General features: G+C 44.8%; 8 protein-coding genes and 1 non-coding gene across 14 annotated transcripts in view; 4 read left to right on the top strand and 5 right to left on the bottom strand.

Moving 5' to 3' along the window:
- The first annotated feature begins 5,048 nt into the window (after positions 1–5,048).
- Positions 5,049–13,841, top strand: PARP2 (poly(ADP-ribose) polymerase 2). Of its 2 annotated transcripts, none has more exons than XM_049613208.1 (16): positions 5,049–5,177; positions 6,161–6,322; positions 6,614–6,684; positions 7,280–7,330; positions 7,539–7,635; positions 8,045–8,120; positions 8,752–8,854; positions 9,832–9,991; positions 10,251–10,389; positions 11,697–11,760; positions 11,839–11,973; positions 12,244–12,371; positions 12,526–12,625; positions 12,990–13,088; positions 13,329–13,453; positions 13,572–13,841. In XM_049613208.1, exons 1-16 carry the CDS (start codon positions 5,147–5,149, stop codon positions 13,729–13,731), a joined length of 1,701 nt encoding a protein of 566 aa, XP_049469165.1. In that variant the 5' UTR covers positions 5,049–5,146; the 3' UTR covers positions 13,732–13,841. The 2 variants fall into 2 exon arrangements, with proteins under 2 accessions (XP_049469165.1, XP_049469164.1); XM_049613207.1 differs by having other exon boundaries at positions 5,049–5,189.
- Positions 13,842–18,096: 4,255 nt separating this feature from the next.
- TEP1 (telomerase associated protein 1) lies at positions 18,097–58,249 on the bottom strand. 2 transcript variants are annotated; one of them, XM_049613204.1, is made up of 55 exons: positions 57,522–58,249; positions 54,593–55,180; positions 53,084–53,266; positions 52,639–52,773; positions 51,725–51,886; positions 51,170–51,331; positions 50,337–50,411; positions 48,840–48,961; positions 48,473–48,630; positions 45,223–45,332; positions 44,455–44,545; positions 44,037–44,223; positions 40,050–40,218; positions 39,301–39,459; positions 39,044–39,121; positions 38,134–38,264; positions 37,761–37,820; positions 36,699–36,857; positions 35,850–36,026; positions 35,500–35,620; positions 34,791–34,915; positions 34,415–34,528; positions 34,203–34,320; positions 33,849–34,043; positions 33,554–33,729; positions 33,311–33,467; positions 33,019–33,198; positions 32,478–32,570; positions 32,051–32,183; positions 31,744–31,894; positions 31,363–31,496; positions 31,065–31,153; positions 30,691–30,805; positions 29,811–30,054; positions 29,495–29,618; positions 28,560–28,684; positions 28,336–28,435; positions 27,968–28,123; positions 27,609–27,821; positions 27,250–27,403; positions 26,931–27,143; positions 26,145–26,305; positions 25,790–25,903; positions 24,471–24,578; positions 23,973–24,105; positions 23,816–23,892; positions 23,313–23,445; positions 23,038–23,174; positions 22,763–22,887; positions 21,328–21,471; positions 21,080–21,176; positions 20,061–20,166; positions 19,750–19,955; positions 19,542–19,646; positions 18,097–19,088 (listed from the first exon to the last, which is right to left on the bottom strand). In XM_049613204.1, the coding sequence occupies exons 1-55, from the start codon at positions 57,594–57,596 to the stop codon at positions 18,966–18,968; spliced, it is 7,980 nt and encodes a 2,659-aa protein (XP_049469161.1). In that variant the 5' UTR covers positions 57,597–58,249; the 3' UTR covers positions 18,097–18,965. The 2 variants fall into 2 exon arrangements, with proteins under 2 accessions (XP_049469161.1, XP_049469162.1); XM_049613205.1 differs by having other exon boundaries at positions 58,112–58,249.
- Positions 58,250–72,552: 14,303 nt separating this feature from the next.
- KLHL33 (kelch like family member 33) lies at positions 72,553–80,058 on the bottom strand. Its single transcript, XM_049611947.1, has 4 exons — positions 79,058–80,058; positions 73,492–74,416; positions 73,213–73,380; positions 72,553–73,105 (listed from the first exon to the last, which is right to left on the bottom strand). Exons 1-4 carry the CDS (start codon positions 79,809–79,811, stop codon positions 72,553–72,555), a joined length of 2,400 nt encoding a protein of 799 aa, XP_049467904.1. The 5' UTR covers positions 79,812–80,058.
- Positions 80,059–96,879: 16,821 nt separating this feature from the next.
- OSGEP (O-sialoglycoprotein endopeptidase) lies at positions 96,880–103,232 on the bottom strand. Its single transcript, XM_049613198.1, has 12 exons — positions 102,908–103,232; positions 102,683–102,805; positions 101,011–101,130; positions 100,660–100,835; positions 98,985–99,080; positions 98,812–98,861; positions 98,586–98,664; positions 97,953–98,018; positions 97,749–97,839; positions 97,447–97,522; positions 97,252–97,350; positions 96,880–97,107 (listed from the first exon to the last, which is right to left on the bottom strand). The coding sequence occupies exons 1-12, from the start codon at positions 103,056–103,058 to the stop codon at positions 97,068–97,070; spliced, it is 1,167 nt and encodes a 388-aa protein (XP_049469155.1). The 5' UTR covers positions 103,059–103,232; the 3' UTR covers positions 96,880–97,067.
- A 94-nt stretch (positions 103,233–103,326) lies between these two features.
- On the top strand, positions 103,327–106,024 carry APEX1 (apurinic/apyrimidinic endodeoxyribonuclease 1). Of its 3 annotated transcripts, none has more exons than XM_049613199.1 (5): positions 103,327–103,415; positions 103,754–103,879; positions 104,088–104,275; positions 104,893–105,085; positions 105,227–106,024. In XM_049613199.1, the coding sequence occupies exons 2-5, from the start codon at positions 103,822–103,824 to the stop codon at positions 105,742–105,744; spliced, it is 957 nt and encodes a 318-aa protein (XP_049469156.1). In that variant the 5' UTR covers positions 103,327–103,415; positions 103,754–103,821; the 3' UTR covers positions 105,745–106,024. The 3 variants fall into 3 exon arrangements, with proteins under 3 accessions (XP_049469156.1, XP_049469157.1, XP_049469158.1); XM_049613200.1 differs by having other exon boundaries at positions 103,353–103,446; XM_049613201.1 differs by lacking the exon at positions 103,327–103,415 and adding an exon at positions 103,456–103,565.
- Positions 106,025–106,105: 81 nt separating this feature from the next.
- On the bottom strand, positions 106,106–110,270 carry PIP4P1 (phosphatidylinositol-4,5-bisphosphate 4-phosphatase 1). 2 transcript variants are annotated; one of them, XM_049613203.1, is made up of 7 exons: positions 109,703–110,270; positions 109,164–109,354; positions 108,669–108,775; positions 107,898–108,003; positions 107,639–107,691; positions 107,448–107,538; positions 106,106–106,956 (listed from the first exon to the last, which is right to left on the bottom strand). In XM_049613203.1, the coding sequence occupies exons 1-7, from the start codon at positions 109,842–109,844 to the stop codon at positions 106,813–106,815; spliced, it is 834 nt and encodes a 277-aa protein (XP_049469160.1). In that variant the 5' UTR covers positions 109,845–110,270; the 3' UTR covers positions 106,106–106,812. The 2 variants fall into 2 exon arrangements, with proteins under 2 accessions (XP_049469160.1, XP_049469159.1); XM_049613202.1 differs by having other exon boundaries at positions 109,682–110,267.
- Positions 110,271–123,329: 13,059 nt separating this feature from the next.
- Positions 123,330–133,211, bottom strand: part of RNASE9 (ribonuclease A family member 9 (inactive)) — a 93,093-nt gene continuing 83,211 nt past the window's right edge. The window contains exon 7 of the transcript XR_007453766.1: positions 123,330–123,629. The gene's annotated coding sequence lies outside the window, so the exon portion shown is untranslated. The remainder of the gene's footprint in view (positions 123,630–133,211) is intronic.
- PNP (purine nucleoside phosphorylase) overlaps positions 123,784–133,211 on the top strand; it is a 10,834-nt gene continuing 1,406 nt past the window's right edge. The window contains exons 1-6 of the mRNA XM_049613188.1: positions 123,784–123,902; positions 127,252–127,421; positions 130,814–130,917; positions 131,111–131,286; positions 131,397–131,587; positions 132,153–133,211. The exon at positions 132,153–133,211 is cut by the window's right edge and continues 1,406 nt beyond it. Of these exons, the coding sequence (XP_049469145.1) occupies positions 123,892–123,902; positions 127,252–127,421; positions 130,814–130,917; positions 131,111–131,286; positions 131,397–131,587; positions 132,153–132,370 (870 nt within the window). The 5' untranslated portion in view covers positions 123,784–123,891 and the 3' untranslated portion in view covers positions 132,371–133,211. The remainder of the gene's footprint in view (positions 123,903–127,251; positions 127,422–130,813; positions 130,918–131,110; positions 131,287–131,396; positions 131,588–132,152) is intronic.
- On the top strand, positions 128,240–128,390 carry LOC125910660 (U12 minor spliceosomal RNA). Its single transcript, XR_007454141.1, has one exon. It is a non-coding gene; the product is annotated as a U12 minor spliceosomal RNA (small nuclear RNA).

Below are 133,211 nucleotides of genomic sequence, written 5' to 3'. Positions count from 1 at the left end.
TTTTCAGCTGGTTCCTTCCTTCTTCTCTGGACCTATAATTCCTTCCCCTTCCCACTTTATCCCATCAGTAGCCCTGCTGATACGTCTTCTCTTTCTTCCCCATTGGTCAGGCTCTGCGGGTCTTCTGAAACCTTGCTACTATTTCATTTCCCAAAACTTGAACAAATTTATGATGCCACAGCAATATGAATATTGCTGGCATGTCCATGGAAAGCATACAAAAAATATCTTAACGATTACAAGTCCGAGCAGTAAACTCACACTTACATTGTGCAAATACGACTGTTAAAATTTTTTATCCTTCTTTTTCCACTTTCTTTTCCTCCTTCTCTCTCTTCCTCTTCACTTTTCTTCTGCTCCTGCTATTTCTCCCTATATATTTTATAGATTCTGGGATTTCAGAAATTTTTTTAGATACTACTTCTATACCTTCTCAGAACCCAAATAAAGAAAATAAAATCATACTTATTTCTAGATTGTTTCAGCCACTTGAGGTTTGCATGATCTTATGTACGAACTAAAAGATTCTTATCTGGACATGGGAACTAGTTACCCAGTCCAGTGGGATACAAACCTAAACTTGTCATTAGGAAGAGTCCTTTTCTATTTTAAAGAAGTATCTGTTTAATCTTGGGTATCATAAATCCATTTTTCACACACTTTACTTTTTGAAATATGTAGACTTCCCCCGAAATTATGTACCTTTTATGTCTAGCTTGATTAATCAAAGTTTTCCTGTCATTATGACATGATAAAAAATGTAAATAGATCTTAGGAATATCACATTATAATCAGTAATACTACCTAAAATATTCACTTACCAGGATATGAAGTCTTGATTTGCAGTTGGCCCTTCTCTTTAATTACAGTTGTCTTGACTAATTCATCCTTTTTTTCCATCATTTTTTCCTTAATGTATCTTCAATGTAATATGACAATTTTAAGTGCACAGAAAACTAGAGAAAAGAATATGATGGACATCTCTACATAGATTACGTACATTTAACAATTGTGTGTATTGTACAATATTTGCTTCATTTGATTATTTTGGTTGAAGTATTTCAAAGCAAATTCCAGATATCATGACATTTCAACCCTAATTCATTTTTTAAAGGAACTTTTTAAAAATCATAGCTACAATACCATTACCACATCTATATAAATAATCCCCTAAAATCATCTAATATTCAGTTCATATCTGCATACCCTCTTGCTCCCAAAAGGATTTTTATTGTTGGCTTGTTTGAACCAGCATCCAATACCAAACACTGCCTTTGGTTGTTATGCCTGAAAAGTCTCTTTTAATTTAGAACAGTGCCAATCTTATTCTTTTTTTCTTATAACAATAACTTGAAGAGAACAGGACGATTGTCCTGTAGAATACTAATACCAATACTTTGCATTTTTATGCCCTATGAGCCTGAAAAATTTTTCCATGTCCTTGCTTTTCACATTTGCAGTTTATTCATATCTTTTGTTCAGTTATCCACAGAAAATTTTGTTTCTCTTATGACTATTAGATAGCTCTTTATGTGTTAAGTACATTGAATTCAAATTTTAAACACTGTAGCTTTCCATTAGGCATTTTCTAAAATTCTTTCATTTTCTTTTTTAAGAATCAATAGGCAAATGTATTATTTTCCTCTGTTTTCTTGTTTTGTTTAAGACCTAAGAAAATTTTCATTCACCACACATTTGTTAAATAGTTTCTTCTAGTTATCAATGATATGTTTTAATACTGTTTTGGTTATGTTTACTTTGTGTCTGACTATAAAAAGTTATATCTTCAGGGCATCTGGGTGGCTCGTTCAGTTGGGCTTCCGACTTCGGCTCAGGGCGTGATCTCATGGTTCATGGGTTCAAGCCCCGCATTGGGCTCTGTGCTGACAGCTTGGAGTCTGGAGCCTGCTTGGGATTCTGTGTCTCTTTCTCTCTCTGTCCTTCCCCTATTTGTGCTCTGTTTCTCTCTGTCTCTTAAAAATAAATAAACATTAAAAAATTTTTTTAAAAAGTTATATCTTCAAAATATATCTCAGTAATTCTCACTCTGACTACCATAAAAAATAACAACTAAGGGAAGAAAAACTAAAAATAAAAATAAATTTTTAAAAATGTGGGGGGTATGGTAATTACTACCAAGAAACTTGACCAATACAATAGTCTAGTAGATAAAAACAAATTTTGGAGTTACGTAGTAGATCTGACCTGCCTCTTATGAACTGGGTGTTACGAGCTAAATTGTGATCCTGCCTCCCAAATGCATATGTTTTAAACCCTCCCACGAGCTCAGAATGTGACTGTATTTGGAGATAGGACCTTTAAAGAAGTAATTAAGGTAAAACAGGTCATATGAGTGGGCCTTCATCCAGCATCACCAGTGTCCTTTTAAGAAGATGAGATTAGCACATAGACACAGAGGGAGGATAGTGATTGAGAAGACAGGGAAGAAGACAGCCATCTACAATCCAAGGAGAAAAGCCTTAGAAGAAACCTACACTGTAGACACCTTTATCTTGGATTTCTAGCTTCCAGAATTCAGAAAATAAACGTCTGTTGTTTGAGCCACCCAGTGTGTGAGCTAGCTATGGCAGCCCTAGCAAACAAATAGACTGTGTGAGCTTGAATAAATTACTTAAAATGTTCTAAAGCTCAAATTCTTTAGCCATAAAATGAGGACAAAAACAATACCTACCCTGTAGGGTTGTTGTGAGAATTAATGTATGTAAAGCTCATAGCATAGTAAGCACCAAATAAATTCTAGCTTTTATTATTTTGAAGATTAAATGAGATTATGCACGTTAAAGCACTTTACTCAGTGTCTAGTACACAAAGAAAGCTCTGCTGAGTATTAGCTAGTTTTAATAAATTTTCCATTTTTAGTACATTTTCCTATCTCCAAACTAATGCCTTTTAGACCAGTCTAGCTTATTTGTGCTATAATTAAGTTAGATGCAACAGATTTTGACCTACCAACGAAAGAAATTAACCAAACCAATCCCATCCAACAAGCATTTGTTGAGCATCTACATTTTGTTAGATTTATTCCCAAATACTTAATACTTTGATGTTATATTAAATACTATCATTTCTTAAAAATTCTATTTCTATTTGTTTGAAGTTCTGTTATAAAAATGCAATTTATTCTTACAGGTTATTTTCTATCAGCCTTGTTAAACTTTCCTATTGAGTTAAAAATTTTATCCTGTAGTTTCTTCTGGATTGTTTATATTCACAATCAAACCACATGCAAACAATGAGAATTTTGTTTTCTTTTTTCTAAATTTTATGTGTTTTGATGAACAAAATTCTTTAATTTTAATATAATTAAATGCATTAATATTTTCTCTTATACTCAGTGACTTTTGTCTTAAGAAACCCCTTCCTTACCTCAAGATCTAAAAGATATTTGTGTGTATTTTCTGCCTAAGATTTTTCAAGTTTTATTTTTGAATATTAGTCCTTAACCCATCTGTCGTTCATACACAGACACGCAGTAGGACAAAATATAATTTCTAGCCTAGCTTGCTGTGGAAACTAGCTGCCTCTCCGGCTGATCTCATACCACGCTTCCTTTTGCACTCATTGTTTCAGCCATTTTTCTCCCCTGTTCACTTTGTGATTCTCCAATACAGCTCAACTCCTGTCATGGCCTCAGTGATGAATTCCGCAGTTTACTCTCCCATTAGAACTTCCTTCCATTGTAGCTGTACTTTTGCTTCTGCTTGTGTGATTACTTGATTAATATCTGCCCGCAGCTACACTGTGAACTCCATGAAGACACAAGTTCTATCTTGGCCAAACTATTCTCTTTTTTTTTTTTTTTTCCCAACGTTTTTTATTTATTTTGGGGACAGAGAGAGACAGAGCATGAACGGGGGAGGGGCAGAGAGAGAGGGAGACACAGAATCGGAAACAGGCTCCAGGCTCCGAGCCATCAGCCCAGAGCCCGACGCGGGGCTCGAACTCACAGACCGCGAGATCGTGACCTGGCTGAAGTCGGACGCTTAACCGACTGCGCCACCCAGGCGCCCCAAAACTATTCTCTATCTTGACCAAACTATTGTAACCCCCAAACCCAGTAAGGTCCCCAATAAATATTTGTTGAAGTAATGAATATATAAATATCTCTGTATCTATACATATAATGAAAATCACCAACACCAGGGTTGCCAGGTGTTATCGGTAAGAATAAAGACCCTCACATTCAGAGCGTCTGGGATGGGGGGCAGGGATCTGAAGTCTGTTATGCTTGTTAGGTGCACTGCCCTCACCCTCTGTGGGGCGGTGGCACCCAAATATCTGAGAACTCCTAATGTCATCACCAAGTACCTTTGTAAAAGCCAAATGACCAGGTTTCTCCGGTCTTCAAAGTCTCCCTAGATCATTAGCATTCCCATAGCTCCCCTGACCCTTGTATCCCCCTTTCTTCCCCTAGCCAAAGTCAACTTTCTGAAGCTTTCACTACTCAAACTTCCACTATTAGAGCTTTCTATTCTAGCATTTCCACTATTAGAGCTTTCTATTCTAGGATTTGTAATTGTAACTTTCTCCTTGTCCCGCTTTATTTTTTTCAAAAGGAGGACGGGGGAGAGTAGTCTGAATTGGGTTATGAGGCCCCCCCCGTTGGGGGGTACCTCACCTCAGCCATTGAACTCACTTCGCTGGCCGTGAGTCTTTTCCAAGCTCCGGCTAAGGAGGCATCCGCCAGGCCCCTCCTCGAGGGCGGGGTCCGTGGCATCTCCTGCCCAGTCTGCCCTCGCGCGGAGCCCCGTTCTCTGGGAACTCACCTCCCCGAAACTCAGGGAGGACCCTGTTAGGGCCGCTTTTGGCCCTAGTCTCAGACCTTCCCAGGGGACATGGGGTAGAGTGACTTAAGGCACTCAGCGCGTAGCCCCACCGATGAGCTTCCCTCCGCCCTATGGGAAAGGGTGGCCCCGCCGAGCATTTATAAGACTCCCATACCTAAAGACATTTCTCAGTTATGGTGACTTCCCACAACACACAGCAACATGCAAATATCGAGGGGTGTACCGCCCCTGTCCTTTGTAGACGTCTTCTCTCCAGGACGCACGCGCGCTGTATTCCCGCCTTGTGACTAGGCGGGCGATTCCTGGGAGAGGGTTGATGACGTCCAAGTTCTGGCTTCATGGCGGCCCGGCGGCGGGGGACTCGCAGCGGTAGGGCACGAGGTTCGGAGCACATTGCAGGGGGCTAATGCTGGAGGGGCCGGGAGTCTGAAGGGAACGGTGCCCTCTGCCCTAGCCCCTCCCCTTCCGTCGCCCTTTGACCCGCCCTTAGCTATCAAGCTAGTTTAGGTGTAAAACTTTTAAAATTTCGGTTCTCAGACCTTTTTGGATTACAGAATTATGAGAAGGGCTTGCTTGTAGACATCTAATAACTAACAGTGCCAGCACTATTTTAAACACCTAATGTCCAATTAAAAAAAATTGTGAGGTGCATCATTATGTATCACTAAGAAAGGAAAAATGCTTCCAACTAAAACGTGATTCATTGCTTATATGTCATCCACTGTAGGATGCATACCAGTTTCAGAGATAGTAAAATTCAGGTTTTAGAACTGATGAGCCATCATACTCTCTGTGTATTATGTTTTTAAGTGCGTAAGTCCATCCTACAAATTATATACTATTTTTGTTATCCTCTGGATTTTACAGTGGGGGCAACTAAAGTACAAAGAGATGAAATAACTTCTACAGGGTTTCACAGCCAGAAGAGACAGGGCTAGGCTCTAAGCTAGAGACAAACTCCAGAGCACTCTACTAACCATAATCTCATACCACCTTAGTTTGAGGATAGGTGTTGAGAAAGTTTGGGGGCACGAATAAATAGAGATAAGCAGGCTATGAGACTCTTGCCTTAGGCTATGAGCTCACAAGAGCCCGTGGGGCTCCATTTTAATTTAATTTAATTTAATTTAATTTAAGTTTAGTTTAGTTTATTATTTGGCTAGAATAGCAGTTTAGGAAGTGATTTCTACACTATTATCAAGAATAGTGGTTTGCAGGTATTATTTCTTTGTAAATTTACAAAACCATCTTGAGCCATTTCTTTAAAAAGATGATGTTTTTTCAAACTAGGGTCGTGTTCATTGGGTACTCATTCTTTCTTTTGGTTCTTTGCCCATTCTTTGTGCCCATAGCTTCTGTAGCATTAAACAAAGCTGGAAGAGTTAATAATAGCAACGTAGCTACAGAAGACTGGCCTCCTGCAAAGAAAACTCGAAGATGCGAAAGGCAGGGGGTAAAGAAGGAGCCTGTGACTGAAGGAAAGACCAATAATGACAGGACAGAAGATAAGCAAGGTCAGCTTCAAGTGGTAGGCCAGGGAGGCTAGCAAGAGTGTCTATGGGAGGCTGCGGGTGAGGGATGTCTTGTTCTTTCAACTCTTCTTCCTTTCTCAAAGATATAATTAATATTCTATCCTTTGGGTGTAGTACTCATCTACTTTCTCGGAATCTTCAGTTTCATGTAGTTTAAACAGCTTGAGAACTGGGCAGATCAGGGTTGCTTGGGAAGGGCAAAGTTAATTATGACATGATAGCTATTTTCGATCCTCATATAAGTAGCTGTAGTGTGTATCTGTCTTTCCTCAGAGTCTGTGAAGACTTTGCTGTTAAAGGGAAAAGCTCCTGTGGACCCGGAGTGCACAGCCAAAGTGGGGAAGGTGAGAGACTCCTCTGCGCATTGGTTTCTCAGAAAGCAGTTTTTCATTTGTTACTTGGATTCTTGTCCAGAACACTGCTAGGATTCATTTTAGGAGTCCTTTCCCAAATACTGCTTGTGATTAATTTTCTCTAAGGCTAAGAGATGGAAGTGGTGGAGTTTGGGGATAATAATCAGGGTATTTCTAAATTCTGGGGTTGTCATCAGCTTCCCACACCTCATTCTCTTTCTCAGTTAGAAAATTATACCATTATCAAGGAAGAACCATCTCTGTTCTAGTGAGAAACTGCCCTGGTATGGCATGAGTTACTGAAAAATGTGAAAAGGATGTGAAGAATATAGAAAAAAGGCTTCCTCTGGAGGTTTTAACTGTCAGAATCATTTGTTTTTCTGTAATTACAAAAAAAGCAGCGTGTTTTCATTATAGGAATAACAGGTTATGGGGAGAAGAACATACTTTGGCATTTCTTTCCTTGGAAGATGGCTGTTGGCAGTGCTGGAGAATGACACCTTGAGGCAGAAGAAAATTTAGTGTCACTTAGGATCTCATTAGGGCTGAGACTATACTGATGTCAATTTTTTCCTTCTCTCTCTAGGCCCATGTGTACTGTGAAGGGAAGGATGTCTATGATGTCATGCTAAATCAGGTAAAGGGAGGAACCATTCTATTTATGGCAATTCTTCTTGATAATTACTGATGACAGTGTCCCAATGCCCAGATCTTTCATTCTGAAGTCCATTATATTAGCCTTTTCCTTATAGCAATAACTGGTACCTGTGACCAAGGAAGAGTCATCGGTTTATTGGCTTCCATTTGTAAACCTCTCTCTTATGTTCATATTTCTCTCATCATAGACTAATCTTCAGTTCAACAACAACAAGTACTATTTGATTCAGCTCTTAGAAGATGATGCCCAGAGGCACTTCAGTGTTTGGATGAGATGGGGCCGGGGTAATGACTTTTATTATGGATCTTCTGATTGGTCATTCAGAAACCCTGAAGCGGCTTAGTGAGTAACCAAACGATCCCCTGGGTTTCAATTGGTAGAATGGAGGCTCTGTAACCTGGGAGGGGCTTGCAAATGGAATAGCAAGCATCCTCATTGGAAAAACCTAGGGCAGCCTATTGAGGCTGGGAGTGTCCTGCAGTTGGTCTGCTAATGCTGCTCAGGGACTGTGGCAGTTAGCAGGTAACTAGTATCAACAGAATCAGCTTCCTGGATCCATTCACCTTTCCTTCTCCCCTTCCTGCCCATTTGTCACATGATAAGCAGGGAGACCTTAGAGAGCTGGCTTGTTTCGAGAGACAACTCTTCTTGGATTGGCAGGAAACCATCTTATGTGTGGCACTTACTTTGCAGTGGGGAAAATGGGGCAGCACAGCTTGGTGGCTTGTTCAGGGGACCTCAACAAAGCCAAGGAAATCTTTCAGAAGAAGTGAGTACCAAAAAAATACTATTCTTCTTGGATGTGTCTTCTTTAAGAATTTTATAGGAAGTGTGATTTGGCCTCACTGTTAATGTATTTCCACTGTGACATTCTGTGACTGAAACACCAAACTGCCTCTTTAGTTAGTGATTATATCACCTAATGTTGAAATTGACTAAAAATAGAAGAATCTAATATAATTAGCACATGACCAACAATTAAGGAAACTTGGGAAACCCAAGTGGGTAGGATGAGAATATTGCAGCTAGAGTTTTAAAAATTCTTTCACTATGATGTGGATGCAGAGCTTTCTGGAGTCTCTGAGAATCTTTCAGAGACAGGGAGCAGATAGGGATCTTTTGTCTAAAATCTCAATGGCTTATGTGGTATTTTGGGGCCTTTAAGAAGCTCAAGGACCCTTTTTTCCCATTTTTTTGTTCCCTTTGTCTCCAGAGCTTTTCTTTCTATTCAGGATCCTAATTTAGAGTCCAGATTTGTGGGAACTTGGGTATAAAAGAGTTCTAAGAAGTTTGGGGGTTGGGGGGAGACATAGTTTGGAGATGTTCTAAGGAAACAATTATAAGCCCATTCCTAGTAGACCCTTATTTGTAAGATATTCTCACCATCATGGATTCTACAGATTCCTTGACAAAACAAAAAACAATTGGGAGGATCGTAAGAAGTTTAAGAAGGTGCCTGGAAAATATGATATGCTAGAAATGGACTATGCCACCAATGCACAGGTAAACCGACTACACATTTGGGGAGAAAACTGCTTCCTTTTAACCAAGGTGAAGTCTAACAGAATGGCTTAGATCAGGTCCTAGACTAGAACAGACCAGGGTGTCTTGAGTCTTGCTGTTCACCACCTAACTGAAGATAACAGTTACCTCAGGGATAACTTTCACAGATCTTTGTAATCGTAAAGGGACTATAGAATGAAGATAGAAAATGCTGTCTAGTCTCTACTGTCTAGTATGGTTCTTATAAAATCTTAGGTCCTGAAGTTTAATGTATGGATCCAGAGAGGAGTAATATATAGTCACAGTGATGAAACTGCATTTAAAGTTGTCTTCACTTTTGGGGCGCCTGGGTGGCTCAGTCGGTTAAGCGGCCGACTTCGGCTCAGGTCATGATCTCGCGGTCCGTGAGTTCGAGCCCCGCGTCAGGCTCTGTGCTGACAGCTCGGAGCCTGGAGCCTGTTTCAGATTCTGTGTCTCCCTCTCTCTGACCCTCCCCCACTCATGCTCTGTCTCTCTCTGTCTCAAAAATAAATAAACATTAAAAAAAAAATTTTTTTTTAAAATAAAGTTGTCTTCACTTTTGGTTATATACTACCAGTATATACCATACCAATAAAGAAAATAATAATTTTGACAAATTGAGTTGCAACCAGGATGCTGAAAACCGTTACATACAGTATCTGAAAAATGTAAAAGTCTTAGTCATTTTAAGATGAGAAGATCTGAGACATAGTAGCTGTCTTTACATACTTACCAGCATATTAGGAGAGCCTTTTAGACTTATTCTGAGTGTTTAACTATGGGAGGCAGATGTAGGAGTCACACTGAGTACTCTAACTACATTAATAATGGAATGAACCTGTGGTCTAGCAAAGGCTGATTGATGTTCACCTGCCAGGAATATTGTAGAGCCATCCCTTGTAGGGACCTCAAAATAGATACTTTCATATTTTTCTTTTCTTTTTTTTTGGCTGTAGAATGAAGAGAAAACAAAAAAGGAATCTCTTAAATCCCCCTTGAAACCAGAATCGCAGCTAGATCTCCGTGTACAGGAGCTGATAGAGTTGATCTGTAATGTCCAGGCCATGGAAGAGATGATGGTAGAAATGAAATATGATACCAAGAAAGCCCCTCTCGGTAGGACTTCAGATTCTATCCTACATTCCCTCTCTATATTTCCTAGTTCCTTTCATGGAATATTTAGTCACCTTCATGATTTAAAGCTTGCTGATAGTATGAATGAAGAACAGGAGATCTGGGGTAAGAGGTAGTATGAGGGGAGAGAAGCTGTTTTGAAAGTTGAGCGATGAGAGTCTTTGTTGGGTAGGCATGTGAATACAGTTTACAGGGTAAGACTCCACGTGTGGGATCTGATGCTCTTTGGCTGGGCCTACAGGGAAGCTGACAGCGGCACAAATCAAGGCAGGCTACCAGTCTCTTAAGAAGATTGAGGATTGTATTCGGGCTGGCCAGCATGGACGAGCTCTCCTGGAAGCATGCAATGAATTCTACACAAGGATCCCACATGACTTTGGGTAAAGCCTGTGCTGTTACTTCTCTTTGGTCTTCTACCTAACCATATACCCTATATCACTCAGCAGCAACTATAATTTTTTTAATCTTTCATTTCTAATGAAATGATCATCTTGGATAAACACAGAGCCAAAATAATTTAGAGATAGCCTATTTAGTCGGCTTACAAGTTTGGAATGCAAACTCCTGACCTGATTACAACCATATTTTCTGACCAAATGGAAGTTACCCAAGAGAATATGGGTCTAGCTATCTAACCAACAAGTAAAATACCTTCAGACATATAACTCCCTAATTCAAATGATTGTAGGTATAATACATTTTATCTTTGTTGTTGCCATATTCTGGTGTTGATTCTGTTTTTATTCCTTTTATTGCTTTATAGAGCTCTGTGACCTAAAAATAACCCTAAGTGGTCAACAGGTCTACTTCTGCTTCTAGACAGGACTATATCCAAATTATTCTTTATGGATATTGATATAAAGATTCATCTATTATTTAAAAAAATACGGGAAATAACAAGTGTTGGAAAAGATGTGGAGAAAAGGGAACTCTCATACACTGTTGGTAGAATTGTAAATTAGCACAGCCACTATGGAAAACAGTATGGAGATTCCTCAAAATACTAAAAATAGAACTACTATATGGACCAGCTATTCCACCTCTGGATATTTATCTGAAGAGTATGAAAACATCAATTTGAAAAGATATGTGCATCCCTGTGTTCATTGCAGCATTATTTACAATAGCCAAGATATGGAAACAACCTAAGTATCTATTGACAGATGAATGGATAACAATGTGGTATATTTATACAATGGAATACTACTCAGCCATAAAAAACAATGAAATCTTGCCATTTGCCACAACATGAATGGATGGATCTTGAGACTGTTATGCTAAGCAAAATAAGTCTACAGAGAAAGACAAATACCATATGATTTCACTTATGTGGAATCTAAAAAAAACAAAACAAAAACTAATTCACAGATACAGAGAACCAGACAGAGGAAGGTGGTTGGGGGTGGGCGAAATGGGTGAAGGAGGTCAACAGTATGGTGAGGGATGGTAACTGGACTTGGGATCACTTTGTAGTGTATACAGATATCAAGGTTATGTACATAACCTCTCTTCATATATTTATATATTTGGAACCTCTCTTTATATATATACAGATTCTCCCTCGCGTGGAAAACCCCAGTTTTTTATACTTATTTTCTAAAGGACCTATCTTTAGTCTGTTACTTTCAGTCACGTGCCTTCGGTCACACATCAGAGAACTGATTATGAATTATCTCTCTGTTCTTAGACTCCGTACCCCTCCATTAATCCGGACAGAAAAAGAGCTGTCAGACAAAGTACAACTACTAGAGGTGAGACATGTGTAGATTGGGAAGCATTAACTCTGTTCCCAAGTTCCTACACATTGATCCTGCGTCTCATCTTGCCAGGCTTTGGGAGACATTGAAATTGCCATTAAGCTTGTGAAGATGGAGCTGCAAAGCCCAGAACACCCATTGGACCAGCACTATAGGAAACTACATTGTGCCTTGCACCCTCTAGACCATGAAAGTTATGAGTTCAAAGTAAGAAAGATGATCATGTATTTTCCTGCCTTTAAGACCCATCCCCCTAACCCCACTGTTCTCTGAGTGCTTCTGGTTAAGAGCAAACTTTTACATAGAGCAGAGTTTTTGTGTACCAGGAACTGGGGAAAGTACAGCTCTCTCACTGCCTTGTGAGACCATTAGGGAGCAGGAAGTCTGCCAGTTTTTGCCAGAAGCCCCAAGGTTCTTCAGCTCAGTCTGGTCTCTTGTACAGTCCGTATCAGCCATTTCTTTCATTTTTTTTCACAGGTGATTTCCCAGTACCTACAGTCTACTCATGCTCCCACACACAGGGACTATACCATGACCTTGCTGGATGTTTTTGAAGTAGAGAAGGAGGGTGAAAAAGAAGCCTTCAGAGAGGACCTTCATAACAGGTCTGAGTTTAGCTTTGGGTTTGGGAAAACATTCCCTTGCCTGAAGTGTGGTTATGGGACTTCTGGAAAATGGCAGAAAATGGCTTTTTTGTGCTTATGGCCTATCCCTGCTGGAGAGCAATAGAGGGCAATAATAATAATGGCTTTTCCCTAGGATGCTGTTGTGGCATGGTTCCAGACTTACTAACTGGGTGGGAATCCTGAGCCATGGGCTTCGAATTGCCCCACCTGAGGCTCCCATCACAGGTTACATGGTGAGTAGAAATTGAATCCTGGAAGGAAGCTCAGGGTAAAGGATAACAATAATTTTCGCAGTCCTTTTTTTTCTCTTGTATTTCTAGATTAGGATTCTTCCCAAGAATTAAAACAGCTCACTAAAAACCCTAACATTTCTTACCTTTTCCCTCTTCCTTTAAATTCCTAAAGATATCCCATCTACCCCCTCAGAAAGAGAGACTCACCAATACATCTGCCTTCTCTGGAACAGAACTGCAAGGAGAAACGGAGAAGGGTCTATATAGTGTTTAAGATAATGGCAACATAGGGTCACTGGTATAGGCCTCCTTTCTAACACAGTGGGTTAAGCAGCTGACCTTCATGGCTGTTGATATATTTCAGTTTGGGAAAGGAATCTACTTTGCCGACATGTCTTCTAAGAGTGCCAATTACTGCTTTGCTTCTCGTGTGAAGGATACTGGACTGCTGCTTTTATCAGAGGTGAGATGAACATATTTATGATCTCTAGTTTGTTATGAGTTCCTATTTTTCCAAAGAGAACAGTTTGACTCTGGAACCAGGAGGTATACCTGGGAGAACCTGAGAGGGGACCAAGGGCAATTTTCATTCTGTTCCTCTGCAGGAGTAGGGGAAGAAAGTACTGATGGGATTTTCTGTTTGGCCTTAGAGCCATCCACTTCTCAGTAGGATGTGGGTGTTAAAAGATCTTTTGCTTTGCAGGTAGCTCTAGGTCAGTGTAATGAGCTACTAGAGGCCAATCCTGAGGCAGAAAGATTACTTCAGGGCAAACATAGCACCAAGGGACTGGGCAAGATGGCTCCCAGTCCTGCCTCCTTCATCACTCTGTAAGTATTCAGTCTAGAGGGCCAGAAGACTCCTTTTGGTCAGATAAGACTCTCTACTTTCTGTGTTCCAACTTTTGACACTGACGCCGATGTTGACACACTTTCTTCCACTTGGCAGGAATGGGAGTACAGTACCCTTAGGACCAGCAAGTGACACAGGAATTCTGAATCCAGAGGGTTATACCCTCAATTACAATGAATTCATTGTCTATAGCCCCAACCAGGTCCGCATGCGATACCTTCTAAAGGTACGGTTTAATTTCCTGCAGCTGTGGTGAATGTCAATAGTAAATAACCCGGATAAGATGTGATCTTCAAACAAGAAAATGTGTAGTGTTGTACTTTTGACTTTTCTGATATTTTATGTAATAAAAATAGCACAAATCTACCATTGGCTTCTTTGGGCTCAACTTCTCCAAATACCTATTTCTTCTCACATTCGTACTTCTTCATTTTCAGGACAGAAAGTACCCATTGCTCTATGTATCCCACAGCTAGCTACAAATTACTCAGGATCCTGTTTCTTCACAGAAGAATAGCTTCTGTGCATTGACGATGCTAATGGATAGTGATGTTTTTCCCCCACTTAATTCAATTTTTATGCAAACTGAAGTTTGTTGGGTATTCTTACAAGAAGGGTAGAGACAACAGAGGCCGAATTGTTCCCTTGTTCCCATCCAAATCTTCTAACTTGACTTTTTCCCCCATTTACCAACAGCAGACCAGGTCTCCCACCACTTATCTTAGGATTCAGCAGATGTCCAAAAATCTGGAAGCACTTAGAGGACTTGTCACTAAGCCTAAATACATCTCAGGGAGGAAAGGAGAGAATAGAATGAATTTTGACATACCCTGTTCCATTTAAGAAGTACCAAAGTCCAGGTCAGATCCAAAGACTTCCTGATTATTTGTAAACACATGCAACACAGACACACACACACACACACACAAACACAGACAAAACCATACTTCACTAGATAAAAGTGAAGGTTATTTAAATGAAAACAGTAGCCTGTAACTTTTTAGAGATCAGATTACCAGTCAAAACTTAAAATGTACATACCCTTTGACCTAAAAACCACAGATCTGCATGTTTGTATAGATGATGTCAGTGTAGCGTTGTTATATGTCAAAAAAGATCCCTAGTTAAATATATTCACTCATTGAAATACTGTGCTGCTATTAAAACTAGACTACACACTTCCCCAAAAAGTAAAAGAGAGTATTTCCCAACTCATTCTATGAGGTAACATGAAACCAAAACCAGATAAAGTTATCACCAGGAAAGAAAACTATAGATCAACTTCCCTTAAGAGTATAGATGTGCAATAAAATGCTACCGAGCCTAAACCAGTAACAAAAAGGATGATACACCATGATGAAGTGAGATTTATCAAAGAAATGCAAAGTTGGTTCAACATATGCAAATCTATCAGGGTAGGACAAAAGTCACATGACAATCTCATGAGATACAGAAAAGGCATTTGGCAAAATCCAACACCCTTTCATGATAAACATTCAGCAAAGACTGGAAAGGAATTTAAAAAAAAATTTTTTTTTAATGTTTATTTTTGAGAGAGAGGTTGAGACAGACCATGAGTGGGGGAGGGGCAGAGAGAGAGGGAGACACAGAATCTGAAGCAGGCTCCAGGCTGATCTGACAGCACAGAGCCCAACGTGTGGCTCGAATTCATGAACTGCAAGATCATGACCTGAGCCAGTTGGACACTTAACCAACTAAGCCACCCAGGCGCCCCCTCAAAAAAAAATTTTTTTAAGTGATCAAAATTAACATCACCAGTAAGAAGTCATGTTGATAACATGTGCTTCAGATATGATATAACAAGAAGGACATATCATATCTTTTATTCTTCCCTTAAATCCACAATCTTAGTTCACTCATGAAAAAACATGAGACAAAACCAAACTGAAAGACATTCTACAAAACACTGAACCAGTATTCTTCAAAAGTGTCAAGGTTATAGAAAGACTGAAAAACTCACAATTGGCGGAGACTAAGGAGACAGGATGAGTAAATGCAATGTATTCTGGACTATAGAAAATGGGAAATCTAAATGTGGCTATGGAAGTTGTTAGTGTTAGAAGAAGCTTGGTGAAAAGTATATAGGAATACTCTTCTGGAAATCTTAAATGATTTTAAAAAAAAAGGATTAAGAGCCATTTTACTGGAAAAACACCAATGCCAATAGGTTCTTTAGGGGTATAACTGTGTATCTGGTTCCTGGTTCTCCCCAGTACGAGATAGGATGATACCTCTCTCCCTTTTGACAGTGGGTAGGGCTATGTGACTTGCTTTGCTCACATTTACAAAATATGAGTGGAAGTGATGTGTTTTATTTCTAGACTGAAGACTTAGAGCCCACAGATTTTGTTTGGTTGGTTTTTGCCACATTTCATTTTTCCTGCCTTTGCAGTCACTGAAAATGTTAAGCGTGAGCAAAGTAGAGCAGAATCGCTCATGAATCCTTGCTGTGGCATGAGAAGAAATAAATCTTTGTTATTTTAAGCTGTTGAGATTCTGGAGTTGTTACCATAGCATAACCTCACTATCCTAACTGACAGAAAACACATCCATTTTCCTGGACGGAAAGATAAGGTATTTGAAAGAATATCAGCTCCACATATATAAGTTTTTTGAAAACTGAAGAATTTAGCCCAGATTTCATCTGACCAATTAAATAAATACCAGTAATGAAGACATTTTTGAGGAAGAGTAACAAGGTAATACTTGCACTATTGGGTCAGTAAAGAACAGTCAAGCTAGACTTACTGAACACTTAGCACATCAAATGTTTCACCCACCACGACTCATCTAATTCTTACAATATCCCCAAGAAGTAGGTCCCATTATTGTTCCTGTTTAATAGACAGGGAAAGGGAGGCATGGAGATTTGAACTCAGGCAGGCTTTTTCCAAGTTCATGCTTTTAGCCACTTGGGTACTGGGTTTCTCTTAAATAGTGTTTCTCAAACTTTCTGTGATGAAGGACCAATTGTTTGTTTCTTTGTTTTAATTTCTGGTCTGTCATGGAACAATACTTTCATAAAATTTAATAAAAATGAGGAACTAGGAAAATGAAGTGAAAAGCATACAAAGTACAAGCTTCAGTTTTTATTATTAAATTTGTCAGATATATAAGATTACTGTTCAAATTTCTATAACAATTTCTAAATGCTTACTCTCAATTTCTGTACTTACTGTGAACCACTAATAATTTGTAGACTGGCAGGGCACCTGGGTGGCTTAGTCAGTTAAGTGCCAGACTTCAGCTCAGGTCATGATCTGACGGTTTGTGAGTTTGAGCCCTGCGTTGGGCTGAGCCTGGAGCCTGCTTCGGATTCTGTCTCTGCCCCTCCCCCACTCATTCTCTGTCTGTCTCTCTCAAATATAAAAAATAAAACAAAAAATAATAATAATAATGATTTGTGGACCGGCACTAGTTTACAAACTAAACTTTAAGTAGCTCTGCTCTCGATTTGAAAACAGATTGTGAATAGATAGGTAGAAACATGTATAAAAATTTGGTATATGAAAAATATATTTTTGTGGATGGGTAGGAGAAGACTGCTCTGATGTCCTATGATCCCACAATCCAGTAGCTATAATTGTGGAACTCATCCAGATACTAGGAGACACTGAATTTCTTCTTAATGATAAGAACTCAGAAGATGTTTAAACTAAAACCTCAACTCCCTTGGGCACATACTTACTTTTACCTAGAGTCTCTTCTTATTGTCACTCATAGCAAGTATACTCTGACCTTGCCAGATACAAGGTCTACAAGATAAAAAAGATAGAAAAACCCCTTCAAGGAGGCCTGGCCAACAAGGCTGAGTCTATTGAGCAAAGGTCAAGTTAGCCTTTTAATTTTCTTTATCTCCATTCCTCTAGCCTTCGGTGGGGTGCTTTTGTAGAATTTTTAAGCATGGAAGACAGACATCTAGGGCTTCCTCCTGTCCTTGGCCCATGCTTTCAGAGGAGGAAAAGGCCAAAGATTGAAATCAGCAACTTTTAGGATGATGCCATGCCATGGATCTCTAGCGTTTCTAGGTAGTATTATAAATCATAAATTTCAAAAAACCTTCATTTGGACTTCTAGTCACAAGGTGTATGGAGGAGGTGGTCTTGAAAGTATTTTTAGAGTCCTTGCATGAGGCACATGAGAAAAGACAGAAGCATGACCTATGATTAAGACATCAGCTGATGGCATTTCTTATGTCTTTATCCTCTGGCTGAGGGAGACCATGAGGCATTGGTAGAGGTAAGGAAAAAGTCCCTCAGGTGATTTCTCCATGTAAAACCTAGAATCAAGGTGCAATGAGAACAAAACTCAGTACCCCTCAACTCCCCAAATCCACAAAACTCATTTCTAGGTCAGAGTGCAGTGGTATTTCTTTAAGAGAACCTTACCAACCAGGACAAAATCTCGGCTTCTCATATACAAGTCCTGGAATTCTTGGGACATAGATCTTTAACCTTTCCCTAACCCTTAGAAAGGGCCTCAGGGAACTTCCTCTCCCATAAGATAGAATTACAGGAAAATAAGGTTCTAGAGCTTAGAAGGATCACAGTCCCTGGTGAGTCCATTGATATAATTATTCTACCTTTTCATTTGTTTTAATCTGTGTGAACTTCAATTTGAGAGATACACTTTTGTGATTTCTTCCAAGAATGCAAATTACTATATTGACAAATGTATATAAGTCAAATGGCTGCTGCTGCTCTGTCAGAGGGTGTGAAAACCAGAAGTCTCGTTGTAGTTTCAGTGGCCTGGCTTTTCATCTCTTAGCTGGGTAGGTAGTTCTGCATAGAAGACACCGTTTCTATGAGTGGAGCCTAATGTTCTCTCTAAATGCCCTAACTGGGCACTTTCAACTCACTCTTCCTTCTTTTATGCTTTCTTCTTTTAGTTTTTTTTAATGTTTTATTTATTTATTTATTTATTTATTTATTTATTTATTTAGGGAGAGAGAGAGAGAGAGAATCCCAAGTACACCCCGCATTATCAGTGTAGAGCCTGACACAGGGCTCGATCTCATGAACCGTGAGATCATGACCTCAGCTGAAATCAAGAGTCAGATGCTTACCCAACTGAGCCACTCAGGCACCCCTCTTATTCTTTGTTGACTAAGTGAGAGGTCTTCAGCTCTCTGTTCACACTAAGTGCTGGCCAACATCACTCATCCCTCCTACTGGCAGGAATGGTATCTTAGGATCCTGGGGTTAGCAAATGATAGAAGATTTCTAAAGCCTGGTTTCAAAGAATGTCTACTATAGATTTGGTTCTTTTTCTTGCAGTTCTAATAAGAATTAATGTTAAATCAGAAAAAAAAAAACATTAGAACTCCCATATTCTTGGTCCACATCCACTTCAGAGCATAGGCAAGACTGCACTTGAGGTTTTCTGACACTTTATTTTTAAAATTTAATCAAGAAAGTAGCCACTGGTATCTTCAGGCTTTGCATCTCTAGCACAGTGGTGTCTCTGCCTTCATTCCCAGGACAGAAAGTACACATTGCCCTGTGTGTCTCCCACTGCGAGCTCCAGGGTGGAGTTAGGGCCCAGCCAAGGTTCCAGGCAGCTCACAGCCCCTTCGCATTGGAACAGGCCCAGCTACAACGGGGAACAGAAAAGGGGGAGATAAGGGCTACAAGCCTAGGGCCTCTTTACTAACTTGTTTATCTCTCACATTCATGCCTTAAAAAAAATTTTTTTTAATGTTTATTTTTGAGAGAGAGAGAGAGACAGAGTACAAGCAGGGTAGGGGCAGAGAGAGAGGAAGACACAGAATCCAAAGCAGGCTCCAGGCTCTGAGCTGTCAACACAGAGCCTGACGTGGGGCTCAAACTCACAAACAGTGAGATCGTGACCTGAGCTGAAGTCAGATGCCTAGATGACTGAGCCACTCTGGTGCCCCTCACATTAATGCCTTTAATCTGGAAACAGGTCAGTTGCACGTCATAGCAAAGACAGAAGAAACCAGATTTTTGATCTTTTGTACACTCTTTGCCTAAGTTTCCTCTCTTGTGACATCCTTTAGCCCTTCTTACACATATATGCACTTACCAGTTGCATACTGGGTCTCTCCCACAGCTTAACATCTCTGTCCTTTGAGGCTGTCACCAGCAGCCCTGGCAGCACATGGAGAGCCGTGACAGAGCCCGAGTGAATCTTGGAGGGAAAGGAGAAGCGGTATGGTGAGCTGTTAGGAAGCATCAGTCTGTCAGACCTAGAGCCTCCTTCCCTCTATTTGTGATCCTTCCCTCAAACTCACCTTTCTACGCTGCTGTGTCTTTAGCTGTGGGGGCGGTGACCAGCTATCTATGCTGTCATTCATAGATGGCTCTGTCCCTGGAGTTGGAGTTTCAGGCATTTCTGCTTCTTTCTGCCAGATGTCACCTGTGTCCCATTCTCCTTCCTGGGTGCATTTGGCGAGTTTCAATAGCATCCCATCAGAACTGGCACACAAATATGACGACTCTGCCATTTCAAGGGCAGAGGTTCGAGCTAGGTTTCCAGCCTTGAAGGACCTACCATCCCCCACAAGGCATCTCCAGACTCCTTCAGTCCACTCATCACACTCACCAGATTCAGGTTTGGCCTGAGTTACTAACACTAGGGTCCCATTTGGATTCTCCAAGGTCAGATCAAAGTTCAGGCTCTGTTCAAACTCTCCTGATTCCTTTTGCCTCTGTGAAAGGATGGCTCATTTTGTTTAGCCTACTTGCACTTGACCCTATCCAGCCAAAGCAACTCTTTTCAGCTCTGGGCTGTTGAGAACTTTTCTTAACTGTAATTTAGATGCAGTAAAGCATATGAATCTTACATGTATGTCTGAATGAACTTTTACACATGTACACATCCATGTAATCACTGCTCAGATCAAACTGCGGAACATTTCCATCACCCTGGAAACTTGCCTTCACGTCCCTTCCCTGTCAATGCCAGAGCACCCCCACCCCCCGTGCTAACAACATTCTGAGTTATCACTGTAAATTACTTCTGCTTGTTCTTTAACTTCATTTGAATGAAATCATGGAGCATGTACCCTTCTGTGTCTGCCCTCTTTCACCCCATGTACTGTCTATAAGATATGTCTGTTTTGTTCCAGATATTAGTACTTGCAGTGGCAAGGCAAGAGAGACATTAAAAAATGCAATTAAGAAAACTCCTATGTTGATGGTTTCCCATGATCTTTTTAAAACTAGAATCCTTTTTTGTATCAAAAAAACCTCATAGGAAAGCCGAAACCCACTATAGAATGCTCCAGTTGAAGGAAGAGAAGGGAATTTAGAACCAATGCCTTTCCCTTCCTCTTATCCTCAATCATGGTCCCAAGGTTTTAAAAATATTGGTCCTGGGGGGCACCTGTTGAGCATCTGACTTTGGCTCAGGTCAGAATCTCGCAGTTCGTGAGTTCAAGCCCCACATTGGACCCTATCAGCCTGTCAGGGCAGAGCCTGCTTCAGATCCTCTATCCCTCCTCTCTCTGCCCCTCCCTCACTTGCGCCCTCCCCAAAATAAACAAATATTAAAATATATATGTATATATATATTGGCCCTGGACAAATGCTCATTTTAATACATACTCAAATAGGACTTACAATGAAATAAAGAACTCCAGAGTTCCCTAGCTGTAGGACAAACACACCATAGTCTTGATGGGTAGACAACATAATAGGATATTCTGTAAAGCCGCTCCTGGTTTATAAGAAAGAAAGAAGGCAAACCCATGAACATCTCTCTATGAGATCCCAGTATTTTGTTCTAAGTTAGACCAAACTTCAGGGTAACCACTAACCCACTTTTCCTCTTTCTGTAGCCTGAGAGGAAACAGCATTTTGGATCCTACCAGATTATAGAGGGAGCATCCCCTGGCTTCATGTGCAGCAACTCCAAATCTGCTTTGGCCAAGATGAGGGTGTGACCGTCTGGGGCCAGGGCCACACCTGTCAGGAACCCTAAGTCCTCCAGCAGAACTCGGTTCAGGTGAAGACTGGAGCACAAAAAAGTTACATGAGACAGAAAGTTCCTATTTTAGTCCCCCTCTCTCAGGCTCCTCTGCTCCCCATGAATTCCTTAGGAGTGAAGTACAAACACAATGCATTACCTTCACTATGAATTCTCTTCCTCTTTCTGTTTTCCTTCTGTCAGTATTCATTATCACCATCTCCTTACCTGCCCAAACTAAGAATCTCTTACATGCCTGTCTTTTCCTTCCATCCTGGTTGATAAGCACTGCGGATTCTACTTGTTACAGATGCCTAAACCTCTCTCCCCACTTTGCATCCTACTGCCCAGCTCAGGGCCCACATTATTTCTTCCCTGGACTAGAACAACTAATGTAAAGGTGATCTCCCTGCCCTTCACATCTTTCTACTACTATCCATCCTCCATACTGCCACTAGAATCCTCTTCCTCAATTTCAGATCATTATTCTGTTCAAAATTCTTAGCACTGTGCTCTCCACAACCTGGCCCCAGTTTATCTTTTCAATCCAAATTCCCCGACACCCCCACCCCCACTCTCACCAAGAACCCAACATTTGGCTGTGCCCAGAATATACCATGCACTCTCATGCCTCCTTGCTTTCTGTTAATGCTACTTGCTCTTCCTGAAACATCATTCCCTTCCCTTATGGGTCTAGAAAACTCCTGCTCATCCTTTAAGCCCAACATCAAACAGCAACTCTTTTGTACACCATAAATTTCTCAAATTCTGCACCCCCAGGAATTATGTATTTCTCTCTTCATTATAGCACTAACCACTCTGCATGTTGCTGGTGGTTTACTTAAGTGCACATTCTTCCACTGTGCTTCCTTAATTAAAAGGTAATTTCAGGGGTGCCTGGGTGACTCAGTCAGTTAAGTGTCTAACTCTTGATTTCGGCTCAGGTCATGATCTCACGGTTCATGACTTCAAGCCCTGCATTTGGCTCTGCCTGACAGCGTGGAGCCTGCTTGGGATATCGTCTCCCTCTCGCTTTGCCCCTCCCCTGCTCTCTCTCTCTCTCTCTCAAAATAAATAAAAATAAACTTAAAAAAAAAAAAAGGATTTTCAATCTTGTTCATACTGCCTGGTTCAGAGCTTAGCATAAAGTAGGCACTTGGTAATTATTATTTAAATTGACATGATGAGGAACCAAAAACAATTTCCCAGGGTCTTTTCCCCACTTACTAACATCCTGTTAGTTCCTAGTTCAGAAGTAGAGGTGGAGTGATTTGCTCAAAATCCTGGGTGTGAGGAGACCACCGTGGTATCACATTAACCCAGCTGCCCCCTTTCACCTGAAATTTCTCTGTGTCGAACCCTTCTGCAATTCCACTTGCCACTCGCTGACTTTTTCATTAGCACTGAGAACAATCAAGGTGTGTGCTGAGTACCAGATCAGAGCACTGATGCTGCCTGGAGCCTTGAGAACACAACAGGTCCATTTCAGTATTCCTGAGGAGCCAGGACTAACCTTCCTTCCACTCCCAGACATCCCTCTTACCCCAGCACGTGCCACTACATGCACAGCCAGAACTCACATACACAAGGAACCAAGGTTGCCCCAACATACCTGTGCTGTGGCCACAGCCTTAGCTCCATGCCACAAGGTTAGTTCCCCAGTTTGATTCCCAGACACTGCCATAGAACCATCTGGGGCCCAGGCCAAAGCAGTGATGGCTGTAGGACTCCTGGGCATATACCTGTCATCTGGAGAAGGAAGGAAGTGATGCATTAGAAGCTGAACCACTATTGAGATGAAAGAGGAGATATCAGGCCACCCTGACCTTCATGGTCCCACGAACACACCCCTCTTTCATATGTTGCCTCGCTCCATGACTCACTCACCTGCTTCCTTAGGTACCTGCCAGAGCCGAATGGAACCATCCTCTGAGGTAGTCAACAGGAGGCCTGAGGTCTCTGAAACAGCAGCTGCACTGATTGGACCACTGTGTCCCAGGAGGGTGTGTGTTTGAAACACCTAGGAGGGGGGTGCCTGGGTGGCTCAGTCAGTTAAGTCAGTCAGACTTCAGCTCAGGTCATGATCTTATAGTTCGTGGGTTCGAGCCCTGCACAGGCTCTGTGCTGACAGCTCAGAGCCTGGAGCCTGTTTTGGATTCTGTGTCTCCCTCTCTCTGCCCCTCCCCAACTCACTCTCTCTCTCTCTCTCTCTCTCTCTCTCAAAAATAAATAAACATTAAAAAAAAAAAAAAGTGAAACACCTAGGAGGAAAGGATGGAGGTGGGCCCAGCAGTGGGGGGAGGGGGAGGCACAGGAATGTCAACACAACAAAAGGCTGTTCCACTATACCCCCTCCACTCCGCCCACCCCCGTCCTTTCAGGGAACTCACCAAGAGTGGATGCCACAACCGTGTGGCCCCATCCAGTCCAACAGTCACCACTAGAAGCTCTGACCCAGGCTGCCCAGCTGATAAGGCACAGAGACTAAGTCAAAAGAAGGGAAGAAGCATGGGCGAAAGGGAGGGAAGGGGGCTGACAATCCCTTACCTGGCTGGGGCTCCAAGGCAGCTGCACAGTGGCTGATCGGTCCTGAGTGAGCAGGGATGCTCGTCAGCTCCACACCCTGATGGTCCCACACTTTCAAGGTCCCATCTCGGCCCACAGACACCACATGTTCTTCCTGCCCCAGAGCACAGGATCAGTACAGAGTCCTATTGAGCAGGATATGGGGAGTGTGACTCCTACCAGGAGGTGAGGGCAGACCACTAAAGGCTTAGGCATTGTCAAAGAGTGAGGAAAATGCAGGGACAGAGTCTGGGTGGCTCAGGACTGCAATCCTGCATGAGGTCCAGATACTAAGCTGCCCTCTTCCTCCCATCACACCAACCCTCAGCCTCAATATCCTAGATCGGTTCTAATCCAGGCCCGAGTATCTCATTCTTTATACTTCTTTTACCTTTGAGATTAGATACCCAAGGCACCCAGTGTCCCAAAGCCTACTTAGCTTTCCTAGAGCCCCCACTGAGCTCTCCACTGCCTTCTCACCACGGCTACCACGGCGCTCACGGCACTCTGATGACCTAGGAACTGGCCAAGCTGCTGTTTCAGTTCTGGGTCCCACAGCCCCACAGAGCCATCACTGGAGCAGGAGACCTGCAGAGTCAGAGGTTGGAGGAATGGGATTATCAGCATGGTTCCAGCATTTTTGTGTGTTTATAATATTGGGGAGGAGCAGTAAGGCTTGTGATTAAGAACATGGGATGTCCTGGGTTCAAATCCTAGCTCTGCCATACTTTACTTTGTGACCTGGGATAATTTCATGTCTCTAAGCCTTAGAATTCTTATCTACTCAATAAGGATAATAACAGTGTATCTATCTCATATGGCTGCTGTGGGGCTAATGCACCTGCCTGGACTTAGGACTTAGCACACTGCCTAGCACATACTAAGCACTGAATAAATAGGGGCTATTGTCCTTGTTATTAATATAATGTCAGTCAACAAACCCAGACAAAGGTGAAAAGTCTGCAATGCCAAGAAAAGATCCAGCTGCCTAAAAGGCAAGGACAGGGCAGATATGACAAGTTTATTCAACTGATACTCCTTTCTCATCTCTTCTTGAGAATAATATAGGGACTCTGCATTGGAACACTAGGTTTTACCAACCTTGAGTGCATAATTTGAGTTGGTTTTTTTTTTGTTTTTTTGTTTTTTGCCTTAGGACTAAAGAAATCATAGCAATAGCCTTTAACTGCAGGGACAGGGCACACTAAATCCTTAGGGAGACAGTGTGTGTTCTTGTTAACAGCACGGGCTTTCTTTTCTTCTTCTTCTTCTTTTTTTTTAATGTTTATTTGTTTTGATAGAGACAGAGAGCATGAGCAGGGGAGGGGCAGAGAGGGAGACAGAGAGAATCCCAAGCAGGCTCTGCACTGTCAGCACGGAGCCCCACGTGGGGCTCAAACTCACGAACCATGAGATCATGACCTGAGCTGGAATCAAGTCAGATGCTTAACTGACAGAGCCACCCAGGTACCCCAAGTGCATGGGCTTTCTTATGTTTACTGGTTCAGTTCATAACTTACCTGACCTTAGAAATGTTCTTTAATCTATCTGAGCTCTATATCCTTGTCTGTGAAAGAGATAATAGTAGTATCTGTATCTGCTTTACAAGGAATTGTAAAGAGTAAAAGAGGCAAGACATTCAAAGAGCTTAGTTCAATGCCTGGCACATACTAAGTGCTCAATAAATGTCAGCTATTACTATTATTATAAATGGGTGTTAGAAATAGGATGAGATGGACAGTGTTGTCCTCCCCCAGGAACCCTGCTGAGCTCTGCCCCACCCCCACCTCTTCCCTTACCAATAGATTGTCTTTGGTCCAGGCACAGCCAGTGACCCAGTCACGGTGACAAGCAGAGAAGGAGTAAATCAGAACAGGGGCTTTGGGCATCCGCACATCCCAGCAGAAGAGATTCTGGATAGGTCCCAAGAGAGGGGGCAGTCAGGACCACAGGAGGGAGGCAGGAATACCAGGGCCATTTGGGGCAAGAAATTTTAAAGGGAAAGGGGATATCAAGGAAGGGATGGTGGGCAGATGCGGCAAAAGAGATATGGCAAAACAAAATGCCTTAGGGAGCAATGGGAAATAGGCTGTTGAGGAATCCAGGGACCAGCGGGGCTGTGGGGCCCAAGGCGGGAGGACCCCTGTGGCTCACCCGGTCCCTGCCCCCAGTGGCCAGCCTGCCTCCATCAGTGTTGAAGCTACAGCAGTTTACAGGCCCCTCATGTCCCCGGAGCTCAGTGCCACAGGGAAAGTCTTCTGCCTTTTGGGGCAGTGTCAGCAACTGCTTTGGCCAGAGCCGCACTGTGAAATCTTCTGCATTGGAAATAGGGAGAAGGGAAGATTCTCTGAAAGAGGAAGTGTGACAGGACCCCAAAGACAAAGGCAATCATGCGGGGCGAGGGCGATGTCCCATGGCACAGCTCCAGGGAGAAAAGCAGTGAGTCATAGACTGTGGAAAGCCTGAATAGGGGGTTAGTCATCATATGAGTTCACAGGACAGGAATATCGGGGACTCCCAGCTCTCGATCTTCAGCTGTCTAACTCCCTGCTACACCTCCAGACCCTCCTCTTCTCAAGTGCCCACTATTACTTGGACCAAGCTTCCTACCTAGAGAGGACTAAGGCCTCTCTCCTCATTTTCACCTCAACATCTCTCCTCATAAGGGAATATCATTCCTATACAAAGCAAAGTGTCCCACTGGGCAGAAACTCAAAGAATTATAGGGATTACAAAGAGGTCCCAGAATCAGGGCTAGGAAATAAGAAGAAATAGTCTAGACTGCTTATGTAAGATAAATGCATTTAAAACCACTTTCAAAGTTATAAAAAAAAAAAAAAAAAGTATGTGTGTGTATTTTCTTGTATGCATACACATATAAATTGAGGGAAACTATTAGCATCTTTAAAAGAAAGCTGCTCACTGCCCACCCAGCAGTACCTGATGCAGAAGCTAAGAGTTCGTTGGAGGTGGCCAGTCCCAACACGGGTTTCTGGTATCTGGACAAGAGCCAGAGGGACTGAAGGGAACTTTCCGTGAGATGCCAGCCTTGCAGGGACCCATCTTCTGCACCACTCACCAACACCTTAGGGCTGAGCCAGGCCAGTGCCGATACTGCCACATCTAGTGTTTGACACTGAGCCCCCTGGGAACCTAGAGAATGACCAGAAAACATAGAGTAACACATTCCAAAAGGGAATTCAGGGTAGGGATGTTCTTTCCAAAGGCCCAAACACCCCATCCTCTCTCTCTTCAGTACCTGAAGCAACTTTATAGATCCTAATGCCATCTGCTCGGTACCCAACAGCCACTCGATCGCCATCTGGGTTGAGAGCCACAGAGAGGGCAGGAGAGAGGGGAAGGGAACCAAGGCATCCCTGGGGCCGACCCAGAGATCCGGACCACACCTGAACCTGAGGGCCAAGAACAGGTCTCTGTTCCTTCCAAAGAGTCTTCTCTGGAGAGCTGCTCGCACACACAACTGCACCCCTCTCCCTGTAGCTTGCACCAGCTAAGCTCCTCCCCTGTCTCCCCGACAAAGGCTCCACCCTTACCCAAATATTCCCTGCCTTTCGTACCCCCTCCTCAGAACCCACCACCAGCCCTCTGCAACCTGACCTTGCCATCCTCTCCGGCTGTCAGTAACTGGCACCCAGCGCGCAGGAAAAGGGCAGCGGCCACTGTGCCATGGTGGGCAGGGAAGGCAGCCAGCCGTGCCCCCTCATGCCAGGACCACAGCTCCACCGTCCCGTCCAGCCGACCCACAGCCACAACCCTCCCAGGCACATTGAAAGTCAAGGTACGGACGGAGGCTCCTGGGGTTCCCAGTTCCTACACGAGGAGGTAGAAATGGAAATGTCGGGAACTGCTCTCAACACAAGCCCAAAGTGAAACAGAACGTGGGTGTCCGTCACTCCACATCTTCTGCTCCCACCCTCTTGAGCTTCCTCCCCCAGGGCTACACAGGACCATCTCACCTTGATAGCTTTGAGCCCGTCCACATGGAAGAAGCTGAAACTGCCAGCCCAGCTGCCTATAGCTATCACCTGCCCTTCTGGGTGGAAAGTAATGCAGTTCAGGGGCCTGGGACATGTATGTTCGAAGGCCAGCTGCCAGCGGACTGTGTCCCACAGCTGAAGGAGAGAGAAGGAGAGGAGTCTAGATGCTGAGTACAGATGCCTGAGCATCACAGTCCCAGAAGCCACCTTATCCAGTCCCCTGCCCTCAGCAGGGAAGGCTTCCCCCAGCTAAGCAGTCAGCAGCTCTGCCTCACAAAGAAAACAACTTCACGGGGCTGACTTGGCAGTTAAGGCCACTTTGACTACCACAGCCCCTTGGTCATTACCTTCAGACATCCTCCCAGGCACACGGTGGCCAGCAGTCGGCGGTCTGGGCTGAGGCAGCAGCCGGTGATTTGGTACTGGTGAGCCTTGGTCTGGAGCACCCTATCCCAGGGAGACAAAGTCAGGCTCCTGGGGCCCCTGGCCTCCCTCCTCTTTCTTCTCCCCTGGGGGCTCCCGACAAGCAGGGAAGGCCCTCACTCCCAGACATGAGGGAGGGACCCCTTACCGACAACCTTGCTTCAGGTCCCAGAGCTCCAAAAGCCCATTAAAGGCAGTGAGAAAGAGGGCACTGTCCGAGAGGAATGAGCAAGAGGATACCCCATCACAGCCGCTCACCAAAGACTTCTCCTCCTGTGAGAACGAGCAGGAAAGTATGCTCAGGACATTTCCTTGACCCCCCAATGTCCAGCACTCCAAGCCCCAATCAAAAAGGAGGCCAAGGCAAGAAGGGCTGGAGAAAGTGTGGCCCTTTGTCCCCACACCAGGAATGCTTGTTAAAAGTAAAAAGCATTGGACCCAACTCCAGATGTCGGCCAAGCTCAGGTTCAAGTGGGGCCACAAAGTCTCTCCTACTCCAAACCCCATAAGTATCCCCAAGTCACAGAAGATTTTAATGGGTCTGAGGAGGGAATGGTGTTACATGCATGCATGCTATGGGGGTGGGGGGGTGATATGGGTGGGAAGCAGAGAGAGGTTGTGGCTGTGGGACCCACCTCTGCAGCCTAATCTGCTGTTACTATCCCTTAAGCACCCTCTACTCATTCCAGCAATTTCCAGGAAACATTCTCCCCTATGCCTTTCACTCAACTGGAATGCCTGCCCTTGTCTGTCCCTGTTCTCCGGTAAGTACCGGCTATGTTTTGGTTCCTTTTCCCCTTGTATGTCATATCTTTCAACAAAACTGACCACTTGGTGGGCAAAGACAATGTCCTACCCCTGTTTTCCTTGTGATGCTTAGTACAGTACAGCCTCAGTACAACTTTGAATGGAAGGTGTGACGCAAATATTTGGAAAGCATGATTGATTTTGTGACCAAGCTTTTGATCTGATGTGAGGAAATAAAAGTTGCTGAATCAAACAGGGTGAAAACAGGTGGGGTTGGCTTGCCTAATCTGTGAGGCTTTTTCTGGAGGCAAACTCTGCCCGCCTTGAGCATCATACCTGCCAGGTTTTCAGGTCCAACAGGTAAACCATCCCACTGGCTGTGCCCACAGCAGCTCTTTGCCCCCTGGGGCACAAGGTCACTGCAGTGGGAGATGAGGAAACTGTCAGAGACAGGCTGGAGCTAGAGAGAGTAGCAAGAAAGGGAGGAAATGAGGAATCAGGGAAGGAAGCAAATGGAAACTCGTGTTTGCATTTCTGTCCCTGAATCCCCCTCTCCACAGTGACTTTGGTCTGTCCTTTTTTCTCCAGTTTCAAAAAGGACTGTAGCTTGCTCTCTGGTGGGCTTACCAGCATCTGGGGCCAAGGGCCTTACCTCTGCCGGCCCCCCACGGTGTGGGGCTTATTCAACCATCGTAGCATGTGCTGGAGGCGCCAACGCCGCTGGGAAAGCTGGGGTGCCTGGTGGCAAAGAGGCGAGTCCAGAGTCTGGTTGGCTGCCTGCTGGGGCAGGAGCAGGGGGTACTGGTTGAGGATTGGAGCCTGCTGCCTCAGGAATGTGTGAAACACAGCAGTGTCAGTCTCAGGAAGACTTGGTTCCTCTTCGGGGACTGAGGAAGCTGTGGAAAAGAAGCACTGTGTCACTGGGGGGGCTAGCCTAGACCCCCATTAACCCCATTAGCCAAGTATGTCAGGCAGTGTCTAAAATGTCGTCTCACAAAACATAAGAGACTCTTAAATATAGAGAACAAACAGAGGGTTGCTGGAGGGGTTGTGGGAGTGGGGATGGGCTAAATGGGTAAGGGGCAGTGAGGAATCTACTCCTAAAATCATTGTGGCACCATGTGCTAACTAACTTGGATGTAAATTATAAAAAATAAATAAATTTTAGAAAGTAAAAAAGAGAAAAATAAAATAAGATGTCGTCTCAAAGTCTCCTGACCCCACATCAGGAACACCCATTAGACGTACAAAGCCGTAGGCCCCACTCCAGACCTAGGGAAATGGAATCTGGGGACCCGGAGATCTGCAGTTTGAACAACAATCCTAGGTAATTTTATACCTATTAAATAATGTTTGGAAACCTCTGGTCTAAGAGATCTGGGCAGAAGGTCCCCTGAAAATTACTTGCTTACCCCTTTGGCATTTTTAACCTAGAAGAGAAATTTAACTGTTCTTTGCATTATACCTCCCCCGGAGCAGACCCCCCATGAACACACCCAGGAGGCCCAGATCTCAGAGAAGCCACCTCTCACCATAGAGGGCATGGGCCTCCAAGAGCCGAGAGACCAGACCCAGTTCCAGATGTGCAGCCACCACGTGGAGATTGGTGAGGAATTTTGCAAGAAGGTCACGGTTCCCGCTCTGGAGCTGGGAAGGTCATTGGATTCATTAGGATATGAAGAGGCAGGTGAGGAGGAATAGTCTAGTTTTAGACCTTGTCTGTGCAGCCAGGACCTCAACCTAGGAGCTGGGACAAAGGACCTCAAGGAAGAGGGCAGGAAAACTGAAAGGAGAAAGGTAGAGGGGCATCATGGTAGTGGTGATGGTGCAGTCAAGAGGGAGTGGGGTCTCAGAACAGTCAAAGCAGCTGCTTGGGAGAAGGTGTCTATGGGATCTCGAGACTAACCAGGTGGTGAGGCAAGTCTCCCAGAGCCTCAGGAAGGCAACTTCGGAAGATGCCCGAGGCATCGGGGTCACATGTCTTCCAGAGCTGAGCTGCAGGTGTGGATCACAGAACAGACGTTGAGATGGGCTCAGCCCTAAAGCATCTCCAAAGATCGTATTCCATAGGCTACCGCAAAAGCCATTCGCTCACTGGGGTGGCAGGTGAGGGGCCAGCTGATGGGGAGCACCAGTAGGTGGTCCTGGCCTCCGGGTATAGGCCCCACACTCAGTGCCCCGGGGTCACTTTGGGCTCCAATCACCTGCAATGAGGGTGTGTGCTGTCTTCTCCAGCCCTGGTCTCTTCCCGTATCGACATCTGGCTGCTGTCCTCAGGGGCCCAGCAGGGAGGCAGAGCCGGGCACCGGTGCGCTCCAGGGGGCCCTCCCCTAGCAAACTGTCCTCATGTGAGGGAAACAGAGCAGGAGAGGAGGGAAGGGGGCCTGTCAGTGAGTACCTGGCACAGCTGTGGACTCCCGTTCCCATCCCATATAGTGGTAACTTAAGTGGCAACCCATTCAGGGCCTGTGTGTCAGGGCCTATACTGAGGGGAGGGTGGAATGAAGAAAGGACCACATGGGGTTCTGGCTCAAAGATGTGAAGGCACAGGAGGTTGGTGGGAGCTCAGCTGGGGGCAGCTGTACCTGCGCAGACTCTGGACGAGGTAGGCGAATGGGCCCATGGGGAAGGGGTCCCCGCTGTTACCAGCAGCCACTGCTTCGTCCCAGCTCTTGGTTCCCCTGGGAAGTATCCGCCATGCACTCAGCACTCCGTACAGCTGGTCCACAGTGAGACCTGCAAACCCCAGCTCTCTGAGGCCCTCACCAAACCACACAGCATACCCATCCCATGACACCTGGCTCCTCCTCACACTGCTCACGGAGACCCCAACTGAACCAAGGTCATCCAACCCCTGAACTCTCGTTCTCCCAGCCCATCCCAACCACTGACCACTGCGTGTGGCCTCAAGGGTGGCCAAAGCTTGGGGAAGGACATCAGGGCCATGCTCTTCCTCCAGGGTGCCCAGGATGTGCTGCAGCAGCAGGGGGACAGTGGCCGGCAGGGTCCGGAGTCTGTCAGACACCTGGGAGAGGACGGAGACCGGGCTTTAGCCAGTGAGGGGAGGAGAAGAGGTGGCTTTCGTTGTGGGGAGGGGAGTGGGCAGCTGGAGAAGTCATGGGAAAGGATGAGAAAAGGAAGAGAAACAGTGGGAAAGAAGTGAGGGTAGTGGTGAGTCGAGATGGGGAATGGTGATTACAAGATGACACAGGACAGGGTACGAAAAGTAGAGGGATGGGGGTGAAAGGAGCTGAATGAAGAATGGGAAGTGGATTAGGACTTAGAAAATAAGTGGTGAGGGTTTACATTCTCAACCAACCTGCTCATAAAACGTGTAGAGCCTCAGGTGATCCGTGACCAAGCGCAGGTAGAGTGGCAGGGATGATCCCCGCTTCACCAGCAGCAGCCGCATCTGACAAGACGAAGGGGACTCAGTGTGGGGAGCAGAGAGCCTGCCACAGCCAGTCCTCAACCCCCCTGAGCTCCACCCCAAGCACCCAGCCCACTGCAGGGCAGTTCCTCCTCTGAGAATCCCCAGCAGTGACCTGATGGCATCACCTCACAGCCATCCCTTTGCTATACTGCTCTGCCAGCCAGCCCTACTTTCTGGAAAGCCCCTGTGGTTCAGCCCACCCCACCCAAGAATCACAGCCTTACTCCTCCCCTCACTGGGATGGACCCCGGGAGGCTATCTCTAGGGGAAAAAGGCTGGCTGGTGTTATAAGGAATCCTGGTTATCTTATTAACAGCATCCCCTGGCACAGAGTTCCTGCAGAAACAAAGCAGTAGGGCTGCACGGGGCAGCTAGCAGCCTCAGCACCCTGGGGCCTCACACACTCCAGCCCTGGCCCACATCCAACCTGGTTGTTAAAAGGTGACTCCTCCAGCCGCTTCCCATACAGGGCCAGCTCCTCTCTCACCAGCCGGGCCCGGGCAGATAGTTTCAGAGGCCCCAGGGCCACCACATGGGCACCTTGGCTCTGCTCCAGGGTCTCCCCCAGGCCTGCGTCAGTAGACACGCTCAGTACCAAGTGCACCCGCTGTGATATTTGGGCATAAAGAGAAGAAGGTAGAAGGAAAAAGAAGAGGAGAAGGCTGGAGAGCCCTCGTCCCCACTACTGCATCCCACCCCCACCTCCTTCTCACACTCACCGGGGGAAGTGTCTTTGGGATCCAGTCTGAGACCAGCTGCCCATGCTGACCCACCAACCTGTCAGCCCCGTCGATGATCAACACCAGGGTTTGGCCACTTTTCAGGGACTGAGCACACTTGGGCAGCAGTTCCTGCTGGAGCTCCCATACCAGGCCCCTGTAAGGACCAGGATCAGTGAGAGAGGGAGATACAGGGTGGCATCATGTGGAATCAACAAGGCTGGACCAATGGGGGATACACACCGGTAGGTGGTGGCGAGGGCACCTGGCTTTTGCAGTTGGCTATGCAGATAGGCACAGAGGCGTCTGAGCAGGGTGAGGGCAAGACCCTGGTCAGGGCGGGCCCCTGAAAAGTGGAAGAAGACTAACGGGGCCACCTTGGCCACATCAGGAGCCTGCAGTGCTGACACAAGGGATGCCTGCATGGACAGCAAAGAGAAAACATGGTCACATTGTTACATGCACAACTCCCTGTGCCCTGCTTCCTTAGCCTACATGGCCCTCACTTCCTCCTGCCCGGGGCTCTGAGACTATGTACCAGGAAGGCCGTCTTGCCCTGTCCTGACTGCCCGGTCACCAGGCTCAGCCTCCCTCGGTGCAGCGTTAGCTGCTTCACTGTGTCCTGAAGAAGGTGCAGTCGGGCAGGACTTGATGGATTCTGCAGCTGCTGGAAGGTGGCCTGGACCAAGTCATCATCTGGGATGGACACTGGCTGTTCCAGCTGGGCCCCAGGCTGAGGACACATGGGACAGTGACTGATAATGTTTCCATGCCCCTCAGGAACCCCAGACCTGAAAACTCACAGAGCCCCCACCAAATTACTTCCCATCCAGGACTACCCAGACCACCTTACCTTCTCTCCACTACCCTGGCCATGGGCGCCCCTGCTGACCTGTAGGTAAAGCTTCTGGATCATATTCCACACATCCTGCAGGACCAACTTTCCAAACTCCTCCAGCCCCCCAGCATAGGGCCGGCCGGCTGCCACACACCCCCATTCACAGGGGTATCTACAGGTGAACCATGCACAAGCAGAGTCAGAGTGGGCCTGGCCCCCCTCCATATATTCTGCTCTCTACCCACCCCACCCCCACCCCAGCTCACCTACGACAGGTAATCCCTTGCTGTCTGCTCAGGTAGCTCTTCAGTTCTGAGATTCGATGTGCGGCCTCTTCAGACTCAGAAGTAAAGTCAGATTTCCATGCATCTGGGACACAGCTGACCACCAAAGATACCCCAAAAGTGAGGCTACACTCAGACCCCAGCCTCTCTTCAGCCCCAACCATCAGACCTGGCTGTGGTTCCCTAAAACTCCGCAAGCAGAGATCACCTGGCTTCAGCGGCAAGGCTTATTTGGTGCTGCAAGGCAAGCTTTCTGAGCCTTGTACTCTCTTCTAGCTCCCCCTCCTGTACTCTGAATGCTATGGAGAGAGAAGATCTGGCCCCTGAGCCTGCGAGGTCCAGAAGCAACAGCAGGTACCTGAGGAAGCCAGAATCCCGGAAGTAGATGAGAGCTTGTGCAGAGGGCTGCTGACGAAGGCCCCGATTCAGGAACTGCATCACCTCCATCTCTGTCACAGAGCGACCTGGAGGGTACTGCTGGGCCTGCAGGGAGAGGGCAGAGAACAGGCTGGTTCAGTCCCAGGTCACACTGACCCCTCCCTTGAGACCTACCAAGACCCTAGGGTTCCTGCATCTCAGCAATATTCCTCCCTCCCTCCAGACACAAGCCAACAAAACACAGCTAGTAGCTAACATGTACTGAATGCCTGTCACATGTTGAGCATTTTTAAAAATAGATTTCTAATCCTCATAGTAACCCTACAGTATAGACTCCACTGTTCCTCTTTAATACATGGGGAAGTTGAGGCTAGGTTAGGATAAGCCGTTTCCCACAAAGTCACACAATCTATAAATGATAGAAGGGAGATCAGAACCCAGATCCGTCTGATAGCAAACCCTAAACAGACCTACCCTCTTACCTCTCGCATCCCTTGGCCAACTGGGAGGTACTTCTCAAAGGAATTCCCTCATCTATGACTTGGCCGCTTGCAGAACCTTCTGCCTGGGTTTCACCTTCAAGTCTCAGATCTAGTCCCAAGGTTCCTGACACACTGTGGCTTCTCTCCACACTTGTCCCAATCTTTGTTTCCTCCCCAGACCCCACTCCAACCCCCAACCTGCCTTACCCAGCGGAAGTGAGGATGGTCAGGGAGGTTGTAGTTGGGGGGAACGTAGCCATAGCGGGAGCCCAGAATCCCCACAAACAGCTGCGAGTTCTCCACCTCCCCAAGGCACACTTCCAGTTGTCTGCAGACATGGTTATGGAGGCATTGGATCAGAGAATACAGGTATAAATAGGAAGATAGGGCCCTGGCTCAAAACTGAGCCAAGTAAAGGCAGACTGCTCTTGTTAGCATCCAAATAGCAGCCCCTGCCCTAGGCCCTCAGACTCCCTTGTAGCCTCAACCCTACCCACCTCAATTCTACCACTCAAGCCCCTCATCTCTGTCCCAGCTCTTCTCTGTGGCCCCCTCACCTGTTCCTCCGGGTCTCCTCCTCAGTGACGCCCCAGCGCAGGTCAATGGCATGAAGGCTGATGTGGTGAGGGGCCGCTCGGGCCTGCAATGCTGGCAGCACAGACCTCAGCAGCAGGTCCCGCTCCCCGTGCATGTCCCGGAAAGTGGAGGAAATGAAAAGCCTGATGCTGCGCCATCTGGGGGTAAGCAGAGGCTTGGGCTCACTCTAGCAATCAGCCCCACAACCCAATTCCACAGATGCGGCTGAGCACATCCTTCAGCACAAGCCAGTACAAGTAAGGTATGACAGATGCCAGGGGGAGGTCCAGCAGGCCTCCAGAGAATAACCTGCTTATAGCCTCTCCTGCAGAGCCCTGGAACTTAAACCCTACTTGCCATTTCTCACATATCCCTCTTTGTCAGCTAATTATTATGCACTTACTATTTGCCCATTCTGTGAGGTAAGCACCATCATTATTTCCATTTTACTAATAAAAAACTAAAGTTTTTAAGAAATTAAAAACAACTAGCCCAAGATTCAAGCTACTACTTGGCAAAGCTGTGATGAGAAAGCCAGAGCCTATTCTCCTAAGCCCTCTGCCTGAGCCCTGGCTGTATGTCCACAGTGCATGCTGCCCGCTGCCTGCTGCCCGCCTCACATCTGACCCCCTGCCCAGGTAGAGAAAGTAGTATGCTCACTATCTGACAACTTCCTCCGTCAGGGAAATCCCTACCTGGGAAAGAGATGAGTTCTACTTAGTGAGTAGAACAAACAGCATCTCCACAGCCAGAACTGCAGCCACCAGAATTTCTGCAGGTTTTGACCACAGTGTCTCCCGATTCACAAAGGTATAGAAACATAGACTAACCCATGCTGGGAAATCAGAGCCAAGGGGCTTAGAGTGACCTCTTCCAGTGGCCGGAGAGACAGGTCCCCAGTCTTTCCTGGGGGTGGTGGAATCTTGAATATTTTGTCCATTTGCCCCACGTGCTCTAGAAGACAGGAGACTCCACGCTCTGCAATGAACCTGACATAAATATAACAAAATAAGTAAGAGTGAATACCAGAGTCAGAATCAGGCAGGTCTTCCAAGGGGGCAGGGGACAAAGATATAGAGAGGTAGGTCACCCAGTTAACTGGAGCCCCTTAAGAAGACAACCATAAGCAGTGAATGTAGACTTAAAATAAACAGGGGTGCAGAACTACAGGGATGAAGGAACAGAGAAGACACCCAGCTCTAGCATGGTCATCATGGGCTTTCTGTTGGGCCAGGGGTAGTTAGGCTGGCAAAGGGTAAGATTAAAGATTAAAGACTAAGGCCATCCCATTCAGAGCTTGATCAGCTTTGTATCAGCTGTGAAAGCTCTCTGGAGGAGGAATGGGCCTGAGGCTTCCTACTAGCAGCTGGGGGGCGATGGAGGCATACAAAGGAAAAGGTAGGAGAGAGAAAACAAGTAAATGAGAAGGCTAAGCATAGAGACAAAGTTAAAAGGTTTCTGTAAATTTGGCATCTATAAATAAATTTAGCATGAGATTTACTCTGGATCAAGAATGGAACAGAGGCGGCAAAGAATGAATAGAAATGATGTGACCAACCCTTGCGTTGTTCCCTTAAAAGAGAACAGTGCAACCTCCCCTGTCCCCTTCTCCTCTTTCCTACTAGATGTAATGCAAAAATGATGACTGGGGCTGGAGCAGCAGTCTTGAACCGTGAGGTGAAAGCAGAGTATTTGAGGATGGTGGAACAATAAGATAGAAGGTGTCTGGGTCCCTGTAACATTCTGCTGCTGCTACATCTGGACAGTGGCAAAAGAGGAATAAACTTCTATCTTGCTTAAAAACAGAAGTAAGTGGAGTAGAAGACACAAGTAATCTCTGAAAGACGTTCTAACAAAGCCCCCAACCCCTTGTGCGTCCATTCTGTACTCACTTCAGGATCCCGTCATTACAGCCTGAGAGTGTCACGTCATTGGGATTTGAATCTGATAATCTGGCAAAGGAAGAAGCAACCATTAGAAACAGTGCCAGGAACACAGAGTCCCTGCGCTCTAGGATGGATACCCCACCTCTGCATGTTTAATTAGGGTCATGTGCTAGGTGGGGGCTGGGATGGACCCCTACAAAGGGGTATGGAGCTAGGCTAAAGACTTCAGAGAAGGTTCTAGTATTTGAAGTGCAATCAAGGTAGGAGGCAGAGATGGAAGGCATCTGGTGAGTGGGAATGCCCCAAGCTCCAGTGGGGGTAGAGAGGAAATATGAAAACCTATCTTTTGGCACTGGACAAGGAGTTTGAGCGTCCTTACGTGTCACATATCCTACTTAGGGGAACACAAACAAAGAGGCACTTGGAATTCACATGCTGCCAGAAACGCTGTTTGGCCTCATTTATCAGTTTCTCATACATATCATTGCCGAAGAGGATGACCCTGTCCACCTGTAACATGAAAAGGGAGGGGCTGAGAACAGGGAGCACAGGGACAGAAGAGATGCTAATAAGCTTAGGACATCAAGAGAAGAGATCTCTGGGGCTGAGGGGATTAGGAGAACTCTGAAGGGAACTGAAGGGAATGGAAATTGCCTCTCATGAGAGCCCTTAGGATGGGGGAGCCACTACACCCTGACATGGAGGGGCAAGAAAGTGGGGGAGGGGCAGTGGTGTGCTGTAGCTGGCTCACTCAGGCTCACAAGAGCTAACTGTTACATTTTTAGGAATTTTGTGATCCAGTTGTTAAATAGTGCCACTGCTAAACATTGAAGAGTATAAACTTATAATCAAATAAATTATATTAAAAACAAAGGTAATAAATACTTGAAACTCATCATTTCCTAGTTATTTTACGACATTTTACCGTTATCTAGATCTTATTTACATACTCGATCTACGTTGTAGAAATACCATATAATGGTGTGCTACTGAGCATCTCTTCTCCCCTCTGTTCACTGATATCATGCTGGCAGCTTGAAATCAGCCATGATTGGAGTAATTTACACCTTAGAAATTAGCAAATGCTATTAACCAAGATTCATTTTTTTCCAGAGCACCGGTTGTTAAACAATTACCAGCACACCACACGGCAGAGGGCTGCAGCCAGCAGGAAGTGGGTGTGGGTACTGCCCCTCATTTGAAAGATGACCTTTGAGAAATTACACACATCAGTTGAGGAGGGAAGGGTGAGGGCGGGGAGGGTTTCTCAGGGACTGGGGACTACTCACAGGGACCCTTTGGGCAGCCAGAGACAACAGGTACTTCCCAAAAGTGTGCAGGGACCATTCATCCTCTCCATCTGGCTCCTGAAGGAAAGAGTCTCATGTTCCTTATTTGCATGGGAGACAATCGGTAAGCAACAAACACCAAATACTGCTTGGGAATCTTCAGCACTGTATATATCCAAGCCTTTCCTGATTTTCCAGCCTGTGTCCAGGGCTGTGACCATTCATGCATTTTTGCATGGTGGGGGCAGGTGTCTGACCTGGACTTGAGCCTGGAGTATGCCGGCCGTCTTCAGGATACCTTCTTCTGCCTTAACTGTGATAGTCTTCACAGTGCCTCCTCCGCACAGTAAGAGATCCACCTGCTCTGCCCGTGCAATTACCATCCCAATCAGCAGCAGCACATAGTTTAGGTGGGGCTGATTGGACAAACATCAGGGTGAAATAAGGATCTCCTATTTTTTTAAGTAGGCTCCATGCGCAACATGGGGCTTGAACTCACCACCCTGAGATCGAAAGTCACATGCTCTACTGACTGAGCTGGCCAAGTGCCTTGGCTCCCCTATTTTGAAATCCACCCTTGCCCATCCAGCCCTGAAGGCCAAACGCCTCCAGCCTCCATTAGTTGGGGGAAAAGGACAAAATCTCCAGTTAGGAAGGGACAGCTTCAGCAGCTTTCAGTAAGAGCTGGCCAGGGTGGAGAAGGGCCAGCAGTCCTGCCCAAATTCAACATTGGGATATAGGATGTAAAAATGAAACATCAGTGACAGAAATTTAGAGAGAATTAAGCACCAGCCAAATGTGAAATATAAGTATTGTAATCCATAAACAGGCTAGAGACCACATTCTAGGAACTGTCCCTAGGAACCAAGGTCTGATACCAAGAAGCAAATGTTTGCCATTTATTTCAGTTCTGAGTGCTTCCTTGGGAGAACCACATCTGGGAACAGGATAGTTCTCGGGATCCCCAGCATCCTACCAACCCCCCACCTTTTAATTTTTTTTTTACCCCTTCTGGGTTGCGCTTGGGACAGAACTGGTCTGCACCGCCATCTGTCAGATAGACCAAGATGGTGCGGCCTGGCAGCGGGGGCACGTTGTGTTTCACGGAGAGGTTCACAGCTGTCTCTAGGGCCTGACGATACTGAACCAGCATCTCACCATCATATTTCCACTGTCTGCAGGCAGAAAAGACACAGAAGGGCTCAGGGGCTTCTATATTTGCCATTTCGAGGCAGATGGGAAGATGAGAACTTGCCACCCCAGAATGAAGTGTTCACACCACTTCCGCAGCCTGCCTCCATTGCCAGTAGAGAAGACTGGGACAGATGTTCCCTTGCCGCCATCCTATAGGACTCTTCTAACCCAGTCTCATGGCTGGAGAGGAGAAGTCATCTCCTGATCCACTCTCTGAAATCATTTGCCACACTTCCCATATCAATCCATACTTCATGAGGCAAGATTTAACTTACTTTTAAATTGTATTTTAAAGAATATTAACTCCTTATTCCAAAAACTGGAAATTATTTTTTTAATTAATTTTTTTTTCTTAACATTTATTTATCATTGAGAGACAAAGCATGAGCATGGGAGGGGCAGAGAGAGGAGGAGACACAGAATCCGAAGCAGGCTCCAGGCTCTGAGCTATCAGCACAGAGCCCAACGTGAGGCTCGAACCCACAAACCGCGAGATCATGACCTGAGCTGAAGTCGGACACTCAACCGAGCCAACCAGGCGCCCCCGAAAACTGGCAATTAAAGGGGACAAAAAAAAGAACATTTGTCCCTCGTTTCTAGTAGAATCTTTACTTCAGGGTAACTAAACAGCTTTAGTTGATAAAGCAAGTTCTTTTTAGAATTCCAGCTAATGAATACGGGAATGGAGAAAATTCCCATTCTAGAACTGTTAATGAAACAATTGGTTCAGGAAAAGATCACCAATGGATGAACTATCAACTTCCAGTGAAGAGATCAGGCTATGACCATTTAAACACATGGGTCAATCTTCGTTAACATCACACTGAGTAGGACCACAGATCTTTGGCGCCTTATGATCCTTTATCCTATGAGGAGGTTAAAAAAAAAAAAAGTCTGCTGGTCTCACTCATAGCACACAAAAGATCTCCTATGAAATATTCTTGCAAGGAAAAAAAAAAGTGAAATCTGAATCTGTACAAGCCTTTGGAGTTAATGCCCTCAGTACATGAAACAGAAACAAGTTAGAAGACACCATGAGGAAGTTGACAAATCCAGAATGTGGGACATTCTGCAGAGCCCTTGAACCCAGTGTCTACAGCAAGTCAATGGTATGAAGACAAAGAAAAGATTAAAAGAGATATGAGAGACTTAATAATTAAATATAATGTGTATGCCTTATTTGGATTCTAATTTGAATAAAATTGTAAAATCATACTTTTGAGATAATTGGGAAATTTGAATATGGACTAGATAATAAATGATAATACCAAGGAATTATTTTCAGTTCTATTAGGTATATTAATGACATTTTAATTACATAAGACAATATCTGTTTTAATTTCTTTTTCTTAAGTACTTACTTAAGAATAAATAAATTTTGAGAAATTTTGAGAGAGAGCTAGCATGAGCAGGGGAGGGGCAGAGGGAGAGAGGAGAGAATCCCAAGCAGGCCCTGCACTTTCAGCACAGAGCCCAACTTGCGGCTCAAACTCACAAACTGTGAGATCATGACCTGAGTCAAAATCAAGAAGCGTACACTCAATCAACTGAGCCACCCAAGAGCCCAAAAAATGCCTGCTTTAAAAGACACACATGAGCGGCGCCTGGGTGGCTCAGTCGGTTAAACATCTGACTTTGGCTCAGGTCATTATCTCACAATTTTGTGGGTTTGAGCTCCACATCAGGCTCTGTGCTGACGGCTCACAGCCTGATGCCTGCTTCAGATTCTGTCTCCCTCTCTCTCTGTCCCTCCCTTACTTGTGTTCTGTCTCTCTCTCTTTCTCTCATATATAAATAAACAAAAAAAAATTTTTTAAAGAGACACACATGAAATATGAAAGGATGAAGTAAAATGTATCATATTATTCAGATTTGTTCTTAAGAACATCTTCCCCCAAAAAAGAAGGGACCAAAAGAACTACAGTAAAATCTAGATAATCACTGAATATGGCTAATAGTTTTATGAGAGTCCATTATACTATTCTCATTATTTGTGTTTAAAATTTTTTCATAATAATGTTTTTAATCTAGAAAATTCAATAGTCCCTACCAGTATTATCCAACAGAATTAAATTACAATTAATGGAATGAAATGAAATGAAAATTACACATGTAATAAAAAATTTTTAGTAGCCACATTAAAAAAGTAAAAATAGGAGAAATTAACTTAATATGACATTTGATTTAACATAACATGTTAAAATATTTTCACCTTAACACATAATTAACACAAAAGTTACGAAAGAGATATTTTACATCCTTTTTCACACTATCCTCAAAATCCAGCACATCTCAGGCCCAATTAGCCACATGTGGCTAGTGGCCACTATATTGGCCAGCAAAGGCACGTTGTTTGGACTGGATGCCAAGCTTGATTCTTTTTTCTTTTTTTTAAACGTTTATTTATTTTTGAGACAGAGAAAGACAGAGCATGAATGGGGGAGGGTCAGAGAGAGAGGGAGACACAGAATCTGAAACAGGTTCCAGGCTCTGAGCTGTCAGCACAGAGCCCGATGCGGGGCTCAAACTCACGGACCATGAGATCATGATCTGAGCCGAAGTCAGATGCTTAACCAAATGAGCCACCCAGGCATCTCACAAGCTTGATTCTTAAATGGCCCTCTGTACAGCCACTGATTCACTGATTCAGGAGATAATCAGGCCACTGAGCGGCCAGGAACCTCCTAGTAGGTTAGATGAGCCCTGAGTTTGTCTTGAATGAAAATGAATGAAGATACTACTGAAGCATCTAAAGCATAGAGTGCTGGGACTTCATCAAACTTACAGAACAGGGTTTATGCCTGAGTTTGAGCCTGCTTGATGTTAACTATCTTTATATATATGTAAAGACTATATATCTATATATATAGAAATGAGAAAGTAAATGAGTCAGAAAATAAGGACAGAGAAAGAGAGAGAAACAAAAAAAACAAACAGATATCTTGGAGAAGAAAAGGACACTGAACCAGAGCAGAAGCAGAGGACACTAGCATACACTAAGAGAAGGGAAATGTTACACAGATACACAGAACCCACAGACACCAATAAAACAATCACATAATAAATAGGAGGCCCAGGGGCGCCTGGGTGGCTCAGTCAGTTGAGCATCCACCTTTGGCTCAGGTCATGATCACACAGTACCTGAGTTCAAGCCCCACATCAGGCTCTCTGCTGTCAGCATAGAGCCTGCTTGGGTTCCTCTCTTTCTCCCTCTTTCTCTGCCCCTCCCCCAACTCAAAAATAAAAAATAAACATTAAAAAAAATAAAATAAAATAAATTGGAGGCCCAGGGGCGCCTGGGTGGCTCAGTCAGTTAAGAATCCGATTTCAGCTCGTGTCATGATCTCAGTCTGTGAGTTTGAGTCCCGCGTCGGGCTCTGTGCTGACAGTTCAGAGCCTGGAGCCTGCTTCAGATTCTGTGTCTCCCTCTCTCTCTGCCCCTCCCCTGCTCATAGTCTGTCTCTCTCTGTCTCAAAAATAACTAAAAACATTTAGAAAAAAATTAAAAAATAAAATAAAATAAAATAAATTGGAGGCCCACAGTTTTGTTTTTTTTCATGATCTCACCACAGGACAATGTTAAAGACAAGGTTTGCTATGCAAGAGACAATTGGAACCAGGCAAGTCTGAGCCACTGGGACAAGTATGTCTTACAGAATAAAATTTGGGGTTGTCAGATGACTCCCAAGCCCTGTAAGGGTGCCTCTTGTTGCCCAGCCTTTGCTCCCAGATAGCACATGCACATATGCACATTTGTGTACGTGCGCGCGCGCACACACACACACACACACACACACACCTGGCCTTTTGTATTTTCAGCTTTTCCCGCTTAAGCTGCTCATATATCACAGGTATCATCATTGTCGTCCGAAGTTCCCGACGACTTGGGTTGCGAGGATACCTCCGATAGGTCCAATTCTTGTTCTTTCTCGCATTTCTAATCATTATCGAATGCATCAGTTTTGTGTTGGAAGGAAGTGGCAATGCTGTGTGAAGACAGGTAAGCATCTGAGTCAAGCAGCTTCTAGTCCCTCCTCTTGTCCTCCCACCAATACCGGTCCTGAGCCTGGACCCTTGGGCTGGCAAGTGTCTCACCTCTGCCCACCCTACACTCTGAGACTAGAAAGCAAGAGGCTGACACATATGAAGGCTCCTGTTTCACCTACTCTCAGACATGAGAAACAAATGGGATTCAGAAGAAGACAGATAATAAATACCTTTATTTCTGAGTTGAGTCTCAAGGTTACTGATGGAATCATGGGCATTAAGGAATCTGAATGGAAACTGCCGACTGTGGATCACCGATTTCTGGAAAGCAAAGGAGGGGTCATCACGTTGGGCTCTGTGCTGACAGCTCAGAGCCTGGAGCCTGCTTTATATTGTGTGCCCTCCCCCCGCCCTGCCCCCGCTCACACTCTGTCTCGCTCTGTCTCTCAAAAATAAACAAATGTGAAAACAAAACAAAACAAACAAACAAACAAAAACAAACAAAGGAGGGGTCATGAGCAAAGTATCAGGGAGTATGGAGTGGGGAGGTAATCAGGGGCCTTAGGAGCCAGGAATCTGAGATAACTACTCTATTAGACTTGTGGGCAAGTGAGGACATATAAAATGGATATTACAGAAGAGATACAGAGAAAGCTGGAGAAGAATAAAGAAAAAAGAAAGTTGTCAAGTGAGAAAATGAGAAGAGGTAAAGAAAAATGGAGAAGTAACAGAAGGAGCCTTGTTTCTTTTATATCAGACTCCCTCTGAAGTCAGTTACATCACAAAAGTGCTTCTTCTTGGTAAATCAGTGATCCCAGAAAATAAAAAGGAAAAGTTTTTATACTTGAATCTCTGGGGGTTGTCTCCCTAGATCTGTCTCCCCATGTACCTGTGTATAGCTCATGTGGAATTAGCTTGGTGGCCATGACCTTCCCCAGCCACAAGGAAGATGTGCCAGCATCTCCACACCCACTAGTCTTCCTGAGCCTCACACATACCTCATGCTGGAGTTTCTGGAGCACAAGCTCATGGTGGCGGGCACTGATTCCAACCCGCAGCAGGTTGCACAGATTCCGAAGCATGGCCATGAAGGGTAGCTTCCCATTCTCTGTGGAGGGTCAGCACAGGGTGAGGAAAGCAAACAAAGGACAAGTAAGAGAGGTCACAGACCAGAGCAAGAAGTCATGTAGAAAATTCAGGATGGAGAGAGTGAGGTACTATAACATGTGATCTATCCTACTCAAAATGTTTTAGAGGTCTGGAAAGATAAAAACAGGATTGGCCTGAAGTGTGGAGCAAGATTTATACAATACTGTTTATGGAATGTCTGTTTGAATAAACAACGTCTATTATTACTTTGTCTGCTGGCTCTAGCCCTAAGATTGGACTTAACTGGCAAAACATATTCTCTTAATCTAGAGTAATGATTTCCAAGGGCGCCTGGGTAACTCAGTCGGTTGAGCATCCATCTTCAGCTCAGGTCATGATCTCACAGTTCGTGAGTTCAACTCCGAGTGGGGCTCTGTGCTGACAGCTCAGATCCTGGAGCCTGTTTCGGACTCTGTGTCTCCCTCTCTCTCTCTGCCCCTCCCCTACTCGCACGCGCGTGCAAGTGCTCTCTCTCTCTCAAAAATAAACAAACATTAAAAAAATAAATTTGTTAATGATTTATAAACAGTATAGATGGTGAAATGTGAAATTTCCTAGTGTAAGTTTGTTTATTAATAAATACATATGTACTGCAATCAGTAGTTAATATTTCTAGGCACAATATACACCTAAGGTAAGGTTCACCTTCAATTATAGTGAATGTAAGTTCATATTTCAAGTAATCTTCCTGCTCATTTCTAAGTTCTCTGGCAAACTTCTTGTGAAATATGATTAAATAGTCATTGCTTTTCATTTAAATGCAGGTGAAAAAGATTTGCACTGAAGCAGAATTTCGCCCCATCACTTTCTTATCATCCATTTGTTTTGTAATACTAGTATCATCTTCAAGTCATAGTTTCTCAATAATCTTTTTAAGGCTTATGCCTATTCTATTTTATTTTATTTTTGATGCTTATTTTTGAGAGAGATAGAGTGCAAGTAGGGAAGGGATGGAGAAAGAGGGGGACAGAGGAACCGAAGCCAGCTCTGCAGTGACAGCAGTGAGCCCTCATATGGGGCCTGAATTCACATGAGATCATGACCTGAGCCAAAGTCAGATGCTCAACTGACCGAGCCACCCACATGCCCCAAGGCTTATGTCAATTTTAGATGGTTAGTTTGGTTAAGGCTGAATAATAATTCTAAATCCACTTACAATTCAAGGATAAATACTGATAAGTCATTATGCAGAAACCAAAAAAGAGTGAGGGGATTTCATGGATGCACATTGTGAAACCCCTACTCTTCCTCAATAAACTTGAACTCTCATATGGGACATGTACCATAGAACACATGGACTGAGTGATGATAGGGGTTTGATTCATATGGTAAATAGTGGGAAAATTCTTTCTTTTAGATAAGGGTAAACATAAGGAGGAGGTGTGATAGTTTTCCTGGGTACCCCCAGAGGTGTATTCAGACCACTTTAGAGACATGACCTGTCAGCCCCTGCTCCCACCCCAGGCTCTTCCAGCAGCTTTCATCAAGAGAGTGGTGGTGCCTTTTTTTAAGGTGAAGTAAGTCTCCTTTGAATTATAGGGAGAAGCTTTCAGCCTTCTCGAAGTCCTGGGGTTCTCAAGTTCATAATTCTGGTTCACAAACTGTATAGAACAATTAGGTTGATATATACCATGTAAACTATGTGTGACAACTGGTAAACTATTACATCCTTCATCAACTCATAAAGTGTTCTCAACTATTGCTGTGTATGAAAGGCTTTCTAGATCACTCAGATAAGAAATTAAGTCAAATATCATATTTATGATACTAGAAAATAAATTGAACATTTATCCTTTACACTGAGAAATTCACCGATTGCATTCCAAAAACTGTTAGTGCGTTATTAATGAGCCCTGTGTTCTCCAAAGAGGGGTCTGTCTATGTAATTACACTTAATCTTATATTTTATTCTTATTCTTATAATTATTTACATTTTTTGTATTTTATTTATTTATACTTACTTTCAGATCTGTATTTACATAATTATATTTTATGTATTTCCTAAAGTACATAATTTATTCGTACATATATCAGACTGTTTTAATTATATATACATATATTCTGGTATATTCCAAAACTTTTTGTGTAATATAAGATCAAAAAACTCTGGAGACCACCATATTAGACTATGGGCATTAGTCTCAGCCTAGATAAATGACAGTTTTAATTTTCAGGGGCAGAGGGAGGAAGTGGAGATGACACATACCAGAATCATCTACACATCCTGGATGCCATCCTTCAGGACAGACTTCATCCTATTCCACTCAAAGTATCAAATGTTGGGGAAGAGGCTATCAGGCATGTGTGTATGCATGTGTGTATTCAATTCCCATGTGATTCTGATGGCTACACCACCACAGTGAGAGCAGGGACAGATAAACAGCTAAGCAATTTGGGCTGCCGTGAGTATAATCTGTACTTGGCAGTTCACTGAGAAACAGGTCAAAACAAATGGGGCTTCTGAAGCTCCAAAATATGAAGTCTCCAAAACTCAAGCAGTCAAAAGATCTACAGCAAGATATTTTTCAACAGATAGAAACTGACTTGAAATTTTCAAAGATGAAAGAGGAAGTAAAAAAAGACAAAATCGCATAGAAAGAGTCTTCTATAGTTAAAAATAGGCTAAAAGAGACAAACAGAAGACTGAAAGTAACTTGGGCCTCCCAATTGAAAATGTTTTTTTTTCTTTATCAGTATGGGCAAATGACCTAAATAGTCCATGTCCTAAATATGGGTTTCTGTGGAGATTCCAATATGCCGTGTGCCAGTCCTATCTTGTTTGGATGGCTTACCCAGTATGATGCAAGTGAAATCAGAGAGAAGGTACCACTTTTGTCATGTGTCGGTAGAGGCTGGTGCATCACCTAGCCACATCTGGAAGAATGATCTCCCTTATGATGCCAATGCTACCAAAAGCAGGTACCCCTGGTCCACTTTGGTGCGGTCAGTGGCAAACCTCATAAATCCGATCACTTTCAGTGATGCAACCACCAGGCAAGAGAATAACTGTACCATGCCATGGAAATTAAGTCAGGGTCCAAAATGTAGAGGTATGCACGGGGAAGAGAGGAAGGGCATATAGGGTCAAAGTTACTCTACCAATGAGTTCCTCCCAGACAGAAGCTTTGTTTCCCCGCAAGCTCAGCTCCCGCTCCCAGGTCTCCGGCCGAGGGAGCTTCATCCGCTTCCCAGCTCTGCTAGAATCCCATGGCCCAGGGAGGCGACTTCGAGAAAACTTTTGTAGGGTGGATGGGTATCTGCAACAGAGGAAGAAAAGCTTATCATTTCCAGGCCAGCTGAAAATAACTCAGAAAAGAAAATGTCAGTCAGTCAAAGTCACGTTTACAGGCCATGTCTGCCTAAACTAATGTTGCCGGGGTCAGAACTACAGGCGCTGGAACCATGGATGTTGAAAAAGCCATGGCGTTACCCAGGTGGAAGGTATGCTCAGGGTGTGTCTTCTCACCTGTAGCCCAGCAGAGCTTGGACATGCTGAGCAGGCTCCTGGATATGCAGTCGCTGTACTAACTTCTTCAGGGTGAATCTCGGCTGAATTTTCTTTGGCACTGCATTGTAGGTCTCCTCAAACTGTAGAAATATCCCTCAAGTCACACAGGGGTCATTTAATCTATGACCATAGTCACTTGCTTCAGAAATCAGAACCTCAGACCTCCTATAGCTATGAGGTCATTTCTTTCCCCAAAGTAGATCTAGGTAAAGAGTAGGAATGGGGGCAAAAATCTCCAGCAACAAGAGTTTCTGCAGAGAACACATGATAGTAGCTCTTTGGGGTCACTGTGTTTATTTATACAAGATTGAGCTATCAGTAGTTACCGTGAAATAATTGGCTTGTGAAAAACAAGATTGGGATAAAATGAACAGAGAACATCTTATTCTTAGAAGGAGGGAAAGGAAAAAAGCAGCTCTTATTTAAATCACTGAGACTTGGAGGAGGAGGTAAATGGAGGTATCAGCACAATGCAAGCTGTGAGGAATGAATAAACTGAAAGAAGTGGCTTCCAGAATCATCTGTGGTAGAAAAGCCAAGTTTGGGATGTATTAGGGTAAAGAGAAAAAATCAGTTGACCAACTGAAAATGTATTCTCTTATAACACTACCATACATTTTCCTAACAATCAATTTTAATGATGATTGGTGATAGCTAACACTTATTCAGTGCCATGTACTGTTAGTATGTATGTATGTATGTATGTATGTATGTATGTATGTATGTATTTAGAGAGGGAGAGACTGCAAGCCGGGGAGAAGGGCATAGGGAAAAAGAATCCCAAGCAGGCTCCACACTCAGCACAAAGCGTGATGTGGGGTTCAATCTCAAGACCCTGGGATCACAATCTGAGCAGAAATCAAGAGTTGGATGCTCAACCGACTGAGCCACCCAGGTATCCCAGAAATACTTCAAATTCAGTAACTGATTTAATCTTCACAAAACCCCAATGAAGCACCCAATGAGGTGCTATTATTATCCCCATTTTACATCTGAGAAAACTGAGGGAATACAGGGTAAGTCATTTGGCTAATGTCACATAGCCCACAAGTGGTGGTGGTGGTGGTGGGATTGAAACCCAGGACTAAGTCCTGATTCTGTGATCTTAACCACTAAGTGCAGTGCCTTATTTGTCATTAACGCAAAAAGGTTTTGTTTGGTTTGTTTTTCAAACATCCCATGAAAGGCAGATGTTTCACACATTTTAAAGTCACTTATCCCGCTGGACATGCCACCTGTCAGTAAATACCAAGGGGGGCAAACTGAAAAATAAAAGGAGCCTTTCTCTGTGCTCTCAAAATCTGACCCTATTACCATGACCGAGAAGTGACCAGGTAGGAAATTATGTGCCTACCACACCATTAGTATTTCTAAACTAAATGGAATTCCATTTCAAAATATTAGTTGAGAAAAAGTTGAACATGCACATATAGAACCCCAGAACAAGGTACTCACCTTCTTCTGTTCATCTTTAAGAGGCTTAAGGTACCTTGGCAAACGTTGTGTCTCAGAAAATGGGCGCCCTGTCTTCTGCAGGGACAGAAAAGCAATTTCATTTTATTATTTATTTATTTATTTTTTAATGTTTATTTGAGAGAGAGAGAGAGCGAGCACGCATGCGTGCACAAGCTGGAGAGGGGCAGAGAGAGAAGGACAGAGAAAATCCCAAGCAGGCTCCATGCTTAGTGCAGAGCATGACACGGGGCTCAATCTCACAACTGTGCGCAATCATGACCTAAGCCGATATCAAGAGTCAGATGCTTAACTGACTGAGCCACCCAGGGGCCCCAATTTTTATTTATTTTTTTAATTTGAGAGAAAGAGGGTGAGTGAGGGAGGGAGGAAGAGGGAAAGAGACAATCTTAAGCAGGCTCCACACTCAGCGTGGAGCCCAATGTGGGGCCTGATCCCATGACCCTAGGATCATGACTTGAGCCGAAACCAAGTCAGATGCTCAACTGACTGAATCACCAGGTGCCCCAGAAGAAGCAATTTCAAAAAAGGAAATGGAGCTTGTCCCTAGAGAGGTTCATTCCAATAGTTCCAAAAGCCCCTCTACCAAAAAGGAAGCCACTCTGGAAAGAGGTAAGCCCTGCCCTCTCTGCCCCTGAGCTCTGCTCGGCTCCTCTGCCTTTCTCTGACTCCTTTTATTTCTGGTAGTAGGAACATCCCAGATGCTCAGTGTGGGACCTCCCAGAGTCAGCATGTTCCTTCGACCCCCCCACCCCTGCCACCTTCCAGAAAAAAGGGGCCTGGGCTGTGAATGACCAGGTTGACCAGGGACTGACTGGAGGGAGGGGGCGCCGGTGGGGGCGTCTCTTGGCCCGGTGCTTCCAAGGGTTGTACTTAGCCAGCTGGTACTCATCAAACTGGGCAAATTTGTCAGTCATAGCTGCACGCAGGCAGGCAGGCAGGGGCACCAGCTTGTCCTCCTCTCCTTTAGCCAGGTCCTATCAGAGAGGGAGGAGAGGCCATCAGAAGTGAGACACAAACCAACCCTCTAAAACAGGGCAAGACCACTTCATGGGGTTAAGTGAGAGCACATAATACGGAGGTGGTTCCGAGCCCCAGCTCTAAAGTGACAACTTCTATGATACTAGGCCAGTCATAAACATGAAGTCCAGAATCAGACCAATTTTCTCAAACTGCGGTCCAGCCCTTCTCAATCATCTTCCCCCTGTTGGGCAACCCAACCCAGTCCAGGGAGAAGCTGTCCTGCCTGGGCTGTAGGGTTGAAGACAGCTGAGGGAAGGTAAAACTGGCTGAGAATTTTCTACAGGGATGCAATGAGCAAAGGAGAAGGAACCAGTAAGAGCCAAAGCTCAGGAAACTGAGTGCCATACCTGGTAGAACTCAGCTACCTGGATCCAATCAGAAGGCAGCTGGACAATGGCACAGAAATATCGTCGCAGGTGAGGGCGGCAGACGGGCAAGAAGGCAGCAATGGCTAACATTTTGTTGGCCACATCCCGGATGTTCAGCTGCTGCCTAGTGTACAGACATGCCTAGGGCACAGGGTGGGGAAGGCAGGCATCTTGGCCTCTTGTCCCACAACGTCATGCTCAAAACTAACTTGTGACCCTAATCTGCCTTCATAAAACCTTTCCTGAGCCCTTTACATGGTCTATAAAATAGAAAGTCCAAGCCTCCGGGCTTGGCATTCTACATCTCCATAATCTAGACCTTATCCACCTTTGCAGCATGGCTTCTTTGGAGTCTACTGATCACCTCCCAAGTCAACCAGGCACTTAGAAGGCTTCCCACCATCAAGTTCTATGGAAATTTTACCCAGGGTTCAAACTGCTGATTAAACCTGATGTCTTCCAAAGCCTCATAGAAAAACACTTTTTCCCCCTCTCCTCTGCTTCTGAAGCATTCACTACCTATTACTCCATTTGCATTTATATAATACTTGGTAGTGTTCGGCTTCCCTAACAATATCATAGGCTCAAGAGCCAGATTCAAGTTTAATTACATCTGTTAGAATGACCCTCAAGGCATAGCACTGCGTACTTAGCCTGTGTACTTACTAAACAAATGAACCCTAGTATACTCTTTCCCAATCTCATCCTCCCCTGCTCCTCAGAGAACCCCAGGGACTAGCCCGCAGACTCACCCAAAGATCGTCTTCCCTTCCCAAGTGAACTTCCTCCTTTCCACCCCCGGTACCAAGCTGGCCACCGACCCATCACACACCGCGGCCACAGTTCCCACCTCCCTGCTTCCCGCTCCCATCCTCTTCCTCACAGCACAGTACCTTGAGGATGAACTCAGGCTCCAAGGGGGCAAGTTCACTACAGATTTCGAAGAGGGACACCGAGGTAGGGTCATGTGCATCTTTTATGTTTACATTTGATGCCAGCGTGGAGCACAGCAAGCTCATGAGAACCATCTGAGAATCAGGAAAGAGAGGGGAGAAGGGAAAAAAGAGGGAATGAGGACCAACTCAAGCACCCGCACAGGCCAACTTAGGAAATCTAGAACAGAGAGAAACAACTCCACATTCAGGAAGATGTTTGTCCAACTGAGAGGTTTGAAAAGGGGATTAGGGAGTGAGAAATAAGAGCTGGGCAATGCCCCCTCTCTTTCCCCTTCCATCTGTGGAGGGGATCTGGCTCGGCCTTTGGTCACCACCCCTCCCATGCCACCCCACACCCACCCCTCCACCATCATCAACTTCTCCCCAGCTCTGGAACTGTTACCTTCTTTTCCTTAATGGCCTGGTCAGTGGGTTTAGAACAAGATCCAGAGTCCCCAGCAGTGAGCTTCAGGACCGGCTCCTCCACTTTCTCCTCCTCTCCCAAGCTTAGATTATAAAAAGGCATTTGAACCTCTGCCCGTTCCTTCTCTTCTGGCATTTTCTCTTCTGAAGAGGAACAATGATCCTGGGGATAGTGGCACTTGTTAATCACAGCATGCACCCACAGTCCCTCAAAGACTGATCTGAAGGCAGCTCCCAGGGACAGGAAGAGTCTACATGTATCTTCTATCATCTAAACTCCTCCCCCTCTCCCTTTACTCCCCAGCACGGATCTGTCTTGGCTGAGGTAGTGACCCCTCACTGTTTTACACACACCATCTTTCCTGACTCAAGCTTCTGATGCTTTGGGATCTCCCCCTGCTTTCTTCTCCTTGTTGATGCCACAGCTTAGGAGCCTGGGACCCTTCACAACACACCTCCTAGGGTACTATTAAGGTATTTTGCATTCAGAAGAAAAAGGGCCAAGTCCCAGATCAATCCCCCAGCAACCTTGAGCTGCTTGACCTCAGAGCCTCAGCTTTTTCATTCCCTACCACCACCTACCTGATGGTACCATTAGATTAAATGGGATAATATATGTACGGCTCTTTGCAAATTGCAAAGCCTCAAATAAATGTAAGATGGCAACAGTAATCCTGAAAATGACCCTATGAAGTAGATTTTCATTGACCATATTTTTTAAATAAATTAAGTAATTAATTTTTTTTGAGAGAGGCGTGCAAATGGGGGAAAAGGACAGAGGGAGAGAGTGAGAGAATCCCAAGCAGGATCCACGCTCAGTGTGGATCTTCAAGTGGGGCTCTATCCCACGACCCTGATCTCACAACCCAAGCCAAAATCAAGTGTTGGACGCTCAACTGACTGAGCCACCCAGGAACCCCTCATTGAACGCATTTTAAAGAGGAAGAAATTAAAGCTTCAAAAAGTTAAATCTTGGCCAAGGTTGTATGGCTTGTAACTGGCAGAGATAGTACAGCCTTTGCCTCAGTCTGAATCCCAAGTCCAACAGAAGGAATATGTGTTTATCTACCGATTCTGCCCTGTATGTTAAATGTGCTTGTATAGATGTGTACAAGTGGATGTACCTTTATACATATACATACAGGAAAGTGGACCCTGGTATAGCAGATGTGTCTCATGCCTGATGTAAAATCTCATAAGCACTTAATTGACTGTTCCTGCAATATCACTACCTCTCCTCCTGAGCAGAGGCTTTCTCAGGACTGAGCCTGTTTTGGCTCTGTTGTCTAGAATATCTGAACCAGATATGCAATAAAACTAATGATGCTGAATAACACAGTCCAAGGGTAAAGGTCACCTCAGGAAGAGGCTCTGAGGGCAGAAGGTACACAGGCACAGAGCAGCACAGAGGGAAACTGGCATCAAAATCTAGGGACTACAGCATCCAAGAGACATGGGTGGATTCAACATGAGTGCCTGGAGCTATTACCAAAGCTGTTTCAGGAGATCTCTCTGTGGCAGAGATGGATTTAAAGGCCCCGGGACAGGTCAGATGGCCTAGTCCCTCAGAAAGGCACTGGGCCCTCCAAGTTGGAGGCTCAGAGAGCAGGCAGTTGCTGATGTTCAGGCTATGATCAGCTTTCACCAAATCAGCTCTCTGGAGACAGTGGAGCAAGGGGCTGGCAGACACAGTACTTTTTAGAATGGGGAGTGTGGCCAGGCACTGATTCTCCAAGGAGAGGATGTCTGTGTGGGCAGACACATGCCCATGTGGTTTCTCCATGGTCTTCAGGTCAGGAAGGGTGGCCAGGCACCGGTTTTCTAAGGAGAGGATGTCTGGGTGGGTAGACACATGCCCACATGGTTTCTCCATAGTCTTCAGGTCAGGAAGTGTGGCCAGGCACCGGTTTTCTAAGGAGAGGATGTCTGGGTGGGCAGACACATGCCCATGTGGTTTCTCCATGGGCTGCAGGTCAGGGAGTGTGGCCAGGCACCGGTTCTCCAAGGACAGAATGTCCAGGTGGGTAGACACATGTCGATGGAGTTTCTCCATAGCTGGAGCCCAACCAGTATATGCCTAGAAGGAAAGAAAGACAGGTGATGAGCTCCTGGCTTCACTGGAGTGCATTTGCACCGGGAATATGTCTTTTCAATAGTCCTCCTGGCAATGCCAGTGATGTGCAGGCAGAGAACAAGCAAGGACTGGGTCCATTCTAAGGATGCATTCAGAGATTATTATACAGAGAGAATACAAGGAGTACTCTAAGTGAGAAGAGTAGGGAAAAGGTAAGGCAGTAGCTTAAGAGCAGGGAAGTTTAAAAAAAAAAAAATGTCTGGAGATGAAAAGGACATGTCTTCTCATGAAAGAGCCCCTTACAGCTTGAGTGTGATCCCAGCTAAATATAGGGATCACACTCATAATCTGAACTCTAGATTCTTAGCTCTAGAGGAACAAACATTTTGATCAAGATGTCTATATCCACCAACCTCAACTTCCTTGCCTCCTACTCACTGTTCAACCAACTAAATGGGATTCTGTGGCCCCTATTCCTCCAAAGCTATGCTATTGGTTAACCAATGGAATCCTTGTTACTACAAGAACAGACACATCTTGGTCCTTATTTTACTTCATCTCTCAAGCAGAATATGACCCTGTTGCTTACTCTGTCATTAAAACTCTACTTTCCTCTGGCTGCCTTGGTGCTACTGTCCTGGTTGTCTTCTCACATCTCTGATCTCCTCCTTATGAAGATCCTTTCTCTGTCATCCCCTGAATGGTGAAGCTCCTTAGAATTCTATTCTAATCCTTCTATATATTTTCCCAGGGAAGTCTCACCTACTCTGGCTCCATATAACATTTTCATGCTGGCAACTCACAAATTCATTCCTTGACCTAGATCTCATCTGAGTTTCATATCCATTTATCCATTTGCCTGCTGGACATCTCCACTTGGATGACTCAAAGGTACCCAAAACTCCATACCCCAAATGTATCACCTTTCTCCCACTCATCCCCATATCCAATCCCTCTCCTTTTCCCCCCTCTGCTTACAGGGGTATGGAGTGAAATAGACTTGAGTTTGAATCCTGATGGAACCATGAATCTACTTGGGCTAGTTACTTCAACTCTCCGTGCCTCAGTTTCCTCATCTACAAAAACTGAGCTAAATGCCTATCTCACAGAGTTATTACGGCAATAAATAAAAAATATTAAGCATTTAGAGCAGTGCCTGGTAATTAGTAAGTGTTCAATAAATGGAAGCTTTTATTATTTGTTATTATCATCATCCAGTAAGCTACTAAATCCTATTGATTCTACTCCTCAGCGTCTGTCAAATCTATCTAATTCTCTCCATTCTACCCACCACCACCTTTGCTGAAACCCTCCTAGCTACATGGCACACAATATGTAGATCTGTCTAAAGGAGCTCCTCAGTACATACCCCAGCCACTATTTACTACATCACCTTGTTTATTTTACCATGAATAAAAAGTGATTTTGTTTGCTTACATGCCTACTTGTACATTGTTTCTCCTTACTAAAATAAAACTCCCTGAGGGTCAAGGAGCTCCTCTTTCTTGTTCACATATGCATAACCAGCATTGTACACATAACCTGGCTTCTGATGCTCTCCCAGCCTCATCTCTTACTGCTACTTACATCTAAGATGCAACCATACAAACTCTTTTAAGCTTATGAATTGCCCAGGTATCTCTTGACCTTGGATCTTTACACAGGCAGACGCCTAAAACACTCTTCCTTGTGCCAAGACCACTCCCTTCCCCAGCCCCTCCTTTACCAGTCCAAATTCTACTTCCCTGTCACTCTGCAGGCCTCAATCTAATAGTTCTTCTAAGGAACCTTTGCTGACAGCCAGCGCCGTCTGATGTCGATAGCTCTATGTTCTCACAACAGCAAATTTTCTCTATCATAGACACACCCTTATGTTGTAATTGCCTGTTTGTCTTCCCCCCTACTAGACTATAAGTTCCTGAGGACAGAGACCCCTTTAGCCTTGTTCACGATTGTTTCTACAATGCCTAGTCAGTGGGATTCAGAGGCTTTTGAGAATCTAGTGAAAGCTATGTAGATTTTTCACAGAAAAACATGAGTATATTCTATTTTGCACTTAACTGTCAGGGAGCCCATTCATGGATCTCCTAGAATCCCCATTAACAGCAATTTTAAAACCTCTGCCTGAGAAAATGCTTGAATTTATACCATTACGTGTGTATTTACTTACTTATTTGGACAAGTGCTTATCTCCTATTTACATTTAAGTACTTTAGGAATAAGTATGCTGTTAAGTCTATCACTTAGATCTTAATATACAAGAGCTTAGGGACAGGAATGCAGAATACTTCCAAGACTTGAAGGGATTGTCAAACCAGAACTAGAAAAGACAGTGATATCTCACCAGATACCAGTGTGAGCAAATCACATCAAGAATGTCGGCCTCTGTGCCCTGTACACTTCCGTCCTGTCTTTGCATTATACAAGCCCCTAGGGAAAGGAGTGGGGGAATCTCGGAACTGACTCAAGATTGAAAACAAACAAACAAAAAACTTACAATAAAAAGTAAGTTAAAAGAAAAATAGAGTTAAATATTTTTTGCACCCTGGAGTTTGTGACGGGAATTCAGCTGGACTACCAATGAAAAGTAAAATCCCATCTCTAGCTCCGTTCTCCAGAGATCACCACGGCTAACAGTTTGCACGGTTTCAGACACTTTTCTATGCATATACAAATACATGTTTCTCCACCCCACCTCCCCCCGCCCCTCTTCTTCTTCCTGTCCACAAACAGGAGCATTTTCCACACTTAATGTGTCTTGGAGACCTTGCCATGTTAACACATGAATACCCACTTTTAAGTGGACTGCCAGTCTCTCCTGTTCCAGCACACCTCCTTATTAGAGGCAGTGCTCGCACCACCTACGGTTCACTAGCGGCAGCTACTCTCCCTTCCGAGGAGCACTCGGGGCGGAGGAGTGAACACTCATCTCACCTGGCCTCTTCCCGGGGCCTTCCATCCCCTGCCCCTCCCTCCTCCTCACGGTCCCAGCCGGCTCTCCCACTTCCCTTTCACACCCACAATCCCTCCCGGAGTTCCGGGAGGGCGCGGCGGGCAGACTCCACCCCCCCCACCCCCCCACCCCACCCCGCAACCCGTCGGCGCAGGCCCTCTGCGCTCCCGGGCACTTCCTAAGTGGCGGCGCTGGGCCCTTCCCGCCGGCTTCCGGCTGCCGAGCCCAGCCCCGGGTCCCAGGGCCCGGGCCGGCTTCTACCTGCGCCTGGACCGCCCCCGGAGCCAGTGGGGCCGGAGACCCTGGCTGTCGGACGCGGGGCCTCTCGGTTCTCGGCGGCCGGAAGCGGGAGCTGGGCTCTTGGCTCCACTGTTGGGAGGAGTGGAAGCCGGAGGAGGAGCTGGCGGGGAGCGGGGAGGGAAAGCGTCCGGGCGGGGTGTGGCAGCCCTGGTGCAGGCCTGCGAGCCCAGCGCCGCTGGGAAGTGAGGTGCCCGTAGGGGATCTGAACACGTGAAGGACCCTGCAGCCTCCTCTGGGACCCGAGTTTACCAACCACGCCCCCCCCCCCCATTTCCTGGTTCTTTTTCTCCTGACCAAATCCCAGTTTCGCTAAATTTCCTCTTCTTTCTCCTGTTACATCTTCAAACTCCGTTTCCTGGGAAGGATTTTGGCATGTTCTCTGCCTATCTGGACTCCTTTTCTCTTGGTATCAAAGAGAGTTGGACTCTTAATTCATCGTCAAGTTACTTGGTGAAAATGGAAATAAAAGGTGAGGGAAAGTATAAAGGCAATGAATGGCCTGTAACCAGATGTAGATATGGAATAATTAAGGCGGAGTGAACTGAGAGCGTGCCAATGTCCATCTGAGAGAGATCCGTGGATTACAAAGAATCTATTTGGAACCATCCTGAAAGGCTAAGCAGAACTCTTCCCAGAAGGTGGGGCCAGGGGGAGGAAAAAGACAGTGACCTCTAGGATGCTAATTCTAGGGCCATTTCATAAAGAGCAGAGCCAAACAGATAATAACAGAAGAAATGTGTTTACATTGGGTAAGACAGATTATCTGTCTTCTGGAAGATATCCCCTTTAGGGAGGTACCCTTCATTCTCAGATAAACACCTGAGCTTCAGCTCAGATTTGGGTGCCCCCAAATCCTATCTTCTCAATTTATTGAGCCAGATTCGTTTCTTAGATGCTTCCCTTACTACCTACCCTAGCAGTCCCAACACTCCCTTCCTATAACAAATGTTTTTATGCCCCCTTTATAACTCTGAACTACAATTTATAAATAATGTATTATACCTACATAAACAATTTAAAAATTTATAAAATGTCTAAAGAGATATAAAAGGGTAAAAGGAAGATGATTTTTTATATAACACTATGTGTTTATGTATGTAAATGTTTGGGAGGGCCCTGCTTGGCTCAGTCCGTTAAGCATCTGACTCTTGATTTTGGCTCAGGTCATGATCTCATGGTTCATGAGACAGAGCCCTGTGGCAGGCTCTGCACTGTCAGCAAGGAGCCTACTTGGGATTCTCTCTCCCTCTTTCTCTGTCCCACCCCTGCTCATGTGCACACATTCTCTCTCTCTCTCTCTCTCTCTCTCTCTCTCTCTCTCTCTCTCTTTTTCTCTCTCAATAAATAAATAAACTTAAAAAATATGTTTGGGCACAATATTCAAGAAGACACAATATAGTCCTCAGATGCATGCAGCTCTATATAGAATCACCTTGAATGTAACAGCCACAACTTTAGCATGATATGGGGATGTTATGATGGTGATTCAAATACCATGAATAGAGGTGCTGATGTGGCATGATTTTCCAAAATGACAAATAATCTCTGGCAAATTTTTGAACAAAACAAGGCGTGATCATCCCATGATATTTATAGCAGTGGCACTCCGGAAAGTTCAGGATATATTAAACCAAATATGAAATGCCTGTATTTATATTTAAAATAAATTCAGGTCCTAATTTCAATGGCTTTTCAACTACACAAATGACTGGCAAGTCATTCAAAGTTGTCAGTGATACAGGCATGTTCCTCATTATGTGGGAGGGCCCTGCACAGTTGCTGAATGTCTACCAATCTTGGCTAGATGTTAATCCTACTCATTAAATGTCTATGGATAACTCTAATGATTATGAGAGCAAAAAAAGCTTCCATGAATTCCTGAACCCACCCCCCAGGCACATTACTGCCCATTGGAAGTCTGCCTATAGGGGAAGGGGAGGAGTTTGGTGAAAGAACACAGATCTAGGGAACCCCCGAGAAAGAGGCTGTGCAAGGAGACAGGAGTGGTGGCGTATCTAGAAGATGGAAGGAAGAAGAGTCTACCCAAGACTTCCTTCTGAAGGCCTAAATCTACAAGACCTCTTCCCCTTGGAATAAGGGAGGTACTGTAGGTAATTGTCCCAACCTCAAGGTGTCCTCCTCTGTAGCTCTCTGTAGGAAATGTCTGCCTGCCCTACCAGTGAAAGAACAGCACATGCAAGCCCTTCCAGCTTAGTCCAGTGAGCACTGAAGCCTCAGATCTGAGGACACTAGGGATGCAGGAAGAATAGCAACTGGGGACTACCACTTCCTAATTTACTACAAAGATCTAGAGTTTACTTTCTGATTAGTTGCAGCAGCAAAGGAATTCAAGGCCAGCAAAGCCTAAACACTGGAATCACTGGAGAACTTTTAAAAATTCCCAATCCCAGGCCACACCCTAGACTAATTAAATCACAGTCTCCAGAGTAGGACCCGGGCATCAGCAGTTTTTGAAACTCCCTCAATGATACTAATGTGCAGACAAGTTTGGGAACCTCTGCCCCAGGGTCTTGCTAATTTAACAGTGGGCTGTGGACCACCATCAGCAGCAGCACCTTGTTAGAAATGCAAACTCTTGGCCTACATCCCTGATCTGTGAATCACAAACTATAATTTAACAAGATTCCCAGATTATTCCCACTCACATTGAACTTTGAGAAGCACTAATCTTAACAAGAGGAGTGCACCCTTAACAGCATTTCCAAATGCTGGAGGCCGAGCCTGGCGACTGGTGTTTTAACAGGTTCTTTGGGCAATTTTGACATATGCTGAAGTTTAATAACCCCTGATTAAAACTAGGATTGTTGCTTACCATCCTCCATTACCCACCCCCCACCTTGAAAATTTCTGATTCAGTAGATCTGGGATAGGACCCCAGAATTTGTATTTCTAACAAGTATTGCTCAGGTAATATTGATTCTGATCTCTGATCCCAGGACCACATTTTGGAAACCACTGGTCTAGAGTGATTCCCCAAAGAGATAGTCACTACCTACCCCAGTGAAGCTTAATAAGGAATGCCCTTTGCCACATCTGAATTTCATATATATATATTTCATATATATTGGGCCCAATTTGATTCCATCTCAGTTAGAGAGCCACTGACTGATCCCTAAAGGATATTTCAGCTGGACTTCGAGAGAGCCAGATAAACTCTCTCTGCGTTGCAACAGAGAAAATCTCTCAACTGGCAAAAAGTTTACAAAGTCCAAGCTTAGCTTTTCTTTCAGGTGGACAATGCTAAAGGCATCTTGCCAATATTTGTTCTTTTGAGTTCTGCTTTTCTAAATTAGCCACCCTCTTGAGGAGAAGCAACCTTTCTTCAGATTACTATCATTGATTAAAGCAGGGAGTGTTGCCAAACAAATAACTATACCAGAGCTGAGGAGGCATTGCGTTCTCCACTGTGTTAACTTTCATAGACTGATCTTATTTGCCTCATTTCCTAGTTCTTAGAGGATACCACTCCGTTTTTCCTTTATATCCAGCCTACACCACTAATTGCTCATCAGTGGCACTGAGCTACATGTCTAAGTGATGAGTGTGGTGTCCAGGCTGATTCCTTTCTGGGGTAAAGGAGCACTATCCTCTCAGCCCTTAGAAGTCCCTTTATTTTTTTTAATGTTTATTTATTTTTGAGAGAGAGAGGAGAGAGAGAGAGAGAGAGATGGGGGGTGGGGAGGGGCAGAGAGAGAGGAGGACAGAGGATCTGAAGCAGGCTCTGTGCTGACAGCAGTGAGTGGGGCTCAGATTCACAAACCATGGGATCACAGCCTGAGCAGAAGTCTGACACTCAACTGACTGAGCCACCCAGGCACTCCTAGAAGCCCCTTTATTTAGGGCCTTACCACCTATGAATATTGCTCATCTCTTCTCGTCAGTTTTATTGCACATTTCTTGTCCTCCCTCATTTTGATTCAACAAACACCTGTTCACTAATATAACATAATAAAGTGTCAACTACACTTCAATTAAAAATATTGTTTAATCTGTTAAGCATCTATCAAGTGCAAATGATAGCATGTAAATTGTATAAAACATGAGTTCTTCTCAAGGCTTCGTGGTCTCATGAAGGAGATAGATACATGCAGAAGTCACAAAAATACCAGGCAGATTATGAGAAATGCTATATTCCACTAAGAAACAAACTATAGGGTTATGTGGGGAAGGGACTTTGAGCAATTACCTGGAGGGATAGGACTTTGAACTGGGAAGGGCAGGCCTCCGATAAGAATGTAAAGGCCAGCGCCCTGGGTAGCTCAGTCTGTTAAGTGCACAACTCTTGCTTTGGCTCAGGTCATGATCCACCGAGCCCCTGGTGGAGCCCCAGTCACACTCAGTGTGGAGCCTACTTGGGATTGTATCTCTCCCTCTCTCTCTCTGCCCCTCCCCCACATGTGTGCATGTGCACTTTCTCTCTCACTCAAAATAAATAAACAAACCTTAAAAAAAAGATTGTAAAGACCACTGGTTTCAGTGGATTTTTCCTCATTTTAAATAATTGCCTTTAGATTTACAACTTGTGTTTCTGTTCAGTCTAACCACTGCCAACTTTAAAATATCTCACAAATTGTGATATATGTGATATCCTACTACAGTAGTACTTGGCATCCCAAAGGAGCCCTTCTGGGCCATCTGAAAGCCACAGAAGCCAATCAGTAGGTTACAAGAACTTCAGGGCCTTCTTTCTTCTGACTCCTCTGACTCAAAGCAACCTCGCGACTGGTCTCCAGCCTGTTGAAATTTACCAACACCTCTCTTCATCCTCCTTCAATGAGCGTTTCCCACTATGAGCCCTCCTTCCCTGCCTAGTCTCCTTTACCAGGTATGGCAGATTAAAGAAGACCACATATTTTTTGCTTCTCCTGCCACTGAGAAATGGAGTCTGATTTTTCCCTTCTTGATTCTGGGCTGACCTGGTGACTTGCTTGACCGAGATACATGGCAGAAGTGTCAGTCTGTGACTTCCGAGGCCAGGTCAAAGGAACTTCACACCTTCTACCCAGGACTCTTGGAATACTACCTCTGGGGGCTGCCACATAAGTTCAACCACCCTTAGACTGCCACATGGAAGAGCCACATACAGGTGCTTCAGTTAACAATCTCGGCTGAACTTAGTTTTCCAGACATCATCACCAAACATGTGAACCAAGCTGGCTTGGGCACTCCAGACTAGTCCACTTGCAGCAAATACAACCAAGTAACTTCTATCAATGAAAATAGGACAGAAGAATCATCTAGCTAAACCCTGTCCAAATTTAAGTGAAACCAATGACACACAAAGTCATGAGAAATATAGTAAAATAGTTTTTGTTTTAAGTCACTAAAAGTTTTGGGTAGTTTGTTATGTATCATTACATCATTGGAACACTAGACCTGCAACATTTAAGGCTAGTTTACATCAGATTACATTGTAGTGAACTCATTGTCCTAAAGTCTTGGGGTTTTTTTTCAAGTTTATTCACTTTGAAAGAGACAGAGAGCACAGGCAGGGGATGCGCAGAACGAGAGGGAGAGAGAGAATCCCAAGCAGGCTCCTCAAGGTCAGTGTGCAGAGCCCAATGTGGGGCTCAAACTCACAATACCGTGAGATCATGACCTGTGCCGAAATCAAGAGTCGGATGCTCAACTCACTGACCCGCCCAAGAGTCCCTCCTTAAATCTTCTAAATCACTTAATTCCCCATACATTGGTTTGTGCAATAGTTCCTTGTAATAGAATTGCTTATCATGGAGGTAGGTTAGCTAAAGTAGAGGCCAATCCATGTGGCAAGCAGATCTGCCTGGACAAGGAGCCTCATATTTACAGAATAGGTTACACTCCCTCATCATTCATTCAACAAATATTTATTCATTGATATCAAATTAATCAACATCCAAACCAACCTCTGGGATGTATGCAGTGAAGTCATGTTTTTCTAATAGCTGTACGGCCCATAGTTAGAGTCAACAAGTACAAGGAGACACTGGATCTATCAGATCCAGCACTCCTTCCTACCCTTGACCTAGTCTTTGTAGTGAGGGAAGTGGCCCTGTTTCTCAGCTTACAGAGAGGTATTGGGAAGAGGTCTCGACAGAAGACAATGAATAGATTTAATATACTGTTCCCATATATTCTTCTGCCTTTTGCATAAAAATTTAGTATCAATTTCCATACCCTCTTGGGATACTGGTTTTTAAAGAGTATCAGCACTAAATGATCCCTGTTGTCTAAAACCTAACAAACAGGTAACTTTGGCACCTTCTCCTTGCATATTAGCAAACACGTGTTTAAACAGACTATGCAAGTAGTCAGAGGTCATTTGGGATAGCCACATTCTAGGTATGTAGCCGCAATAAAAACTTACCAAAATTCACTTCAGAAGTTACTATGGCCAGGTACTCTAGCACTTAGCATCATATCCCTTAGCACTGCCTCTTGTAAGGACCTGGAAAGAGGAGTCCATGCTGTGGATTAGTGATCCTGGAGGCTGTAAACAGGGCTTGGACAATCTTACCTCTTGCTTGCTAGCCACATTTTAACAGTTGGAGAAAAACAGGTCTTAACACTTTCCTAACTCTCACTTGACAGTCCAAAGGGTTCAAATGACTTGCCCAGGTTGAAATAGTTGGTCAGAGAAGGAGCTAGGCCTAGAACACCAGTCCCTTGATTCACAGTCCAGCCCTTGGCCACAGTAGCACCTGCTTCCTTTGACATGTCTTTAGCATTATTGTCTATAGAAGGTCACTGCTAAAATGAACCATTGCCCTGAAGGCCTTTTACATGAACACATTAAAAGAGTATATGGGGGACGACTGGGTAGCTCAGTCAGGTAAACATCCAACTCTTGATTTCAGCTCAGTTCATGATGTCTTGATCGTACCATCAAGCCCCACATGGGGCTCTGCATTGAGCAGAGCCTGCTTAGGATTTTCTCTCTCACTCTCTGTCTGCCCCTCCCCTTCTCACTCTCACACTCTCCCTCTCTCTTCCAAAATAAATAAATAAACGTTTGTTTTTTTTTTAAAGACTATGTCAGCAGTCCATAAGTCTTGGAAAATGGGACCTGCCTGAGAAGTACAGATTCATGTCAAGAAAGTAATCATATTGGGGGTGCCTGGGCACTCAGTCTGTTAAGCATCTGACTTCGGCTCAGGTCATGATCTCAAGGTTCGTGAGTTTGAGCCCCATCTGTGCTACAGCTCAGAGCCTGGAGCCTGCTTCAGATTCTGTGTCTCCCTCTCTCTCTGACCCTCTCCTGATCATGTTCTGTTTCTCTCTCTCTCTCTCTCACTCTCTCTCAAAAATAAATAAACAAAAATTTTATTAAAAATATTTTTAAAAAGTAATCACATTAAAAATATGATCAGGACACCTGATCTCATATAGGACTTGAATGCTGTTACTGGGTGGGCAGGGCATTTCAAAGTAAACTTGTATGTTAAAATAGTGGACTTGGGGGCATCTTTTAATGGCTTATAGGAACAATGAAACAAAACATGGGAATTAGGATGGTCCCAGGAGGACTGGAATACTTGGCCACCATGTTAGAGTAATCTAAGATGGGTGGAAATGGTATAAAATTGTATAAATTTGCACTCTGGAGTCCAACAGATCTGTGTTTAAATTCAACTTTGCTATTGATGGGCTGTGTGACCTAGGCCACAGAAAAAAATAAGATAAATAATCTCATAAACCCTGAATGGCATAAGAGACCGGCCCTTGAGTCTGAATAATACCAGATGATGCTGATATGGTAACAGGGCCAGTCAGGGTCCTCTATTTGAAAAGTTTCACCCGGTATATTGTACTCATAACAATCCCTGACTCAACACATCTTAATAAATGAAACAAACTATTGGAAGAAGAGCCCCTTGCTCTAGCTGAGCTTTGAAATTCATAGCATGTGTTATAGTAGTTGGATGTCAGATTCTTCAAGATTACGTCTCTAAGCCTCCAATACCATGTATACCCTTTAATTTCTCCCATTTGTAGAGTCCAACGATGAGTTTCATGAATAAATCCTGCCCCTCCGTGGAGATGGATCTACGTCGGAGAGATGGCACAATAAAGAAAGCAGGCTCGAAATCCTTCTACTTGAGTTTAAATACACGCTCTACACTTACAAACTGTGTAACCTTGGCTAAAAAAATTCACTGTTCTAAGCTTTAGTTGCCTTATCTGTAAAATGGGGGATAATAACAGCATCCACTTTTGATGGGTTGCATTGACATTTAAACGAGATCATGTATATAAAGCATTTAGCACACCGCCTGGTACAGAGCAAGCATTTAAACAATGTTAGCTATAATCTCCAACAAGTGGTTTTTACTTTGTTATGAGAGAGTTGGCTTTCATCAATGACACTTTGCTTGAAAAGTATGTATTGGGGATCAAATTGCCTATCTGATGATTAGTCAGGCTGGTATATAGTTAGAAGAACCTTAACCCCCAAAATGCTTTTGCCTTAGCTAGAATCCCGATGAACCCACATCCCTATCTTGGGAGCAATGTTAGACCAGAGTAGCTGGGGATAAAATTTGTAACCCTTTGTGTGGCACTCATGGTCTCAGGGGCCTGTCTTGTTTGACATCATCTAGCTCACTGACCTAAAAGGATGTGGCCTGGGAATGCAAGCTGGTGCAGCCACTCTGGAAGACAGTATGGAGGTTCCTCAACAAACTAAAAATAGAACTATCCTACAACCCAGCAATTGCACTACTAGGCATGTATCCAAGGGATACAGGTGTGCTGTTTCGAAGGGACACATGCACCCCCATGTTCATAGCAGCACTATCAATAATAGCCAAATTATGGAAAGAGCCCAAATGTCCATCAATGGATGAATGAATAAAGAAGATGTGGTATATATATGTATATATATAATGGAGTATTACTCGGCAATCAAAAAGAATGAAATCTTGCCATTTGCAACTATGTGGATGGAACTGGAGGGTATTACACTAAGTGAAATTAGTCAGGCAGAGAAAGACAAATATTGTGACTTCACTCATATGAGGACTTTAAGAGACAAAACAGATGAACGTAAGGGAAGCGAAACAAAAATAATATAAAAACCAGGAGGGGGACAAAACAGAAGAGACTCATAAATATGGAGAACAAACTGAGGGCTACTGGAGGGGTTGTGGGAGGGGGGATGGGCTAAATGGGTAAGGGGCACTAAGGAAACTCTTCCTGAAATCATTGTTGCACTATATGCTAACTAATTTGGATGTAAATTAAAAAAAATAAAATGTAAAAAAATAAATAAAAATAAAAATGCAACATATTTTTGTATGTTGAAAAAATAAAATAAAATAAAGAAATAAAAGGATGTGGCCTTGGAACTATCAAGGCACACTTAAGGACTACCAGAGCATACTTTTCTAAATGTGCCTAGAATTCCTTAAGACTGTCCCAGGCTCTGGGGCTCACAACTATAACAGCACTCTGATGTTTATAGTACAGCTAGTCTTCCTGTTTTATGGATTAAGATACTGGCATTCAAAGTGATTAAGGGATTTACGATTACCAAAACAGTAATTGATTTGGGGCTCGAACCCAAATTACTGATTCTAATTCAATGTGCTTTCAAGCTGTACCTTTTTTCCATCATTCTAATCACAAATACAGATGATTATATCTTGAATCATCAACTATAACAATAATACCATGAACATCTATCTCTGAGGAAAAAAAGACTATAATCTCATGGCTAATGACATATACTTTATCCCTGCATATATGTATTTTTTTTGTATTGCTAGTACCTGTGATAAATTCACACTTTTCCACCTATAGCCCCTTGATCCCAAAGGCTAGCCAGGATTTCGAATATAAATAGCCTGTGGCCCTGAAAGAGTGTTAGGACTTTCCTGACTATAGACCTAAACCATGATGCTTGTTCAAGCCATCCACTTGATTCTTAGGTAAAGATATGTCACATGGAAACTGCTCTCACAAAAGACTTTCCTCTTCATTATCCAGACTGTGCCACATTCCTTGGCTCTTTGCACTTTACAAAGAAGAGTTTGAATTACATGATTTCTAAAATCTCTTCATTCCATGATTCTATTAAATAATCTTTCTGTGCGGTATTTCACTCTTCTGGTTGGACACTGTTGCTTCTACAGTCCAGACCATCTGGGTAAATAAGGATACATGGTTTTGTAGCTAGTAGGATCTTTCACCCTCCCTTTTTTTTTTTTTTTCATTTTTTTTTTCAACGTTTTTTTTTTTTTAATTTATTTTTGGGACAGAGAGAGACATAGCATGAACGGGGGAGGGGCAGAGAGAGAGGGAGACACAGAATCGGAAACAGGCTCCAGGCTCCGAGCCATCAGCCCAGAGCCTGACACGGGGCTCGAACTCACGGACCGTGAGATCGTGACCTGGCTGAAGTCGGACGCCTAACCACTGCGCCACCCAGGCGCCCCTTTTTTTTTCATTTTTAACCCTTTGCTGCCTTCAACTTTCCAGGTGTCCAAAGCATCATACATGTCGTGTATTTGACAGAGAAAACATTGGGACAAGAAACCAGTTACGTTTCTATTTCAGCAGTTCAAAATCACATATGAGTCAAGTGAAGAAGAAAGATAAGGGGAAAACAAGCCTAAAAGACTTCAAAGCTTTGTGTCTAGGAAAAAGGGCAAATGAGAGTGTCAACGAAGCCTGATGAGTCTGAAGTCATGATAGGGGTACATCCAAGTAGAGGTGAAGAATGCTGAAAAAAACAATAGTCTAGAACCCAGGTGAGTTATTACGACTTTAGATGGAGGTGAGCTTTCTGAAGAGGAACATAAAACAAGGTAAGAGAGGAACATGGACAATCTATAATGAGGCACAGGAGACAAAGGACTCAGGTAGTCCAATGCATTTACTGGTACATCAGCCCACATGCTCAATCCTATTCAGTCCCTGAGTCAGTCTTGAAAAGATGTGAGCAATAGTAGAAATCCCTCCCTCACTCACAAAGGAGGTTGAAAGAAGAGCATAGAGGGAACTAGTAGGGGGAATATCTAAAATACCTTGCCTCTGGGGCGCCTGGGTGGCTCAGTTGGTTGAGCGTCAGATTTCAGATCAGGTTGGTTGTGATCTTGCAGTTTGTGGGTTCGAGCCCCGTGTTGGGCTCTGTGCTGAGAAGTTCAGAGCCTGGAGCCTGCTTCAGATTCTGCATCTCTCTCTCTGTCCCTTCCCTGCTCGTGCTCTGTCTCTCAAAAATAAAGAAACGTTAAAAAAATTAAAAAAAAAAAAAAAACAACCAAAACACCTTGCCTATCATCTGATGTACCAAAGGTAAGAATCCTGGGCCTCTATACACTCACCAGACTGTAGCCTAATCCCTGGATGGCCATGATTGCCCACTCTGTGTGAATGTTTTCCAGCCTAATTCCTGTTTCTCCTTCCTCTTCTGTTCTGGGGTTGCAATACTACCTTGAATCTCAGACCACTTGGCTAGGGCCCCAACCTGTTACTTGCCCTATATCAGTCCTCTCTCACAGAAGAGTGGACTGTTGACTGGTGTCCTGCTACAAATCAGAGGCCTCCTTCTGTCTTCTCACTCTATCCCTAGTTTAAAAACTAAATAATGAGGGGCACCTGAGTGGCTCAGTCGGTTGCGCATCTGGCTTTAGCTCAGGTCATGATCTCACGTCCATGGGTTTGAGCCCTGCATTGGGCTCTGTGCTGACAGCTCAGAGTCTGGAGGCTGCTTTGGATTCTGCATCTCTCTCTCTCTCCGTGTCCCTCCCCTGCTCATGCTCTGTCTCCGTCTCTCAAAAATTTTTTTAAAAAGTTAAAAAATAAACCCTAAAAACTAAATAATGAGAGCTAGAGACTTCTATAACTAATTACCTCCATCTGTATACTTTTGGACCCTCAAGTTGTCACCTCCACCTGGGATGGAGCCATTCCTTTGGACAATATTATTTGGTTTTTTTTTGATACCTGTTTGGATTGGTGAAATAAGAGAAGGCCCAGGAGAGTGTGCTCTCTGGAGCCAGGGGAGGAGAAATTTTTTAGGGTAAGAGTCAGTTTTCAAGCCAGTTGATACCTGCAGAAAGATGAAGGAGAATGAGGATGGCCTTAGATTATTTGGTGAGAAGTAGGTCATGGTGACGACGAGGCAGGGTAGTTTCAGTACTGTGGTGGAGATAGGAACCAAATTACAGGGGATTTTTAAAAACTTTTTGTATTAGAGAAACTCAGACGAGAATCATTCAACAATGATGAAACCTTTATTTAAGGCTGTTTTTGCCTCCAAACCACAAAGAACATGTTCATAGAAGTTAATCTTAAAGACTGCATATTCATAGTGTCTCAGTACCTTCAATTTCCTTCTTTCCTGGTTCTTCAATTTTTCTTCCCTTTTCTCAAATACATCCTATATATCCCTCCTCATTTTCATCTATGCTCCGAAACAGAGATATAGGGGAAAAAAGAACTCAATAATGAAATCTCAAAAAAATAAACAAAGCATGTGAACACCTCTAGGCCAGGATGAAGAAACGTAGAAAGGAGTCTCCTTTATCTCACCCTTAGGAATATGAGAATCTTAACAAACAATGGTAATAGAAAATTGACCTATACAAAGAACTGGCCCTTCTTTGCCCTGAGCTGCTCAGGGGTCAGAAATGGAAATACCAGGCAGGAAAGACTTAGAGGAGTTGTGGAGGGAGGGAATATACAATTAAGTGAAAGCTATTGTCTTCAGAAAAGCTCCAGAGTAAAAGATGGGCTGGTAACAGCAGCAGAATTCTCTAAAGAACCCTCTGGAATACTGACTTCCCCTTTGCTATAGAGACACAGGGCACTACATGACCCATGTGCTTCTTTTCTCTGACTGGAGTGCCTTCCTCCTGCTCTGACTGGTGAGTTTCCAAGTAGTCTTCAAAATCCAACCCCAACTATACCCATTTGATGATGCCTTCCTTAAAAGGAGCCTTCCCTGGGCAGAGTTCACTCCTCCAGTGTCTGGGCTGTCATACCTCTAAGTGCCTGGTGTGAGAGCGACAAGGTAAGTGTCCATACCCCTAAGTCCACTACAAAACCTGCATTAGTTTACAAGTCTACCTGCTGGTCAGGACCTCTCTGATCTTTGTATCCTTAGAGCCTCATTTAGTGCTGGCACCTAGTAGGTGATTGATCACTGTGTGGGAGAAGGGAGAAAAGAAAGAAGGGGGGAAAGAAAAGGAAGGAAGAGCAGGGTGGAAGAAGGAAGAGAGGAAGCGTCTGATTTAACTTTGCCTGGCCAAAAAAAAAAAAAAAAAAAAAAGGGGGAAATGGATTTTTAAAACTCTAGAGAAAAGGGAAAGAAAGGGGGGAAACCACTTTTCTGAGTCTTCTCTGCCTCTCACTTTTCTCTCTGCCACTTCCTCTCACAACTTAGCAGCTCACACCATAGCTGTCCTGTTGTCATTCCTGATCCTTGACTACACCCCAAAGGGAAGGAAAGAAGGCAGTCAGGCTTCTGGCTTCTTCCACCCCACCCCTCAAACCTCATGCCATCCCTTCCCCACTCTAGGCGCCTGGCTCCTTCACCTCCGCCCTCCTCATCTTCCCCACACACAGCACTCGCGCCTCATCAGCCGGCACCCTGTGCAGCGCCAGGTCCAGGCAAGGACTTCCGCCTCAGAATGAAAACCCAGAGGCTCTTAGGGGCTGCAGGCTGAGGCAATGCTGGACTGAGCCTGCAAGTTACCTGAGAAAGAATATAGTTCATGGTTGGCCTTTCCACATTTTTCATCTTGATCCATGGGTCAGAATCATCATTTTTCTGACTCTCCTCTCTTGGCCCCTACACATTGGCTACTGGAGCGTCTTGACTGTCTTCCCAGCCAAACGCACTTTCCCCACCAAGAATGGTGTCAGGGTCCCTAAACCTTGTGGAGTTGTTCCTGGGCCTCCTCTCCTTCCCTTCTCCAACAGCGTTTTCCAGGAATTCTGGAGCCACCTTTTCCTCAATGAAGACCATATATACAAAAGCGGTTTGTGAGTTGTAAAACACTGTGCTGGAATAAGATGCTATCATGAATCAAGCCTTCTCTTTCTCCCCCCATAATCTCTGTCCTTCTCTCATGACGTTTCTCATCCCTTCCTCCCTCCATGCACCTCCACTCCCCACTCACCCAGCAGGTTTTGTTTGGTGCCGTGTGGGAACCAAAGCTACGTGCTGCACAGTGGGCAGGGTCAGGATGCAGGCAGGCATCTCAGCCCGAGGCCTTGGCAGAGTTCCCAGGCAGAGCCATCGGCCCAGGCCGGGAGAGTAAGCATGGATAAGGTGGGAGAGGGCGTAAGTACGGTGGCTGTAGCCCCCCAGCACCAGAAGCTCTCCCTGCAGCGCAGCCCCTGCGGCCCCCACATGGGGGGAGGGCAAGGGTGCCAGGTGAGTCCAGCTATCAGTCCTTGGTTCATAGGCCTCGAAGCTCAGCAGGTCCCCAGTCTCACCTAGCCCACCCGCGACGTACAGCCGTCCACCCAGAGCGGCCATGACGTGGCCAGCCCGAGGTACCCCCATAGCGCTCAGAAGCACCCCTGGCTTCTCAAGTTTGGGGTCATAGTGCAGCAATGAGGCCAGGTATTGGCCAGCCCCGCTGCAGCCACCGCTCACGTACAATCGGCCCTCCAGAACCGCAGCTGCGTGGGCAAAGCGTGGTGCTGGAAGAGCAGGTGCCGGCCTAAGGGAGAACAGGGCACACGATCAGGCAAAAATCCTCTTCAACTCTCCTCCTCCGAGTCCTCTAGGCTTCCCCTGATGTCTAGAAACAGCCCCTTCCCTGCTCACCTCCAGACATTGAGCTCGGGGTGATAGGTCTCCACAGAGTTGAGGGCGACGCCACCGTTTCGGCCGCCCAGGGCATAAAGTAGTCCGTCCAGCGCCACCAGGGGAAAAAAGCTCCGAGCCTGGCACAAAGGCGCCATCTCCTCCCAGTCTTCTTGACTGGGGCCCCACCTGGACACAGCGGGACCAAAGAAGAGTGACCCCAGGCCCCCGTGGCTGGCTGGGCCAACAATTCCCCCTCAGCTGCCCACCTCGGGGCCTGCTATTCCGTGGGGCCCCTACCTGAGAGTCGAAGCCAGGGTGTTGGAGTGGCTGTAGAAATCCTGTCCCCCACACACATAGAGCTCACTTCCTGCGAGGCTCGCAGCCCCGTGCCGGAAGCGCCCCGGGGCAGGCAGGGCAGGCAGCCGCCCCCACTCCACGGTTCGCACCAGTCCCGTGCCGCAGCAGAAGGCGCGCGCCCACCACACTCCTCGCGACGGCTGTCTTATGGCCATGTCTGCTCTGAGCCCGTCCCCGCCGATCACTACCAGTGCCTGGTCGGGCTCCCTGCGCCGCTCTTGACCTGGAACGGCAGCCTCTACCAGGAGCTGTTGCAGCAAGTCTGCGGTCAGGGGTGGAGGCAGCCCCGCGGCCCGCACCCTCCTCAGCTCTCTGGTGGACATGCGGCCGAAGCGAACACATCGAAGCAGGGCCTTGGCCTCTGACTCTTGGGTCTCAGGGTTGGCAGCTAACCAACGCCACGCAGCCATGAAGGCCTCGAACTCCTCTTGCACGTGTAGTTCGTCGCTATCCAGGAGCTCAGCCAGGCAGGCAGCCGGCAGAGAAGGGAAAGTGGGGCACAAAGCCACAGCAGGCAGGTGGGTGAGGAGGTAGTGACGGGCTTTGCTCCAGAGCCTCTCTAAGCCCGGGGCTTCCGCTATGGGGAACAGGGCCAGGCAACGTGCGGGGCTGAGGCCCCGTGCCAAGGCTCTCTGGCACAGAGCAAGGCAGGAAGAGCTCTGGTACTGGAGAGCAGCCTGGGCAGCTCTCAGCAGTCCTGGCCACCTTGCCCGCACAACCCCGGAGTAGGCGAAGGAGACGAGGAGTCGCAGGTCCTGGGCAGAGATAGTGTGCAGAGACACCTCTGTGCCCTGGGATTCCCTCATCCCGCTCAGGAGCATGGCACCAAAGAACTCGCTGCCACAGGCCAGGGCTGCTCGGTGCACTGCAAGGAGAAGCAGAGGGGAATCCAGAGTGTTGCTGATTGCCAGGCACCCTGCTGACTCCATGTCCGACTTTGGGCCAACCACCCGAGGCCACAGGCTAAACCATGGTGTGCATCAGAATACCGTGCGGTACTTGTTAAACTACGGGTTTCAGGGACCCACCCCCAGAGATTCTGATTCAGTAGGTCTGGATGGAGACCCTAGGAATTTGTATTTCAACATTTTCAAGCACCCTGCATGATTCTCATGTTAGTGGCCTGAAGATACTGTGATAAAAATTGCTTTAGTTTTTTGATCCAGGTCAATTAGAAAAAGAGTCTTGATTGATCAAGTTGAGTAGATGCTATAGACAGCTTTTGCTAAAAGGGGGCACAAAATAAACTGCAAAGACCAATGGTGCAAATTACATAGGTCTCTATCATGCACACACAAAAAAGTTCTTTCCTTTACAATTGTAAGAGCCACTGACATCGGCCAGGATTTTACTTAGAAAATGGTACCACACGGGGTGTTTGGGTGGCTCAGTCAGTTAAGCGCCCAACTTTGGCTCAGGTCATGATCTCACAGTTCATGGGTTCGAGCCCTGCATCAGGCTCTGTGCTGACAGCTCAGAGCTTGAAGTCTGCTTCAGATTCTGGGTCTCCCTCACTCTCTGGCTCTCCCCTACTCATGCTCTGTCTCTGTCTCTCAAAAATAAATAAATGTTAAAAATTTTGCTTAAAAAAAAAATTGTACCACACTTACGAATCTCTGTGACCTAACCTAATCTAACTGCCATCTCCTGCTTAAGATTTCCCATGTGCAGCTTTTCTCTGCACACCCCATCTTCATCTCAGTACATTTCAGGTAATCGTGACATTTTAAGCTGGAAACCTTCAAAATCATCCAGTTCGATTGCTCCTTTTAACAGAAGGAAACTGAAAGAGAGGAAGTGATTTATTTTCTATTCCATGTAATGGCTGCCCGAGCAGATCTTCACCCCCCAACGCCACTGATGTCAGGCTGCATCGGTATACTTGTGTATCGGTACCCTTCTTACCTGCATGGCCCTCACGCCACTGAAACTATTCTGTTACCAGATGCTATTAAATATAAATGTAAATAAATGCTTTCTAATGTAATGCAATTTGAGATACTTGGCATCAGGTATGGAGTATTCTGACTAAACTGTTGAACCTAAATCTAATTGAACCCTTAGATCTAAATTCAAATTTATAGGAAATTGAGAAGCTAAAGGAACAAGCTAAACAAAACCATAATGGAAAACACACACAAATCTAGAAAATGGAGCATTCTATAAGATAACTAATCTTATTTCTTCAGTAAGTCAAGTCATAAAAAAGGAGAGGACTGTACAGTAAAGGAAGCTTAAAAGACATGTATCTGAGTACAGCATAGTCCTCGATTGATTCCTGGGTTGGATAAGCCAGCTCTACAAGACATTTTTTGGACAAGTGGGAAAATTTCAACTTGGACGAGGTGATACTAAGGAATTATTGTTAATTTTGTTAGACATGAGTAAGGTATTGTAGTTATATGTCCTCTTTTAAAGAGACATGTACCCAACTATTTGTAAGGGAAATGTCACAGATTTACTTTAAACTTCAGTGATAAGTAGAATAAAGAGATGAGACAAATATCATAAAATGTTAATTGTTAAGTCTGAGATATCGGTGTTTGAGTGTTCATGTTAATATTTTCTTGGGGCGCCTGGGTGGCTCATTCAGTGAAGCATCCGACTCTTGATTTCAGCTCAGGTCACGATCTCACAGTTTGTGGGTTTGAGCCTTGCGTTGCAGAGTCTGCTTGGGATTTTCTCTCTCTCTCCCTCTCTCTCTCTCTCTCTCTCTGCTACTCCTCTGCTTGTGTTCTCTCTCGCTCTCTCAAAATAAATAAACTTAAAAAATATTTTCTTGGGGCGCCTGGGTGGCGCAGTCGGTTAAGCGTCCGACTTCAGCCAGGTCACGATCTCGCGGTCCGTGAGTTCGAGCCCCGCGTCAGGCTCTGGGCTGATGGCTCGGAGCCTGGAGCCTGTTTCCGATTCTGTGTCTCCCTTTCTCTCTGCCCCTCCCCCGTTCATGCTCTGTCTCTCTCTGTCCCAAAAATAAATAAAAAACATTGAAAAAAAAATTAAAAAAAAAATATTTTCTTAATTTGCTATGTGTTTGAAATGCTTCATAATAAAAAAGGGAGAAAATGCTGCCAGAAGTCCTCTTAGGCAGGTACCAGGGCCAACACCCAGTGAAGCTATGAACATGAGGCTGCTTTGACCGACTGTGGCACGTTTGCCTCTCTCAAAGGACATGTGATGTTAATGTGGCTTTCCATTGTCTTTTTTAAAAAAATCTTAAATGTTTATTTTTGAGAGAGAGAGAGAGAGAGAGAGAGAGAGAGCAGGGGAGGGGCAGAGAAAGAGGGAGACAGAGTATTTGAAGCAGGTTTTGTGTTGAGAGCAGAAAGCCCAATGTAGGGCTTGAACTGACAAACCATGAGATCATGACCTGAGCTGAAGTCAGATGCTTAACCCCCTCAGTCATCCAGGTGCTCCTCCATTGTCATTTTAAGCAGCAGGTAGTGCCTACATGCTTCCCAAATAGTAACTATCAGTGACAGTTTTCAGATACATATTGCCTGAGAAAACCTGCATTCCTTGAAGCAGGTAAGCCATTTCATTTTCCATGTAATCAACCAACCTATAGCTCAGAGTCACTGTGAAAGGGTCACAACTACTTACATTCTCCATCCTCCTCATCATTATTCCCTAGAATTTTAAGTGACAGGTTTCCACCATTATGTTGGAATGTTTCTTAGGAAAATGAAGGCAAGGATAGAAGTATGTTTAAATTTGAAACCCTAGTGAGAATTTTATAACTATGAAATTTTATTTTATCTATTTTTTAAATAATTTATTATTGTTTATTTATTTTTGAGAGGGACAGAGTGTGAGCAGGGGAGGGGCAGAGAGAGAGGAAGACATAGAATCCAAAGCAGGCTCCAGGCTTGGAGCTGTCAGCACAGAGCTTGATGTGGGGCTCGAACTCACCACAAGATCATGACTTGAGCCAAAGTCGGATGCTTAACCGACTGAGCCACCCAAGTGCCCCATAACCATGAAATTTTAAATCCCCCCTCCATCTACTACTATCAGAAATAATAACAAACACTTTAGAGACCTGCTATGGATTGAATGTTTATGTCTTCCTCCCTCCTTCCTGTGTTGAAGCCCTACTCCCCAGTGTGGTGATGTTTGCAGGTGGAGCCTTTGGGAGGTAATTAGGTATGAGAGTAGAACCCTCCTGAATGGAATTACTGCCCTATATAAGAGATATGACTGAGATAATCTCTCCTTCCACCAAGTGAAGAGGATACAGTGAGAAGGTGGCCCTCTGCAAGCCAGGAAGAGAGTCCTAATCATAACCTGACCATACCAGAACCCTGACCTTGGACTTCCAGGCTTCAGAACTGTAAGAAATAAATTTCATCACTGGGTTCTACTCCTGAAACCAATACTACACTGTATGTTAACTAACTTGAATTTAAATAAATATATTTTTCTAAAAAAGAAATAAATTTCCGTTGTCAAGCCACCCAGTCTATGGTATTTTTGTTAATGCAGTTCAAGTTAAGACAGGATGCTTTTTCATCTGGGGGTCCCAGAAACACTGTGGGTTCCAGTCATTCTAATGAGCAGTAGCTATGTGACTTTGGACATGTCTTGAAGTCTGATTTCTTTGTCAATAAAGTATAAAAGCTGAACTAGATACTCTCTAAAGCAATACCTTTTAACATTTTTATGTGCCTGCATTCCAACTCCATTTGTCAGATCCTGTGTCTTTGGTTTGGTTGCACAGGAGGCAATGCATGGCCTAGTGAAAACAGACTGGGCTAGTGAATACTGGGCTTATATCCTGGTTCTCACCAGTTAACATTTCTGAGTTTAATGTTCTTTCCTTACACCTAGGGATAGTGGCATCCACCTCACTAGTTTTCAGCGAGAATGAAAAGACATGGCATGTGTAAAAATTCCTGGACCCCAGTACCTCACTCAGTACTGATAGAATCTGAATAACACTCAACTTATTCAACCCTCCTTAGCTTTCCTAGTAATGAGCCTAGTTAACTTCAAAGTGCCAGGTCCTGGTAGCTTTAAGATTATGGCAAAAGAAAACCAGACCTTGCCTGTTAGCTGTAGAACCCGTATCTACCATGGAGTCAAGGACACTTAGGTGAGAGGACACACTGAGAGTTATTCCACCATATTCATCTGGCTTTCCTGTGTCCTAAATAGAAGATGCCAAGAAGGGCCTTTGGTTAATTCCCGTTTAAGTCAATCACTTTCTACTTGTTCCCCTGGCTCAGACTGTACTCATGACACCAGCCAACTGGCTGGAAATTCTTTGGTACTGGCCACAGGGAAAGCCACAGGTTGAAGGGTCAGCTTAAGTCTGCCTGGTGCTTCTGGGTAAACAACTCAACTGCTCATGCCTTGCTCTCCGTTGGTCAGGAAAGGCACCAAAGGCCAACCCCATGGAAATTCTGCCTGCAGCTGGGATCAAAACCACAATGGAAGGGATCAAACCACCTGCAGCTTGCACACACATAAATGAACCTGCAGTAATGTAATGCCAAAAGGCCCTCACCCCGCAGCCTGCAGCCGCCTGCCTCCAGCTCCAGGTCACACCCGATGCCCTCTTGGTATAGGAGCTCCATGCTCCGCAGGTTCTCCCTCAGCTCCTCTGCCTGGCTGGGCTGCTTTTCATCTTCCCTGGCGCTTCCAGCCCCTTTGCATCTCCACTGGGCCACGGCCTTCACCCGGGGCGCTCCCAGGGCCTCTGCCACGACCAGCACATCTCCAGGCCGAGCAGGGCCCAGCACCCCCTCATAGGCAAATGTCAGTACGGCCTCCCAGGCCCCGGCGGCCACGTCCAGGCTGAGGGGGGGTCGTGGACCTCTGCCACCCAGCAGCCTGTCACGGAAGAGGCTGCTAATTGCAGCCAAGATTACCCGATGCACCCCATATACTCGCCCCTCAACTGACACCTCTTCGTCCAACAACAACCTCTGCTCCCGCAGCCGCTGTGCCTCCGCGAAAAACTGGCTGGGATGCTCCTCGCTGCGCAGCTCCTCGGGCTGTGCCGCCTCTTGTTCGTCTTGGTCGTCTTCCTCCTCTTCTTCCTCAAGGGACAAGACTGGAGAGGGAAGGCTCCCTGGGGCCATGGGCCTGGGGACAGGCTCTTCCAAAGGAAAGGGGGGCAAACTGGGATCCTCATCTGGGGAAGGTGGCCAGGAGGGGGTTCTCGGGTCGGGCAAAGGTAGGTCAAGGCGATTCTTCTGGGCGGGAGCAGAGACGCTCCCAGGGTCCGAAGGACGATGTGAGGAGTCCGAGACGCTCATCGTCCAGGTTCGCTGTTTTGCTACAGGTGAACAGAGGGAAGGGGTGGGGGGTTCGGAGCTGGACCCACAGAAGCCGGAGGAACCCCTATCTCTAGCCCGGCGACATGGCAGTCCCTCTCCCTACTTCAAAGCCCATTCCCCACCCCCTTCCCAAGGCTCGAGCAGCTAGGCTATACTGCCCAACACTGGGGTTCACGAAGAGCACCGAAGCGTGCCAGAAGCATGTGTACCGATCCAGTACCCGGGACCGTATGCCACCCGGCTTGCCCCCATCCCACCCGGATAGTCACCCTCCCGAGACACCAGCGTTCCTCCTGGCTCTCCCTTGAACCTTCTCAGCTTCGCTTTGGACCCTGTGACAGAGGAAACTTGCCCCTCAATCGGGTCAGCGGCCCCACCCGACTAATTATAGCCGGCGCTGACCGGCTAGGGGGCTGGGCTCCGGGAGCCCAGACTCTGACACCCAATCCCCCGGGCTCCGTCCCGAGATGACCTCCTCCCCCCTTCCACCTGTAGGTCACGTCCTTGTGCTGAGCGAGGCAAATTCAGAAGCCAGGGAGGATGTGGGGATCGGGTGGAGTGCGCCAGGCCGGAAAGGCTGCGTTCACAAGACGGGTCTGGCGGAGCGGGGGGAGGGAGAAGAGAGTCTGGACTGCGCAGACCCTCCGGAACGTAGGGCCAGAAGAGGGAAGGGTGTGCTTGGAGTCAGTTCTAGGCTTTGACTGTTGGTTTTTCTGTGCACGATAAAGCTACCGACCCTGGAGCGAACAATACCTACATGAAATGCACACATAACGCAGTTGAGTCCACCGAGGGCGAGCGGGAAGGGGAAGGGATCAGGGCTACGTACCGTAGGTAATCCACCCCCGGCTCAGAATTTCCTCCCTGTCCCCAGGTGGGGTCGGTGGTGAGCTAGAAAGGCCCAACCCTGTGTGTTCAGGAATTCTGGAGGAGTCTCTCACCTAGATGAGAACGGATCAGTGGAAAGTGGGGTGACCGAGGCTTCGGGGACCAAAATCCTGGACTGGATGGGCCGGGGCGGGGGTTGGGGGGGGGGGCGAGTAAGCACTCTCACTTAGGTAGGACACCAACAGCCACTCCCTCTGCCCAGGATAACACCTCTTTCCTATCCTGAGACACACCCCGCCCCAAATCTGGGCATTTTTCGCTGCATTTCTAGGTATCTTCGTGGGGGAAGAAACTTAGGGAATGGGACAACGATGCCACTTCCTCCCCTCTCCTGGGAAGGTGGGACAGGCCCAGGGGGCTGCTGGGGGTGAATTCTCTGGCCTATAAAAAAATTGGTCCAGTCTGGATGGATTGACCCGACAAGCTGACTTAACCGGGGAGCAAACGATTATTCCTTAGGACTCTGTGAGAGGGTGGTGTTCACGTGAGGGAGGGGTGAGACTTGACCGGCTCCTCTTTCCTCTCCTCTCAGGTGGCACGCACTTCCTTATTTCGCGCAGCCTGAGTCCAAAGCTTGGCGTTTCCATCAGGATCATCTTCAGTTTCGCCAATGCCTTAGTCATGGCTGTGCACACGGTGGGCTTCACAGAAGTCCTTTCAAACCTGCTCAGGGCAATGCCCATCCCCTCCCTTGATATGCCCTTTTCCCAAGTTGGCTCACCACCAGCCTGCACTTTTTGTGACTCCAGCCTGGGCAAGTCATTTTACTGAGGGCTGATGGGGGGTGGGAGGGAGGGGAGGGTGGGTGATGGGTATTGAAGAGGGCATCTTTTGGGATGAGCACTGGGTGTTGTATGGAAACCAATTTGACAATAAATTTCATATATTAAAAAAAAAAAAAATGAATCAGATGGGGGAGCCTGGGTGGCTCAGTCGGTTGAGTGTCCCACTTCGGCTCAGGTCATGAGCTCACACTCCTGAGTTTCCACCAGGTATTGGCTCCGTGCTGATAGCTCAGAGCCTGGAGCCTGCTTCAGATTCTGTGTCTCCCTCTCTCTCTGCCTTCCCCTTGCTCAAGCTCTCTGTAAAATGAATAAATGTTAATAATTTTTTTTTTAAATCAGATGGAAGCATCAAATCAGTCAATAAAGTCTCTCTGACCCACTGCCTCTATGTTCTGCCCTTCCAGGAGCATGGGTGCAGCTGCCTAAGGTGGATCTAGCAAATGAGTTGTTTGGTGGGCATGGTGACCATGACCATCCCTCTGTGCCTGGCAATGGCTAGTGTGGAATGGATGTCTAAGGCAGGGGGCAGGGAGTTAAGGTAGGGGTAAGAACTTTGGGGATGGGGGAGAGAGCTGGACATATCTGGAAGAGGCCAGCGTGGGGAGATGTGGAAGTGTGTGTGTGTGTGTGTGTGTGTGTGTGTGTGTGCGCACTTGTGTGCACACATGCTCCTGCTGGCAGAGCAGATTCTCAGGGACCCAACCTGAAACTGGACAAATTTGCTGGAACAGACTCCATATACCAACTCTTCAAGGGAAAAACAAGGACATATTCTAGGGATCTGTTGGGACAAGCACTAGACAAGACTACCAGATGAGAAATGCCATTTCCTGCTCCCAGATAGTTACAATCTTGAGAGCCATCCCTCTGGCAAGGGAAGGGACACTTTGTAGTTTGCGGCAAGAAGGAAAAGGACACCCATTTATCCTTTTAGCTAGACTCCGTTATGGGAAGAGGCTCATGGGAAAGGGAACTGGAGGATGGGAAAGGAGAGTGAGGAGGAGGAGGAGTTATTCCTCCCCTTACATTTGTACTTCTCCTCCCCCTCTCCCCCATGGTATTCCCAGCCCAAATGATCTTAATGGTCTTCCTGATCCTCTCTTTTATCAACTATCTGCCACAAACCCCCCATTCCTCCCCACAAACCCCAGCCTACAAGCCACTTGTTTCTTTAGGTGAACTCAATGGGAAGCTCACTGAGAAATGTATTAAGGGGAAGGCATGCCTCTGAATGTCACCTCCCCCTGGAGCAGGGTACGTCATTACCCCAAGCCTCCTCAGAAAAGACACACATTCTGTATGACATTTGCAAGTTGACCATCACACTCAGAAACCTATAAGTCCCTGGGCTGGCCAGTTTACAATCTTGCCTTATTTGTCCCAGCCTAACCTAAGTCATTGACACTAAACTGGGTAAAGGGGTAATGATCTTGGCTGAATGAAGGCAAGCTAGGAGGTGCCCCTCAAAAACTTAATTTTTCTCTGTTCTTTTACATAAATAGTATTTTCTTTGAAAATATGGTCCCACGGCGGTGAGGTCCAGAGGGTAGTTGCTTTGGCATGTTTTCCATCTTCTCCTCAGCCACTGGGGTACTCAGAGAGACCAGGATCTCTGGAGACCTCAAGGTGAGAACCATGTTCAGGCACAGAGCACACTTGTTATCTCCCCACCTTGTCTTGCCACTAATGGTTCAACTTCTGTTTCCGGGACCCTGCTACAGCTATCCTTGCCTTCCTGTGGACATACTTTCCTACCTGTGCATTTCTGCCACAATTGGCAAGGCCCTCTACTCCAGCCTTCTGTGCAGAATGACCTAGAGCCCTGGTTTCTGCCTGAGGGCCTAGGGCATAGGTAATGAAATGGCAAGAGGCTTCACCAATCACATCAAGAGTAGATTACACATAGGTAATCTCACATCTCACCTTCCTTCACCATTTCTCCCCATCCCTCATTTCACTGACAAATTGTATGATGTTCTTTGGTTATCAAATTTGGTATTTCTACCCCCCCTCCCCCAACTTACACACAAACTTCCATTCCCCTCTTTGGCACTGGTGGTACCTAGATAGTCCTACTGCTTTGGGATGGGGTTCTCTCCCCACGAAGAATGTGTGTTCCCAATCTCATTTCCAGGCTCCTGTATGACTGGAGATGCTCCAGGAAATAGGACTGGCATGGGTGTGCGGAATGGGAGCTGCCTGGGGCCAGAGTGTCAATATGGCTAGGATTTATGCAGTTGTCAAGGGCAAGGGTCTTGCCTGTATGGGCTCCCTAATCACTACTAGGTGAGTGAACAGAGGGGCAAGATCAGTGAGATAAACTTTACCTAGCCCACTGTCTGGCATAGAGGAGATGCTCAAAAACCAATAATGACTTAAGGGGATTCATGTGGGTGGGGTAAAACCTTCAAAGAATAGGATAAAACTTAATATGCCCAGCAACCTCTAGGAAAGGTAGGTGAAAATATGAGTGGAATGCATTGCTTCTGAAATGCATTGATTTCTGCCTCTGCCTGCTCTTCTCCTCAAGCCATGAGCATGGTGTCTGCCTTTATCCCCCTGAAGTCTACTGGAATCTTCGGTGCCATTCTGTCCTCTGCCCTTTTCTGTTTTGCTTCAACCCCCAAAGTCTTCTAGGTTAGTTGGTATCTTACCAAGAGGCTTGGGGGAAAAGGAGAAAATGCAATAGAGTCTAGGGCCATCTTAAGAGTATATTTTTGAGGAGGAGTACAAGAGGGCTCCGTCTCAGCAACCAGGAGTTAGATGATGATTTAGGGAGGTGGAGAGGACTGTGGTTGGCTGGTGTTTAGGAGACAATCCAAGCTCACATAGCAAAATTCAAAGTCTGCCTGTATATCAAGGCAAAGTTTGGGGAGGGTATCAATCTTCCATCTGCCTCCTGTTTTCCCTCCCCACATTACCAGGAATCTCACCACACTCTACTCTCATCCTTTCTTCATGTTAAGACCTGTAAGCTCCCTCAACTCTTTCCTCTGTGCTCCTCACTTGCTCCTGCCTCCCTATAGGAGTAGGGGATATCATTCCCCCTCTTCCTGGAACCATCCCCCAATGACCACCATGCCTTCTTATAGTGGTTGTGCCAGAATAAACTGTACCCAGTAGTTGGCTTTTTTAGGAAAAGCTATGGCAGGAGCCATGAACCTATGTGAGGCTATCTGCTCACGTTCTGTATTGTGATAGCTTTCATCCTTACTGGTGAGTACTTCTTCTCCACCCTCACACAGGGCTTCATTAATCACCTTTCCCCTCATGGCCCTCACTGCCCTACCTCTGACTTTTAGGGCTTGACCCTAAAGCCTCTTTTCTAGATCTCTAGTCCTGAAAGTGGAAGTCTGTTAAGTTGGTGATGGTATGCATGGAAATTGGAGGGGGGAGTAGGGAATAGGGAGCATGGGGGAAGGAAGCCAGAATATGATGATGTCCTTGTCTCTCTAGACTTCAATCCCATGACTCATTTGGAGACCAACCTCCTGACCTTGCATCTCTTCCAAAGCTGACGTGAACACCACCCTATCATCTCCAACTTTTTCCTTTGCTCCTATCCCCTTGTCAACTTTGGTAGTTTTCATGCCTCCCTTAACTGGGTGCCTGGATAGTATGGGCACGTATTAGTATGCAGTTATACTAACAGGGCTGGGAGGACCTGAGAGACAGGAGCATCCTTGGGGTGCAAGAGTGGGTGGTACTGAGGCTAGGACAAAGGATTGGCTGCATTTACTCTCCTCTGCAGTCTAGTGCCCTTCTTTTCACAAGTACAGCCCCTGGCTCACCCTCCTGGGCTTTCTGCTCTGCCTGCTTATCACATTCCTTCTCACCTGGTGGGCAGCACTCACTGCTATGTTGCTTATCCTTTGGCTACTGCTCTTTATATTCTACAAGAAACCTGGTGAATAAGTGGGCAGGTGGGTAAGGGAGTGAGGGAGTGTGATATGGCACGAGGTTGACACCCATAAGAAGCCCAGAATTACCAACAGTAACTCATTTCCTTTCCTACCTGAGAAATGAGGCCCCACCTCTAATCATTCTGCACCACCCCTTCCTCAGCAGATGTGAACTGGAGCTCTTCAGTCCAGGTGAGCATCTATCACATGGCACTATCCTATTCAGTGAACTTGACCAACGTGCAGGACCATGTCAAGAACTTCTGGTGAGATTGAACACTGGTGTCCTCCGAAATGGATCTTACCTGCGTGAGTTTAGATGGTACAACGTTTATAATTTTTAAAATTAATTGCCAATATTTAACATGCATCTGGTAATTTGGGGCCTCCATCCCACATGAGCTGGAGCTGAGTAGCTGCTGTCCCGTGGGATAGGGCACTGATTCTTCAGTTTGCCACAGTTCCCACCTGGTCCACTTTATTCTTTGATATTATATAATGACTGTTTCTTAAAGGCTTCTGAGATTTCAATCCCTGCTCTAGCCATAAAAGGAAACCAGCTTCCCAAAATCTAGGAGGGGCCGTGAGGAAAAGGAAGGAAACAGAATTCTAGCAGGGTAGATGGAGTAAGCCTCCCTGAGGAAGGATGCTCCATGGCAGAGCAGATGCCACAGGAATCACAGTTACCAGCTTCCCTTGTGCTCTGAGATGGAAAAGCCTAATACTCTTGGTTTCTCCCTAAAATTCCCCAGCAGGTGGGGAGGAGCTGATCTCTATTCCTTGCTGAAACTGGAATTCTTTTTTCTACAGCTAAAAGGCTTTTGAAGACTTAGTAGCCTTATACCAGGTACAACAGCCACCACCAAAGGGGGAACCTGAAATGTACTTTTCTCAACACTCCTGTTCCTTCAGGCTACACCTCTGAGCAGGACTTACAGGCAAATAAAAAGCAGGTATGTAGGAACAGGGCCAGCAAATGGGGAAATAGTCTCAGAGTAGGAACTGACCATGGTGCTCTCCTGTCCTCTGCTCATTCTTCCTAATCATGTAGTCAGAGTGGCACATATCTTCATGAAGTCCTGTGGCAATATTCCCAGGATGCTGCCCTCATAGACATGTGAGTCTGGGAAAATTCCAAACCACAGAGTAAAGGCCCCAAGGGTAGGGCTCATCTGATGATTAGGTAAACTGAGGAACAGGTTCCCTTCCTCACACTGCCTTTTGTTGACAGGAGCCTACCTTTGATCCCTCAGTCACCCTGCCTTGGGGCCCTATACATGACTTGATTGGATGCTATCTAGGGGCCTGACAACCCCCCCCCCCACTGCCTTCATCTGTGGAAATCAGCAGGACACAATGATCTTGTATACTGTCAATAAGAGACTCAGGAGAGACTGAGCTAGGAAGAGGACTTTAAAAGTTAGGACCCAAGGAGCCATGATTTTAGTCTCTTGGTTCTATAAACTGTGAGACTATCTTGGGAAGCCTCAGCCAAGAGCCCAAAGCTCCCTAAGGAAAGAAGTCTCCTAATAAGCAGTACCAGCTGGGTCTACAGTGCTAAATGTCTTCCCTCTAGGATCCACTCCATCCTATAATAGTAATAAAAACTTATAAATAAATACCCAAAGCTACTGTATAACATACTTGATTCCTATTTATAAAATTAACTCCCCAAGCCTAGAGGGAACAGATCATTCTTGTACTCAAGTATATTCAAGGAGAGGAATTTATCTTTCTACTTGTGTCCCACTCTATCTTCCACTGTCAAATTTCTGATTTTAAATGTCCATGTTTTAGTGTATTTTCAACCCTCTATGGGTCTTTGTCCATGAAAATGTCGTTATCAGCACTTTTTACTTAGTAAGTAACTGAAAACATATTCTTTTCCTAAGGGCATATAATCCCAATTCTTTTTATCTTTTGGCCCAAGTCTTACATTTATAGTCTTTGATTATCTCTTTGGTTTACCTCTGCATCAATTTATTCATTCATTCAGCAAATGCTGAGTGTCCACCCTATTCTAAGTACTGGGAGATGACATGGCAATGAATCAAACAAGATAAAAATCCCTTCCGCTCAGGGAATTTGTACTCTAACAGGAGGAGTCAAACAACAAACATAAATAAAACTATTAAATTAGAAGGTGGTAAGTGCTAATAATAAAGCAGAAAAAAGGAGGGAAACAAAGGCAAAACATCATAATGCAAGACTTAGAGAACTCAGTGACTTATAAAAAGGAATAAAATTGGAATCATAGGAGTCCCAGAAGATGAAGAGAGAGAAAAAGGGGCAGAAGGTTTATGTGAGCAAATTACAGCAGAAAACTTTCCTAATCTGGGGAAGGACACAGACATCAAAATCCAAGAAGCACAGAGAACTCTCAGTAGATTCAATGAAAACCAACCATCACCAAGGCATACTGTAGTCAAATTCACAAAATACACAGATGATGAAAGAATTATGAAAGCAACAAGGGTAAAAAGTCCTTAACCTATAAGGGAAGACAGATCAGGTTTGCAGCAGACCTATCCACAGAAACTTGGCAGGCCAGAAAGCAGTGGTAGGATATTTTCAATGTGCTGAATCAGAAAAATACGCAGCCAAGAATTCTTTATCCAGCAAGGCTGCCATTCAAAATAGAAGGAGAGATAAACCATTTTCCAGACAAATGAAAATTAACCATCCCTGCAAGAAATTTTAAGGGGAACCCTTTGAGTGGAGAAGACAAAACAAAACAAAAAAGACCAAAACCAACAAAGACTAAGGATGAGTACTCACTCTAAATGTCAATAGACTAAACACTTCAATCAAAAGATATAGGATATCAGAATGGATAAGAAAACAAGACCCATCTATATGCTGCTTACAAGAGATTCATTTTAGACACAAAGACACCAGCAGATTGAAAGTAAGGGGAGGGAGAACCATCTATCATGCTATTGGTGGTCAAAAGAAAGCTGAAGTAGCCATACTTATATCAGACCAACTAGATTTTAAAATAAAGACTATGACAAGAGATGAATAAGGGCATTATATTGTAATTAAGGGGTCTATCCCCCAAGAAGATCTAACAATTATAAATATGTATGCTCCCAACGTGGAAGAACCCAAATATATAAATCAATTAACCACAAACATAAAGAAACTCATTGATAATAATACCATAACAGTAGGGGACAGATGGACAGATCATCCAAGCAGATATCTACAAGGAAACAATAGTTCTGAATGACACACTGGACCAGATGGACTTAACAGATATATTCAGAACATTTCATCCTAAAGCAGCAGAATACACATTCTTCTTGAGTGTACATGGAACATTCTTCAGAACAGATCACATACTGGGTCACAAATCAGTCTTCGACAGGTACAAAAAGATCAAGATCATACCTTGCATATTTTCAGACCACAATGCTATGACTCGAGAAACCAACCACAAGAAAAGTTTGGAAAGACCATGAATAGTTGGAGATTAAAGAACATCCTACTAAAGAATGAATGGGTGAACCAAGAAATTAAATAGGAAATTAAAAAGTACATGGAAAACCAATGAAAATAAAAACACGATCAAAACTAAGAGGCAACTGACAGAATGGGAGAAGATATTTGCAAACAACATACCAGATGAAGGGTTAGTATCCAAAATCTATAAAGAACTTATCAAACTCAACACCCAAAAAATAATCCAGTGAAGAAATGGGCAAAAGACATGAATATACACTTCTCCAAGGAAGACATCCAGATGGCCAACTGACACGTGAAAAAATTCTCAACATCACTCATCATCAGGGAAATACAAATCAAAACCACAATGAGATACCACTTCACACCCGTCAGAATGGCTAACATTAACAACTCAGGCAACAACAGATGTTGGCAAGGATGTGGAGAAAGAGGAACCCTTTTGCACTGAATGCAGACTGGTGCAGCCACTCTAGAAAACAGTATGGAGGTTCTTCAAAAGGTTAAAAATACAACTACCCTACGACCCAGCAATTGCACTACTAAATATATATCTAAGGATACAGGTATGCTGTTTCAGAGGCGCACATGCACCCCAGTGTTTATAGCAGCACTGTCAACAATAGCCAAAGTATGGAAAGAGCCCAAATATCCATCAATGGATGAATGGGTAAAGAAGATGTGGTATACATATACAATGGAGTATTACTCGGCAATCAAAAAGAATGAAATCTTGCAACTACGTGGGTGGAACCAGAGGGTGTTATGCTAAGCAAAATTAGTCAGAGAAAGACAAATATCATATGACTTCACTCTTATGAGGACTTTAAAATATAAAACAGATGAACATAAGGAAAGGGAAGCAAAAATAATATAGAAACTGGGAGGGGGACAAAACATAAGAGATTTTTAAATATGCAGAACAGAGAGTTACTGGAGAGGTTGTGGGAGGGGGGATAGGCGAAATGGGTAAGGGGCATTAAGGAATCTACTCCTGAAATCACTGTTGCAATATATGCTAACTAACTTGGATATAAATTAAAAAATAAATTAAAAAAACTTAGGGGAAAAAAAAGAAAAACACAACAACCAAAAACCTCTGGGATGCAGCAAAGCAGTCATAAGAGAGGAGTATGTAGCAATCCAGACCTTCCTAAAGAAAGAAGGTCACAAATATACAACCTAACCTTACACCTAGAAGAGCTGGAAAAAGAACAGCAAATAAGGCCCAAAACTAGCAAATAAGGGAAATAATAAAGATTAGAACAGAAATCAATGCTATTGAAATAAAAACAAAAAACAAAAAACGAATAAGCAAAAACAAACAAACAAACAGTAGAGCAGATCAATGAAACCAGGAGCTGATTCTTTGAAAGAATTAACAAAACTGATAAACCCCTAGCCAGATTGATCAAAAAGAAAATGGAAAGGACCCAAATAAATAAAATGATGAATGAAAGAGGAGAGATCACAACCAACACCACAGAAATACAAATAATGAGAGAATATTATGAACAATTATATGCCAACAAATTGGGCAATCTGGTAGAAATGGACAAATTCCTAGAAACATATAAACTACCAAAACTAAAACAGGAAGAAACAGAATTTGGAACAAACCCATAACTAGTAAAGAAATTGAATCACCAATCAAAAATCTCCTAACAAACAAGAGTCCAGGGCCAGATGGCTTTCCAGGGGAATTGTACCAAACACTTAAAGAAGGATTAACACCTATTCTTTTGAAGCTATTCCAAAAAATAGAAATGGAAGGAAAACTTCCAAAGTCATTCTACAAGGCTATCATTACCTTGAGTCCAAATCAGACAAAGACTCCACTAAAAAGGAGAATTACAGACCAATTTCCCTGATGAACATGGATGCAAAAATCTCAATAAGGCACTAGCAAACCAGATCCAACAATACATTAAAAGAATTATTCACAACGATCAAGTGGGATTTATTCCTGGGATACAGGGCTGATTCAATATCTGCAAACCAATCAATGTGATACATCACATTAATAAAAGAAAGGACAAGAATCACATGATCCTCTCAATAGATGCAGAGAAAGCATTTGACAAAATACAGCATCCTTTCTTGATAAAAACCCTCAAGAAAGTAGGGATAGAAGGATCATACCTCAAGATCATACAGGCCATATATTAAAGACCCACTGCTAATATCATCCTCAATGGGGAAAAACTGAGAGCTTTCCCCCTAAGGTCAGTAACACGACAAGGATGTCCACTCTCACCACTGTTATCCAACATAGAATTGGAAGTCCTAGCCTCAGCAATCAGACAACGCAAAGAAATAAAAGGCATCCAAATCAGCCAGGAGGAGGTTAAATTTTCACTCTTTGCAGACAACGCGATACTCTGTGGAAAACCAAAAAGACTCCCCTAAAAAGCTGCTAGAACTGATACATTCAGCAAAGTTGCAGGATATAAAATCAATGTACAGAAATTGGTTGCATTTCTATATACCAATAATAAAGCAGCAGGAAGAGAAATCAAGGAATCGATCCCGTTTACAATTTCATTGAAAACCATAAAATACCTAGGAATAAACCAAACCAGAAAGGTGAGAAGTCTATACACTGAAAACTATTGAAAGTTTATGAAAGAAATTGAAGAAGACACACTAAAAAAATGGAAATAAACATTCCATCCTCATGGATTAGAGGAACAACTATTGTTAAAATGCCGATACCACCCAAAGCAATCTACATATTCAATACAATTCCTATCAAAACAACACCAGCATTTTTCACAGAGCTAGAACAAACAATCCTAAAATTTGTGAAACCAGAAAAGACCCCGAATAGCCAAAGCAATCCTGAAAAAGAAAACCAAAGCTGGAGGCATCACAATTCCAGACTTAAAGCTGTATTATAAAGTTGTCATCATCAAGACAGTATGGTACTAGCACAAGAACAGACACATAGATCAATGGAACAGAAAAGAGAACCCAGAAATGGACCCACAAACGTATGGCCAACTAATCTTTGACAAAGCAGGAAAGAATATCCAATGGAAAAAAGACAGTCTCTTCAGCAAATGGTGTTGGGAAAACTGGACAGAGACATGAAGAATGAACTTGAACCACTCTCTTAAACCATACACAAAAATAAACTCAAAATGGATGAAAGACCTAAATGTAATACAGGATGTAAGACATCATAATCCTGGAGGAGAAAACAGGCAACAACCTCTTTGATCTTGGGTGCAGCAATTTTTTACTTGACATAAGGAAAACAAAAGCAAAAGTGAACTATTGGGACATCATCAAAATAAAAAGCTTCTGCACAGTGAAGGAAACAATGAGTAAAACTAAAAGGCAACCAACAGCATGGGAGAAGATATTTGTAATATAATATAGATGTATCTATGTTATATCTATCTATAAAGAACTTATCAAACTCAACACCCAAAAAAGAAATAATCCAGTAAAGAAATGGGCAAAAGACATGAATAGACACATCCAAAGACATCCAGATGGCTAACAGACACATGAAAAAATGCTCAACATCACTCCTCATTCGGGAAATACAAATCAAAACCACAATGAGATACCACTTCACACCTGTTAGAATGGGTAAAATTAACTCAGGCAACAAGGATGTTGGCAAGGATGTGGAGAAAGAGAAACCCTTTTGCACTGCTGGTGGGAATGCAAACTGGTGGAGCCACTCTGGAAAACAGTATGGAGGTCCCTCAAAAAATTAAAAATACAACTACCCTATGACCCAGCAATTGTACTACTAGGTATTTATCCAAAGGATACAGGAGTGCTGATTCAAAGGGGCACATGCACCCCAATGTTTATAGCAGCACTATCAACAATAGCCTAAGTATGGAAAGAGCCCAAATGTCCATCAATAGATGAATGGATAAAGAAGATATTACTCGGATAATATATATGGAATGGAATATTACTTGGCAATCAAAAAGAATGAAATCTTGCCATTTGCAACAACGTGGACAGAACTAGAGTGTAGTACATTAAAGGAAACAAGTCAGAGAAAGTCAAATACGAGATGATTTCACTCAAATATGGAATTTAAGATACAAAACAGATGAACATAGGGAAGGGAAGCAAAAATAAAACAAGGAGGGAGAAAAACCCTAACAGACTCTTAAATACATATAACAAACTGAGGGCTGCTGGTGGGGTTTTGAGTGGGCAGATGGGCTAAAGGGCAAGGGGCATTAAGGAGGAGACTTGGGATAAGCACTGGGTGTTATATGTAAGTGATGAATCACTAAATTCTATTCCTGAAATTAAAATAAAGAAATAAAAAAAAAAAAAAAAAGAAGGTGGTTAAGTACTATAAAGATAAATAACAGAGAAGGGGGATAGAAAGTGCTGGAGGGGTGCAATTTTAAGTAGGGTTGTCAGAAAAACCTCACTAAAAGAAGAAAAGTTGACCAAAGACGTAAGATTATGGGACTGATGGAGCAAGCTATAGCTGAGGGAAGAACTTTCTAGGCAGAGAAAGCAACAAGTATGAAGACCTTGAGGGACTGGTACACCTTCAGTGTTGAAGGAAAAACAAAAAGGCCAATGTTGCTGGAGCAGGGTGAATAAGGTGAGTAGCAGGAAATGAGGTCAAAGCAGTAAGTGGGGAGAGGAGGGCAGATCCTGGAGGGTCTCACTTGCCTTTAAAGGACTCTAGTTTTTACTCCAATATAGGAAGACATAGAGGGTTTTGAGCAGAAGAGTCACATAACTTGGCTTCTATGTTAACACTATTCAGTCTGGCTGCTGTGTTAAAAATGGACTGTAAGTGGGCAGTTGTGGAAGCAGATACATCAGCTACTGCAGAAGTCTTGGAGATAGAGATAGAGAATTCTGGCTTGCTCTAGGGTGGAAGCAGTGGAAGTAAGAAGAAACAGGATTCTGGATACATTCTGAAGTTAAAGTCTATGTGATTTGATGAACCGGAGATGGAAAAGAGGTGTCAGGTAACATCAGGGTGCTTTGACATGGACAATTATTAGGACGGGGTTGTCATTCACTGAAATAGGGAAGACAGCAGCAGTTAAAGGGGAGCAAAAAAGTCCAGCGTTTTGTATGTTAAATTTGAGATATCTATTAGGTATCCAAGTTGAAATGCCGATTGGCAGCTAGATATTCAGAACAGACTTCCAGTTTGGAGCTAAAAATTGGGAGTCATCCACACTGACATGGTTTTAATGTGTAAGACTGGATGAGCTCACTGTAAGTGTGTGTGTGTGTAAATAAATACAGAAGCGGTCCAAGGACTGGATTCTAGAGTTACTAGGTTGTAGAAATGAGGAGAAACCAGCAAAGGAAACAAAGGGCAGTCAGTAAACTAGAAGGCAAACCAGAGAACATGTCCTAAAGCCAAGTAAAAAAGGGCTTTCAAAGAGGGAGTGTCGAATGTTGCTATGCGGGATGAAGGTGAATACGCCATCAGATATGTGAAGTCATTGGTGACCTTGATAAGAACAGTCTTGGTGGAGCGAACTTAACAAGGAATTGATTGTGAGGGAGTAGAAACAACTCTTTTAAGATGTTTTGCTATAAAACGGAACAGAAAAACGGGAAGCAACTGAAAGGTGAAATGGGGTCAAGAGGCGTTCATGTATTTGTAAGATGAGGAAAATGACAGCATATTTGTGTGCTGAGAGGAAGATCTAGGAAAGAAAGGCAAATGTTGACGCTAAAAAAATGAGAGAGGCGACTGGGTGGCTCAGTCAGTTAGGCCTCCAACTGTGGCTCTGGTCATGATCTCATAGTCGGTGGGTTTGAGCCCCACATAGGGCTCTGTGCTGACAGTTCAGAGCCTGGAGCCTGCTTTGGATTCTGTGTCTCCCTCTCTCTCTGCCCCTCCTTACTCACCTTCTGTCTCTCTCTCAAAAATAAACAAATATTAAAAAAATTTAAATAAATAAATAAAAAGGAGAGGGAACTGCTGAGAGATGTCCTGAAAGGTTAGAGGATGGAATCTACCATTAAGTAGTTAGATAGGAGCATGGATAGTTTGTTCATAGCAGTTTCTCAACCTTGGTTTCAAGCCTAGATAATTCTTTGTGTGGGGAGCTGTTCTGTGCACTGCAGGATATTTTGCAGCATCTCTGGTTTCTACCCAGTAGTCCTGCGTTCCAGTTGTGACAACCAAACCTCTGGGGAGCAAATTCAATCCCAGCTGAGTATACAGTAAGAGTTATTAATAGTATACTGGTATATACTAGCAGGAGGGAAAGCGGAGTACATGCGTGTAAATACTGGAAGGTGATTAGATGTAGTGGTGGGAGCTTGTGAACATTTTCTAATTGCTTTTTTTTTCTAATTTTTTTAATGTTTATTTATTTTTGAGAGAGAGAGCAAGACAGCACGAGCAGGGAAGGCGCAGAGAGAGACAGAGACAGAATCCAAAGCAGATTCCAGGCTCTGAGCTGTCAGCACAGACAGAGCCTGACATGGGCTTGAACTCACAAACCGTGAGATCATGACCTGAGTCAAAGTCGGATGCTCAACCGACTGAGCTACCCAGGCACCCGTACATTTTCTGATTGCTTCTATTTTCTCACTAACATAGCAGCCAACGTAGAGTGAGAATGGGGGGGAAGATATGGGAGATTTGAGGTGTCAGCAGGCATAATAAAACAGTTACCAGAAACAAGGCAAGCGAAAGGACTAGGGAACATAAAGGACCCGCTTGAGTGTCAGGGTTGAATTTAAAGTAAGACAGGTCAACCTGGCTGTTTTTTTGCTGGCCCGTTTAGCTGCATGGGTCTAGGAATCAAGTAGGTGAAGAGGTGAGGCTGATGAAAGCCAGAGAGGTGAGGGAGGCGAGGTGTTTGCAGTGAAGTGCTCATGACTGGAGTTTAGCTGGAGGGAAATGAAGACTTGTAGGGGATGAGGTCAGTGGAAAGGAAGAGCAACAGATTGTAGGGCCTGATGTAAGAGATGAATTGTTGGATTCAGTGCACTAAAGGGAATGAGCTACAAAAATAGGAGGGATGTCTCAGAATGAAATATGGAGGAGCTGTAGGCCTCCACTAGGACCAAGGGAATGAGTGGCTGAAGTGGGGGTGGAGGACACGATCACGGGAGGAGCACAGGGCTGAGGCCAGAGCATTAGAAGGATCACCTACACGGGTACTAAAATCATCAGGATTTGACAGGAGTGGTTGCGGCACGGTATAGTTAACGGATGACATGTGTTTCAAAGCTCAGATGTGTTAGGGATGAGAGGGAATAGATCAAACATAGTATGAGGAGAAAAGAGGTCACCCACACCACCCTCTCAAGGGCCAATGGATGTGGGTGAGAAAATACCATCATTAGACACAGTAGGAGAAGCAGAGTTCTCAGGGGGAAACCAGGGTCCTGAACAGGAACGTAAAGAGAACACTCAGAAAACAGGATGAGGATGTAGGTAATTTTACTACTAATCAGTTTAGTTCCAGAGAGCACAAAAGAATTTCAGGAGGAACAAATAAGGGGCGGAGAGTAACAGTTATTAGAGTGCAAAGCTGAGAGGAGACTTGCTGGTTTGGGTCTCCTCGTGGTGCTGGACAAACAAGATAAAGGGCAGGATGTTAGTTCCAGAGGGCTGTGGTAGGGAGGGAGGTGGATCTGGGGCAACCCTTCAAATCCACCAGGGGAAGTATATGTAGGAGCATGTGGGAGTAAGTGCAAGGAGGAGGGACAGCTTTGCTCGAGTTACAAATTCGTACAAAATTAGACCTGGCCCCAGGCTATTCTGAGACAAGTCCTGAGTACCTACTCCAAAGAATTTAAATGGGGTGACAAACACAAAGCACTCAGCATAGAGCCTGACACTGAAATAGTATTAGTTACGACAATGCTGTTATTAAGGAGATGTCAGAAGATGAGCTGAGATATCCCCTCAATCTCAGCTCCACAGCAGCAGCCTTGCAGTCAGCCAAGGCACTGCTCTGACCCCTGCCTCCTTATCCTTTCACCCCATCAACAAGAATTTATCCAGTGCCAACTCTGTATTGTTCCTGATTAACACAAGCCAATTACCAACATACAAAACCAACAATATTTTATTGCTGAATCAACTTGAGGTTCAAATTATGGGAGACAGGAGTCCACAGCCTCACCAGGGTGCCCAGATCAGACAGAGATTAAGGTCCAAGTTCCTGTAGGCTCTACTTAGGGCACTATCTACTCTGATCATGTAAAAGTTGTTAGTCCCTCCAGGTCACTTCTACTTCATCTGTCCGATACCTGTGAAAAAACAGGAAAAAATTGATGGATAGCTATCCCTTAGAATCTTCCATTCTTCCCTGCCTTCACGATCCTGGACCCTCTTCCCTGCTGATTTTTGCCTACTTCCCATATAATCCTATCTACCCTCCAAGAGGTACACACCTCTGTGTGATTCCAGAATCACGGAGGGGGGTCCTATGCCCGGCCCGAAACATCTCCCAACCAGCCTGGGCTATCATGGCTCCATTGTCAATGCAGAATCTGGGAAGGAAAAGAGATATGAAATTTGGAATCTAAAGGTGAAAAATCACAGTAATTAAAGAAAAAAAGAAATCAAGAAAGAGAAAGGGCCTTTACCTCTCATCTGTGGCAAAAAGCCGGGCTCCACGTTCCTGGCACATTGTCTCCATCATTTCCTGTAGCCTCAAATTACCTATGAAGGGGCAGGGGGTAGGGCTGGCTTAGTTTCAGCCATTTCTGCATGGTCCAGCTGTACACCTCATGTGTATTTACTTACAAAAATGAAGTAGGGGTTTAGGGGGCAGGCATTGGGAAGTGGAAACTAGCAATTTCCCCAAACTCTTAGGGATTAAGACTATCGGGAGGAAGATGCAAATGCCCAAGAACAGCAAAGAGGGGCACAGTTGACTGATACATACACCCCACACCTCCCACGATGAGGGCCTCCTGGGAGCCACAATGTGCCATGGCTCGCTCTGTGATCTCTACCAGCATTGCAAACACGGTTTCCTGTGGGGGACAAATAAGGTGTCAACACCAGAGGGGATCCCAGCTTAGTTCTGCTGTACTATATAAAAGGTCTTCCGGTCCCAACGTTCAGTCCCAGCTTTTTATCCCATTACCTGCAGAGAGAAGCATAAATCCTCAGGAGTACACTCGCCTGTAGCCAGCATCCGTTGGGCTACATCCTATCATTAAAAAAAATACACAAAACAATGAATTGTGGTTTGGGGATGACAGGAGAGCAAAAATTAGTGCACTTGGAGGATCATCATGTTTCACGACAACTCATCTCGCCAGCGTATCTACAGCATGCTTTTGCCTTTCACTGGCATTAAGCTACAGAACAGGCAACACTGATTCAGGATTCAATAATTACAAATGCCTGCCCTGACACCCCCAACCTCCCCCCCGACCCCTTACTCTGCTTAACTTTTCTCCATAAGGCTTATCATCATCTGGCTCTTTTTATTATCTGCCCCTTCTTTGCTTCTTCATCTTGTTGCCCCCCTCCCCCATTACAATGTAAGCTCCAAGTAGGCAGGGACTTTGATTTTGTTCCATCCTGTGTTGCTATTGCCTAGAAGAGTGCCTGGCACACAGAAGATGCTTAATACATATTTGCTAAATGAATTTATTCAGCATCTAATATGGCCCAGAACTATGCTATAGGCAGGAAATACAATGGTGAGCAAAACAGATATGCCTCATATAAAAGCATGAAAGTTATCTCTCCTCACCTGTCCCACACTCACCTCAATGAAAGACAGGATCCCCGAGAATGAGACGTCCATCCCCTTTACAGTATACGGCAGCTCAACTAGTTTCTTGCCTCTGTGTGGGAGGGAGTATACGATGTCCTCAACCTGTAGTTAGTTGGCTGCTTACCCTCCAAAGCCCCTCCAAAGCCTTCTTAATGTACATACAGGGAAATCACCGAAGCCCCGCCAGGCAGCCTCCTCCCACCTCATGTCCCCTTACCGCTTTGCCATCTGTTCGATGTTGTAGCCCGGACTTGGGTCATTGGAAATCTAGCAGAAGGAAAAAGAGGATAGAGCCAGATATCCAGGAGGCATAAGAAACTAATTTATGACCTTCTCCCTCCATTTCTAATTAATCCATATCTCATGTTTTCTCCAGCCCCAGTGGCTTACCTTTAGCACTCGAGCAAAACGATCCAGACAATTACCCACAGCAATATCGATGGTTTCCCCAAAGATGCGGTAACGATGTTCTGAATATGCAATCACCTAAGGGTGATGAGGATGTCCATGAAACCTCAAGTCTGTAAAGAGGAGTATTTGGCTTTGGGGAAGAGCCTAAGAGAGGATCAACATGGCCACTTCAGCTTCCAATGACAAACAGAACAAAAGAACTTACCCAAACCTTGAATAGGTACTTTCTCATAGCTCTTATCTCAGAGGCCTATATGTACCCTGAGGATTCCTAGAGCAGATTTCTCATCTACAGAAGGTAGCCTAGGTCAGGCAGAAGCAATTCTCGTTTTGAATACATTTTTCTAGATTGGAGGTTCCTAATATATCCTTTAAATGCAGTCTTGACAATATGGATTAGGAACAGGCTTTCCTGCTTGGAAGCAGGGAACCAGAGTCCTTCTAGATTACCCCACCAGGACAGTGTTATTTGGAAACAAAACAAAAGGTAGAGTTGAAAAACTCAAAAATCCCATATTGGGTCACACTAATGACCCACCCAACTCAACACTGGCAATCAACTTATGTCCATTCTTCACATGTGACTAGCTTCTAGCACAGAGAATATTTATCACCCACTCACACATATACTCCTGACAATGAGTGCTTCATTAAGACTATAAGAAGTCCTTTTCCCTTTTCGATGCTACTAAAGGTTTCTTTCCATTCTGATGTAGATCATACTCTGCTGTTAAAAGGCTGGCCACAAAAGAGGAAGGAAAAAAATCCTGCCTTTCTACTTCTGTTATCTACTCCTCTCTACCAATCATCTTCCCTGTTTTTCCCACCTAACCAAGTTTCAAGAGGGAAGAGAAAAACTATCACTGCTCCTCTTCGTTAACTCTTGCAAGCCTCCATTGCTACTTTTCACACCCTAAGTCCCTAATTTTGTATGTCATCCTTCAGGCCCCAACCTGCTACTTGCCCTCTACCTGTAAAAGTTCCCATGTCATTTTCATGGGAATGTGTACTTCATTTTAAATGACTATTTCACAAAATGAAGTTTTAAGCCTTTCATAAGCTGGGGACAATGACTTTTTCTGACAATAACCCCGTCAGGTGCTCTGTGGGAAAGGAAGGCTAGAGTTCTCCAATCCCAACCTAAAAAGTTCTCATAAGGTACCCCAAACAACTCTGGTTTAGCTTATAAACTTAAAATACCTTCTACCTTATAAAATGTTTTAAAAATTACTTATATTTTCACTCTTAGAATAACAACTTCTATTTACTGCCAATAACATAAAACAAAATATGAAATTACTGTAAAGAAACAAATTACATGGTATCCCTCGGTTTTAGTTGCTAAGGTACAGGGGAAAAAAGCTTCAAAATAATAAAAGTAAAAACACTTTCATTACTTTGAAGACCTCAATCCTTACCCTTCTTTCCTTTTCTAAATGGAAATTTTTTATCTTTATAACCACATATACGAAAGCCATCTAATGTTCTGATCATGCTGTCTAAACCTACAATGTTGTAAACTTTCTTGTGGGTTTTCTAGCGTGTCTTAGACAGCCCAGCTTTGTTCTTGAGTTGCTGTCATTCAGGTACAACAAGAAAGTTGCTGATACACTGCCTTAGAAATTATGAAGCAATGATGGAATACTCCAAATACCTGTGTATTTCCTCCACTGACATACAGCACGGTAGGGCTGGTGGCTCCAGTAATGAGACGGCCCATCTCAATGTGGCCTATGCAGTGGTTCACGCCCAGCAAAGGCTTATTCCACAGTTGGGCCACAGTACGGGCCACAACAGCCACAGAAACCAGTGGGGCACCCATGCCAGGGCCTAGGGGGATAGAAATGGGAGTTAGAATCCTACAGACACTGGGAAAAACCGAGCTGGGGAAAGTAAGGGATGTGAAAGGTGGGGTAGGAGTAGTGGTGGTAGCAGAGAGCAGCAGGCCATTCTGACCTAGCCAGGCTCCAGGTATGTTCTTCTATCGTCAGTCTCCCAGCTATACCTTTGGTGTAGGCAATGCAATCAATATCCTGGGAGGTTAATCCAGCCTCTGTTAGTGCCTCCTGTAGCAGGTCCAGGATAACAGCTCGGTGATGCCTGGCGGTATCACCTGGAAGGAATCCTAGGAGATGGACACAGGTCAGAGATCATAGGGTTTTTCTATAGCAAAGGTTGGTAGAAGTCATAAACGGGTGTTTTAGTTGTTGTGAAACAGAATGAAAGAAATCTCACTTAAAACAGAGTCAGGAGGCTGTAAGGGGAAGCTTTCACACCCCACCACTCCTTCTCAATTGCAGACACCAATGAGAAAAGAACATACCTTGCATTCCCAACAGGAAGAAGCCTATCATTTACCACCCCATCAAGAGGAAGAGATTTTCCAGCCAATGAAAAGCCACTACACTTGGATCTCTCAGTTTACTTCAATGGACTAATTTAAAATTAAGAGTCCCTCCCAACTACCCCCACTTCCCTACAAAAGATTAATCCTTTCATTTGGTCTCTAGATTTGCCTATAGTTTTGCCAAAGCTTCCCTGATCTGAATCACAATTCTCTACTATTCCTAAATGAGCCCATTTTACTGGTAAAACAACTGGTTGTTTTATTTTTAAGGTTTACACAGTGTAGGAAGAGACTCTTTCACTCTCCTCAAGTATCTCACCTTCCAGGTTTTCAGATATACTCTTTCTGGCCTGTTCAGCTAGGCTGACCAGCTCTCAGAAATGCCTTTCTTCATACCCAACTCCTACTCAGCCTCAGGACTTAATTCAAGGGATAACTAACTCAAACCGTTTAGTGATCTTCTCTGTGACCCTACCAGCCCTGTGCATGATCATATCATTGTACTTCACACACTGTGTCATATATCAATTATAGCATTATAATCACCTGTAGTTTTCCCCAATTTAACCATGAGCATCTCAAAGCATTGGCTATTTTATTTATCCTTGCATTCCTGGTGCCAAAATGCCTAGAAGAGTGAGTGCTAAACACAGATATGTATTTTCTAACGAAAGAGCTGTCACAACATCACCTGTTCAGGGAGGCTTTTCAGGTATATACAAGTCAGTGGTCCTCTCCTACATATGCAGAAGTTTTAGGGGTGGGCAGACAAAATACAACACAGTAACAAATAACATACAAATAACATTCATTAAAAGTAATACGTCTAACAATTTATTTCTTTCTCAAGACTCAATAATGCAGGTATGACTATTCCCATTTTAAGAGTAAGGAACATAAATCCAGAAACAAATACTGAAATGAATACTGCTGTTCCTAACACCCAAGCTGCAACTCTACACTCCTTCTCATTCTAGGAAGTTCTGACTGCATCTGCGTTACACTCACTGTTCATCTTACCATAAACTTTTGTTTATATGTCCGACTCCACAGAAGCTCAAAACATCTATTTTTTGCTTCCGGCTGACGATAAGCACATAAAAAGCGCTCAACGAAAGCTAAACGAACCCAGAAGATCCAGGTCCAAGTGTCTGTGACTCTTCTATCAGCCTAGTGAGGTTAATCTTGCCCCACGAGTCTCAGAGACTCGGATCAACAGCTCTGTGAGGGGACAACGCGCTCCACGCCCTACTTTGCTAGCGTTTGGGCGGATGGAAGGCGCTGCCGCGCGAGAAGGGCGCTGTGAACTGTCAATCCCGCACACACACACCTGTGCCGGGAGGCGTGACGTAAGTCCGCCGCGGGTTAGCCAGCACCGCGCCATCCCGCACCACTCCCACGCCAATCTTGTTAGCGCTGCCTTCAAACCCCAGCACCGCCGGCATGGTCGAGCCTGGGAGAAAACGCCAACAGGGCTAGCTACCACCGGAACCGTGTAGCCCTCAGCAGGCCGTGCTGGGTCGCTGATCCCGAAGCGCACGGGAACACTACGTACCCAGGGGCCGGGTACCAGCGTGCACCAAGAGACGCCAAAGAACTCCCGCGGAGGGCGCCCCCACGGCAGCCCCGCCCCCGTCATCACAGCGGCCCATCAAGGCCCCTTCAAGGACCTGTCCTCCTAACTGCCAGGGACTCTGAGCCGGCATCTGCTCCTTACATTCCTATCCATCTCTTTACTTCTCTCCCGTTGTCCAGCCAGCCTTCTCCACTGACTTTGTTCCCTCTCTTGCACAGCATTGGGATCTTCGGTCAGGGTGATAGAATGAATCCTGCATCCGGCACGCCGATAAACAGCCCAAGAATGGAAGGCCGGGGCCTTCTGTCCCCTGGAGAGTTGCAGAAGGGGGTGGGGGGGTGGGGGGAGTAGGGCGAGCCTTCCCGTCACGTGGTTCCAGACAGACCAATCACGCCCATGCCCCCGCCTCAGGCGGCACATCTCAGATCACCTGACCATTCCAGATACCCACGTGGGGGCACGGCGTGCACGAATTCTTTGTGCTCGGGTAAGGAGGAGCCAGGCTGGGAGCCGAGCAGGTCAGATGCAGGGTTGCTCTTATTTTGCCTAGCAGTGGGGTTTCTTGATCGTCTGATTTGCAAGCTAAGTCGGGACCCTTAATTAAGGCCCTCGATCGGCCGGAGGGCAGATCTCGCGAGTACGGCACAAAGCATAATGAAATGATCTAGTTTGGTGGGTGAGGGGCTGAAGGGCCTAGGTTGCATGGAGGCGGAGAAAGGATTCAGAGAGAGTTTGATTTGAAAGGCGGTACCTAGTGCGGGGGCGCCCGAGGAAGTCGTTTTTTCCCCAGCCTTAGCTGGTTTCACGACCTCTTCTCGTCTGCAGGTAACGCGGTAAAAATACTGCTTCGGTGGGCGACGTGGTACAGGTTCAGAAGGGCGTTCGCTACAGTGATGCCGAAGCGTGGGAAAAAGGGAGCTGTGGCAGAAGACGGGGAAGAGCCCAAGATTGGTAAGAGAATGAAATGAGGCCCTCTCCCTAGGGGCTGCCGTGAGGGGGTTTCTAACCCTGGTGAACAGGAAGTGCGGACCTGCTGACTGCGTTTTTGCAGGCTGAAGAAGTCGCAGCAACTGCAAGCTCTCAATGGGGGGTCTGTAGTCCAATCCGGATCGGAGTTGGATACTGCCAACTTTATCATTGTATATTGCTTATTTTATAGAGCCAGAAGCCAAGAAGAGTAAGGTTGGAGCAAAGAAAAACGAAAAAGAGGCAGCAGGAGAGGGGCCGGTCCTGTATGAGGACCCCCCAGATCAGAAAACCTCGCCCAGTGGTAAATCGGCCACACTCAAGATCTGCTCCTGGAATGTGGATGGGCTTCGAGCCTGGATTAAAAAGAAAGGTTTAGATGTGAGTGGAATTCAAGGAGGGTTCCAGAAGAGACATTCTTTAGTATAGAATGATTTGGGGATTTAATCACCTTTCCCTAATCTGTAGGTTTTTTCCCCTTGTCTGTAGTTTTTTTGTGCAGGAGTTAAAAGGAGGGGCTTCACCAACTCTTAACCTTTTTATTTCCAAATGTCTTTTTCAACTTATTTCCATTGTTTTAATGGCTTCATCCCTTCCCCTGCATGTTGCAAAAACCTTGTTACTGGACTTGCTCCATTTCATTTCCAGTTTATCCTCCGTTTAAATACTACTGCTTAGGCTCAGTCTACCAGTTGGTGAATTTAAGCTCCATGTGTGGCAGAGTGTAGAGTTTACTTAAAATTAAATAATCACTGCTTAAAAATCTTAGATGGCTATCCTCTGCCTGTGGAAGAAATATAATCTCTTCAGTGTTGCATGTAACACTCTTTTTACCTCTCAGTTGCCAGTTATATAATTTAGAAGTGTTAAAATCTTGTGCGACTCTCTAAGCAGTGTGTCTCTAGTACTTGGCACAGTCTTTAGTAAATGTTTGATTGATAATCAAACGTTGCTATCTGAATTGATAGTATTTTTCTTACCTTTCATCTCTCTCACAGTGGGTAAAGGAAGAAGCCCCAGATATCCTGTGCCTCCAAGAGACCAAATGTTCAGAGAACAAACTACCAGCTGAACTTCAAGAGTTGCCTGGACTATCCCATCAATACTGGTCAGCTCCTTCAGACAAGGAAGGGTACAGTGGTGTGGGCCTGCTCTCCCGCCAGTGCCCACTCAAAGTCTCCTATGGCATTGGTGAGACCCTGTTAATTCCTAACCCCTGAGGTCTTTCAAACCAATTGCTAATACCCGTCCCAGCTCCTAATGGGAGTTACTTTCTTTGCTTTCCCATTCTGTACACTTTTTTATGCTGATCTCGTTTCATTGTTTCTGTAGGTGAGGAGGAACACGATCAGGAAGGCCGGGTGATTGTGGCTGAATTTGACTCATTTGTGCTGGTAACAGCCTATGTACCTAACGCAGGCCGAGGTCTGGTCCGCTTGGAGTACCGGCAGCGCTGGGATGAGGCCTTCCGCAAGTTCCTAAAGGGCTTGGCTTCCCGCAAGCCCCTTGTGCTCTGTGGGGACCTCAATGTGGCCCATGAAGAAATCGACCTTCGCAACCCCAAGGGAAACAAAAAGAATGCTGGCTTCACTCCACAAGAGCGTCAGGGCTTTGGGGAATTACTAGAGGCTGTGCCTCTGGCTGACAGCTTCCGGCACCTCTACCCCAACACGGCCTATGCATATACCTTTTGGACCTACATGATGAATGCTCGATCCAAAAATGTTGGTTGGCGCCTTGATTACTTTTTGTTGTCACACTCTCTGTTACCCGCATTGTGTGACAGCAAGATCCGTTCCAAGGCCCTGGGCAGTGACCACTGTCCCATCACCCTGTACCTAGCACTGTGACACCTCCCTTAAATTACTTTAAGCTGGGGAAATTAGCCCCCCAAGCTAGCTTTAAAACTTAACCTCCCCAAACTTCTTTAAAAACTGCTCTCTAAAGAAATCTGCACTGTTACTTCCCTTCTAAAAATACGAGTCCTTCAACCAGGCTCCTAGTGACACTTAGGTTTCCTTTAAACCCCAATTTTTTTGTGCTTTTCTTTTTTTTTTTTTTTACATTAAACAAAAGCTACTGATGACTTTCTCTGAACTGTCCACATGAAAATAAAGAGCCATAGTTTCAGCCTTGCTGTCTTTGTATTCTACCCCTTTGTGGGATTACAGATTCTCCTTATCTTTTCATATATAAAGATAAACAACTTGGAAAAGGATAGTCATGACCTTATTTATTTACAAGCACAGGATGAATCCCTAGCTTCCCCCAAGACAGAGCAACCTTATCCAGCTCAGTTAAATACTGCAACTGGGGGGTAAGGTTGGAAGGAGGAGTTAAGGGAAATTCAGGACTAGGGGAACATACCCCACATTAAATAGTTATATACACATCAGTTCCTGTGGTCTGTACAGAGCAGCGGCTGACCCCATCCCCACCCCCCAGGACACAGAATGGGGGGACAGGAGACTGAGGGGACTGAGGTCAGAGCCAGCCCCTGGTGAAGTGCAATAGCAGCAGCAAGGTCCTAATGGTGCACAAAAGGGAGGGAACCCCCAGGGCTACCCACCCCCACCCTGCCCTGGAATGTTTAAGGGACAGGAATGGCTCTCAGGGAGCATATAGGAAGGACAAGGCTAGAACCCTCTTTTAGGACCCAGGTTTAGGGGCAACATTTTGCCTATTTCACCCTAAACACAGCAGCCCTTGGAGGAAAGCAGATGGCCAGCAGTGGTCTTATCTACCCCTCCAAACCTAAGTGAGGGCCTGGTTCCTTCCTACCTCTCCCCAGGGAAAAGGAAGGCAGCTGCTTGGCTCCCCTTACAGAAGCCAAGGGAGCCTTTTACCACGGTTCCCTTTGTAGTGTCACTGTCCCCACCAGGAAGGGGCCAGACACAGTCTGTGGGTCGTTGTAGAGCTCAGGAGAAGTTCTGGACAGGGTGGCTGACCTTCATACAAGCCCAGTAGAGGGCCCGGCCCAAACACAGCACAGCCAACAGGATGACAAATGCCCAGGCCGCGTAGATGCCTCCATATCGCCGAGCATGCTTCCATGTCCCAAACTGATGAAGAAGAAGGAAGATGGGGTTACTGTTGATCTCTCACCACTTTCTAAAAGCCCTAGTAACAGCAACACAGAATGGAAGCTTCAGTGCCTGGTTGCCTAACCACGTGTATCCACCTTCAGGGACCTTCTTAAAGGCCCAATTGTGCTCTCTTCCCCTAGGCAGGTACATAACTTGTACAATCCCAGACATCTGTCAGTGTTTCTTAGTGTTGGACAAGGGAGCCAATTCTAACAGCAACTCTTAATTTAAGCCACTTCTTCATTGCCCTGTCTTTTGCATAAAGAAGATGGCTGTTTTTCACTCCCATAATAACAATGGAGATTGTTTATCAGTTACCTTCAACTTCAGCTCATGTGTACATTAAAACAAGGCGAAACAAACAAAAACCCCTCGGTTTCTTTCACTTTTTTTAGGTTAGCCATTTCCCAAATTGTAGGCTATGGAGATGAGGCTGAAGAACGAAGGGCCGGATCAAGGTTACTCACAGCAAGGCCAGTGGCAGTGACTGCCAAGAGTAAGCCAAGCAAGAAACAGCAGATACATCTCTTTCGTGGATATCTGCGCCCAATAGATGACCTGTGAGGAGGCAAACAAATTGATGCTTGCAATGGCCCTGCAGGTTTTACTGTACGTTACAAAATTACCAGTTCAACAATGCCACTCTCCAGTCACTTACACTTTCCTGCAGTGAGGGCAACGGGCCAAGGTTCGGTCTGTGAACTCCGTCCACTATGGAGAACAAAAAAGGGAGAACTCAATTAATAGAAGCAGGGTCATGTCCAGTGAAGGCTCTGGGGCATGGGAGGGTGGGAAAAGGAACAGAAGGGAAATTAAAACAGACCTTCTCAGTATTCATTATCATAACTCAGAAATATATTCATGATTACTTCTGTTTCTCCCGCTTCCTCCCAAGGCTTCCCAATGCTCCTCCTCACCAGGAAAGTATTCTTGCAATGTCCACAGATGACCCTGACACCTACAGGCTGTGGTTCTGGACTCAGAGGTCCTGGATGCACAGGCCCCAGGTTGATGATTCTTTTGCTGTAATGGAGAAAAAGACTACGTTTAAATCATTTTTAATCCTAAAATGCCCACACTAGCCTTCCTTCATAGCTCCCAATCCCTGCCTTTCTAAATTCCTCTACTTCTCTATACACGGCATATACTCTGCCCCACCCAACCCTAGCCCGAGGGAAGGTTGAGAAATAGCACTTTTTTTTTTTTTTTTTTTTTTTTTTTTTTGGGACAAGGGGGGACAGAGCATGAACGGGGGGGGGGCGGAGAGAGAGGGAGACACAGAATCGGAAACAGGCTCCAGGCTCCGAGCCATCAGCCCAGAGCCTGACGCGGGGCTCGAACTCACGGACCGCAAGATCGTGACCTGGCTGAAGTCGGATGCTTAACCGACTGCGCCACCCAGGCGCCCCGAGAAATAGCACTTCTTAAACTTCAGGTCTCTAACTTTCATTATACCTGAGGATAATTCACCCAGTCCCCTAGACTCTCTATTTCCCTAACGGACATAAATTTCATCCCAGTCTTTTTACTGAGATTTGAACAAGATGGCTGTAAAATTCTAACGGTACAACAGTCCTTAACTTTTTCTCCTTCTAAATAAACACCTTTACATGCTCTGCAAACATTCATCCTTTTTAGGGCTTTCCAATTATTTCCACTGATGCCCTTCCCCACCTTATGCCTCTTACCAGTAGGGCCGAGGGCAGGCAATCCTCTGGGAAGTCACTTTGCAGATAAGGAGACAGTTACAGGGGCACCGAACATATTTTTTCCCTGGAGGTGCATTCTTGATTGGCTAGAGAACAATGAGGACATCGGTAAGCAAACCTCTAATTCCAATCCCTTCCATTTCCTCCAAAAACACCTTCTGAGGAGAGATCAGAGAGATAAGGCCTTAGCCAGATAAGGTCTTAGCCAGATCAGAGAAATGAAAGAAAAACATAGCAGAAGATTTGCAAATAAAGACTAGGCTTAAGTATCCAGAATAGAAATGAAGGTGCAGGATGGTAAACATCAGCTCTGGTGAGTGGCTGCTGGGGAAATGGTGATGTGCGACTCCTGGAACTGAAACCTGGGTTTCAGGATTACCATTCGGCTAACACCTGAACATCAAGGTCTAGAATCAAGAGATCAGAAAGAGGATCCAGGAAACAGGGCCCATTTCATAGATGTGTATAACTCACAGTGGCTTCATTGCAGACGCCACATTTGACTACATGCTGATGCATCTTGCCTTCCACGTTGATGAGAGACTGGCAGACTCGGCAGGTGATCATGGGGGCACTCCCACTGTCCGGGCTGGTCAGGGGTGAGTAGGGGGGTGGGTCCTCCCCAGGCAACACGGCTGGGTGTCCCTCAGGGAACGGGGGAAACGCTGGAGAGGAAAGTAACAAGAAGGGTGGCATCACTTGTAGACACCCCTACTGATGCTTCACAGGGTCAAGGGACTCTTTTTGGTCCTCAACCCTTCTGATCTAGCTCGGCGGGCTTCTTATAATCCGTGCTTCAGTCAGCTTCCTCAGACCCCCCTTCGGTTCCCAAGTTCCGGTAACAATTGCGGAAAGAAGAGCTTCACCCAGTCACAGGTGCAACTGCTCCGCACCTGGCGCCTGGGCCCCGCCTCCGCCCTCGGCCCCGCCCCCCCCCCCCCCCCCCCGGCCCCCCCCCCCCCCGGGAACATCTTGGACCCACCCCGGCTTACCCTGGGGCGGGGCATGTTTACCGGCTCCGTACGGTGGTGCGGAGGGGGTCAGGCCTCCCCCGGGCCCAGCCCCACTCCCGCCCGGCCCCACTAATCCGTTGCCGCCGGCGCCACCGTCGATGGGCTCGGAGAGCAGCGGGGATCGCTCTCCGTCTGCCGCCATGGCCGCCACCACCGCCTACTGCTTCGGCCAAGGACCCGGCTCTATTCGCCGCCGCCGTCTCCGCAGCCACCGCCGCCGCCGCTACCGGGTCCCCAGGGCGCCTGCGCGCCGCGCACCCAGCTCGCCCCGCAACCAGTGGCCTGCCCCGCCCGATTCCGTCCCGCAAGCACGTGATAGGTTGTCCCCGCCCCCGCCGTGCTATTATTCGTGGAGATAAATCAATTCTTGGTCCTGCGAAGGCAGCTCTTTTTTTCCATTGGGGAGCGTCGCGGTAACGTCAACTGTCACATGACCTCCCGGAGGCCGCTGGGCCCGCAAAAACTGCACGTGACGAGAGGTTCTGCGAGCCATTGGAAGCGTGGCCCATCGCGTTACCTCCAGACCAGGAGGTGGGACTAGGCTGCTTCAGCTCACTGGTCACCTGTTTCAGGAAGCCTGGCTTCCTCTGTTACGCGCGCAGAGCGAGTGCATAATCATTGCTCCTCATTGGTCCAAAGATACCACTAAAAGACATCTCCTCTTTGCGGTTATAATTGGTCTCCTATTGGCTGGCCTCTCGGTCTTGTGACTCGTGAGGTGCAACTGTATTGGTCCGAACTTAGGTCCAGAACTCGGGGGCGTGGCTCTAGTGAAAGTGCTGGAGCTTGGGCTGAGTAGCCAGAGGAGGAAAGGCTGGCGACAGGTAGCCGCTCTGCTCAATGAAATAACCTGTAGAAAGTCGGAATAAAGATGTACCAGTAGGAAATGCATTAAAATGTTAAGGTAATCATCCAGCCTTTCCCGCTGGAGTTACCTCTGGAACAGAACACAAGACTGGCTTCTCCAGGGACCAGCCTTGCAGACCCCACCCTCTCACTCCGCATCCCTGATTATGAAACTACCTTTTATGAATCTGGATCTATCACTACAGGGATAGTTCATATTTCACTCAGTTTCATGACCCCTCCCAGTCCTAAATACATATGCATCATAAGTGTTTTTTGATTGAGTTAACCAATTAAGTACAAGGATGTTTTAGTAACCTTGCTGACAAGATGAGACAGTCTTGAGACTAGTCTCAACTTAGTCCCAGCGAGGAGACTGCCAATGGAGGTTATTCTGACAAGTACTGGAGAATCTCGTGAGCCCCTCAGACGTTTCAACATACAGCCAATCCTACTCACTCTCCTGTTCATCCCTATACATCCTCCATACTCAACTTGCATAGCAGGTGACACTACAAGTTTACCCAGTCATATCCGAAAGTAGAGTCCTATGAAACCTTTCCTCAGCCGAAGTGAAAAAAACAAAGACAATTACCATTATTATGGAAAAAAATTTGAGTAGTCCCGAATCCCCAAAATAATCTCTTAGGGTTTTCAGATACCTTAGGACACATCTTGCTAACGGATGCACAAAATATATGGAGAAAAAAGCACAGATGCTCAAAGACAATTCAAATCTATGGCGGCTTAATGCTGAGTGTAGTTCCCAGGGAAGGAGCTTGGTGGTGCCACTTTTCCTTCTGTGCGAACGGCCTCCACCACAGCTAACTGCAAAACAGTGAAAGCTATTTTGCTTTTCTGGTAAAAGTGAAAATCCTCTTTTGGATTTCTTAAGCTTAGGGAAACCAGGTGTAGTCATACCACGTTTCGGTGCACTTCGCTTTAATGCTCCTCGCAGATATTGTGGGTTTTGTTTTGTTTTGTTTTTTTAAACAAACTGCTGTGGCAACCCTGTGTCAAGTAAATTTATCAGTGCCATTTTTCCAACAGCATCTGTTCACTTTGTGTCTCCGAGTCTCATTTTGGTAATTCTTGAAGTACTTCAAACTTTTTCATTATTATTAGTATATTGGTTATAGTGATCTGTGATCAGTGATTACAACTTGTTGAAAGCTCAGATGATTGTTTAGCCTTTTCTTCACCAGTGAAATTTTATTTCATAATCAGATGCCTCATGCAGTCTATTCTTCCAAAAACCAACACTAATAAATTATAAGATTCTGAAATTTTCAAAGATATGAGTTACTTGCTAACAAATGTGAGTAAGCTTCATTACAGAAATTTCTTGGGTCAGTATACCAAGGGCTTTTCCCTTCTCAGATACCTGTTAAGTGAAAACAGATCCAAGAATATTGAATTATTTCTTTAGACCCCTTCTTGAATGCACATCTGAGTTGGTTTCGCCTCCTTTGAATTATATCCTCCTAGCTCCAACTAGGCTGTATTTTCCAGAAATTTTTCACATTAAAATTTTTATGTCCATCTGTATTTTCTTTTGTGGGTTATGATGACAAGGTGTATATCTTTGGGTTTTTTAAAATTTATTTTTAATTAATGGTTAGCATTTTTTAGCAGTAAAATATTAAGATACATACTTTTTTCAAACATAATGCATAACTTTTATATGCATTGGGAAACCAAAAAAAAATTTATTTGCATTGCTTTATTGTGATATTGGCATTGTTTCAGTGGTCTGGAACCGAGCACGCAATGTTTCTGAGGTATACCTGTACTAATGAAGCTCTTTCATACAAGCAAAGTGGCATAACTTGAACTTACAAAAAGTAGGGAATACCTGCAATTTTCAAACCTATTGAAGTGCTCTACTAAATGGGTACCTAGACAGAGATAACATATGTAGGATTCCCCCACCCTTAGGGAACTTTTTACTTTGTTCTTTCAACTTTGTTGGGAGTTTCAAGATAGAGCAGGGGCAAAAGTCAAGGTGAACAGCCCCTTGTTATGTAAAGAATAATAGATTAAACTTCCGGCTCTCGCTCAGGTCTTAATCTCCAGATTTGTGAGTTCCGGCTCTGTGTCGGGCTCTGGGCTGACAGCGCCGAGGAGCCTGCTTGGAATCCTCTCTCTCTCTCTGCCTCTACCCCATTTATGCTCTCTCTCTCTCTTTCCAAATAAATAAATGTTTAAAAAAAAGAATAGGGGCACCTGGGTGGCTCAGTCAGTTAAGCGGCCGACTTCTGCTCAGGTCATGATCTCGTGGTCCGTGAGTTCTAGCCCCACATCGGGCTCCATGCTGACAGCTCAGAGTCTGGAGCCTGTTTCAGATTCTGTGTCTCACTCTCTCTGACCCTCCCCCGTTCATGCTCTGTCTCTCTCTGTCTCAAAAATAAATAAACGTTAAAAAAAAAAAAGAATAATTTAGGAGAATTTCCTTAATCATAGAAGTGTAGGGTGAATAGACCATTATTTTGGGATTAATGATGGATGATAGACTAAAAGTGAGTCACCTTAAAGAGATCTTCCTTGTTTTAGGTGTTACTGACATAATTTCCTCTAATTAAGCAAGTGCAAATGGAAAGGACCCATTGTCATAGGAGAAGGAAATACTAGGAGGTCAAGGGAGATGGTTCCAGTTCATGGTCATGGTAAAAATCTGATTGGTACAGATGTGACATTTTAGGTTGTTAGGAACCAACTACTTAAAAAGTAAATGTGTTAAGTATTTATTTTGAACTAAGGGGGCTATAAAAAATTGCTGAGATACTAAGTGCACTGTAAACTGAGAAACTGGGAACCTCTTGACTGGGATGTTGAAAACAGATCAAAATGGTCATAAATGATTAGAGTATGGGGACTTGGCTTGAGATGGCTTAAAGAGAAATAATAAACATTTCTTATATTTGACCGTTAAGTATCTGCTGTATACAGTGTTCACAGTGCAGCAGATATACACACTCAAAATGCCTGAGTCTGTGCCCTTTAGAGGTCAAAAACTTGTGAGGTAGGCAGTAAGAGATGTAAACTAGCCAAGGTTAGGGGTAGGATGGGATTCAAGGTAGGGTCTGATGTGACCTGGACCCTGAGCCCTCTTGTTGGATAGGCCACAAGATAAAGATGTGGTCTGAGGAGGCCTGCTGAGTCTCATAGGGTAGACTCTTCTCTGGGCCATGGGTGAAACCAATGAGATTGGGGGTCTAAGTGATTGTGCTGGAGGTGGGTTGCTGAACTTGAATTCAGAATAAAGTATGTTGTGAAGTTCTAAAGGTAATGTCACCATGGCCAAGGAGCAGTCTGGTAAACTGTCTTCGCCTGTCACATAACAGTACATTTCTTTGGTGACCAGAATGTTTATATGTTTATGTCTCTCTCTCTCTCTCTCTCTCTCTCTCTCTCTCTCTCTCTCTCTCTCAAAAATAAATAAATATAAAAATTTTTTTTAATAATAAATATAGTTCATTGCCAAACTGCAATATACTGCTTCTTGCAGCCCAGATGGAAAGCTGGAATTCAACAGGAATTAGACTCTTTTAGCCAATTATAATTTTGCAAAACAATTTATGTAAGCCATCTTGGAATGCTCTTTTTTTGCCATTAGAGACCCACTGCTTTTACCCATCAGCAGAGCACAATTTGGATTTTCTCCCAATCTGTGTCTCCCAAATTGCAACTCTTAAGTCCCCAAATAAATTTTTGTTTGCCTTGCAGCTTCACTGCAAATTTTGTTTGACATTACATGACGTCAGAAGTGGGACCAGAGAGCATCTCATCTCCCTCCTCTGGCTCTCTCATAGATTCAAATGAGGTACTTACAAGGGTCCGTTGTGCCCTGTCATCTCCCCAGTGGTCCCAGTCAGAGTCTGATGAGTCTTCTTGTAATCCAAATTTCCCAGTCTGAGGTTCTGCTTTGAGTGTCCTCTGTTGCCACTTTTGTTCTCAGGACTTCACTTCCTGTCTGTTGCCCTGGTGAGTACTTAGTTCCTCTTGAAAATGCAGTTTGCTTTTTGAGAGATAGGCTGTTGGGCAGCCTTCGTCTGGAAATCCTACTGGTTTTATGTATAAGAATTATGGGCCCTCATCCTGCAAATTCCTGTCTCTCTGGACAATGATTACCTGGGATGATTTAAAATTTAATTGGCCAACCTGGGGCTCTTTCAAAATTCCTATGTTAGTTTATATGTGCAATCAATTAGAGAAAGAATAGAAGACTAAATAATCCATATGAGGAATTTGTTTGTGTGAAAGAGAGAGAGTGAGCAGGGGAGAGGGGCAGAGGAAGAGAGAGAGAGAGAGAGAGAGAGAGAGAATCAGAAGCAGGTTCCACACTCAGCAAGGAACCTGATGTGGAGCTTGATCCCATGACCCTGGGATCATGACCTGAGCTGAAATCAAGAGTCGGGTGCTCAACCGAATGGAGTCACCAAGGTGCCCCATGGGAAGCTTATTTTAATTATCATTTCAAGTCTTCAAAATGTGTTCATGACTCAAAAATTGCTTCCTTCCAGGATACTAATTCTAAACTAAGGCAAATTCTGAATTGTCTCAGAGACTTACTAAACTCGAAGAGTCTTCTGCTGCTCCATCACTCCCTCCATTTGCTCCCCACTGCTTATCTGTCCACCATCCCTCTCTCATTTTCTTGCTGAACTTCCTTTCTATGATTATCTGGAGACTTCTCAGGACCCACCCCTACCTGTAGCATCTTTTATAGTTAAGCCAGGAGATGATATTTTAGGATCCCAGCTCTCTCGTTCTCCTTGGAGTAAAGCTGAACTATGAGCTATTAGCAAGGAGTTTCCTAACCCTAGAGAAAACCCTATTGGGTTTGCTAGACAATTCTTGATTGTAGTCCAAATTTATAAGCCAGGATTCTCTGATCTTTATCAGCTCATTCTCATGTTAGTAGATGAAAGACTTGCTAGAGAATGGATGCAAAAAGGAGTATGGACAGATCTTTTATTGGACTTCCCCACAAAAAGGCTGTAGACATGAAAGAAGCCTCAAAATTAGCTACAAGACTCCACAAAGAGATTCTTGATGGTTTTCCCCATATTATTGACTGGGAAAAAAAAATCCAAAAAATGTGTCCAAAGATCTGATGAATGGGTTTTGTATGATTTTGAAAGATGTGAGAACATTTTTAAGCAATCATCTGGCATTGAAAAAGTTGACCATCACACCTCCACCTTGTTAAATTTTGCTTTTATTGAAGGTTTGCAAGAGGAACCTGCAGCTCAGATTTAAAAATTTTTAATTAATTAATTAATTTTTCAAAACCTGCAACTTAAACCAAACAAAAACAAAAACCACCCCTGCAACTTAACTGGGTTACTATGAAACTCCATGACCTAGTCAATTACTGCTGGGCAGCTCTCCAAAGCTATTCAAAAAGATACAGAAAAGAAACCCACACAAGCCCTAAATATTCAAGTATAAGCAACCCAAATTAGGAACATGCAATTACAACAATTGACACACATCTTTTTTCCAAAAAAAGGAAATATTTTTAAATTTTAACCTGATGAAAAATCTCAAGATGATTTCTTGGTTACTGTTCCTGTGTTCTTTATCTTTTTTTTTTTTTTTTTTTAAGATTTTTTTTTTTTTAAATGTTTAGGTAATCTCTCCACTCAACGTGGGGCTCAAACTCACAACCCTGAGATCAAGAGTTGCATGCTCCATGGACTGAGTCAGCCAGGCATCCCCTGTCCCTGTGTTCTTTAATAACATAGCTCATACACCCATCTGTCTCCAAGATTCTATCCATGAGAAACTTTTGGCAAAAAAAATGCCACTGATAGAGGCCACATCCACTCCGCACCACCTATAAAAATTCTAGTGGATGAAAGAAAGCCTCTGACAAATATTTACCAACATCCATTTTAAAAAATATTTTTATTTATTTATTTTTGAAGGAGAGACAGACAGAGCATGAGGGGGGAGGAGCAGAGAGAGAGGGAGACACAGAATCCAAAGCAGGCTCCAGGCTCTAAGCTGTCAGCACAGAGCCTGATGCGGGGCTCAAACTCACAAACTGTGAGATCATGACCTGAGCTGAAGTCAGACACTTAACCGACTGAGCCACCCAGGTGCCCCTGCCAACGTCCATTACATACAGAGGCTGTTCAAGGAATCAAGCCCATAATTGAGGAATATATTAAATAAGGCCAAAAAAATTTTTTTTAAAACACACACAAAGCCTAACTGTTCAATATACAAGCCCTTGTAATATCCCCTTCCTTCCTGTACAAAAATCCCATGGAAGAGAATGAAGGTTTGTTCAGGAGTTAAGAGTTATCAACAGGGCGCCTGGGTGGCGCAGTCGGTTAAGCGTCCGACTTCAGCCAGGTCACGATCTCGCGGTCTGTGAGTTCGAGCCCGCGTCAGGCTCCGGGCTGATGGCTGGGAGCCTGGAGCCTGTTTCCGATTCTGTGTCTCCCTCTCTCTCTGCCCCTCCCCCGTTCATGCTCTGTCTCTCTCTGTCCCAAAAATAAATAAAAAACGTTGAAAAAAATTAAAAAAAAAAAAGTTATCAACAATATCGTTATTCTTCAGCACCCAGTTGTGCCAAATCTTCATACTCTACTTTCAGTCTTATCTCCAGAAAGCACAACCTTCACTGTCATAGATCTTTGTACTGACCCTGAAAGCCAATACCTGTTTGCCTTTACATGGGAAAATCAACAATTTACCTGGACTGTTATGCCTCAGGGCTCTGCCAAAAGCCCTACCTATTTTTCTCAAATTCTGAAGGCTGATTTGCTGATATCATTTTTTTTTTCAGAATTCTTCCTTTTTGCAATATGTGTATGATCTCCTCCTCTGTTCCCCCTCAGAAGAGACATCCTTGGAAGACACTGTCCATCTCCTCTGAGAATTAGCAAAAAAAAAAAAAAAAAAAAAAAACAGGACATAAAATGTCAAAAGAGAAACTCCAGAGTTGCAAATTCAAGTTAAATACTGGGGCATCTAATTATTGATCATGGCCTCCATCTAGATCCAGACAGGAGTCAGGGCATTTTATCCTTCCCTTGCCATAGCACAAAAAGCTCAGAGGATCGGGGAGACTAGCAGTGTAGTGTAGGAACTGGATTTCACTGTTTTTGGTTTTGGTTTTTTTTTTGCCATAGCCCAGTGTTTATACTCTTCCTAAAGCTGATCGGACTAAACTTCTCATCTGGTCAAAAAGGTTCAAGATTCCTCATTAAAGACAGCCTTCATGACTTACCTGCACTGGGTCATCTTAATTACAAGTTGCTTTTTTCCTTTTTTTCCACAAAATTATGGGAAATGCCATATGTGTACTTACTCAATGCCATGGGGATCAACATAGGCCCATAGGTTATTAGAGCCAACAATTAGATCTAGTAGCTAAGGTCCTCCCTCCTCATATGAGGCCAACAGCAGCTACTGCCAACTTGCCGCAACGCATAAAAGAAAGAGTGATGGGTTCTCTAGTTACCATCCACTCAGTAGAAGCTTTGCTTCACTCTCCTCACACTCAGCTCTTATCTACCAGCAGGCTAACCTCCAATGAAGGACTTTTGCTCCCCACCCCCTCACCATGACCATTGCTTCCTGTAACACCTTAAACCCAGCCACACTTCTTCCTCTGCCAACTGATGAAACCTCTCATGACTGTTTAAGGCTGACTAATCAACTTTTAACCCCTTGGATTGATTTATAGGAAATTTATCTCAAGAATGCTGAATTAATCTGGCTTACTGACAGATCCTATTTAAAGGATAAAACCGGTCTCTATCTAGATGCTTATGCTATAATATCTAACTGAAACCGCTGAAGCTAAACCCATACCAACGGCCACTTCTGTTCAGCAGGCAGAAGTCTTTGCCTTAACTAGAGCCTATTTTCTAGGTAAAGATAAAGCTGCTAACATCTATTCCAATAGTACATACGCCTTTGGTGTTGCTCATGATTTTGGTATGCTCTGGAAACAAAGAGGTTTCTTGACTTCTTCTGAACAGAAAATAAAAAATAGTTCTTATGTATTAGATCTATTAAATGGTATCTGGGGTGCCTGGTGGCTCAGCTGGCTGAGTGTCCAACTTCAGCTCAGGTTATAATCTCACAGCTCATGAGTTTGAGCCCCACGTTGGGCTTTGTGCTGACAGCTCAGAGCCTGGAGCCTACTTTGGATTCTGTGTCTCCCTCTCTCTCTGCCCCCCCCCCCCCCCAAATAAATAAACATTACAAATTTTTTAAATGTTATTCAACTACCCAGATTTGGTGATCATTAAAATTCTAGGACACTCTATGGCAAACAGAGAAAAGCAAAGGAAGTCATTTGCCTGATGCAATTACTAACTCAGCAGCTTTAAGTCAGCCCTCACATTTAATAAAGGCACCTGAAACTTCCATGTCTCTTGAATTTGCTGACAATCAAAAACGTAAAATAACAGAAGCCCAACAGTTAACTGTTTGGCAAAATAGAAAGAAATGGACGGAACAAGGTTATAAATCTGACCTCAGATAAAATCAATGGATAAATCCTATCAACCCATCCTCCGATTGCCTACAGAGACATGTCCCGCAATATATACATGATTTGACACATTAGAATACTGATAAGATGGTCTCATTGGGAAGACAATACTACTAGAAGCCATCACCAAAAATCATCTCACAGGTATACCCTAGTTGTCAGATTTACCCAAAACAGAATTCTGGAAAGCCTATTCATACTTGTATGGGACATTCCCCTTTGCCTTCTGGACCTTTCACGCTATGGCAAATGGATTTCATCCTGTTGCTGCCCTGCCAAGGATATAAATATATACTAGCAATGATTTATATGTTTTCTCAGTAGGTAGGTTGAGTTAATTTCCATGTTGGAAACCCACCACCAGAGCAGCAGGCAAGACATTGTTAGAAAAGATTATTCCTACCTGGAGAGTTCCCTCTGAACTTCATAGCGATTTGGGATCTCATTTTACTAGCTGAGTAATCCAATCTATCTGCAAAATGTGGCCCATTCTGCAGCATTTCCATTGTGCTTATCAACCCCAATCTTTAGGATTGATAGAATGTATTAATGGAATCATTAAATTAGCTAAACTAATAGAGTCTTTTAAACTGCCTTGGCCTAAAGTTCTGCAACTGGTCTTGCTTAACTTGTCCTGGAAAGAACAGACAATCTCTTATTGAACTTACTACTGGCAGGCTTATGAGGCTAGATAAAAGCATGTATCAACTAGATTTGCTTAAAGGAAATTCCTAATGTAGTGCAAGGAACTTGTTAAAGCTTTAAAGGCTAACACCCAGCTTCTTGGGGTGCCTGGGTGGCTCAGTCAGTTAAGCCTCTGACTTCGGCCCAGGTCATGATCTCACGGTTCATAGGTTGGAGCCACACGTTGGGCTCTGTGCTGACAGCTTGGAGCCTGGAGCCTGCTTGGGATTCTGTGTCTCCCTCTCTCTCTGCCCCTCCCCTGCTAGCACTCTGTCTCTCTCTCTCAAAAATAAATACACATTAAAAATGCTTTTTGAAAATAAAGGCTAACTCCCAGCTTCTAGAACAATCTTTACATAACTTGCCCTGGGGAAACAAAGACATACACCATCATGACCTCCAACCTGGAGATTATGTTCACTGAAAAAGACACCTTCATAAGGATGCTCTAAAGCCCTGATGGAAGGGAACATACCAGGTATTAATTAACCAGTCCTTATGCTGCCAAGCTGAGGAAACACTGACTCATGGATTCATATTTCTCATTTAGAAAAGGCTCCTCCTCCTAAATGGTCTTCTCTACCTACCAGAGGCAGCCAACTAAGAATTTCCAGAAAACTTAAACTTATTCCAAATGACTCTTTGAGTCCTGGACTGGAAGCCACCAGCATCTGATGTAAACTGCTTTTGCAAGAGTCAGGACCAGACCAGTGTATCAATCCTTTGTCATAGTTATTACCCACTGTTTAGCTCTTTGATTTCCCTTTACTGCTGAAAGCTCTTTGATTACGTTATTCTAATTACATTATTGTTTGCCACTTCCCAAAACAAAACAAAATCCAGAGATGCCAGTTATTGCAATGATATATGAAGACAATTAAGCTGGTTGAAATTCTTAGATTATTGTTCCTTCTAAGAATCCTTATGATCTTTGCTCTTTCACACAAAGTTGGGATTCTCCACTGGTGGTAAAAATCCCTCCTTTGGCTAAAAACCCATTCTACTACTATAGTATCTTCTTACTCTTAAATTGGTGCTGCTATTATCCTCCTTTAGTTTCTTTTCCTTTATTTCATTTAAAGAAATTATTTTCCTGGCTTGATGCCTCCTCCCTGTTTTGTCACAGAGGAAAAACAGTCACACAAATATCCCAGAGTTTAGCACAGGCAGGAAATCTTTCTGACTGTTGGATCTGCCACCATCAGGCCACTACAGGCTATGGAGGATACAGTGCCCCTTCGGTCATCCCTGTTTACAACCTCTCTTTTCTCTCCAATGTCACCATAAATCAGACAGCCCCTTTTGACCTTACTTACCATGTTAAAATAGCCTTACCTCCTTCGAAAGGGAAACTCTCCTTGCTTTACCCTAATCCCTGCCCAAGAACTGACCTGGGCAACATCTCCCATGGATAGTCACCCTCCAATCTTGTTCTAAACTTCATCAAGAATTACCTGCCAGGGGTGCCTGGGTGGAACAGTCGGTTAAGCAACTGACTCTTGACCAAGTCATGATCTCACGGTTTGGTTTGTGAGTTTGAGCTCCAGTCCAGCTTCGTGCTGATGGCAAGGAGCCGGCTTGGGATTCTGTCTCTCCTTATCTCTGCCCTCCCCCGCTTGTGCTCTCTCTCTCTCTCTTTCTCAAAATAAATAAATAAACCAAAAAAAAAAAAAGATTAAAAAAAAAAAAAAGAATTATCTGCCACTAGCCCTTGCCTTATAAAAACACATTGGAGCCTGACTAGTTTTCCAACAGACTCTTCTGGCTGTAAGACCCTCTTTTGCACAAGGTTCTTTCAACTAAGCTATGATATCAAAAGAAGCATTTATCTGGCTGCTTGAATAAAACAGACCCCTGGTTTTCTCCTGTCTTACCCTCCATACCTACAAATGAGTCTGTTGATAATCAGACTTAAAAAGGAATATTTTGCACTCCCACAGAATATATTTTTGCCCGTGCCTATAAGTGACAACCTTGGACATTTACCTGCCTAGACAGTCAGAAAAGAATGGGACAATATCTCCTAGGTTATTCAATTTCTCCCTTCACTATACTTCAATTGGTCACAGGGATCTTTCCTGCCCTAAACACTTACCATAGAAACAAGAGAGTTTTCTATCCATTATAAATGACTACCCAGATGACAACTCCTCCAAATAGGAAGACAATGGCTACACACATTCTCAGGACTGTGACCTCCCACAGGGTACAACCCTAATGAAAGAATGGATTTGGGGATCCATTTTGGGATCCTTTTTTGGAATCCTTTTTCCTGGCAGGATCTGCTGCAAAAGAGGCCATGGTTAAGAATCTGCCCTAGACTGTTAATAGAAGAGCCAGGTCGGGGGGCGGGGGGGGGGGGGTGCTGGGTGGCTCAGTTGGTTAAGCATCCGACTCTTGATCTCAGCTCAGGTCTTGATCTAGGGTTGTGACCCTGCTGGGCTTGGAGCCTACTTTAAAAAGAAAAAAAAAGAATAGCCTGATCCACTGCTAGGGCCATTAGAGCTCAGTGGTCTCTAGATTCCCTTGCCTGAGTTGTACAAGACAACAAAAGAGATTTGGATTACTTCCTGGCTGTTGACTGAGTCTGTGCCATCGCTAATACTTCCTGCTGCGCAACTAGATTAACACCTCATATTAATTGGAAACTTAACTGGCCATCATTAAAAGGAGTTTCTTTCAGCCCTCTAACTCAGTTTAATTTTAAGTTTTCAGACTTTTTCAGTTGACTCCCCACAGGACTCCCCTTCTAAGATCTGGATTACAAATAATCATACTTATTATTGTTCTTATGTGTTCCTTTTTAATTATAATTACATTACTGATGCTTTGTATGTCTCACTGTTGTTTGACCATCTAAAATGTCAAAATTATGGACACACTAAGGCTTAAAATAAAATGATCAACCATGGCTATCCATTGGCAACCCCTGAAGACAAGTCAACTATCAACTTCATGGACTTTTAAGATGAGGACAATGCCCAAGACTTGCTTCCTGAAAACCTCTTTGTTGCTGTGACTGTATGGTCTTAGTGACATTCTTTATAACATTTCATTTTCCCTCCTCTGTGGGACATGACCTTCTAGGAATGAACCTTCCTAGATAAGTAGACAACAGATGATCCAATGGTTGATCATTAATGCTTTCCAAGGAAAAATCTTGGTCAAAAGGGGAAAACATGAAAAGAAAAAATTGAAATGGAATTACTGCTGTCAGGAAAAATGGAGCCAGAAGGCCATTAGGGAAGTGGGGCTTATGCAAGTCCACCTCTGCAGGGAACATGAACTTTAAGTATAGTTCACTGCCAAACTGCAACATCTTGGCTTCCTGCAGTCCCAGAAAGCAAGCTGGAAATTTAACAGAAATTAGACTGTTTTAGCTAATCATTGTATGTAAGTTACATCATATGTAAGTCTTCTTGGAATCCCCCCTCTGCACCCCCCCCTTTTTTTTTTTTTCCTTTAAAGACCCTCTGCTTCCCCCCCCCTCCCCCCCCGTCAGTGGAGCACTATTTGGTTTTCCTCCCAAATCTAAGTCTTCCAAATTGCAGTTCCTAGGACTGCAAAAAAAAATTTGCCGCCTCGATGCAAATTTTGTTTGACACATCTCAGACACAGGCTCATTTAATTTTATTCTGGAGTTGCAGGATACAAGGTTTAAATTTTTCTCTTTTCAAATCCCTCATGGTTTGCTCTAGACACAATCGGGAATGAGGTTCCAGATAAAAGGTTTTCGGGGCCCTCTTCTGGGTTCCAGCCCTCATCTCGAATAGGCTTCCTTGAGGGAAACTTCGGCCCTGAGGACGAAAGCGGGTGCAGGGATGCTTTGGTAGACTTCCCCAGCGAGTAGGGTGCGGCGCGAGTCAGGTTCCAGCTCTGCAAAGAATGCAGATTAAGTTGTTAGCCTAGCCTCGGGCGATTGAATCTGGGTGTGTCGCCATGGAAATGGGGGCCGGCCTGCGTGTTCGGCTGCTATTGGCTGGGGACTCCAGGCTGGGATATAAGCCAGCTGCGAGTAACCGTACACTCACAGTATACACCGCACCCGGCGAGGACAGCTCAGCGCAGGGCGGCGCAGCTCAGCAGACCGGATCCGAGCGGAGAAGGGCGGGCTCCTCGAGAGGGCGGCGGTGGCACCATGGAGAACGGGTGAGACGAGCACCAGGCCCGGGCAACCCGGGAAGGGGAATGGCTGTCACTGAGACCTGGAAGCCCGGCACCTGGGCCCCGAGAGGGCCAGGAGAGAGAGCGAATGCTCTGGAGATGTAGAGACCGCTGGCGGGGGAGCCCGTGTCGCGGCAGGGCGGCAAAGCAGTGAGGCGGCCAGCGACAGCCGGGGCGCACGCGGGAATCGGGTAGTGATGGCCCCACCGGAGCAGGAAGGGGACACGGTGTGGTACCGTGCACTCTACTTGGGAAAGGGGGCGGGTGTGTTTATGTGCGTGTGCGCCGGCACTGAGGTGCAAGTTGTAGGGGAAGCGTACTCTCTCTCCCCCAGCCACCCCGACCGGCATACCGGGAAGAGGTCAACCCACCCCTTGTGCTTTTCACTCCCTTTGCAGAGTCTAGGTAAAGCTGCGAGGCTCTTTTGGTGCCCGTATCTGGAGTTCCTCCTTCAGAGGAGAGATGTCTGAAGTTCTCTCAACACCTTTCTTCCCACCAAATTGGAGATCCAATTAAAATAAGTTGGGGACTGGGCGGCTGGCTGTGATTCTTGATCTCAGAGTATGTGACTCTTGATCTCAGAGTCGTGAGTTCAAGCCTCACGTTGGGCGTGGAGCCTACTCACAATTTAAAAGAAAAATTTATTTTTTTTATTTAGGAAAAAAATTTTAATGTTTATTTTTGAGAGAAACGTAACGTGAGCGGGGGAGGGGCAGAAAGAGGGAGACACAGACTCCCAAGCAGGCTCCAGGCTCTGAGCTGTCAGCACAGAGACCAGCACGGGCTCGAACTCATGAACCGTGAGATCATGACCTGTGCGGAAGTCCCAAGCTTAACCGACTGAGCCACCCAGGCGCCCCTAAAAGAAAAGTTTTAGGGGCACCTGGATGGCTCAGTTGGTTGGGTGTCCGACTTCGGCTGAGGTCATGATCTCACAGTTCGTAGGTTGGAGCCACACGTCGGGATCTGTGCTGACAGCTCAGAGCCTGGAGCCTGCTTTGGATTCTGTGTCTCCTCTTTCTCTGCCCCTCCCCTGCTCACGCTCTGTCTGTCTCTCTCTCTCTCTTTCAAAAATAAATAAGCATTAAAAAAATTTTTTAAAAAAAGAAAAAGAAACATTTTAAATAAGTTGGGGATGAAGTCTCCAAGGAGAGAAGGAAATCCTTATTAATTGGACTGAACAATAGACTCTGCCCTTTCCTCCTACCTCCCACCTCTGAAAATTCTTCTGTCTGCTTTGGCCCCAGAAATCCCAGTCCAAGTCACCAGAATCAGGGACCACAGTGGCTTTTGGATGCACAGAAATCCAGGGTGTTCTTGGGGAACTGATGGCCCATTGAAGAAGTCCTATAAGTCGTTGCTAGATATGCTAGGTGGCCAGGGCTTCATACTTCTTTCTTTTTTTTTTTTTTTTTTTTTTTTTTTGCACCTCTTGGGGATGCCATTTGATTAACTTTTAATCATTTCATTGCTTCTCTCTCCATCATCCTGTGGCTCCATCTCCCCTGTCCCTTACCCAGCTACTTCCCTGAGGGTAGCCTGTTGTAGAGTCATCTGGTTTCAAAGGCTCTGCTTTTGAAGAGAAGGATTTCCTTTGGAGGCTTGGTTAGCTGTGTTCAGCTCTGTCATACCTCAGTTCCACTTGTCCCCCACTTCAACATTTCATTTTTCCAGATAGGGGTTTGAGAATTGGACTGGAATTGTGAGAAAAATTCTGGGTTGGTTCTTGGGGATGTATGGGCACGGTAAGTGTATGTGGTTAAGATGTATGGGTATGGCAAGTGTATGTGGTTAGGTCTCTGAAGGGCAAAGAACCTTGGTGAAGAGAAGGGAGATGGGAGAGGGCAGGGAGGAGAACAGAGGCAGGGAGGAAGATTCAAGTGCTTTGGACTCAAACCCTGACATAATGGAGTCTTAACTGGTAAGGTTTTGGAACTTACTGATAAGTTTTTAATTAATTTTAAAACTGTACCTATAAGACAGGTGGGGTCAAGACAGGTGCTGCCAATTACTTCCTTTTTACCCGAGGAAAGAATTTGAAACACATTTATTTGCTTAAAAAGACAGAATTGAGACTAGAACCCAGGTTGAGTTCTGCCTTCCTCTTGACCAGAAATAAGTAAGCCTGGTTTTTGAATGAGAATTACCTAGGACACTATTGTGGATCCCCAGAATTATGGATCTCTAGGATTGGGCTCCAGAATTTGTATTTTCTTTCTTTCTTTAAAAAAATTTTTTTAATGTTTATTTTTGACAGAGAGAGACAGAGACAGAACATGAGCGGGGGAGGGGCAGAGAGAGAGGGAGACACAATCTGAAACAGGCTCCAGGCTCTGAGCTGTCAGCATAGAGCCCAACGGGGGCTGGAACTCACAGACCATGAGATCATGACATGAGCCGAAGTCGGACGCTCAACCGACTGAGCCACCCGGGCGCCCCTAGAATTTGTATTTTCAAGCAGATGCTGAAATAGTTCTGTTTCAGCCACTGACCACCAAAGTTGTGGACTACTCCATCTGCTTTTTTATGCTTGTCTAGTCACTGGTCTTGAATTACTGCTTGCAATTTCATTTGACAGGGATCTGTATTTTATTGGTCTGGGTATCCCAGAATAGGGATCTGGGGGAACTAACTGGCACATAGATTTCTACTCTGGAGTGTTCCCATTGCCTTTTTTTTTTTTTTTTTTGTCAACCAATAAAAGTGTCTGAGGGAGGAATTGGAGGGCAAGGGTCCAAAAGGAAATTGGGTTTATCCCTGCCCTCAGGGTAGTGTTAATCACATTTTGAGTGTCCTTACTGATAAGTAGGGTAGGAGGATTATATTGGGTTTGTCACTGCCCTAAGGAAGGTCTTAATGCCATTTTGAATATACTCTTTAGCCTTCATCCTCAAATCCAGCCCTTTTACTTCTTTGATTCGATTATTTCCCTGTACTTCTATGTAGACTTATCATCCCTTCCTCTCTAAATCTTTGTCATAAAGAGAGATAATTAAACCTGCTAGTGGTAGCAAAACTGAAGTTGGGGTTGGGGGTGGAAACATAGGCACCATTAGCTTTTGCCAGGCTATAGAATGAGGAGGGACTTTCCCATCAGACTTTCAGTGGGTCTGATTCAGAAAGTGGGTCTGATTCAGAAAGAGGAGTGGGTGGGTGGATGAGCTTAGCGTGGACCCTGCTGAGAAAGGATCCTCCCTTCTGGGGCAGCTCTTTGGCCCCTTCTGTGTCCCTTCCCACCACAGCACTCCTAGCAGCCTTTCTGCACTGAAGGTCATTAGTCTATGATGCCCTTGGGAGGGGAGCAAAACTTAACTTTCATTTTCCTTTTTCCTAGATTTACATATGAAGATTATCAGAACACTGCAAAATGGCTTCTGTGCCGCACCAACCACCGACCTCAAGTGGCAGTGATCTGTGGTTCTGGGTTAGGAAATCTGGTCAATAAATTAACTGAGGCCGAGAGCTTTGACTACAGTGAGATACCAAACTTTTCCCAAAGTACAGGTACTGGCAAAGGGGAGTGAGGGATTGAACTGAGGGATACTGATGGGATTCTGATGAGAAGGTCTGCTTTCACCAGGCCTGCACCTGATTATCCTGTATAGCATTTGACTAAAGACAACTTGTTTAAGAGAGGGAAAAAGACCACTATGAATCAGAATGACTTTAGAAGGAAACTCCCCCAGTAGAAATTTCATGATAGATTGGGCATGTGTGTGGCAATGATACCATATGATGACATATTTCCTATGCTGTAATGATCCAGAGCCCCTTAAAGCTTTACAGCACCTCACTCACACTCTCCTCCCCCATCCACACCAGGGTACCCACCACTTGCACATATCCCTCCCATTTCTTTCAGTCTGCAGGTTAAATGGACAAAGTAGTGCCTATAACTTCCTGGGACAAAGTCAGGCGACCCCTGTCCTATGTCTTCCTGCCATTCCCAATCTCCCCAGCTCTAGCTCTTGTCCCATGATAAGGCACTCACTGGTGCACAGCAACAAATGAACACTGCCATGTTCTTGCAGACAAAATACACAGATAACACATGAACACACAAGACCTGATTCACACTGACCCTTTGAAGGAGGGAAGGAAGCAGGTGTTACCTGTGCACTGTGGAGCAATGATGGATCTGAGGGTAGCATATCCAGCATCCTAATAGCTGCCAGAAAACTCTAAAGCTGTGGTTTAGAAAAGAGCCAGGTGTGGGGTACCTGGCTGGCTCAGTGGGTAAAGCATGCAACTCTTGGTCTCAGGTCATGAGTTCGAGTCCCATTTTGGGGGTAGCCTTTATTTAAAAAAAAAAGGGAAAGGCCATGCCTTAAACTTCATGAGTAAGGAAAATAACAATTCAGGGTGACACCTGAATCCTCCCAGCTAATGTGAGATGGATTTTTGAGCAAGTAAAGGTTGCCCCTAATGTGACTCACCTACTTTGTGAGATGTTTGAGAGTCACGATCTGTCCATCCCCTTTTAATACTGAAAAAGTAGACTGGTATGAAAGAAAAATGAGGTTGAGAAGGTGCTTGTTTCCTATAAGTGATAACTTGGATTAACCCTGAGGGTTTATGGGTCCACTGTGGGCAACTCCTGGAGTGGCCCTGCACTTTCCTTCACTACTCTCCACTTCCCTTCACTATTAGCCATGTTGGCTGAATCTTTTTTTTTATATATAATTTTTTTAATGTGTATTATTTTTGAGAGAGAGAGAGAGACAAAGCACAAGTGAGGGAAGGGCAGAGAGAGGGGGAGACCCAGAATCCCCAGCAAGCTCCAGGCTCTGAGCTGTCAGCACAGAGTCCTTGTGGGGCTTGAACCCACAAACTGAGATCATATCCTGAGCCGAAGTCGGTCACTTAACCGAGACCCCCAGGTGTCCCCTTCTTTTTTTTTTTTTTTTAAGTTATTTTGAGAGAGCAGGGGAGGGGTAGAGAGGGAGAGAGACTCTCAAGCAGGCTCTGATACGCTCAGCGAGGAGCCTGACTCAGGGCTGGATCCCAGGACCTGTGACATCATGACCTGAGCCAAAATCAAGAGTCAGATGCCTAACTCACTGAGCCACCCAGGCACCTCCGCCACTGCCCCCCACCCCTCCCATGTTGGCTGAATCTTCTAAATTTACTGAAATTTTCTAATGGCCTGTGAAACTGTTTTCACCTATGATTCATGAACGTTAGGTTAACAACCTTAGCCAGTTCTCTGGAAAAAAGGGGTGGGAGGGACCAAGTAAATTAAGGAGAAGGGTAGTTTATTTGGTTTACTTATTAATTCTCAGATAACTAACTTCCCATGATTTATTAATTTTATAAATTTCTACCTTCTGTCCTCTTTTCCCCAGAGAGTTAAGACTTTGCACATATATTTTTCCAAACCCGTTGGAGCAAGATTGGAAGACCAAAGCAGGGAGGTGGGGGTGGGGGTTGGGTAAAGAAATATTAAACCGAGAGGGAGGGCAAAGGGCAAAAAGTTTCCTAAGGGAAAGAGCAATGACATTGACCCCACCTGCCACTCCTTCTTCCCACTGAGAAGGGCACTGCAGTAAGTGATTAGTGGATTAATTTTTAAACTTTATTAGCCTATTTTTTATACTCAGGTTTTCCTAACTCTGCCACCTCTGCTCTATTTCTGGAATTTTTTTTTTTTAAATAAGCTCTTTTGTCTCTGACTCTCCCTGAACTCTTCCTCTTGATTTTGGTCCCTCTCTCTTGGACCACCCATTCCCTAGAGGATAGGTTGGCTGCCTCCATTAGAGGAGAAATGCTAGATAAGGGAAATGGTAATAATGGTTATTATGTCTGTGTGGGGAGTTATTTTTGCATTCCCACACCCCTGCAGGGCCCATTTGGGCTATGTATTACCACAGGACTGTTTTGTGGGTCATAATGGAGAAGCCTTGTAGGGGTCCAAACTCAGCCCCTCCCCCTGTTGTTCAGTAATCTCTTCAGGACCCTCATATACTATGAACTCCCTTTCAAGAGTGAGGAGGCACATGGTTTAGTTAGGGTAATAAATATGGAGACATATTTGGAGAATTTAAAAATTTTGGAAAAGTCTATAAGGACTGCATTTGCTACATTTATTATTACCCACTTTTTCTTTTTTCTTTTTTTTTTTTTTTTGCTCACTTTTATTCTCTTACAATATGGCTTTCTCATTCTTTTGAAATTTCTTAAAAAGAAAAAAAACCTTTCCTTAAGGCACCTGGGTGGTTCAGTTGAGCCAACTTGATATTGGCTCAGGTCATGATCCCAGGATTGTGGGATCGACCCCCGTGTCAGGCTCCATGCTTAGCATGGAGAATCTTTAGTTTAAGCTTAAGAGAATTTTAGCTTAAGATTTCTCTCTCTCCCTCTGTTCCCCTCCCCCACTCACACACTCTCTCTCTGTAAAAACAATTAAGGGGTGCCTGGGTGGCTCAGTTGGTTAAGCATGTGACTTCAGCTTAGGTCATGATCTCACGGTTTGTGAGTTCGAGCCCCACATTGGGCTTGGCACTGACAGCTCCGAGCCTGGAGCCTGCTTCAGAGTCTGTGTCTCCTCTCTCTACCCTTCCCCTGCTATGCTCTCTCTCTTTCTCTCAAAAATAAATAAACATTAAAACAATAATAAAATAACAAAAAATCTTTCTTTTGATATGTGGTTCACATTGAGCATCCTTATCCATTAGCTCTAATCTCAGGATGTACTTATATACTCATTTGTAAGCTTATGATTTGTTCCTGTCTCCACCAGACTTCAGCTTTCTGAAAGTGGAGTTAGTAATGTCATCCTTTGCTTAATTATACCCTCTCATGTTGAGCACCATGAGTTGGCTTGTACTAGGTGCTCAGTGGATATGTGTTGTATGAAAACATCATCCTGTTCTTCTTTCTTTCTATTTTGTACACAGTGCCAGGTCATGTCGGTCGACTGGTGTTTGGGTTCCTGAATGGCAGAGCCTGTGTGATGATGCAGGGCAGGTTCCACATGTATGAAGGCTACCCACTCTCAAAGGTAATTCAGGGGCATAAGCCTGGTCTGGAAGAAGGGGGAGAGAGTTCTCAGTCTCATTTTATGACCTATCTACCTGGGCTAGGTTGACTTTGGTCCCCTCCTTTCTCTTTCGTGGTGTGTATCATGCATGTCTGTGGGTAGATTGGTGAAATTTTAAAGAACTCTTTCTGATCTTTTATGTTTTGTTTGTAAGGTGACATTCCCAGTGAGGGTTTTCTACCTTCTGGGTGTGGACACCCTAGTGGTCACCAATGCAGCTGGAGGACTCAACCCCAAATTTGAGGTTGGAGATATCATGCTGATCCGCGACCACATCAACCTACCTGGTTTCTGTGGTTTGAACCCTCTCAGAGGGCCCAATGAGGATAGGTATGTATCTTGCAAATTTTTTTTTTAATAGCTGGGTACAGTTTAAGGACTTGTCTGGGGGTCAGAACTCATTATGTTCCAGTAATCTGAGATTCCAACCTGTGCCCTAGGTTCGGAGTTCGTTTCCCTGCCATGTCTGATGCCTATGACCGGGATATGAGACAGAAGGCTCACAGTGTCTGGAAACAAATGGGGGAGCAGAGAGAGCTTCAGGAAGGCACCTATGTGATGTTGGCAGGCCCCTCCTTTGAGACTGTGGCCGAGTGTCGGCTGCTGCAGAAGCTGGGGGCAGATGCTGTTGGTGAGAAGGGGAACCGACTGGAGGCTTGAACAGGGAGGGATCTGGTAAAATAGGGATGGAAAGGTGTAAGATTGTAGACCTAGACCGTAAAGTGAGAGATCTGACTTAAGGGAAGATTGAGTTAAACTGACTTTAAAGGTGTTGGGGTTTGGTGTGTTATAGCATTAAACCTCCCTACCCAGCACCTAGGGCTTTAACAGCTATAATGCTAACGACCCATCCATGATTTGATGTTTCTGAAGATTGTTCTAAAAAATATAGCCGCTTTCTGTACCTCTGGCTGGAAGATGGAACTGCATCATTAGAACTGACTTCAAAATGACCACAAACAGAAATAAAGCATTGCAGTGGTAATACTTATAAGAAATGTGTAAGGTCCTCTGAGGCCCCACTCTTTTAAGCAATACAGAATAACCTAAGCTAGACAAGAAATCAGCTGTTTCTTTGGATGTTTTTTTGAGATGTGGAATTGTCAATGAGGTAATGAATGGGGATGAGGGCAGAGGGTAAAGAAAAGAGTCACTTGAGGGTCCTGACAGTTGTTTTCCCTCTCTCTCCTCATCAGGCATGAGCACAGTACCAGAAGTTATAGTTGCAAGGCACTGTGGACTTCGAGTCTTTGGCTTCTCCCTCATCACTAACAAAGTCATCCAGGATTATGAAACCAAGGAGAAGGCCAATCATGAGGAAGTATTAGAGTCCGGGAAAAAAGCTGCACAGAAATTGGAACAGTTCGTCTCTATTCTTATGGCTAGTATTCCACTGCCTGGCAAAGGCAATTAACCAGCCCTGGAGTGGTCTGGCCTCTCCCTAATAGGATCCAAGTAGCTACTACCTGCTTTGGCCCCTTGCTGGGGTCATGTGCCTCTGCCCTTAAGTAGTAGGAGAAAGGAGAGGAAGATCCACCATTTCTCCCACCAGACTCTTCTGTGCTGGCTCCTCTTTTGCTCAGTTGTCTCAATAGTTTCCACCCCTGTTCTTCCTCAAGAGCTGGGGCCCAAGCCCTATCACACAGCCATGTATATGCCCTAGGTGTGATTTGGGCTGTTGAACTTGGCACAGGTACCTACTACTATCTTTCTGAGATAAGATGATTTCACATTCCTGAAGACTCAGTCTGCCTCGCACAAGTCCAATACCTCTTGGACTCGAATACTATTCATATTTTGAGAATAAAAAAGATGAAATAATTTAATGTTTAGTGCATTTTGGGATAAGGCTTGGAGCACAGGCCAAGTTTGGCATGAAAGACTGAGATCACATGTCCAGTGTGATCTGCTTCTGAGACGAGCTACTAAAAACTGAGATGAGGTGGTGTGTAAATGCAGGAAAGGATGAAGGAAAGCCAAAGATGAGAGATAAAGATGTCAGAAGATGAATAAGGAAGAGCTAACACCTGGCACAAGACGGCAGCTTTCCTCAGACCAGTCTTGCCTCTGACCTTAGCCTTCTGATTGTGCTGCTCCCTGTCTATGCCCTCATGAATATCTGAACCGTCTCACTGGTCTCACTGTTCCACAGTGGCTACTTCTTAAGCCTTAACTGTTTCCTGTTGTTTTCTTTCTCCTTCCTACCCTAACTTCTGCCATAATTAAGGACAACCCAACATTCCTTCTCTGCATTC

The sequence above is a fragment of the Panthera uncia genome (assembly GCF_023721935.1).
Source record: "Panthera uncia isolate 11264 chromosome B3 unlocalized genomic scaffold, Puncia_PCG_1.0 HiC_scaffold_1, whole genome shotgun sequence".
Lineage (NCBI taxonomy): Eukaryota > Metazoa > Chordata > Mammalia > Carnivora > Felidae > Panthera > Panthera uncia.
The sequence above is the reverse complement of the archived record's forward strand: the minus strand, read 5'-3'. Positions and strand labels throughout refer to the sequence as shown.

Bases quoted from the DNA above. Each gene is read 5' to 3' on its own strand.
- KLHL33 (XM_049611947.1), bottom strand. From the start codon at position 79,811: ATGAGCGTCTCGGACTCCTCACATCGTCCTTCGGACCCTGGGAGCGTC. The intron at 74,417-79,057 runs GTGAGGGCCTTT...TTCTCCTTGCAG, and splicing joins AGGCGGCTGCAGGCTGCGGG to TGCACCGAGCAGCCCTGGCC. The intron at 73,106-73,212 runs GTGAGCAGGGAA...GTTCTCCCTTAG, and splicing joins CCCGAGCTCAATGTCTGGAG to GCCGGCACCTGCTCTTCCAG.
- APEX1 (XM_049613199.1), top strand. From the start codon at position 103,822: ATGCCGAAGCGTGGGAAAAAGGGAGCTGTGGCAGAAGACGGGGAAGAG. The intron at 103,880-104,087 runs GTAAGAGAATGA...CTTATTTTATAG, and splicing joins CGGGGAAGAGCCCAAGATTG to AGCCAGAAGCCAAGAAGAGT. The intron at 105,086-105,226 runs GTGAGACCCTGT...TTGTTTCTGTAG, and splicing joins CAAAGTCTCCTATGGCATTG to GTGAGGAGGAACACGATCAG.
- OSGEP (XM_049613198.1), bottom strand. From the start codon at position 103,058: ATGCCGGCTCAGAGTCCCTGGCAGTTAGGAGGACAGGTCCTTGAAGGG. The intron at 100,836-101,010 runs GTATAGCTGGGA...CTATCCCCCTAG, and splicing joins TTGCATTGCCTACACCAAAG to GCCCTGGCATGGGTGCCCCA. The intron at 97,523-97,748 runs GTATGTATCAGT...GCCCCTTCATAG, and splicing joins CATCGTGGGAGGTGTGGGGT to GTAATTTGAGGCTACAGGAA.
- PIP4P1 (XM_049613202.1), bottom strand. From the start codon at position 109,844: ATGGCGGCAGACGGAGAGCGATCCCCGCTGCTCTCCGAGCCCATCGAC. The intron at 108,004-108,668 runs GTAAGAGGCATA...TCTCCATTACAG, and splicing joins GCCTGCCCTCGGCCCTACTG to CAAAAGAATCATCAACCTGG. The intron at 107,692-107,897 runs GTGAGGAGGAGC...TGTTCTCCATAG, and splicing joins ATTGCAAGAATACTTTCCTG to TGGACGGAGTTCACAGACCG.
- TEP1 (XM_049613204.1), bottom strand. From the start codon at position 57,596: ATGCAAAGACAGGACGGAAGTGTACAGGGCACAGAGGCCGACATTCTT. The intron at 28,436-28,559 runs GTAAGGGGTCCC...TCCCTGGGATAG, and splicing joins GACCTGAAGCAAGGTTGTCG to GGTGCTCCAGACCAAGGCTC. The intron at 19,647-19,749 runs GTGAGTTTGAGG...TTTCCCTCCAAG, and splicing joins AGACACAGCAGCGTAGAAAG to ATTCACTCGGGCTCTGTCAC.
- PARP2 (XM_049613207.1), top strand. From the start codon at position 5,147: ATGGCGGCCCGGCGGCGGGGGACTCGCAGCGGTAGGGCACGAG. The intron at 11,761-11,838 runs GTGAGACATGTG...TCATCTTGCCAG, and splicing joins ACAAAGTACAACTACTAGAG to GCTTTGGGAGACATTGAAAT. The intron at 11,974-12,243 runs GTAAGAAAGATG...TTTTTTTCACAG, and splicing joins ATGAAAGTTATGAGTTCAAA to GTGATTTCCCAGTACCTACA.